Source organism: Vanellus vanellus, assembly GCF_965231255.1.
Source record: "Vanellus vanellus genome assembly, chromosome: 13".
NCBI lineage: Eukaryota > Metazoa > Chordata > Aves > Charadriiformes > Charadriidae > Vanellus > Vanellus vanellus.
This window is the reverse complement of record NC_138918.1, coordinates 1,784,226-1,923,413: the sequence shown is the minus strand read 5'-3', so window position 1 is coordinate 1,923,413 and position 139,188 is coordinate 1,784,226. Positions and strand designations below refer to the sequence as shown.

At 44.9% G+C, this 139,188-nt stretch overlaps 6 protein-coding genes across 6 annotated transcripts; 4 read left to right on the top strand and 2 right to left on the bottom strand.

The window, feature by feature from the left end:
* Window positions 1–8,782: 8,782 nt before the first annotated feature.
* SOWAHA (sosondowah ankyrin repeat domain family member A) lies at window positions 8,783–10,117 on the top strand (the record flags this gene model as incomplete). The annotated part of the gene is given in 3 exon segments (XM_082490005.1): window positions 8,783–9,430; window positions 9,432–10,055; window positions 10,058–10,117. Coding segments are annotated over 3 exon segments (1,332 nt in total).
* An 11,925-nt stretch (window positions 10,118–22,042) lies between these two features.
* On the bottom strand, window positions 22,043–35,307 carry SHROOM1 (shroom family member 1; the record flags this gene model as incomplete). Its single annotated transcript, XM_082489951.1, is given in 8 exon segments — window positions 22,043–22,675; window positions 24,460–24,732; window positions 24,958–25,005; window positions 25,007–25,012; window positions 26,445–26,592; window positions 26,989–27,573; window positions 31,069–31,139; window positions 32,512–35,307. Coding segments are annotated over 8 exon segments (4,182 nt in total). The 3' UTR covers window positions 22,043–22,420.
* A 34,843-nt stretch (window positions 35,308–70,150) lies between these two features.
* On the top strand, window positions 70,151–73,465 carry GDF9 (growth differentiation factor 9; the record flags this gene model as incomplete). Its single annotated transcript, XM_082489906.1, has 2 exons — window positions 70,151–70,580; window positions 72,513–73,465. 2 exons carry the CDS (start codon window positions 70,151–70,153, stop codon window positions 73,463–73,465), a joined length of 1,383 nt encoding a protein of 460 aa, XP_082346032.1.
* A 2,212-nt stretch (window positions 73,466–75,677) lies between these two features.
* On the top strand, window positions 75,678–76,779 carry UQCRQ (ubiquinol-cytochrome c reductase complex III subunit VII). The gene is made up of 2 exons (XM_082490064.1): window positions 75,678–75,896; window positions 76,557–76,779. The coding sequence occupies exons 1-2, from the start codon at window positions 75,743–75,745 to the stop codon at window positions 76,649–76,651; spliced, it is 249 nt and encodes an 82-aa protein (XP_082346190.1). The 5' UTR covers window positions 75,678–75,742; the 3' UTR covers window positions 76,652–76,779.
* A 4,144-nt stretch (window positions 76,780–80,923) lies between these two features.
* On the top strand, window positions 80,924–82,929 carry LEAP2 (liver enriched antimicrobial peptide 2; the record flags this gene model as incomplete). Its single annotated transcript, XM_082490029.1, has 3 exons — window positions 80,924–80,980; window positions 81,394–81,533; window positions 82,760–82,929. The coding sequence occupies 3 exons, from the start codon at window positions 80,924–80,926 to the stop codon at window positions 82,794–82,796; spliced, it is 234 nt and encodes a 77-aa protein (XP_082346155.1). The 3' UTR covers window positions 82,797–82,929.
* Window positions 82,930–86,446: 3,517 nt separating this feature from the next.
* Window positions 86,447–138,953, bottom strand: AFF4 (ALF transcription elongation factor 4). Its single transcript, XM_082490021.1, has 22 exons — window positions 138,944–138,953; window positions 119,738–119,864; window positions 117,412–118,203; window positions 115,986–116,030; window positions 114,968–115,054; window positions 109,286–109,322; window positions 107,783–107,831; window positions 106,434–106,454; window positions 105,822–105,876; window positions 104,756–104,793; window positions 104,232–104,394; window positions 102,773–103,690; window positions 100,441–100,529; window positions 98,602–98,839; window positions 96,370–96,467; window positions 94,565–94,628; window positions 94,278–94,414; window positions 93,816–93,887; window positions 92,498–92,591; window positions 91,295–91,338; window positions 89,487–89,707; window positions 86,447–89,094 (listed from the first exon to the last, which is right to left on the bottom strand). Exons 2-22 carry the CDS (start codon window positions 119,858–119,860, stop codon window positions 88,976–88,978), a joined length of 3,504 nt encoding a protein of 1,167 aa, XP_082346147.1. The 5' UTR covers window positions 119,861–119,864; window positions 138,944–138,953; the 3' UTR covers window positions 86,447–88,975.
* Window positions 138,954–139,188: the final 235 nt, after the last annotated feature.

Genomic DNA, 139,188 nt, shown 5'->3' with positions numbered 1-139,188 from the left:
TCAGCTGCAGGGGCAGGGGGTGGGAGCGCGGCCGGGGGTTTGGGGGTGAGCACGTGGCACTGATGGCATTCCCCAGGTGGAGAGCGCCGGAGAGCGCCATGCAGCGCGGCCCTCGGCGCCGAAACGCTTAACGCCAACACGGAGCTGTAAGTGGGACTGCAGAGGTGGCAGGAGCGTCCTCTGCGGGGGTCCGGAGCGGGCACGCAGCTACGCTGTTCCCCCTCTCCAGAAGCTCCCAAGCGTTCAGCAGGGCCATCAGATACCCGGCCTCTGCGCTGAGGTGCCTCCTTCACACACGGGAGTCACGGCAAAGTGGCAGGGAGAGCGTGGGTTTGAGCCGGGGTGCCGAGAGCTCACGCCATCGCGCTGCCTGTGCTCATGGCGAGTTAAAGTACGCAAGAGAGGACGGTTGGGTCTTTCTTCATCATTCCTTCCCACATAAAGCACTAAGCCATCACCCTCAGTCTTTGTAAGCCACAAAGACATTGGTATTTTACAAGCTGTTAGCACAGAGCAAAGTTTTTCTTGCTTTCTGGTGCCCTCTGCTGCAGTGCACCTACCGAGGAACAGCTAACCAGCGCCACATGCTCTCCCGGTCACTAGACCGGACCCACACCCCCAATCTGTCTGCTGCCCTGGGTTTGCCTCAGGCTTTCCTCGGTCTTTCTATCAGCCACTGCATCCTCATCTTTCCTCCTCATCCTCTCTCTTGAAGCAATGTGTACGTCCAGCTGGAGAACTGAGGTTGGGCAAAGAGACGAAATGCTTCCCCCCCACAACACCGGCTCCGCGTGGGGAAGGATTGCTGAGGATCATTTTGAACTCCCCAAGAAGAACAAGCCCTCTTGTGACTCACTGCACGTGAGAGCCAGAGAAAAGCTACTGTCGCTGCAAAAGGGCAGCGATTACTATGCGATTCCTGAGGGCACAGCAGAAATCTCCCCAGCAGCTTGGACACACACACTCAGCCCTCTCCCTCTCTGTTGTTAGACATACCTGCTCAGCTGAGCTGCTCCTCAAACACCATCCGCAGGGCTGCTCCTCCACGCAGTGCACGCACCAGCTATAGGGAGCGTTAAGGAATCAAAATAACTCAGACAATGGACTGAGGCTTAATGTTCCACTCCCTCCTCAGGTAGGGCCAAAACCTGCCATCCCATCCTTGTTGTTGCTGGTGAGGATTGTCCCCCAAGAATCAGTTCCCAGCCTGAACTTCCCTAAATTATGCTAGATGTGGGACCCTTATCTCACTGCATGACGTAACCGCCCCCCAGGGAATGGATAAGGGAGAAGTTACCTGGAGTGACTCTGTCCAGGAGACTCTTCCTTGTCCACTCAGTTGTTCCTAGATCACCTCCAGCATCCTGCGCAAAGGAGGGCCACAAATATAATCATTAGCTGATTATGATACAGCTAAAGCTCCAAGCCCCACCCCAATTACTAGGAAACAGTGATCAACTGTGCTTAGGCCCTGTTTCCAGTTATTTTTCAAAAGGTTTGCCAAATTTCAACTTTTTGGCAAGATAAGGAAAAGGAAAGATATCCAATATCCCAGTTCCTTTCATTCATCGCCCACAAAAGCATAGTCCCTGGAGAGCCTTAAAGCAGGACTGAAGTATTCAAAGACAATCAAACCTCAGAGACCAAATTAAAACAGAACTTATACTTATTACAATACTCTATGGGCTGCACTTCATATTAACTTCTGTCTTCTCCCTTACCTGCTATTTGTCATCTTCCCAAAGGTCTCTTGCTCTCATGGCAATAGAAACAAATGAGACTCCACTGTGCTGGTGGGCACGGGGTTGCTGTGTTACAGCAGGTGTGCAAGGTCGTCTGTTACCTCTCCACATCTTTGATTCTTCCCAAGACACCTTGGGATCCACCCGCATTGTGTTGCAGGAGCTCCAGGAAGCAATGTTCATCCCAGAAGAGGACTGTGCTTATTCTGGAGAAATAAAACAGGATATGAAAATTAGATAACTGAAGGGAGAGGCAAGCGTTATCATACAGAAGTGCTTAAAAGGATCGGAGATTAAGACGGAGGTTGTATTCTCCCTTGAAGCAATTTCAAGGCATTTTCTGAGAAGGTGTTATCCAAGTGGTGCGTTTTTTGCAATATGATAAATCTAGTGCAGGTCAGATGAGCTGTTTTTCTGTCCTTCCTGCCTATGACCAAATTAATTCTGCTAATCTATATACTAGCTCTGGCTAAAGATAGGTTGCAAAAATGTTGTATTTTTTGAAAAAGGCCATTGCTGAACACCATCTGTTAATTTATTTTCTTGGGTCAGCAAAAATGACAAAAACCCCCATGGCTCTTTGTTACTGCTGCCTTGTGGTAGAGCTGCCAGGGATACCAAAGCCTGCCTGCTGGTCTTTGGCATCTAGAGCCGAACCTCCCTCCGCCCGCAGCGGGGGGTATAAGCTTGCTGAGCCTTTTATTCATTTCTCCCTCGCAAGGGAGATGTTCCTGCAGATCAGACACTCACTTTGCCATCTTGTTTCTTTGGCCGATTCCCAAAGGTTCTCCAGTTCTCCCTGGGTCCTTCGCCAAAAATAGGGAAGCTAAAATCTGGTATTTCTGCTGTACAGATGCAAGTAGAATAGTTTATATAGAAGCAGAGTTAACTTTTTAGGCCTTCTTTATATACCACAAAGAAGCAATAATAAACAGATAAAAAGGTTAAAAAGTTACTTTTTTTTTTACATTACAGGCAAGCTTTGGAGTCCTGATTTAAGACAATGTAAAACTCCTGCTTAACATGCACTTAAATGCCATTATGCCAGGTACTTTGGGAGAAGTAATTGACTTAGATTCATTAAGAGCTCTTTTTCCTGCCAATGAAGTGCGGAGTGTAACACCACAAGGCTCACAAAGGCTGACTCCCAGACAGCTACAGGTTTCTGTGAGCTGCAGGTCAGATGCAGTCAGGTTCACGGCATAAAGGAAATTCTGAGACATTGCAACAGATCAAGGGATGGCACTGCTGTCACCTGGCTCTCTGATTGAGCTGTGCTGCTGAGACCCTCTGCAGCTGGAGTCCTCTCTCGCTTTGTCCATCAGCGCTGCCACCAACATGGGGCAGATCTCAGTGACAGGACAGCACTGTGTAAAAGCTTGCAGTTAAACACCTTGTTACTTCAAAAAGCGCACTATTTCTGATGCCAATTCAAGAGCAAACCTGCTAATTTCAAAAGCTTCAGATGCATAAAAACTGCATCAAGAGAAGGGAATTGGATTTGGTGGCTCCTTTAACTGCTATGGCATCAGTTATGCAAATTATTCCTAATGGCTCGGAAATTAAACATGTATTACAGTGCTGGATGCTCCTGCAAATATTATAAACTCTGTGGAATATATGTACCTGCTAAATCCTCAGTGAATTTAGGATGAGCTCTGAAATTCCTACAGGCAAAGAGCTGGTGATGAGAATACAAGGGACTGGAGAGGCACAAATGTGTCCCTGGAACCTCTCTGTCCTGGGGAGAGGAAGGAAAACGCCCCTCACCGCATGGATGGTGGCATTGCAGTAGCGCAGTTCTGAAGGTGGGGAGATCAGCAGGAGTTGCTTTACTTCTTCACGTTGTCACCCTAAGTACAGGCAATGAAAATGGAGAAAAATAAATGTTATCACGGGCACTTTTACTTCACACGCAGCAACAGCGAGTCAGTGATCATCCTACCTGCTGCATGCATACTGCAGCAAGCCCAAGGCCTTTTGAAGATGGCTGCGTCTTTCAGGGCTGAGTAAAATCCTTGACCTTCAAATCCAGGCGGTGCAGATAAACAGAACTCCTTCACATTTTTCAACACAGGTCAGAGGAAGCAGCTTATTGGAAACTATTCGTTTCTCGCAGTGTGTCCTCCTGCGGATTATTTGAAATCAAATTGTTTCATAGGTACTCTTTTAGCAGCACTACCACCAAGCACCTTATTAAACTTTCATTGGTTATACTGACAATATATGGGACTTATAGGGCGTTTCTACAGAAGTGCTATCCTTCTAAGCTGAAAGTCAATAGGAGCTGTAGGTCCATTGCCCCCATGCACACTCAGTGCTCCCAGTGAATCTAAGTGGGATGGCTGGAACCAGACCCCAAATTCCCCTGCCTCCTCCTGTTAAGGAGCGGTATTACCACACTGTACCTCAGACAAGGTATGCATTATCCTGCTAGAAATCCCATCAAGTTCGCAGGTACCATCTGAAAACCTGAGGATGTTTGGGATGGGTCCTTACATCATCTCTGTGGAACAAGCAGTATTTAATAAATACAAACTCTGAGATACACGGAAACCAGCATTTGAATGCTTGCTGTTGAGAAACATTGTCCAAACCAGTTACTGAGGTCCTTGAGTTACAGCTGAACCTTGCTCATTTATGAGAAAATGCCTTTTATCTGCAAATAATCTTCCCCCTCTCTCCCTGCCCCTTCACAGACTTCTGCTCAATTGTTTATCTATGGAAGGTTACTGCGTTCCTCCATGGAACAAAGGAAGAGCTATTTTCCTTCACAATGCATGCTCTTTGTTTCACATGAAAATATCAACAAGGAAAGTGGAAAATCATGGGCTCTGTCATCCTATTTATTCCGGGAACCCTGATTTCATTTCAGAGGAGAATAAGTTTTCCTTGAGGTACAAATCCTATCCATAGTCAATAGCACCTAAGCTTCCCTTTTCTGCAAAGCACCAGTGCCCTGTCCGACTGGGACTATCCCCCATATTCCCTTTTTCTTCCTCCGTTGCTTCCAACCTGGCATCTCACCTTCCCCATGGCTCTGAGAGTATCACGCGAGAAGGAGCAGGACCCTGGATACCGTTTCCTTCAGTTTTGAAGTGTCAGTAGAAACTTCTTTGCTCCAACTAGACACTTCGTTGATCTCCCACTGTATTTCCTGCTTTTGTGTGATGTGAATAATTACAGTCATAAACCTTTACTTTCTTCCCCCGAGGGGGTGGCAAAAGGCCTCAGGCTCTCTATGCCATTTACTACACTGTAATGTTCATCGTTTGAAAGTTTGTGAAACTTCTTCACAGGAAAGAGAACTCTCCTCAGTCGCACAGTTCAAAACAGAAACCAGCTCTCTATGGCTTATGACGTAGAACTAGCAAATGGCAATGTTTGTGTTTTAAAAAAGTAGTAGTAAATTAATTTAATCGTGGGTTTCTGTACATTGTTTTTGTCCCAGCCAGTAAATTAAAAATATCAAGACAGTTGGCTTGAAATCTCCTATGAAGCAGCCCACAGTATTCTGTAAATAGCCCCACAAAAAATACTTGTTTCATAGGTTTCTGGTGACACAGAAAAAGAGGCAAAACTTCTCATGCTTTTTAAGGCTGTAAATTTCAGATGACTGATGAGCATAATATCCACAATGCTCCAGGCTTTTATTATCTATATTAATAAAATTCATTCAGACAGCTTAATTTCTGCTGCACAATCCGATCAGAAAATGACCAGGGCTCAATAAACTAAGAGGAGCTCACTGGGATCTGGTCCCGTGGTACTTGGCACTCAGCCTGAAAGGTGGGCAACCAAAAGGTATCAACAGATCAAGGGGAAGGTTGGCAAACAGGATGCGCCCCATGCTGCAGTCTGGAAATGGTACACAGGATTAGCCAGAAGTGGTGTTTCCTTTTTAATTACAGAAAGTGTAGGACTAACCTAACGCCCGCTGGCAGAGAGACTGTGAAAAGGAGCACAACCACACAGCACAGTTTGCCCACAAAGGAGCGCGCGTGGGACAGGCGGGTGGATGCATCACTGGAAAATTACCTGGGGAATGAGCTTCTTTCGTCAGGGTAGTTAAACGAGAGCGACCAGTTCACCCCCAGCATGGCACAGCACGAGGCACTCTTGTAGACATCCTCTCTCCTTTTCTATGACCTCCTGGGGATATGCCCTTCTGCTCTGTGGCCACAAGGAATACCAGGACCTGCAGTGGGGAACAGTCTCAGTAACACCCATCCTTTGGGACCTCGACCCAACGGAAGCCTCCAGGGAGGTGATGGGACCTTGGTGACCCAAGGGTTGCCCCTTGGGTGCTGAGCAGTGGGGCTTCCTGGGGGCCACGGAGATCCCTCTGCAGGAGAGGTGCCGGGCTGGGGATAAAACGGGTGGGATCCAATGGCACCCTTGTGGGTCTCAAAGGATACACGGGTGCAGGGGGCTGATGCCTTCCTCAGGGCTGTGCAGGCAGGGACAGAGCGCAGCACCTCTCTGCGAGCACCCACAGAAACACCCTCAGCGTAGCAGTGAGCCAGAGGACATACCCTGCTGTGCTTGAACCAATTCAAGCAATAGGAACAACCTCTCCCTTAACGTTTGTAACATAAGAATTTTTTCTTTTTTCAAAGAGCCTATTCTTCTGAATTATTTTCCCTCCTCTTCTCACTCATTTGCAGATATGAACGATAATCCTAGGGTATAGTTGAAAGTTTGTAATGCACAAATCACGGACTGCTGCGATTTTCTTATGCCTGCAATGGATTCTAGTAAGGAAAAGAAATCAGCATTGAAAGCCAGGCATAGCAATTAATGTTTGGATGCATGTTCATTATTAGCTCCCTACTACATTAGGCAAGGCGGAACCGTGGCGATGCCATAAGCTAGAAAGCATTGCTAATACAGTAAAACACTAAACACAAGTGGCTGCCTCAGCAGAGGGCGAGGTTGCTGTGTATGCCACGTGAAAAGGCAGTAATAAGAGGTGTGCGATTCACGTAGAAATACTGAATTGCTACAAGCAGCATGAAGATTACACACTATTATGTGAAAGAACATTAGAGCAGCAAAATGATTTTGAGGAACTGGCTCAGCGCCAGCTTGTTAGCAAGAGATAAAATAGCTTTTCAGAGATTTGTGCAAAGATGGAGAGAGAAGGGGAAAGACTGCCAAAGGAAGACTCTGAGCAATCTGTGGGAAGAGGCTCTTCCACCACCAGTAAAAGGTGTGACGAGGCAGAAGGGAGGTCAGCATCAAAGAGAAGGGAGAGAGATGCACGGCGTGGGGATCAACGCACCTCGAATTGCCTTCAAAATGGAGACTTTGGCACAGGCTGCTACTCCATTTTATTCAAGTTCTATGACAGTGGAAACAGAAACGAATCTATTTTCTGTTTTATCCATTCTTGTACAGACAGTTACTTTTATCTGTCTTCATACCACACTGACTTTGTTCATTCTGTGCTCGGTTTCTCTTGCTGTTTTCCTAGACAAACTGTTCAGTCATTCAGGAATCGATTTAGTGATCTCAATTGCAACACTCCATGGAGGAGAAAACAAGTTTGCAGGCTGAACGTCATCCCTCCAGGAGGTCTTCAGTCCTACTCCTTCGCCTGGGGAAAGGCATTTGTCTGGGATTTTTTTTCCCCCTGTAGAATAGAGAACAATAATAACGTTAAATGCTTAAGCAGAAGTAATTGATATGGCAGCAGAGACAGCTTCTCTCTTTATAAAAAGAACTCTCTCTTCTCCAGGTGTACACGATTAGATGCAGGCATGTTGTAAAGATTTCATCATTTATATAGATTCACATATGTTCATTGTAGATGCAATATAGGTAAAAGACATATAGAGAATAGGTATGATAAGATATCTTCGTGGCGGGTCCAGAGATGGGCCATGAAGATGCCCCAAGGGCTGGAGCCCCTCTGCTGGGAGGACAGGCTGAGAGAGTTGGGGGGGTTCAGCCTGGAGAAGAGAAGGCTCCAGGGAGACCTCAGAGCCCCTTCCAGTGCCTAAAGGGGCTCCAGGAGAGCTGGGGAGGGACTCTGGATCAGGGAGGGGAGCCGTGGGACGAAGGGGAATGGTTTGACACTGACAGAGGGGAGACTGAGATGAGATCTGAGGAAGAACTTCTTGGCTGTGGGGGCGGTGAGCCCCTGGCGCAGGGTGCCCCCAGCAGCTGTGGCTGCCCCATCCCTGGAGGGGTTCAAGGCCGGGTTGGACGGGGCTGGGAGCGACCTGGGCTGGGGGGAGGTGTCCCTGCCCGGGGCAGGGGGTGGGACTGGGTGGTCTTTAAGGTCCCTTCCAACCTAAACCATCCGTGATTCTATACAGTATCACATAGAGCTGAATATAATTAAAAAGACTGACCCATCCACCCACTTTCTGACTTATTTTGAGGCACGAGACCCTTAACCCAGAAGAACCGCAGCTCCTGCAGAACACCCTGGGGAGGGTGTGTGTGTGTTTCTCAGAGAACGGAGACCCGACTTTGCAGACCGATTCTGACCTAAAGCCGCACCGCTCATTTACTATTGAAACAAACAAACAAACAAAAATAAAAAGTAAAAAAATAAACCCCCGAAAATAATCGTTTTAGGAAGTCGGAAGAGGAGTCAGTCAGCACTTGCCACTGCCTGAGGTGTCTCCGAAGAGCTGATACACCTTACTGAGGCGCGTCTCCTCAGCTCCCTGAGGGTCAGCCCGCCGCCTCCCCGCCCGGCCCCTCACCGGCCCCGGGGCCCGCGGGAGCCGCGGGCCCCGGGGCCGGTGAGGGGCCGGGCGGGTTCCCCTCAGCACCGCCCCGCGGGAGGAGACAGGGGCCGGTGCCGCTCCGCTCCCTCAGACAGAGGCGGCGGCGCGGGCAGGGCGAGGCGGGGCGGCCCGATCACCTCAGCGGGAGCGGCCGCCGCAGGTGCCTGTTGCCTGCAAACCCCGGCGAGCCCCCGAGGGCGGGCGGACTCCCTTAAGCTCCACCGCGCCCGCCGACTGCTCCGCGGCGGAGGAGGAAGAGGAGGAAGAGGAGGCGGCTTCACCACCTGTGGCGGCGGGATGGCGGAGCTCGACATCAGCCCGGCGGCCGTGCTGGGTTTCCTGCGGGAGCGCGGCGGGCGGGTGCGCAACGCCGAGCTGGTGAGCACCTTCCGGCCGCTGCTGGAAGCCGGCGGGGACGCGGCGGAGCGGGCGGAGCGGCGGGAGAGGTTCAAGGCGGCGGTGAACGCCGTGGCGGTGGTGAAGGAGCGGGAGGGCGCCAAGGTGGTCGTCCTGAAGCGGGAGCTGCGCACCGCCCCGCCGCCGGGGGGCGCTATGGCGGCGGGGGGCGATGGCGGCGCTCCCGTCCCAGCCGGGCGGCTCTCGCCGGCGCCCCCTGAGGAGGTGCCGTCGCCGCGGGCCGTCTCCGAGCTGCGGGGCCTCTTCCAGGGCGGCGGTGGTGGGGTGCCCCTGCCCACCGGCACCGGGGGGTCCCGGCGGGAGCCGCTGCCCAAGCCCTGCATGCTGCCGGTGCGCTGCGTGCCACCCCCGGCCCCCACCGCCGCCCCGGGGCCGCCTGAGGAGCCGGGGTCCCCCTTGTCACCCCCGGAGGAGGAGGCCGGGTCCCGCTCGCCCGGCCTGCGGCGGGGGCCCAAGAACCATCGTGCCAGTGAGGAGATGGCAGCAGTGCCGCTGGAGGAGGCCGAGCACCAGTGGCTGGTGATGGCGGATGGCGGCCAGCGGGCAGTGGACCCAGCAGCTCCATGGGCTGCTGCTGGGCGACGCCAGCTTGGCGGCCCGGAGGGACTTCATCTCGGGCTTCACCGCTCTGCACTGGGCCGCCAAGAGCGGCAACTGCGACATGGTGACAAATATCATCAGAGCGGCCGAGAAGGGGGGGACCCGCGTCAACGTGGACGCCAGGTCACACAGCGGCTACACGGCGCTCCACGTGGCCGCCATACACGGCCAGGAGAAGATCATCACCATGCTGGTCTACAGCTACCACGCCAAGATCGACCTGAGGGACTACAGTGGGAAGAAGCCACACCAGTACTTAAAGGAAGGGACCTCCTCTGCGGTCAGGCGCTTGCTGGGGGACCCCAGCCTTCCCCACAACACGGAGCCCTCTGTACCCATCAAGAAGAGCACAAAGCTGGCAGCTTCGATCTTGAGCTCCACTAGCACTTTTCTGGGGGTCATATCCGACGACATGGCTTTCTACGATCTCACCAAAGGTTTAAGGAAGCCCTCGTCCTTAAACAAGCTCCTGGCCGCCACTACGGGCCCAAGGAGGAAGCCAAAGACCAGAGGGGGATTCCCTTCATATTCCTCCCTCTCCGAGGTAACGGAGGGGAGGAAGAGGAGGTTGTTGTAAAACGCAGACCTGTTTCTGAGCTGTTCTTTGGCCACTAGCCTCTGCCTTCTTGGGATCAAAATTGTTTAATAATGTGACTGGGATCTCAATTTTTTCTCTCGCAGAAGCAGCTCGGATTTCTTTTCTCCATGTCTGTCTTTTTGGATGTACAACTAAATCAGTGATAGGGTCTGGCTCCAAAGCCAGTGGATGAAACCCAGCTCACAGAGACCTGTGGAAAGGGAGCTGCCCCGGGCGTGTTATAAATGCTGTATGTACCATCATGCTGATGTGTTGGTGGAGACCGCAGACTTTATACTTAATGGTTGAAAAACTAAATCAACCTTTGTGTGTGTGGACAGGTTAAAATGCTTAAGGTACAGCCTTCTTGATCTGTGTTCCTTGGCTGGAAAGTAGAAGTAAGGTAAAGAATTGCATATTCTACACTGTGAACAGCAAGCTGGTAGCTGGCTATTTTAACATGGCTTGTTATATAGTAGGCTTAAATTATTAGAGGAAAGATGCATAGTTTTCTATGATGTTTCTGATTATTTTGGTAACAGAAGATGAATATTTCTATTTAAAAAGAAATCGTGTACTTTTCAAAACGAAGTTTCTTGCTATCAGAAATACTAACATAACAATCTCAATTGTTGCCGAAAGCATTTTACTAGATGAACGGGTTTAAAAAAAATAAAAACCCAACCTTCAGCACTCAAGTCACCGTGACCTGTCTACCTCAGTTTGAAAGCTAGGTTAGCATTTTAATTTTTTTTTCTCTTCCTGAAAGACTTTTTGTCCAGGTGGTACTAGCCACATATCTTGATGATACTGTGAACATTTAAACTTGACTATAGTTTAATCACTTAATCCGAGTAAAAACCTTGTTGATACTTGATAGTGGAAAATGGAAGTGAAAAACTGGGAATCAGATCCTGCAGAGTTTCCGAGTAGCCAACTGGAAACAAAGTTAGGCTTGTATGTCTGATTCTTTTTATTTAAAACTTGGCCTTTGATTTTGACCTATTTACAATAAATATTTATAAAAAATTGGGCTTTATGTTATGTTAGGTGTTTCATGATAGAATGTCTGCACGTGACCTCTTAAAGCAATGTTTGTCTCAACAGCATGAATTATTGACCTAAAACTAACTCTTCTTCTTTTATATTATAAACATAATTGTTCTATATATAGAACTACACGTAGCTCCAAAAAGCATGCTAACTGCAGGTTAAGTAAGACATTTGCAGCAAGATTATTATTTTTTTAATTACTGTTTGGTTAAAGTTAATGTGAAGAGGCAGAGCTAAGAACAGAAACTGTCTGACTCCTGCGGCCAGTCTGCTAAACCATCATGTTTTCTCTAAAAGTGTAACTAAAACACTTGTATCATTCAGAGGTGACGAAGGTGATGGCAATACTGCCCTTGCTCTGCTTTTCAGCCCTATCAGGTGTTTTGGCTTCCGTACTGAAACACTTGTTTGCATGCTTTGCCTTTCCAAGTCAGTGACTTCAGGAATGTTTGTATTTTTTCAACCTTGAATTAAGCCCAGTACTTCTAATTGGCTGTAATTGACTTCTCCCAAACGCCCTGCAAGGAATGCTGTAGGACTGTGCTGAAAGGGAAGGCACTGCCCTCTTTAAATGTTCTCCCTGGAGTTGGTGTCATTCGTTATGAGCGTCATCAGCGATTGCAGAGGGGTCTGATCCACCTGCTCTCAGAAGAGAGTGGATTATTCTGCACTGGGCTGCTTCCGTATTGAACTAATTAAGTTGTTAAGCAAACGTTAATGATCAAACACCTCATGACTTCTATATCTGGAGTAGGGTTTAAAAAAAAAATAAATCCTATTTGCTCCCTAGCTGCTGGTATGACCATTGACCAGCGTGGTCCTTTGAAAGCCTGATTTGTGCTGCACTGTGTCAGCTTGCAGAGTTCCAGGAAGAAAACGTATGTTGCTCTGTTTTAAAAAGTCTTTCCAAGTTTATTGACATTAAAACACTTTTTTTTCCCCTGTATTTTCTGAAACCAGACAAGCACGTGTGTGCATTTTTGTTATATCTGAGGCACTGGCAGGACTGACATTGCCTGGTAAAATTGTTCTGTTTCCGTGTGAATTGGAAACAGTCTCTGGTTTGACTTGGCCTTATTGGGAAGATTGTTCATTAGTTATGGATATATGCTTGATAACTGTTCAAATCACATAGCTGAATTTTTAGTGATAATTCTGAGTAAAACCTACTTGAGTCAGAGGCAAGGTTCCAGGATGGAGTGCTTTCTGTTTAAAAAAACCAAACGACCAACCTGTAAAGCGTGGTTATGATTGCACCATAAGGAAAGTAGGGAGAAGGTCTTGTTGCTTCTGTATTGTTGCGTCAAAGGAAAAGCAAGAAGTCACAGCTGAGATAAGACTTCATTGCAAAAACGTGTCATCAAGGAAATTCTGCGCTACTCCTTCCTCGGAGGCATCACAGCGACGAGCTAGAAAAATGCCCAGCAACAACAACAGAGCCCTCGTCCTTACAGCGTTCCCCGGGGAGGTGCTGGGAGGCTTGGCAGGGCGGTTGCAACACAAAGGTGAGGAGCTCACAAGGTTGGGTTCTGTGGGTGGGGTGGACCAGGCTCTGCCAACAAGTCTTTGCAGTGACTCAGCTCATTCCTCCTCCTTGTTGAGCAGATTAAGGAAAAGATAGTATTTAGACAGGCTGTGATTAGTATACCCAGTGCCATATGACTTCGGGTGCCAATAAATACTGAGCTGTGTTGAGAATGCACTGCTGCAATCTTACAAAAATATATATTGCCTTTAGTTTGAAGTAAAACCAGTCCGTCGGCCTTTCTAGGTTTTGCTTTCATATGTTGCCATTTACACTGTGGAAGGGGCACTGTAGGACGATCATGGGAGTGTTTTCCTGGCAGAGACTGAGGCTGGGACTCTTCTATGAATCCCCCGGCTTCATAGATTCTCCTTAATTTCATTCTTTGACTTAATTTCAGCCAAATCCCGCTGAATGCAGTAGGATTTTCACATGAATGAATGAGAGCTGTGAAGTTGAGCCAGGATCCTTTCACAAGCGATAGAGCTGAGAGGAGGACTGCGGCTCGTTGTGCTGCTGGCCCCGGGGCAGAGGCTGTGCGCCACGTGCTGGGCAAGCAGCCTTTGGAACCTCTGGCCCAGCCCAGAGCTGGAAGCTGCTTTCCGCACCATCCAAGCTGATTGCAGGAGAGGATAAAACCAAAAAAACCCTAACCCCCTGGGCTCCGTTCCTGCCCCGTGGAGATCGCTTACGTGGTGGGGGAAGGCTGGCAGCAGGGTAGGGCTGGAGATGGAAGGTACAGATGAGGCACAGGACCGGGATTCAGCAGCTCAGGGCTGCATTTTGCCTTGGTTACTAGCCTACCTACTTGCCATGTCTCAGTTTTCCTGCTATAAAATGGAGATAATCACCTTGGTCATCTTTAAAGCACACAGTACTGATAATCCAAATAAAAATCAAGATAATTTTTTAGACCTGTAGGCAGCAAGAGCAGTATCATCCGCAACCAACTGAATGCTGCACATTCAGTGGAGCGCCTACGCAAATAAAACTGGCTCAGATTTTAGTTCAGCAGCATCAGAGATCAGCAAAGCTAATGTTTGTCTGACCCTGGCTCAGTCTGTCTTTCTAAAGATAACTCGGTTCGTCCATTCCTCGGCACAGTTTGTTCTGAGGCGTATCAGCTCAACAACCTGCACTGAGAGGTTTGCAAACAAGCTTCAAGCCGCGATTCTATACAAAGGGACAGACTTTGTCCTCCCGGATGTGGCTGTTTGAGCAGCACAAGGCAGTGCCAACGTGGTCAGGCTCAAATAGATTTTTGTCCATCTCCATTCCCTTGCGAATGCCACATAGAAACCCCCGTTCTACGGAAGCCCTGGAAATGCCACTCCTGCACTGCAAAGGAGTCTTTACGAGATTTTGCGTTCATCATTAAACCAAGGTCCAGCAGAAGAGTCACAGAATAACTCCAACAGACCAAGGGGAGTTGCAGCCACCAGCTGGAGGTAGAGGCCATTCGAGACAGTCCCCTAACTCCCCATCGCTCGTCTCTTCTCTGCATGTTTCCACTGTGACCTACATTCCTTGGATGCATTTGCCTCCTGATTTGCATATTAATCTGAGGAAAATGGCAACATGGCAGTTTTTGCTCTTTCCAGTGATTTGGTGGGACCCCCCCAAATTAAGATGTTAACGGGGACTTGGCCGGCACGTAGCATGGGCACGAACAGCATGGTGTTTGTTTGCTGCAGGGGGAGAATGGGGACAGAGCAGATCAAAAGCTCTGCATCGTAATGAGGAACATTCGTTTTCTATTCCAGTTCTATTCCAGTTCCAAGGTTTGTTTTGCTAATTTATAAGACAAAGCAAATCACTAAGCACATCTAGCCCTTATACTGCGTGCGCAACCCCAAACCGAACCATCACCAACAGCCGGTCCTTGAGCGATGGTGGCTGGTCACCTACTGGCCCTTTTGGAGTGAACTGCCAGAAAAGGCCCATCAGGTGACACTTTCTGATGGTGATGTAGCTGCCAGCAGTAAGAGAGTATCCTTGCCAAATAACCTAAAATAGTTAAAACATTTAGAGATAAACTCCTGTCACCAAACTCATTCCACTGATCAACACCATTATGCCTGCAAAGATTCCTAAACCAGACCTGCTGTAGAAACATGCGGTGCAGCCCCCATCGGAAGCGGTCGGGTCCTACTCACTGCCCCTGAAAGGGATGTTAAGAAAAAAGAAAAAAGCCAATTGTGCTGCAAAGCATTTTTTGGTACGTATATATCAACATACACTTCTGGTAGAAATGCAGATTATACAAGGGAAAGACTTTCTCTGTGTAGAACTCACACCATTCCTCAAGTGGAATAAAACAAACCAGCAAGTAAGATTTTTCTGGCCAATCCGAGTATATCTACCAAGCCCAAGGGCTGGGACAGGATTTACCGCCGCAGCTCTGCCAGTAACACCCCCTCAGCTACCCCGAGCCTTGGCGGCCGCTCTGGAAACACACAGGATGCGCAGCCAGAGCTGCACCCAACCGCTTATCTCCCCAGTCCCCACCTCGTGCCTCACCACGCACCCATTGTTTTACATAGTCTCTTCCTCCCGTTTGAATTGGCCGCCACAGTATGCTTCCTTTTGTGCCAGCCACAGCCAAGAGTTCGCGTATCTGTGCTTTATCAGGCTTGAAACAAAGCACAGATGTAAAGGGCCTGTGGTGGTGATAACGCTGCGCTCAGACCCTGCCCACAATGTTGAACACTGTGCTGAGAGCACACTCATTTGTGTCGCAGTCCTCAGTGGTACCAGCAAGAGAAGGCACTGTGGGGACCAGCGCCAGCACGGCCGGGCTGGAAAAGCTCCAGCCTCGCTGCAGCCATCGTCCGCAGGCAGAGCTGTGCTGCCTCCATCCACGTAGGATCGCTCAGCAGTCGCACAGCGCGGCGAATCCAAATCCTTTCAGCTCAGCACATTCAGGGTGGTTTTTTTTTTATTAATTATTACTGTGATGAAAAAATGCTCTGATCTTAAATTGAAACAACAATCTGCCTCTGAGCTCAGGCACAATACATCTCTACTGTTAATACTGGCACAACTTTATTATGTCTTTCTCCCACTTTGTGAAGAAAAAATGAGGGATGTGCCCAACAAAAATGATGCTGGCAGTGTTCAGCTTTCCCTGCCTGGGTGGGACTCTGCTCTGTCTTTGCCCCAGGTAGAGCATTACTCTTTTTCTTCATCTGAGAGCACGAGTTCCCAGCCAAAGCCAAACCACCATTTCCCAGGAGGAAATCCTTTCATCCTTTTCCCTCCTCCACCTCCATCCCCATCACCTTGAGACCCTCCAGACGAGGTAAGAGAGAGCAGCTGAGAAGTGTAGCAGGCACTGCAGGCTCACTGCTGACACGAACCAAATAACCTTCATTTCCACTGAATAAAACACAACACCCAAATGCACAAGCCCTGGACACAAGGTCGCGGTATCGGGGTGCCAGGCCCTCGCTCCTCAGCCTGCCTCCAGGCCCCGCGGTTGTCCTCACCCACTGCCAAAAGCATCCCAACACCAGGGTGCTCCAGGGAGCAGGGTGCTTCTGCATCCCTGACTGCCAGCAATGCTCTCGCAGAGACAGCAGTCCACAAGCTTTGGCCCCATAAACAGCATTTTTTAAATGTGCAGATGTGGAGGGGAACACACCTGGAAAACACACTCCGTGGCACAGAAATACAGTGACGTTTAGGTTCCCGATGGAGCATGGTGGTGGTAACGTGTCACCCGTGCACTGCGCGGTGTACCGTCGCTCTCTGTAATGAGCAGTGCTGCTGGCCGCTCTCCTGCGCGAGGCGGATGGACTCAGCACAGCCACACCACTAAGATTCACCAATACAGTCACGATGACAAACTGCATTGGTACAAATGGACTTTCTCACCATGTTTTTTTTGCGTTGTATTTTCTTCCACCACTCTCCTGCAGTGATTTCCCCCTTTGCAGCAAAGTACCACAGCTCCACTCCGGCCTCGGCTCAGCTCGGGGCTGGATCAGCTCGCTCCGCTCCAAGCAGCCATCTGTCCGGGCACCTCTGCTCTCTGTTAGAGACTGCGAATGAATCACTGCGACCTCTTTTTCTCCTACCACCAGCTCGTGCTTCCTGCTGTGACATGGGTGACACTGCCCTTGTGCTCAGGGAGGAGCAGCTGGACCCCAGGAAGCGGTGCCGGAGCCACCAGCCATCCCACCAGGAGCTGTCATGTTGAGGGGATCTCAGGAGGGATTGTTTTACAAGTGGTTCCTTCTTGAGGTAGTTTGGGATGTTCTTGTTCTTACGTCGCGGGCTGAAGGCCATTAGAAAGACACCTGCCTGTTTACACACATTTTTAGAAGTGTCTCTTAGTCTCTAAATCAAGACTATCAGTTCAGCCCATATTTTCTCTCCGTGGATTCATCTATGAGATGACTCAGCTTCAAGGCTCCTGTGACATTTAAGAGTCTCTCTGATAACCTTTAATGCCTCTCTTCGTTTAGCGGTGAAATTCATGTGCTGCTTCTTGAGCGCGTTTTGTGAACCCCAGAGGTTGCATGATTCCTACAGCCTGATTATTCCTTAATGTATACGTGGGCTCCCTTCAGGCATAGCAGATTAGCTTTGCAATGCTGCTCTGAGTTTATTTTTAAAATTTTATTCAGATGGTTGCCATGAATTCCCAAAGCAGAGAGAGAACATCCTTCTACTTATTAAACGCAGCTCTCACAAGCACCAGATAGATCTTTTGCAGAGTACATTTACATTAACCCCTGCACCCTTCCATTCCTTAATTAGCTCCACATGCGAAAGTCCCACACCATAACGCCCCAGTGAAGAAAACGAGGCCTGGGTTTAAAAAAAAAAAAAAAAAGAAAGAAAAGAAAAAAAAAAATCCTTCAATTTAGTGCCTGAGAGGCTGAAACTGCAGCTCCTGATCCAGCAGTGACTCCCACACATTGCAGTGGGTGTTAAATCAAATTCTAAATGAGCCGCTATGCCTAAATTCCCGGCAGTTGCTGCCAAGACACTGTCAGACGGGCGTGATGCACCCTCTGCTTCCACTGACCCTTGCTCTGTCCCACACCCCTGACGCTCGCTCCTCTCCCTGGCTCGGGGCAGTAACAGGTCTCTCTTTCCCCTGCATCAGGCCCACCTGCTTTTGCTCAGCAGAACATAAGCTACTGCCGTGTCTTCCCCCACACTGCTTGTGCGTGGACGGCCGCATGAGTTACAGAGATGGTTCCTGGAATGCCACCAGCCTCCCCGCAGGCGGCACCCCATGGGCAGATCCAGGCTCTCGCGTTTTGCCTATTTCACCTTCATCCTTCTCCTCACCACTATTATTTTGCATTCTCCTGGACGCAGTTGCAACCAATTCGGACAGACTCCTCACCTCAGGTCTCCGCTCGAAGTCCTCTCATGGTGGTGGGGTCACGTTACCTTCTGCCTGGGATGGATCAGGCTCACAGGCTGCAACAGGAGACTCCTGCTCGTTGCTGTCCCGGCTGCCCACGGCTGGGCAGCACCGGGGATTTCCTGCCTGCTCTCCCCGCAGGGTCGGGGAGGTGGGGGAGCTCCTTCATTCCTCACATTCCCCCAGTGAACACACACACACCCCTGACTTTGTTTGCCCAAGAAGTAGCTGAGCAGGTCTCGGCACCGGTGAACTGCCAAGGCCCCGAAGGCCCTGGAAACCACCAGCTTTGGGAAGAACAGAGCACTAAGGCTCTCTGGTCTAACACGTGCTGGGCGGAGGCAACTCGCTGGTGAAGGCACAGATGGAAGGCCAGTGAGCACCGATATTAACGGTAATAGCGCACAAGCACTGCACAGGGTTTCCTTTCCACAGCCCTTGCATTTGCAAGATTTGCCTCCCTGAGAAGACCACTAGTTACTGCCATTTACAGCCCAAGCATTAAATATCAGTCTTCTGCTTGTACAGGGTCAGACAAAAACTGTCCGGAGAAGTTTTTGTCTGAAGAAGGGGGGCTGGAAATAGATGATTTTTAAGGTCCCTTCCAACCTAAACCATTCCACGAGTCTATGAAGCGTGGGATCACCGTGTTGTAACAAGAAGGTGCTCTGCTCTGCCCATCTTGGTTTCTGCACACCAAGAGGGAGGAAAGGACAGCAGACGAAACAGGGAGCGGTGTGAACTCGACAGCAGCGGTCCCGGCCGAGGCCGGGGTTGGCTGCCTCCCCGCTGCAGATGCAGTAGGTACTCGGGGTTTTGTTCCCCCTGGTGCTGCAGGAACCCGTGGAAGGAGCCACTGGCTGGAGACGGGAGAGCCTGGGAAGGCCATAGGAAATCTCTCCGTTTATAGAGCTCTTCGGGCAGCTTAGGCTGGAATATGAGGTCTTCTCATGTTATTCCCCAGAACAAAGTTCCTATCAGCCAAACTGCATGACATGAAGTCGGGAAAGAGCTGCCACATAAGCAATGGTTATTGGTATGGGGATGTAATTAGTGCTTTAGATACTAAACCTTAAGAAAAAGGCAACCCCTTTTTTCCCCCAAACAGGATTCAAAAGCAGGTACTTACACCATTTCTTGACTTCAGTCTCTACTTCTGAAGACTACAGCCGACTGGAGTGGAGGGGGACGCCTACCGTATGTAAACCTGGCTGAGCTGCAGGATGACTCAAGGTCTCAGTCACTGGGAGAGCGTCCTGCACGCCCCACAAACAAGCTCAGTTTGCAAGCTCTGCCTCGGAGAAAGAATTTTAAGCAAATAATGTAAACTGATGTGAAGAGAAGATCACCCAGAGGATGTGGATGCCACCTGCCTGATGTGGTCCTCTTTCCCAGCAGCTAAGAAGTAAAGCGCACTGGGCTCTCCAGGGGGACGTCCTGCCCACCACACGCCACGTCAGTGCCGCCCCGTGCTGCCAAAAGGAGATGTGAGCCCATCGCTAGGAACAGAGAGCATCCCTTGCTCCTGCAGGCAACGGCTGCAATTTTGAGCAACCAGAGTCTTTCACCAGTCTCAGAGGTACCCAGGGCTGCTCCTAGCTACTAAAAAGCACCCTCTCTTAAGGTGGGATCAAATTAAATCATTATTTGAATTTGCACATCAGACGATGACTTTAAAAGCCCACATCTTATCTGTCGGTGTGCCGGGAATGCTGCACATGACTGAAGTCCAGCATGAACCACCACCATTACCTTGGGCTTGGCCCCCGGTAATAAATCTATAACAAGTGATCAGCACCAAAATCGAGACCCACCTGACAATCCAGACCCACTGGTGCTTTGCGAAGGGGGTTTCTGGTGGCCAGCAAAGAGGTTGAGGTCATCGCTGTATCCATTTTTCACTTTGCCTGAAATTCACAGTTCTAACACAGTAACAAGGAGCACAGATATGTGACTTTGTGGAAAATAGACTAAAAGTTATTTCTAACTGTTGCTCTTTGAAGCGTAGCCAGAGTGGGAGGAGCAGCAATCATCCTTCCCATGACACAACAGACCAAAAAACCACGAGGAACTAAACAGGGCAGATCCATTCTTCCCTTTGAAGGCGAACGTTAGCTTCAATTATCAAACATTTCTTTCCAATCAGGTGGATTTTCCTCAACGAGGGATAATAACAATAGCGCACCTTCAAGTCAGGCTTCTCAAATAACGCCAACAGCTCATTTAACACAGCTCATAGTTTTTAAATTCTCCATTGATTCCATTAGCGTCGCTTCTGTGATGTTAAAGACCATTTTCAAAAGGCAGCTTTCAGAGTTACGTATTAAAAGCCTGCATTTATGGCCTTTTGAGAACCACTGAGAGAGATGTACTCGCATGACCTAGTGCCCGGCCATTTTCCCCCGTAGTGAGGCAACAACCACAGTACACGCAGCAGCTCGGTCACTGCACTCCTGCAGTCACTTGTGTACGGTGAAACAGTGTTTTCAGCTTTAAGCATAATCTATTTTGTTCAGATCACTGGAACAGAATGTTAACATTCACAAAACTGCTATATACCATCCACCTGCACACTTTATTGCAAATATATTTACTGATAGATGGTACACATCGTAAAACTGACTTCCGATGCCAAGTCTTCGCAGCCTCACTCAGGGTATGACGTTGCTTCTCTTGAAATGTGAGCAGGGCTATAGATACACATCCTTCTGCATAAATTTGCAAACTTAGAACAGAACAATGCTGCTTTGTTGGAGGCTGGACAGCACCTGATGATACACTCGTTTATTCTGACAACAAATACAGAGCAGCTGACAACCTCAGAGTCTGACAAGCTCTTTGTGCTTTATTGCACTCTCCTGTACCTCCTGGGCTGCTTCTCAATTTGCTCATGGGCAAATGCAGCTCGTCGTACCCTCTTCGGTGACCTCTTTCAGCAGGCGGGAGTGTTGGCAAGTTATCCTTAACAAACACCGCTCACGCAGAATGCATACAGTCTCCTTTTCATACGCTGCCATTTCTTACTCAGCTCATTCATATTGCCCAGTGGGTAAACTCAGATGAAGAATGTGATCCGAGATAAAATAAACGCAAACCATCAAGCTATGTCGACTACGTCGAGTCCCCATCCTGTGTGGCTGTGTGTTTATTGAAAGCTCACGCAATCCCAATGGCTCAGGAGCAGGACAGCCTCTCTCACTGGGGATGGTACTCGCTGTAGCCAGGACACACAGCACCAGTGAAATGTTTCTCGGCAAAGCCTAACATCGTGGAGCAATGAACATCTATTGTGCCCGTGGAAGAAACCTGAGCTTGATTAGTAGCTGCCTTATTCATGGTCTAGGTATGTTGCTCGGTCGGAATATTCCTCTTACTGAATACTTAAAACCAATCAAACAAAACACTCACATTTTAAATACAGCAACATCAGTGGTTTGACTCAACACACAACATTAGCTTGAAAGATTTTTGCCAAGGGATTTATATAAAGCCTCATTGAAACTGAATAATTTCCTCCACTCGTCCCACCTATCCTGCACTGCCGCTGAGCTTCCCCCTCATGTTCAGCACCTCCTTGTGCACGCTGACAATTGAAAACTACCTAAAAACAACCCCCTGAAGGTGCTGCTTGAAAAAAGAAGCACTTTGAAAGCACAGCGAGGACTTTGCAAATGACTGGGCAGGAGTAAGTTCAGAGTTTATCATTCCCAAAAGTGTTCATTTAAGCTGCCTTCATCATTGAGCGGCTCTTTTTTGACATCAGTGAGGACCATCCTTCTTTCTGACCTCCCAAGATTCGCTACTGAACAGCCTACCGGGATTATGCAGCGCCAGAAAATACTCATGGATGGCAACTGCCAAGAAAGGAAATAATTTTCTTCCATTGCAGTGTATTTTTACTGTGTCATATATACAAACAGTAGAAATGAGGAGTTTCACTGAAACGGTTCATAACATTTCCTATGGCTTTGTGCAATCTCCAATTCAAATTTGAACACCCACATCATTTTTTGTTTCAAACACTCAACCCACCCACAAGAGGAAAATATTTGTATGGTTCTTTTATTGAGATTATGTCAATCTGGAAACAGATGGACAGACAACAAGAAGGGGAAATACATGCCAAGTTAATAGGAGCAACACATCCTATCAGTCATTTCCAAAATGCAGTTTGCTACATACGTGAGGTGTTGTCAGTTGGCCTATCCAAAGGGGTAGGCAAGTCCAGCGTGTGCCTCGAGCGTCCCCAGAGCATCTAAGCACGTGTCAATACCGTGGCACTGACAGGATTGCAAGAACTCGTCAACCCGAGCACGTGGTGATTTCCAGGGAAACGTCACAAATTACGATGTGCAAAAACGGACGGGCTGTTGGGGGGTATTAGAGGGGGATGCTTTTCTCAAGACTTTCTAATTGTTCTTCGAAAAATTTAATCTGCTCCTCGAGGTCCTTCTGTTCAATCAGCAAGGAGGTCTTGACTTGAACAAAGCGTCGGTAGTCCTGGAGCTGCTGCTCAGTCAGGTATTTGGCAAGGATGCCAGAGACCACTCTTTCCCTACGATCTAGATTCTCTTTCAGGTCTTTTGCATCTTCCCGTTGTCTGGACAAGAGCTTGTGCCGTTCGTTCAGCGATTGCTAATAGGATGAAAAAACAAAGCAGCACACTATGAAAACTCGTAATTCCTGGCAGACTCTAGATCTTCATTTGGAAGCCACAGTCGATTTAGTTTAATTACTTCCTCTTGTGGGCTTTGTGTTCCACATGAATTTTTCCTCGATTGAATTACTCATTCTTGTGGCTTGTAAGGTAAAGACACCCAGTAAACCCCATCAAGGCTCACTTCTTCTATGCTGCCCTCAGGAAAAAAATCAATCTACCTAACATTCTGTTAATTTTGGAGTATCCTGTACCAACCTTCTTTCAATTAGAAGCTCTTTAATCCACATATCTTTGTATCTTGTGAGTTGCGTGTGGCCAGAGTGCCAATGTCATATTAAAAAGACAGTGCGACTTCTATTAAAAGGTCCATACAATAAAGTAACTGCTGCAGAGAGTAACTGTTCATCTAAAGTTTCTTTTTATCGAATCCACGAGAATCAAGCCTTGCCTGTTCTACAGGATTTTAATGTCTTTCACATTTTAGCTAATTCTCTTTCAGCTGTAATGATTTTCACAGGGATGGCACTGCCGGAAAATGTCAGGTTTCGGGGCAGTGTCCATAAACATACCACAGAGCAGTGGTCACCATCAACACCCTAAAAAGGGGGTCTAAAATAAGACTGCTGGTTTTGCTGACATTGGGCAATTGCAGCGACTGGAGATAGTTGTAAAAATGCTGGCATGTAACCAAGTCGTTATTGAGCATGTTTTACAAAATCTTGACTACATGATTTTAATGTATTTACTATGAAGACTATAAACATAACACTAAAGAAACAGCAGCCCCCTTCCCACCCCCCCACCCCCCCACCCCCCCCGCCAAGTCTGGTGGCCAAAGGCAGTGTGAAATACTGCCCCAAATTATTCGTGTTAACGCGACTGACATTTTGGAGCGGACAGATCCTGATTCTCCGTACCACACTGCACGGCAGGACTCTTTTAGTGCCCTTCTGCATGTGAACTACGATAGACCTCTACAGCTACAGGTCAGCAGCAGCACAGCTCCAGGAAATCCCAACTTTTCTAACTCTGTGCTTTTTTAACTTCCAAATAAAACATAACAGAAGGTATTGTATTGATAAATACGTGTCTAAAAGCAATAAGGACAGCAGGAAAGCATCATTCCTGTGATAAATTTGGCTTTGTCTTCTCTAGCAAAAAAGTGTATTTCAGACTTGAAAAGATTTCCCAGTGACGTGAAACAATTTGTAATTTTCCAGCAAAACTGGCTAGTTGAGTTAAACTACAGGGAATTTTATCTCTAGTTGCAACCACATCTTCCTGTTCGCTATAGTTACAACAAGCCCATTAAGTGAAATACGATTTCAAAGGCAGTAATTACTGCATTGAAATTACCAGTGGGGGAAAAAAAAACCCAAACAAACAACAAAAAGCCCTCTGAAGCACCGGTTTGGAGCTCCTGCACAGGGAGCAGCCCGAGGGTTGGCAGCCCACCCCTCTGGCTGGGGCTCTCCTGGGGCTCTCCCGCTGCTGCCACCCCAGCACCCCGCTGCCGAGCTCGCTCTGCTCTTCTGATCTCCAGCACCAAACCCGTGGCCACACCAGAGGTCCACTCTGCTTCGGCTGTGGAGACACAGCCCGTTGCGTGGCACTAAACGCTGCCCGGGCAATGGCTGGTTAGGATTCATATATAATTTACAACTTTCGTTTAGAGCTGTCAGACAAACGAGGTGAGAACTGCTCCAGCTGGAAAGAAGGCAACAAACCAAATTAAATACCCCGCTCGCTTGTCGCTCACCTTCTCCTCAGCATCTGTATTGCCATCGATCCTCCTCATGGCATTCTGGACTCGGGCAAGGCGGCTGGAGAGGCAGAGCAAGAGGCTCACAACCTTCTCCAGGTCACCGATGAACATCATGTAGCGCTCAAACTCATTGGGCTTGCAGACCTCCCGCACCATTGCCTCCAGCTCCTCGCCTCGCGCCGCACACTCCCTGCCTTCAGAGAGGACGAGCTCCCTTTCCTCCCACAGGGTCCGCAGCTTTGACCGGAGGCTGGACATGAGTTCCAGCTGCAAAGGGAAAAAAAAAAAAAAACATCATAGAAAGCTGTTATTGCCAAAGAGAATCCATATCATTTCTAGAGAATGGATTTTCCTCACATCATCTTTGTCAAATTTTTGACTTTTAAAATAATTTTAAGCTCTGGGAAAGAAAAAGAAAGAAAAAAAAAAAAGCAAGATTTTCTGAGCTTTACTTAATTCTCAAAGTCTGAAAAGCAAATTACTGCTAATCACCTTAACTGGTGATATAATCCCTAGCTCAGAGAGCTTCCAATCCATCAGAAGTGAACTGCAATAAAGATTACAACATGATTACACATGGTTATGCTCTAAGACATGAGCATGAAGTCACAGCTCTATTACCGAGATTTACAAGAACTGACTGGAATTTCATTTATAATATGCACTGAAAAAGTCCGTTCCATGGGTGATTCAAGCAAGCCACAGTGCCTGTGTAGGAAGCAGAGGCGGCTGTTTGATACGGAAATGTTGATATGGAAAAAGGCCCCGAGACCGGAGCGTGAGAAGAACCCTATCAGCTTTATTTGGAAATCAGCCGAGGCCACCGTGAACAGGAGCAGCAGCCAGACAGCAGGTACCAAAAAACATCACCATGTGCACAGCAGGAGGAGTTTCAGGAAGGCAGATTGTCATTACCTGGGATGGAGCACGGCCAGGTTTCTACAGGAAGAAGAAATATTTATCTAATTCTTCACAGCTACACATTGCCCTTCCAAACTGCTGTATTTCTATCGTAGTCCAGCTATGTCCAAGCTACCTCTATTCCCTGCACCTATGGAAATTAATAGGGCACTGTAGTGTGCAGAAACTGCTGTCAGTTCTCTCAGAGTAAAAAATATTTCTTATAGGAAAGACACGGAGCTGTCGGAGCGGGGCCAGAGGAGGCCCCGGAGCTGCTGGGAGGGCTGGAGCCCCTCTGCTGGGAGGACAGGCTGGGAGAGGTGGGGGGGTCAGCCTGGAGAAGAGAAGGCTCCGGGGAGACCTCAGAGCCCCTTCCAGTGCCTAAAGGGGCTCCAGGAGAGCTGGGGAGGGACTTTTTAGAAGGGCATGGAGTGACAGAACGAGGGGTAATGGCTTCAAACTGGAAGACGGGAGATTGAGATGAGATCTGAGGAAGAAATTCTCGGCTGTGGGGGCGGTGAGCCCCTGGCGCAGGGTGCCCCGAGCAGCTGTGGCTGCCCCATCCCTGGAGGGGTTCAAGGCCGGGTTGGACGGGGCTGGGAGCGACCTGGGCTGGGGGGAGGTGGCCCTGCCCGGGGCAGGGGGGGGAACCTAAACCTTCCTCCCAACCTAAACCATTCTACGAGTCTATGATTTAGGCTGCCAGTTGTAATGAATTTACAGAATTTGAGACCAGATTTGAGTGCTAAATTGTGAGTCAGCCGCTGCACAGGAGCTGGCCTCGCGAGGAAACATACAGCCAACTCTGAGTGCTTATGCCAGAGACAACCCATCCCTGATGACCTGCTGAAGAGAAATATGTGGGAGGAGAGATCTGAATCAAACCAGGCAGGACTGAAATACCACCATTTATGATCAATATGCCAATTTGCCAGGACTTCACCTATTAGCAAAAATGGTTTCGAAGTTATCTGTGAAACGTTATTATTGAGATAAAAGTAATGAATAAAAATAGCCACAGTAATAACTTATTTGTCATGGTAAAGAAACCACAGTTCCTCTGATGAACATCTACCTACTTTCTTAGCTGTGATGTCATCGAGGTCATTTGTGCTGTCTCTGCTCCTATCCAGGACTTGGTTTCCCTTAGATGTAGGATCTTCACTCCTTTGCTTGGCATCGTGTTCAGGTTCAGGACATTCTTCTGTTGCATCTTTACTGTGTTTCCTGCATGGCAATAGAAAATGAATATCCATGGCAAACACTCAGAGTTTTGTTCTCAAACATGGTGTTCATGGTTTTATCCACCTTGACTTCAGAATTATTTTCCTCACTTCTCGCAGCAGCATTTTTTCCTCATTTTTTTAAAGATACAGAGCAACAGATTTACAGCCCAGGTTTGTCACAGTCCCTTTTAATGAGGTATCATCGAACCACATTTCTTCTGTCATATACCCATAGCTGCAGATATTTCTTGGTATGTAAATCAGAAAGCTAAAGTATTTTGCTAATGAAACAAAAATAAAAAAAATATACGCTCAAGTCATCTTACTGCTAGTACATACATGGTATTCATACACTAAAATAGCTTTAAATACTGGGTAATTGGTTTTGTCTACTTACTCACTCTCCTGAACGTGCCGTACGTCTCCCTTTTTTCGGCGTGATTTATCCGGCATGGAAACGTTAACAGGAAACAGACCCTCCATGAGGTCTAGAGCAGTTTTTCGACCAGGGTGAGGCATGAGAATATCAACCAGAGAATTGTCTTTGGCAATGATCTCCATAGCAAGTTCTTCGTACCGCTGGTCTTCAGGAGACTGCAGTCTCCTTCTGGGCAGATCTGCCGCTCTCTCGGGGAGAATATCATCTTGGCTGTTGTGCACAGATGTGTCCTTAGCAATGAAACCTTCGGCTGTATCTTTGTCTCCTTGGGGAGGCTGAGCGAAGGCTGTGTGGCAGCACGTTACTTGCTCCTGAGGAGCTGCAGGCTGCTGCTCTGGACACTTTGTTAAGGCAGTGCCATTCAGAGATTTAGTCCTGCATTCCTCCTCCTCCAGCTCAGCATCCTCCTTGCTTCCACTTCTTGGGGCAGGAATAGAGGTTTCAGGAGTCAGCTCCTTAGTATCCTGACAACACGCACGTCCGATTATGTCATTGTCTTTACGTTCATGATTCTCACGTCCATCTTTCTCAGGATCACGGAAACTGTAAGAAAGAAGACACTTCCTTTTGCTTCAGACGATAAATACTCTATAATAAATATTTCTGCAGACTGTTTAAGCAGCTACATGTAATTGTCATTACCTTTCCAGCTTCCTCTTTTTATTAAATGTTTTTAAATTCAGATTCCATAATACCTACTAATTTTGCCTGGGGAAAAAAGGGAACATGTAAAACATTTAGCTGCACCAATCCATATAGTTTGAATCTCCATTTAATTTCTCATTTTCTAATTATGACCAACATGCATGTTTTCTGAAATAAACTCATGATAAAAAAGTGCCCTAAAATGTCCCACCGATGCTGTTTGACAAACGGATGAAAAGCACGCAGCCCTCCTGCCAGCCTCAGCGAGAACGCTGCCGACAGGACGAGACACTTGCAGGGACCGGGGCTCACGCAGCTCCTTCTGCGGCCACATCTGGGCACCACTGGGCAGTAACAGGAGGATGATTTGCATTTTGTGTTTCCCTCCACCAACCCTCTTGTAACACAGTGACTGCATTGCGGGAGGGTAAATCTTCACTCTCTTGTTCCCTACGCCTTCTTATCTCTAGAACAAGAATGTTTCAGCTCAAGATACGCCGTCACTGCCTCCTGCGAATCCTCAGTCCTTCTTAGAGAAGACTTCTAGTGCTTCCTTCTCTTTAGGCAAACTGAATATCAACACAGAGGAAACACTGTTCATCTGAAGCTTCTGGTTTGAAAAGGCCATTAGACTTAAGTAAAAGTTTTATTAAATCCTTTCAGCTAACCATTTTGAGATCAAACTTCTACTTTTGAGTTGGCCAATGCTTGTCTGACCCATTGCTTCGAGTTTTCTGACGCAAGACTTCAGAAGAAACTTTGATGGGAAAAGCTACTGTCTGCAGGGCATAAATAATTATATTAATGATGTCAGAATAAGTAGATATATGTAATTTAAAAATGCACTTTGGACCAGAATTTGCAAGAGTATAGTGGCACTGTTGAACACAAGACAACTGGAGTATGCATGGACCATCCTCTGCAATCTCTGATGTGCACGTATGCCTCCGTGTAACTGCTTGTGAAAACAGCCAGTGCATCTGTATATTTAAGTACTGTTGTATTAAACAGGACTGAATGAACAAACCTATTTTTCCCTCTAGCAAAATTTTTCATAATCTAACAGGATTATGAGGGGACAGCAGAGAGGAAAACTAGAGGGATTAGATGGAAGGAAAACTTAGAAGGCCCGATTTAACTACGTTAATGTGACATACAAGCTTCAAAGTTGCAGGCACAAAGCAAAAATTTTCTCCCTCAAAACAGGCATAGAGGTTTTATCCACCTTTGTTTAGCTCTTTCTCTAAGGTCACATATAAAAGCAATGCAGCAATCGGTCCTTCCCTCCCCTAACGGTACTGGTTAAGACTGTCTCTGTGGATGGTGTGAGTCTGTCCTAAGCCACATGTGGAGACACGAAGGTAGGCATTGTCCTTCCCTGAAGGACACCAGGGCAGCAGAGAGCGATGAAGAGACTTAATGCCTAACAGTGCAGACTGCCGTACCCCCCGTGGAGATACACACACACACACACACACACACACACACACTAGCTTCTAGATTTAAGAAAATACCAGCAGATTGCTGTGCTGGGAAAGCTTCCACATGCTTGGACTATTATATTTAATGCCATGAGCCCCATGCTATCTCCAGCCGCCACTTGTCTGGGCGGGTTTCCCGACACAGACGTGGGGCTCTGCGGAGAGCGCGGATGGCTCGTGGCTGAGCTGAGCGCTGGTGAGACACAGAGCGTTTCATGTGGCCAAACTCAGCTGTGGCTCAGCGATGAAAGTCTTGCTATTCCTGAAATTCCCTCTTCTCTCATTTCCCTTCTTCCAGCTCTGCTTTGCAGCTTTAACACAGTCATTTTAGCTTTTCACCAAAAAAAAAAAAAGAAGTCAGCTTGGCAAAGGGAAATTTACTCATAGTTTGTACTAGCTAATGACTAACAATGTCACTTAGATATCTATTATATGCACCTTTTCACTGCAATTAAAAATAAACAACTCATTTGACCTTGACTTCAACTACCTGGTTCTGGTGCTTTAGTGATGCCCTCAATGCTGGAAAAGCCTTTCCATCAAAAAGCTGCTGGAAATACCCCCTGCAAAACACCACGGCATCGCAACGGGGCCCTGTACTGTGATACCCAAATTAACGTGAGGATGACGTAACATTGTGATCACGGATTGACAAATGTTTGGGAGTGATTGATGATGAAAAGAGACACTGAAGAGAATCACCGCAAACATTGCTGGGCCTTGTTCTTACTCATGCTCGGGCCTCATTGTGATGGCAGCGGGTAGGAGCAGCTCGTAAACACCCCATCTGCAGCAGTTATCTCGGAAAATGGATAATATCAGTGGAAACTGCCTCAAAATTGTATCGTGCGATTGAATGGATGCAAAATATGCCTAAGAACGTCCTCAAGCATTTTTCACTAACCCACGGACACTACTGGTACAGGTAACGATCATAGCTTGTTCTTCCCGCTGGTCCCCGCTGGAACTTTTATTTGAGTAATTAACACTGCAAACATGCCGGTCTAACCTGCATTTTCTACCACAGCTCAACAGCACTTTCTGGTGGAGGAAAACAAAGAGAAAAAAACGAGTTACAGCTGTAACAGAATGAAACCTCTACTTACAGCTATTTCCCAAAGATGATAATCTAAATTAATTACTAATGAAACCCACTCTGGATTTCTCATCTTTTCATTACTTAATAGATATTATAGAGCTATGATCGAATATGTTTCTGTTCAGAACTTCCAGTGACGCTCACGCCGACCTGCTAAGCCTCTTAGCTAAACTAGGAAATTTAAGAAAAACTTCAGAATCTTACTAAAAATACATTTTTTTTTCTAAGATAAACAAGCCTGCAGAAACTATTGGGAACTTTTTGAACGACTGAAGCAGGGGAAATTCTATTACTACACAAGTGTCAGCGTCACTGCTTTGTTGAGACAAAGTGCAGATCTTTTCCTCCCCTGACGCTCCTCAAACAAGCCAAACAAATACAGAGAGTTAACACACAAACTTGCTAGTTAGCTATGTGTAAATGGCACAATTATTTTTTTTTCCCCCTTAAAAAAACCACACCAAAAGCCCCTGTTACACCAGTCGGTGAGCACACGTATTTCAAGACTGGGCGTATCGGAGCTGTCGCGGATGCCGTTTTTCCCGGAGCTCAGATGAGGGAGCTGCGATCCCAGAGATGTGAAGGAGCGCGGGAAGAGCAGCACGTACACTCTGCATTTCCCGCTTTTGCTCCACACTGTAGAAACGATTTTAAAGACTGTCCCAGAATGAAATAAATAGCGTAGCAGGTGAACATTCCCGCACGGGCAAAGGATCCCAAGGCACAAGGAGAGAAGCAGCCAGCCGCGGCTGCCGCTGGAGCTCCCACGCCCGGGGCATCGGCTCGACCTTGGCGCGGGCGGCGCAGCCTTACCTGGGGGTGCCGAGACGGCTCTCGCACGGCCGAGCCGGGGCCACTGCGCCACCGGCGCTTCTGTAACTGTCCTGGAAATGAAAACAGCACAATGGTACTACCAGCGTTTTCAGACTAGGCAGCCGTTTCACTTCACCCCCGTGTTTGTTAACCCCAGAAAGAGAAGCCAACAGTAGATCTCCGAGGAGGTACACCAAGGTTTTTATTTTTGAGTTTGTCTATCTCTTTTTATTAATGAAATTGCTGTTTTGCTCTTCCTAGGTAGCGTCCATCTCTTTTTCCTAGAAAACCAAAGAACAGCTGGCAACAAAAGATATTCCCTCACTGACTCTCACAATTCAAAAAGTAGGCAGCATTGGAGGAAGCCTATCAGCCTCTTCAGTTGGGTAATTTTAGTAGTATATTTATCATAGAATCATAGAATGCTTTAGGTTGGAAGGGACCTTGAAGATCATCGAGTTCAACCCCCCTGCCATAGGCAGGGACACCTCCCACCAGCCCAGGTTGCCCAAGGCCACCTCCAGCCTGGCCTTGAACACCTCCAGGGATGGGGCCTCACCAGCCTCTCTGGGCAATTTATTAGATTATTTGTTTTCTGACCCTTTCATCTTCTTTATTCTCCTTGACAACAATATTGACAGCCACTGTCCTTCAAATTCAGAAGCCAAAAAGGTTGGTCATTTATAAGAATCTCTCTCTAATAACCTTTTCTGGGATAGTGCTCTAATGAGGTTAACCACGGTGACTGCTGGAATGCCAACGTCCTGCATACAGCACACGTTCTCTGCAAACGTGCCTCCCGAGCGCCATAGCCCATGCGCTCCCCTCTTTAGCTCTGGAGGGGACCCTCTCGAGCCCGGTGTTGTCCAGCCCTCGCGCAGAGCCTATGGCACTTGCACAGCGCATCCCTTGAAGCAGACACTCCTCTTCCTCCCCGCCTGTACCTGTGCGCTCGCTGAACGAGAACAGATAGCTCTGCCCAGACCACATCGGCGTTTAACGAAGAATTATGCAATTCTCTTGTAACTTTTCACATTAAAGAACACCTTGTTTGTCAGCAATACTTTCTTACAAAATACTTTCGAGAGTAATGAACTGTTATCATTAATCATAAGTATTTAAGGCATTAAAATTGGTAGCACTTCTCCCCAAATCCCCCCCAATTATTTCTCCTGCACACTGCACAGCAGAGCATGCATTTTACTTTCCAGCAGCTACACAGCGTTTCCTATAGATTAAGTAAATGTGACTTCTCCTCCGCATCTATCATCTCTCTATCACACGCTAAAAAAAAAAAAAAATTAAAAAAAAAAAATCAAGTGTTAATTCCTCATGCCTCATGTTCAGCAGTTTTTCATGTGAATCATCCCACAGTTCTCTCAAAGAGGTGGACAGTCATAAGTTGGACTCAAACACTAATTACTATCTTAGTATCTTTCTTACCTGTGTGGAAGGAGGAGTCGATTTTGACCTCTCGCGAGCTCTCCCAGCTGCAGGATCACCTGCCTGTGGGAGACTCTCAGCTGATGCACGCTTGCTGGTGCGGGTCCCGTCTGCTTCGCTGGGAGACGGGTCGTGCTTTGAGGCGGCCGTACCAGCAGCAGCAGAGCTGGGATCGCTCCTGCTGGCCACGCTCGGCGGGGGAACAAAAGCCAAAGGAGGAGAAACATCTGGCGATTTTTCTTTAGAGAAAACCTCAGTGTTCTGCACCTTCCTGCTCCCGTTTGGATCGGAAACCTTGCCAGGAGGCCATCTGGGATGCGACAGCCTCTTCTGCAGGGGCGGCTTATGCAGCGGGAGGTGTTGTGAACTACCTGGCCTTTGACTAATCTTTCGCTCCATGTATTCGATAAGTGCAGTGTGCTGGATTTGTTTCAGCTCCATCCTGGAGATACTTGAACTGGAAAGTGCCCTCCCTCTGTTCTCCACAGTCTTTTTCCTAGCTGCCACCATATCCTGCTCAGGGATTTCATCCCTCGCTTGATTCCATGATACTTCCTTATCCGCCAGCTGATCGAGTTTCTCAGGTTCGGAGTAACAGAGTTTCTTTTGCTCTTTGGTTACCCTTTTCCTTCCCCCTATTCGACCTGATTGTGGCCTCTTAATTTCTTCGTCTCTACTGAAACTTTCCAAGGACTCTAGATGAGAAGGAGAACAAGGAACAGGTTTGGCATCCTCACCTGCACTGGATAACGAGAAAGACCTAAGGTGTTCGATTGAAGGCCTTTTAGAGGGTTTCTGTCTCAGTCTAACGGGCAAACTCATCTGTAAGTCTTTTCTTTTAAAGGAGGTTTCTCTCAGAACCTTTTTCTGAGCCACTTTAAGTTTCTCTCTATAGTCATTCTTGAAACTCTCATCCGTGGATGAAGCAGGACTCCTGAGAATGAGATCTTCAGTCTCAAGCGGGAGATCATCAGCACTGCACTGATGGTGGTGGTTGGTCCTCTGAAGCCTATTGCTTTCCCTTTGTAACTCTGGACACCGTGCCAAGGCGGAGTAGCTGCCTGCTGGAAATTCCTTTGGTGAGCTCCTCGAGTCCTCCTGACACCGGGTGAACTTGTGGTGGTGCAGGATGTTGGTGGCTTTCCCCCCAGAAAGATAGTAAAGCATGGGAGTCGTCTGCCTGGTTATTTGTTCACCAGCAAGATCATCCTGAAGCTGTCTTAAGAGCTGTTTTTGAAATTCAGGTTGGTATTTCTGATAAGGAACAGGAGGTTCCTCTTGTTCTATATGCACGCTAAGGTCATGACTGCTGTTATTAGCCTGTTTTTCTTTCTTGACTTCATGAAAAAAATGAGATGTGGAATCTTCCTTTGGTTTGAAAAAAGCCATTTGGTTAGTATCATCATAGCACTGCTTATTTCCCTGATCTGACCCCTCACAGTGAGGGTGCTCCGGTGCTGCAGTATCGTAGCTGCAGGACAGTGACGGTGTCTGCGTTTTGGCTTGCTGATTCAGGAGTGGTTCCTTAACATCACTCACAGTTTCTCCTTCAGAGTCACAGCACTGATTTTCATCTGCACAACTGTTCAGCTTCCTGGAAACATTTTTAATTAGAAGAGCATTCTCCATATATTTTAAGTCACAACTGTCCTCAAACACATCTTGATCCAAGCCTGAATGCAGCTCGGCAGGGAGCGGGCACTGAGCGCAGGGCAAGGAGCCTTTTCGTTGGCGGGGTTCTGGCACTGCGCTTTGCAGATCTGCCTCTCCGAAAGTTGGCTTACGTACGCTGCAGGGATACTGTTTGTCTTCTTGTGTATCATTAACAGCGCTGGGGTTGGTATGCACTGGGTGACAGGACTTGGAGTTCATCTCTTCAGGAATTTTATAAGCAGGAACTGAATTATAAGCAGAAAGTATTTTAGGGACATTAGCCAGAGAGTCACTCTTTAAATATTCTTGAAAAATGAATGAAGAAGGTCTGCTGAAAATGTGTGGATTGCTTCTCTTTATAGGTTGTTGGGATAGGCTCCACTCTCCGTTTTCCTCCACCTTTAACCCCTGAATTTTTGCTATAGATACCTCATTTGTAGAATCAGAAGAAAAAAGGCCCTTGTTTTCCAGCATCTTCCTCCTAGCAGCCACTATATTTTGCTCAGTAATTTCATCCCTGCGTCGACTCCCCGGCACATCCCTATCTGCTGGCCGATTGTCCTGCACGCAAGGAGCTGGCTGCACGCTACGCTCGCCGTGACTTCCAGAGCTGTGCCTCCCTCTTGAGTTCTCAAGGTGTCTAGTGACTTTATAGCTATCCAGTCTGGTGGGAGGAGAAGGCGGAGGTGCAGCCAGAGGCAGGGGTCCCTGATTTGAAGTCCCTCGGGCAGGAGTGCTTCCACAGCGCTCAGCGAGACTGGTGCTGTGAGAGTTACTATGGACGCTCAGGTCCGGTGCCTGGTACGGATGCAGACGTCTGAGGTCAGAGTTTGCTGCACTGAGATTATAAATACCTCTTACATATTCTGCGTCCATGTACGATACCTGCTCTGGAAGCAAACAGCAGTTTTCACCATAGCACGATGGGGCGGGATACTCTGGAATATTTGATCCCCCTGAGAAAGAGCTGTAAGCAGAGTCTGCTCTCCCAGGGAGGTGCAGGAGATGGTCTACACCGCCGACTGACTTCACTGGCGACAGATGGTTACCATTTTCAGGAGGGGTCACGGGCTCTACCAGCTCTCCAATCCTGCCACCTTGCCTGTGAGTCCATCGTTCTATCTCATTCCCTGATGAGGCCATTTTGTAGCATTTCCAGAAATCAAAGTCTGATTAAATGTCCGCAACTGAGTTGTCACAAAAGCACATTTTTGTCTGTAGTCACATTCCAATAATATCTAGAGAATCCTAAAAAAAAGAGAGAAACGTATGAAAAAGACACAGTGGGAGGATTCTGATTGCACCTGAAGAGATCAGACAACAAGCATCACACACGTGCTCAAGATGAGAACTTGAAAATAGTATTTAGTGTAGCTAGAAGTAAATTTCTGCCTTCAGTAATTACCAGAACCTTGGAATGATCATTTCCTCTATCACAAACAGAGCAACTAAGTCTTTATTAACAAGAGTTCTCTAGATCTTCATTAAATCTATAAGACTATACATACAATTAGAAGAAGCCCTCTCATTATGATTGCAAAATACCAAGGGCCAGAATCAACACTAGTTTCTGAATCTGCCTAGAAATAAACCTGAGAGGTTGGAAAACCCAGTTCAGATGCTGCCAAATCCTGGAGGTGCTTAAATACAACACGCATCTGGCTGGCTGAAGTTTCACAGGGACTTAGAGTTACGCTTCCAAAAATGCTCACAACCGTGGACCAGCGCCGAGCTCTCATTCCGATGGATGCAGCCCTGATCTAAACAGCACGGGGCTTTGCAACTACATGACTGCGATGACATTACACAAAGCGCGCCCCAAACCCCACCAGTGCCTCCACGTTTCCTTTCAGAAAGCCTCACACAGAAATACAAACACATGGACAGGTAGTTGGACACGTCAGTGCCCCATGGATAACTGTACCGAACACGCACTGCACAGATTAACCCAGAAGAATTATCAAATATGAAGAAATCATGATTATAATCAGTCTTATCAGCCTTCTGCCCCCTCCTTAAAGGCTTCCACTGTTTCTCAGAGAAGCAAGAACCAAATCATACTTTATTTGATGAACATGATGAAAACGGTTTGTTGTTTAAGTGAGCTTCCATGCCACTTCCATGCGTGCTCAAAAACACACATCTTGGAAAACCTTTCCCAGAGGCTTACAGAAAAGCTCCTTGATGAGAGATCGACAGAGTACCTCGACGAGAGATTTTTACTGTCGGTAACAAATCATAGATTTAAAAAGACAGCCAAATATTTTATGGCTGATGCTAAGAGCTCCCCTGCAAACATACCAAACGCACTAGAAAAAGCACCAGCTCAGAGTTCACGTTCAACAAATACACACTTTTTGCAGAGTCTAGAAAACAGCCTGTGTTTATTAGCAGCACTCGACATTTACTCTTTGATTGTTATACACGATGCATGCAGGTTTAGTGTATCAAATCTAAATTTAGTGTATCTACAAGCAGCCCGCTTAATAGGCCAACAGAAGACGTGCAGGAGGTGGTCACACTCCACCAGTGCGACCCCGTCAACCGCCTCCGCCAGCTTCAAACCCCTCCAACATGCTCACAGCCAGTATGAGCCCCTAATAACAGACTGAACCCGGCAAGGCAGACAGGTACTAGCCAGAGACCTTATTTAGTAATTCTCATTTAAGTGACTTCAAAAGACTGATTAGTTATAACAAGAAAGCCAACAGTCTTGAAAACCTCCGATGGCAAACCACTCCATGGGACACAGCTTCCGAGGAGATGCAAACTGTTTCCAAGTCCTACCAGAGTATTACACGTCTGTTTTCTCCAAAAAAGGTTGAACTCGCCAGACGTTTAATCTGTCATTCCCAGTACTGTACTTCTGCAGTGGGGCCTCAGACAGCTGGCAGAGAGCGAGGTTTCAGGGCTGATGTTGCTGTTTAATCAAAAAACTTCACATTCCTGCCTTGTTTCAAAGACAGTCCTGGTATCATTCACTTTGAGCCAAAGGAAGAGATGGACAGGAGCCAAAATACACAAGTTAATCTATAAAGGGAACTTGGACTGGTGGGACACAGTAAATAAATTAACTAGTTTCTGGGAAATGAAAACAGCGTAACACTGCACAGTGGGAATTTCTGCTGGGCTTTTTTGGAAATTTCAGTAAGAAACTGACTCAAGGACGCCTGGGGAAGTTCTCTCTCTCTTTAGAGATGATCTAAAATGCAGCTATGAAATTTAATTGTCTGTCCCTGAATAACAGGGTCACACAGGAAACATGAAGCACCAACAGCTGACGATGACATTCCCCTTCCTTTTCACCACGGTGTATTGAAGAATTTAGAGACATAAAAACCTTAAGACACCTGGTGAAAGGAAAACCGTGGATTTTCTGAAGCTGCACAGAAAGAGAAGCAGCTGAGAGAACTGCACTGACACTAAAAGCAGAATCAGACTCTACCACAGTCGCTATCACACCACTGTTAATTACCTAAACAAATGGATGCACTTGAAAACCTGGACCACCACAGCGACTGCTGGGGTCTTGCTGAGCTGTGCAAGGCTGGTGGTATCTGGAGGTGCTGGGAGGTGCACAGGACCAAACCCCATGGGAGCCACATTCCACCAGAGAACCAGAAGGCAGATTCCTCTGTCATTCTTATCTCCTTTTTTTTTTTTAATCAAAATTTTGTTCCAGTGGAACTTCTCCAAGCAGCTCTATTACTCGACTGTTGCTATTAATAGACCGAGCCAAGTCTTTGTCTGGGATGTGCTGGCACTGTTCCACTGAAGTTAATGGAGCCACCATGATTTACAACGAGAATTTGGCTCTGACTTTTCACAACTATGTGTAGAATTTAAATAACAGTTGTGCTTTGGTTTCTGTATATCAATGAGAGTACTCTCTTAGTTTCCTATACCAGTGTTTCCCAAGATCTCTTTTCCCCTATTATTTCAAGCTACCCGTTCATGATTTACTGTGAAGATTTTTTGTCTCAGGTTTTTATGATGACACCAGAAACAATAGGAAATATAATTTCAGTATCTTAGAAGACCGAGGTAAGAACATCTGACTTGGAAACAGCAGCAGCAAGCACTGAGTCCCTGTTAGCACCGGGTGCGGGAGGACATTGTGGCTCACAGGACATTCCCTCCTCCGTCTGCTCCTCCTGTGCAGTCTCTCCCATCACCTGTCTGAAGCTGCCTGCAGCCCTTCCTTCTGCTCCATGGGGAAGCGCCAGATAAGCTAGAGTTCCTCCCCCCCCCTCCCTGGGTGCCCCCTGGTCCAGGCTTGCCATGGCTCACATTTTGCCAATCTGTTTTGCTTAAGACCAAGTTTGCCATTTCACATCCCCGAAGAGACAGAAAAATGGTAAAAACCAAAGTAATATAAGAACAGCTGTATACTCTTCTCCAGAAGTCTCTGCTAAAATTTAAATAATATGATAATGAAACATATCTTAGGGAAAAATCTAACCTATTTCTTTTTGAGAAGATGTTTCCTAAACCCTGGAAGAAGAATCGTTGATCTCAATGTGTTCAAAGAACTATGTGAAAACTGCCTTCTCTTTCACATGGAAAAGAAAAACATTAATGTACTTAAAACTCAACTGACGTTAACAATGATGTTATTGTTCTCCTCAGCTGGTAGGTGGTAGAGCACCCTCCTGGACTACATTGTCTCTGGGTCTATGAAACCCTCTGGCGAGGCTGTAATACAACGTGCACATTCCAGACAGGCTTGCAATACTTTCATTGTAAACCTCTGAAAGCAAAAAGAAAAACGTTAAATTAAAAGTATATCAAAACCAAGAACACCAGAAGATGAAGGGACGCGTGTGTCTCTCTGTGCCCGAGGAAGAAATAAAGCCACTAACAACCTATTAAGATCCAAAGGTTTGGTTGGTTGTTGTGGGCTGGGTTTTTTTTGCATTTTGTTTGTTTTTTATTAAAAAAGGCTAACTTGACTTCCATTCACTTATTTATTATGTTTACTCCAATACTACCCAGGAAATCCTACACAGAGCACAGCCCTCTATGCAAAGCAGTTTGCAAACATAAAGCACTCACTCTTTGCTTTACAGATCCAACAAACTAGAGAGACAAGACGAACACAGATGTGGAAGAGAAAAAAGGGTCTCCGCAGGGAACAGGACTTGTCCGATGCTTCCCAGCAGGCTGATGGCTGAGGAGGAACAAGACCCAGATGACGCAGGACGCTCTGTACACGAGGCTGGGCTGTCTCTGGCCTAAGATAATGATGTTTTATGTCTCAAAACAAGATTTGTTCCAAGTTTCTACCATAATAATAATAGGGAAAAAAATAGTAGTAGCAAGGCAGTGCCAGGAAATTCACGTTGTTACAGCCCAGACTGTATGTTTTCTCAGCTCAGGTACCAGTGCTGTGCATTAAAACTCCTCGTTCACCCAAACCTTATCAAATATGGTCCCCGAGCATTCAGTGCAGGTTCAAGTCCTGCGGATGTCTCCAGCCCCTCACGGACTGCTGTTAAAATGCCAGTCACCACCTCAGCCTCTTCATTCTAGGGAAAGGTGGTTTGTATTGCACAATCTTGAATTCCTTGCAACCGCCTCAGTAGGTCAAAGCCTCACGTCTCTGGCAAATTAACTCTGTACAGAGAAAAATCAGTGACTCTATAGACTGCAGTCAATTAACGAGTTACTTGTCTTTTAAGGGCAAGCTTGCTTCTACTTACAGTTTGCTCTTGTTTGACCTCATTTAGATTGTATTAGGCACTGCTAATTAATCCATAACTCACCTGCAGTTATATACAATGCTTGCCAAAAGTGTCACCCATCTGAAACACAGGTATTTTCTTTATCAAGCCCCTGATTTACCCTCAGCAACCCAGGAAAAACAGCCCCTGGCACTGAACACAGCCACGTGGTATGTTCGCATACTTGTGCGGTTCCGTTAAAGTTTACCAACACAATCTTTCCATCAGAGAAGCAAGAATGAGCATTTTCCTTCATAACCACAAGCAGAGTTCAAACCTTCTTTTAAGACCGGGCTATTTGTGTTTACGGATGAGAAATTGTAATTTGGGAAAACCAAACAGGATTTCTCCTCCAAAACACTCCAGAGACAAAGGCAACGTCCTGCTAACATGCTGGCATGTAGAAAATTTCATAGATCTATTTCTGTAAAACTGCCCTTTTAAATAAAACAGCTCCGTGGAAATAAAGGGGGAAAACACAGCTATTAATCCGTATCAAACTCCAATATGCAACCGTTCTCCAAGCAACGAGAATCATAAGTGTGTGAAATGCAAAGCAAACACCGTGACCAACCTACCAATATTATGTCATGTACATGTTTGTGAATGACCTGTTCCTTATCAAAGGGTAAACACCTGATGTAAATATTAGCCGAAATTCTTCAGATTCCGATCACTTGCACAGTGTGCAGCACCTGACCCATCTGCTTCACAGACCATGAGACCTAAGAGATCTAATCACTACTAAAATGTCACCTGTGAGACTCTTGCTTTAGCGGCTGTCCTAGGGAAGCCCGGGGAGTCTGACATCCCGGGGAAGGCAAGTACCGAGGCTCTGGTACCACGGACACCTTCGGCAGGTTGATGATCTCGCACAGGTTCCCAGATCTCCATCCAGGTCTTCCTGGACAGAAATCTCTGCGCGTGCACAACACGGATGTGTTCTCAGTGACTGTATCTCTGAGACATGAGATGTCTGGAAATAAGAGCTGCTCCTTTGACCAGACTGTGAAATATCCAGAAATTCCAGACAAATGTCTGAAGTGTTCAAATTCCGTCACTTTCACGTGACTGTTGAAAGGGTGAGAGAAATGGAAGGATACCACCTCCAGGAAAGCGTGGCCGGCTGATCATCTTTGTGCCCAGCAGCTCTGAAAGTCACTGTTTCTCTCTTTTAAATAGATACGTTCCCTTTATTATTATTTTTTCTAGCCTATAATCAACAATTTTATCCCCCAGGACTTTCAGCTTTAGGTTTCAAACAGGAAGGCAAACGTAGCAGATGACATCCCCTTTAGATGACTGGAAAACACACGTTCTGCTAATCTGTATTTTTCTTGCAAAGATTTCTGAAGACTCTAAAAAGCAGATTTCCCATTTACCACCATTTCCAGAACTATCGTGCAGGTAGTTAACGGTTGCCAAGGACATCATACATCAAAACCCAAGGACAAACTTTCAAGTTTGCTTTGCACAGGCCCAGTGGGAAACAGCCTGCTACTGAGAGCCAGGGAAAGTCAAAGTGTCAGACACGTTCAAAACGGAGCCTAAATGGGATTTAGATGAGGTTTATGCCTTGTGTGCACAGGAATAAATTTCACCATAGTTTGAGGAATGTAAACATTTCCAGTAAAAACGTAGATACAGACTTGAGGCTTTCTGGAGTTATGAAAGTGTCTTGAGTAATTTAGAGGAGGATGAAAATAATACTACTGCGTCCCAATATCCCCTTTTGGGGCAGCAGGGGAAAGTCACGACAGACAGACACGACAGAGGGGAGATAAATCTTCCTAAACTCCCTCACCCAGCTCTGCCCTGCTCTCTACAGAAGGAAGATTCCTACTGACTAGTGTGGGAGCTTTGCTTAAGCCACGATGGCAGAACTGGTCCATCCTACACCTTCCCTGGAGTCATTTCCCACCCAGCGATGACATCTCACTGCTGGACGTGAACATTTGGCGTTTCAATAACACGCATACTTTGCTGGTGAAAAGCTGTGGCCCAAATAAAGTGCTTTGGGACCCGAGAACCACGGTCCGATCTCTGGCCAAGGATTTAATGAGGAAGATCAGGTTTGGCAATTCTTCACAGCCCTGTGAGAGACCTTTTTTGAGCTCCCAACAGAGTCTGACCTTTTAATTAGGGCAGTCACCCGCCACATACTTCTCCATTGTCCTTGAATTCCCTGACTTTCCTTATTCAGCCTCAAAAATTTCTCTTGGCTTCCATCATCATTACTCCCTAATCTACTAAACACCAAACACTTATTTTTGTTTCTACCTCTGAAAGCACTTCTCAAAAACTGCTTTTGCCAGAAATCACAGCTTCATCCCAAACATATGCATTTCTTTCCAATCATTCCCACTTTGTCCCTTCTTGCTTCATCACAATTTTCCTTCTTTCTTTTTTAAACCTAATCAAGTTCATCTGATGCCGTAAGTTTACCATCCATGCTGCTTTTACAGGCTACAAGAACAGACTCAAAAATATTCAGGAGCATTAGAGAATTGCAGACTCCAAAGAACTCAAACTTTCAGAAAGAAAAAAACTAATGACACTGTTGATTTTTATACGTATACCTTTAGAATAAGCTTATATTATCCAATATCCTAGAGAACACAGGAGAAAATTCCAAGTAAAAAGACTTCATTGGTCTCCTTCTCCCAGCAAGTTTAGGAAGAAGGCTGCTCTTTAAGGGCAGAAAGCTACTTTCCACTCTCCTGCTCCCCACTTGATTCAGTACGACGAGAGGCAGAGGATCTCTGATAGATCGGGAATCTCCGACAGATCAGGACACAGTCAGAGGACTGCTTTCTCCCTGATGGATAAGCCATCATATTTTAAAAGACAGCAAGGAAAAAGAGATTTTATTTCCAGGAACAGGGTAAGCTGCAACATGAGCACACGCACATAGATCAGTGGTCGGAGGCGTCTCAGAAGACATTCTCCCCATTTCGTCCTGGTTTGAGGTAACACCAGACAGCAAAGCTGTCCAAGAAACATCAGAACAAAACCAAAATTCTCACAGTCCCCCTGACCTACTACTGACTGCACTGAGCTTCCCACAGCTGAGGCATCAAGTCAAGCCCACGAGAAAAGAAACTGGCCTCTAAATAAGCGAAATCCAGTTCAACGTCTCCTTCAACTGATGTGTGCCTTGAGTCCAGAATAACTAACAGTAAGAGTAGGTTAGCACTCTGCGCAAGACAGAGTTTTAAAAATATGTCCATTGTTAACAGCCTGTAATTAGAAAAATCCAAATGCTTCTAACAGGCAGCTCCGGCAACCGCCACACATCCCAAACCAAATGTATTCACAGCTCTATATGGATCAGAATTTGCCTTTCCCAGGCTTTCTTAGAGCTCTGGGAGCGCTAGCGCACACTCCAGCTTATGAGAGCTGACTGGCTGGGAAATGCCATAAAGTCATCTTCTGAACAGTGGTTTTCTGAGCTACAGAGGCTGGCTGTTGTTATACCATAAAACTATTCTCAGTAGCTTAACGGATGGCTCTGTCATTACAGTCCCAGAGGCCCAGACACAAAACCCCCTGCAGACTCCGGTTTCTCTGGGCTGTAATTATGTTTTCCACAGCCAAACTGCCATGAGAACAAACATCAGTGCTGCTGCTCCAGCTATAGACCAGATGGATCCAGAGGCATCGGGCTGGGCCAGCGGCAGTGTCCAACTCGCACTTAATCAAGTGGGATTATATGTCTTATTTATGTATATGAATACATACCTGTGTATATATTTAGATTATAGCTTTTAGATGTAATAAAGATGGATTAAACAATTCATTAGCTGCTCCTTAAATGTAATGAGAAGATTTCTGCTGAACTTGGCAAGCTTTAGACTGTGTGCTATGAACATCATGAGCGATACAGAAACGCTCACGCTGCCTTCACTATATTTCCAAAGTCATTCCCATCTAGAGATTACCTACACGTAAAGCGTTGGACAGAGAATCCAACCGGATCTTCCCAGAGCAGAGGGATGGCACAGCCAAGCTGGCTCACGCAGATTCTCCTGGAGAAGAGCAGAGCACAGCAATCACCTTGTGCTAATTGGAAAACTTCATACCACTGAAGACAAGTGAGGAGGAGACTGAGCACATGAGAAAAATAGAGAAAGAAAGCAGACGTGTTGGCAACGGACCTTCAGCTAACAAAACAACCTCCTTTGTACCTCAGAGTGTATCTTCCAACTTTAATCATACGCTGTCAGTACCAGTAGGACTATTTGCCTTACCATAAAATCGTTCTAGAGTCCTACAATGGGGACAGAACCCAGCACTCTTACCTCCTAAGCACTTCTCCTTACTACAAATTAATTTTTTAATTAACTTACTACCCTCGATAAAAGCATGTCACTTTTTTCTTTCATAACACATTGCCAGTCTAAAATGTAATTAGCAAACAATTTTAGCACTTCCATCTTCTTATATACAAATTAAGGATTATGAATTAATATTAATTAATTTGGTATTTTAAAAAAAGTTAGCTCTTTAACTTTCTTGTTTTGTCATAAGAAACAGAAACTATTCCTTTCCAGAGGATGTCTGTTTTCAGTCTAATTCATCCAGATGTTAAGCATAATTGTGCCTGCCTTTGGGCTGAGAGAGACAGTAATGTAATATCCAGTTACTACAGAACATTCCACCGGAATAAGGGAAGAACACCAAATATATACAAGACAATATATTAGACCGGTCCATTCCTTTGGCAAGTATTGCATACCAGTATTTTCCCACATCTATCATTTGGGCAGAATTCATAGGCATTTACTCTTAATCTCCCTGGTTTCCATAACAAACAATGGGAAACTGTTTTAGTAGTTGAAAATAATCTGGAAGAAATAATCTATTAGTTACGTTAGTACAGGTTTAACGGTGGGGTGCAAGTTGCTCGGAATCACGGGCAGATATTAAGCACCTGCTCTGCAAGCAGCGCTCAGGCACGCCGCAAAACGGACAGATGTTGGAGGGAAAAGACTGAGGAAAGCATAAATTCATTTAATTCTGGGAAAAGGCAGTGCCTAGAGCAATAACAAGAGAGACTTTAACAAAGCGGCTAATGCCAGGGCAGGTACTGCCCCTCTGACAACAGGCCAGTGACCGCACAGAGAAGCGGAAGTGCCATTTAGAGGATCGCCTGGTTAGCGAGGAACAAGACTCCGAGTGATTCCCTGTCTGTAACACTTCACAGCAATTAGTACCTATCCAAACAGAAAGGTGGGAGTTTTTTCAGATATGGCTTTCTACATCTAACCTGTTCTACAGAAACTTCCTCTTCAAGTTCCCAAATCCGTCACCTATAACTGGCGTTTCACCATCAGCCTCGCCGCTTAAGCCCCGCCTGTGCTGGAGGACCATTACCTGCATTTCTACCAAGGGAACTATTTTCTGTGTAAAAATGTCTAACTGCCAGACCTCTTACCTCATCTATTTAACATGGACCAGATTTTACTTCTTCTGAAAATAAAGCCCCAACCCTAATCCGCATGCCCAAGGGCAGAGCAGAGCTCCTGTGCTTGGATTAGACTGGTGGTCATCCCAGAGGTGACACACGAGACTGTCCACGTGCACAACAGGTGTGAGATCACTCCCTTGCACATGATAACACGCTAATAATTGTAGCAGTTTAAAGATAAATTAAGTTCTGTCCTTGTTCACTTGCTTGGTTACATTCATGCATTTCCCTTCGAAAAATGTCATCTCGCACACGCGGAGATCCAGAGGACAAGCCCTGAAGTTGCGGCTGCCTTCTGTAATCACATGGGCCTGAGACTGCTCTCAACCCCAGGTCAAACATTTCAAAATGTGGTTTTAATATTTTCCAAGATATATCCTGCTCCTTCCCCTGTTTCCCTGCGGCCTGTCACAGGGAGGTGCCTCCGCATGGGAGCAAATGGACTTCGCCAGCAGATGCTCTGGAAGAAACCCAAGAGCCGAGTCAGTCCTTGGTGGGGAGGAAGGATCAACAGAAACGGGTCACTTCCACACTTTGTTTTCCAATGCAACACTCTTCTCCTGCCACCTCCACCAGCTCACACCTGGGTCTGGGCGTGATACGTCTCTAATCATCCTCCCCGTGTGTGACCAGCACCTCTGCTGGGCTGAGCACACACTCTGCGCCTCCCGTTTCGTGGAGACCTCACAAAGTGCCCGTGAACTGCCGCCACAATGCCCACAAGCACCCACGGGCATGGCTGGGTGCACCTGGAAGCACCACATAACATCGTACAAACCCTGCATTAAACCCTGTGAGGTCCGAGGACTTGTGTGATGTCCTCCAGCTGCCCTGGGACATGCTTCAAGGGCCGCTGTCTAGATGAAGGAAAATCTGCTTGTAAGGAGAGACTAACACCATCACCCAGACCGTAGCACAGATGCTGTGGCCCTCAAAGGTCTACACTCAGGGTTTCGCTGAATCGCTCTCCCTCCCCAAACCCATGCACTTTTCCAGAGATTAAGGAGCAGTTACTTAGACCACGGATCAGCAGAAACACTGCTCCTACCAGATTTCCAGCAAACGAGATACAACGCAGAGTAACCAGAATGTTATTTTCATTCTTTTCTTGCATAAAGCAAATATACAGATAGGCACCACAGCGACTACTGAATTACAGAGAGACAATACAGACCAGACACAGCCATCTAAAACATACGCACACACCGAAGTGACGTTTGGCTTAGTTACCTCTAGAGATGCGGATGCATGTTCACAGTAAGTACAGCTAGCTCCGATTCTCTACCCCCGGTTTTCTCTTTAGAAAACAAAAGCTAATGCTTTGGGTCCACATTCCAGCTATGTCCACAGAAAACACCTGAAAGTCAGTGGAAAAGAAATGGTAAACATCCGACTCCAATGTGTTTTCAGTGCAACTTGTACCGCGCCAGACATTTCCCCAATCCCACCTGGACCCAGCACGCGACCGGGGTGTCTCGGAGGCAGCTCCACGCACGGAACGGGCAGCAAAGCCACACAACTGACTTTCATAGACAACTCCTCTGCCTCAGCGGCGGAAAGTGCCCTTTGCTTTATTATATTCCGCTGCGCACAGCGTTACAGTGGCAGTGGAAAAGGAAGAAAAGCAAACAGCAGGCTCGGCTATTTCATTATCTCACCAGTCAATTATTAACGATGGTGCCTTTTCTGCCCAGCCGTTGGGCAGCGGCCACGACTCCCGCGTGGGCACAGCTGAAAAATTCCATGAAGATGCCGCCGAGGCCACAGCGGAGAGAGCAGGAGAGGCCCTCGCCCCCAGGGACCCGACGCACCCCGCTCCCGCGCATCCCCCCAGGGCGGCATCACCAGAGGGGCATCCTCCAGTCCGCACCTCATCCTTCGCTGGCCCCAGCCCGGGGTCACATCGCACTGGCCAAGAGCCCTTGCTCCGGGGCAGCTAAGCAGCACTGCTAAGCAAAAGCTCATTAAATCCAACGGAAAGTAGGTAGATTTAATGCAACAATTTGATTGGATTTTCTACTTTCAGAGAGAGAGAGAGAGAGAGAGAAAAAAAAAAGGGTTGCACAATAAAAGGCAATGCAGTTCAAAGAAACACTGAAGCTATGTTTTATATGCTGCAGGTTTGGGGGTTTTATTTATTTTATTTTTATTTTTTTTAAGCGTTTTGTTCATAAAACAGCACAGAAGGCGCACAGATTGAGGCTTTCATCTACTTTGTAGGACTCTGAATCAACTCAAGCCTCTGCAATAAATTCCTTCCTGCCTCCAAATATATGCGATGGAGCCTGACACTAACATTTTATAACGTCCTTATCTGGCGAGATGAATTCCCGCTAGTTTCTAGCTGGGCTTAAAAAATAAGCCGATTTTATGCCACTATTTTTTTCCTCAAACTAAGCTGCCAACTGGATAATGCCATGCAAGCAACAGCTCTCTGATTTGCTCTTATGTAACGTCTCTCAAGGGAAAACTGGGGATTCCTTCCACGTTCCCTACAAAAATAATCCACTTGCTTGTGGCTATGTTCAGTTTGCTTGTGGCAGTGAGGCGCAGACTGCTCTCCAGTGGGACACAGACTCAGGCTTTGGTTTTTGCCTGCCTTCCCCACGCTCTCTGGCCGGGTGACGCTGAAGCCACGGCGGAGTTCAGAATCTGTCCCTTGTTCGCTGCACAGCAGAAGCAGGAGGGGACGGGGATCGTTTCGTGGGGAAAAATCTCAACCCCGCATCTCCTGTGGGTGAGGAGAATGCAGGAGCCTCTGCAATACAGCTCTCTGATGATTCATTTAACCCACGTTTGAGGTTTTTCTGCGAGCACCCATCCTGGCTCCTTCTCAAAACCCTGTATGCAAATAGGCCATCCCTAAGCCTAATTTTTTTTTTTTTCACCAGCACATAATGTGATTGGTAACTCCCAGAGTATAGAGAAGGGCTCCCGGGGAGTTACTCAGTAACTAACTCGGTGTTTAGTCACTGCATTAAATACTGTTTTCACAAAGCAGTGACTTGGTATCTGATCGAGTCAAGTGTTCTGCAACAGGAGGCGAGAGGACCGTTTCCAATGGTCTGAGAAATACGAAAAAAAAGTAATCTTGCACTTGTGTGATGCCAGTTTGGAAGGAAAAAGACAAACCTGAGCAACTCCCCCTGCCAGGTGATGGGGGACAGCTCTGGGGACAGAGCTGGCGACACCGGTCACGCCTGCGCTGCGCAGGAGGGTTTGGGCATTTCTTTTCTAACAGTAAATTTTGTGCAGGTATGTCAAGATGAGTGATTTGTTGAAGCGCTGCAGACAGAAATCTGACCTTAGTCCTACATGAATAATAAAGGTTCAAACTTACCACAAGAAAAAAAAAAACAAAACAAACAAAAAAAAAAAACCCAAAGAAAGCCGAAGTCAGTATTTTTCCACCCGAGGCCTCAGAGGGTAATGCACCAACTGCTGCCCCTCCCGGGCACCGCGGGGCCGGCCGAACTCTGCAGCGGGGCCCTTCGCTTTGGAGAGTTCGGTTTAGTGCTGAGATTTGCCACAGATCTTTGTAAGCTTTGGTCCTTACCATTCCAACGCGGTTTTTCTTAAAGACATTTGAGCACATCGCGGTTACGATAGTGCCCAGACTTTTCCTGACACAGCACAGCACCCCACGTCTGCCTCCTGACCGCTCTGGACAAGAACTGTACAGATATCCAAGGTCAAGTGTCCTTAAATGAAGTCTCTCTAGTGTGTAAATGGGGGATAAACAACACTCCTCTGGCCACACTGCTGTCTGGATAAGCGCATTAAAAACTGTGAGACCCTCAGAATGAAGCACACCCCCCCTCCCAACCTGCGGGTGCTGAAAGCCGCTGCAGGGCGGAGAGCCTCAGCAAGAGCTGGGAGCAAATCACTCGAAACTTTGCAAAACAGGGCAAAGCCTCAGGAAAACGGCCCTGTCAGCAGAGTATCACGTAACCTGGAGCTCCAAACCAGCACAAGTTACACTAGTAACTTCCAGTAATACACAGCACTATACATACAATAGCAGCATTCACTAATCATAACATTATTTCAAATATAAATCACATGCCTCCAAATGCTCCTCCTAAATTATAAACCAGTTGCCTTGTAAAGAAGTAGTTAAATATTATATACGGTCCACAGCTCTGATGCTTTGTATCTCACAATGGCAAACTGTTCCGAGGCAGGACTTGGCTGTGGTGTGATGGGGGAGGACCGTGCGGCCACGCTCACCCGCTGAGCCCACAAACCCTGCGCAGAGCTAACAGGGAGCAGGGCTAGAGCTCCTTCAGGGCCCCAGCTGCCACAGTAAATCCACGTTTTACAAGTATTAACATTTAAACCTTCCCACCGCCTTTGCGTGAAGTGCTGTAGATTTGGGCTCAATAAGCGCCCTTTGCTCTGTCCTCGGATTCAAGCACAGAGCAGTGCGGCTGCTCGGGGGAGGGACAGCAAAAAGGATGCGCTCCTGAGAGATGGGGGTTAACCACAGCCCTGCCCCGACTCAAATGCAGTATGTTTAATGACTAATAATGATTGAATGAAATGTGGTGGAGAGACCCCAGAAGAGACCACTTACAGCTGCTTTTGGCAATTAAAAACACTACGATACGTTACAATCAGAGAATAGGATAGAACCAAAGCAGAAGACTCCCTCCCATGTCAGACACAAGCGCACCAGCCAGTCAGTCACCACCACTAGGAAATAACTAATGTATTCTCGGGAGGTCTACAAGGCATGAAAAAGCATGCTTAGGTTTGTTATCAGTATACTTACACGGGAACAAAAATAAACAAACCAAGAGTAAAAACAATCAAAGGATTTTGTAAAAACAACAGAGCTGAGGTTCATTTTATCTGCCCTGGGGTTCCTAAATGTTTAGAGTGCGTTTACATTATGTTTTCAAACTCTTCTTCGCAGCCAGAAATATTGATATACATGGTGGATTTCTTAACTGAGAGCTAAGGCTTTCAGGGAATCCTTGAATTTTTACAGCTAACGCTTTCAGAGATGCACAAAATGTCGTAATACGCATGATAAAGACGTCAGTGGTGGCCATCAGTATGCCTTTCATTTCTAAACACTGCCACAGTCATGGCACAAAATTTCTTGGAAGTAGAAAAGCTATAATTAGGATTACAGGCCAAAATTTGCCTTTTAACGCTACTTTACAGGTGCTCTGCTTGATCTGCACATTGTTGGGATGTGTTCTGCACTCCTGTGCAGCTCCTGAAGGCAAGGACCCATGGCTCTGGATGAAATGCAGAAAACGTGAGCCATCAACAACCACCAAGGGAGAGGGCTTCCCACTGCTCATCGACATCTCGCATTCTGCCACCGCTCATTTAATACTAATTGAACAGTACCAACAGTGCAAAAATGTCCACAAACTGTAGAGGGAACGGATCAGCATAATATTAAAATAATTTCTCATGGCTGCGACAGTCCTCTTTCATACAGCCCCAAACACATCGAATTAGTCTCTGGTTAGTAGGGTGAGCCCCTGACGGCGGGAGGATAAAGTGAAACCCACAGCTGCCTCGGGGATTCCTTGGCCATCTCACGCAGGTAAAGAGCGGTGGGCGATCGGCGCCCCCTCGCCCTGCAGCGCTGCCCCCTGCGCGTCTGCTTTCCCAGCCCTTTTTTACCAGGTGTCGGGAAGCGAAATCCAAAGGGGGAAGCAATACCAACAGCAAACGCTACCCATAAAAACCTCTGATCGCCCGGCGGGCTGTTACCTTTCAACGTTATTTTCATTCCTTGGCATCAGCTGGGATCCAGATGGCTGCTCAGAGTTACTGGCTTCAAAAACTGGGTCAATGGCGGCCCAGATAAAAAGTAAAAATAAAAATCCTGGATTTTACCCACCAAAACCATTCAAGTAACAGCAGCCCAACAGACAAAATACTATCCCTGAGAGACCTCATCAATCCCAGACTTCACAGACGCGGCCGCCCTACCTAGTAACAAACCAGTCCGCAGGGCCGAGCACTCAGTGCTGGTACAGACACGTATTCATTGTTTTTTCACTAGGATCCAATAACTCCTACAGGACTTAATCCTTGTGCATAACATTACAGCAAACATAGTATTTTTTAGCGTTTCCTACGATTTACTAAATTGTTCGGTAGTAGTTTATAGAAGAAAGGTAACACAAAGCCAGTACCATTGTTCTAAGTCACACCGACGTACCACGGATCAAAGACAGGTCCCCGCGTTCCTTCAGTCCCTGATTTGATACAAAACGTTCTGCAGCCAAAGCGACTTACGGAACTCTCCTTTGCTCGTGCTCCTTTTAAGGCTGGTTTCCCCTCTGACGGCAATGGAAGCAGCTGCAGGGGGGAGGGTTTGCTGCTGCAGTGTGGAGCAGGGGGAAGCAGCTGTGCGCCGGGGAAAGCGCACTCGCCGAGAATTGCCTTAAATTGGCACTGCCGCCCAACGGCACCGCCACGCTCGCAGTCACCTAAACCTTCACTGGGAGTTTTGGCGGAGTGGGGTTACAGGATTTTTCCCCGGTAAAATAGGCAACGGTAGGTCATTAGCTGAGAACAATCAAATCATACTTAAAAGCCTCATTACGAAAATAAAGTTTAGCTGAACAAGGTTCCCAAGGGGAACCATGTTGCAGGCACACTTAAATGTTATACCAGCAGTGTCTGAGGTCTTTGAACCCATAGAAAAATCTTTAGAGAATACCATATGCTGTGTCACACAATATTGGGACATTTTGGTGTCTGAACCAAGGGGCTGTACCAGCCTGGGTGAGTGGTTTCGACTTTACCGTTTAAGATAGTTTCTCAAACCGGCTGAAGTTCCTTTCGCGTGGCTCACAGATTACCGGCCATCCCTGGGCCTCGGCGCGCAATCTGCTCAACCCATTTAAATGGAAATGCAGCCGAGTCCCTGTCGCTGCCGAACGGGGAGCGACTGCTGTCACCCTCCTCTGCCCGTTCCTCTCGCCCATCCCCGACGCCGGCCTCGCTGCGGTTCGAGCGCTGGTTGGGCTCTGCCGGGTTCATTCAGTTTGCTCGTCCGGCAGGAGCTGCTCAGGCTTTTTATTTAGTTTTCTGCTGGTTTATTGAGCTGAAAGAGTTCACCGAGGAACTGGGCGCACGTCGAGCTGCCGCCACGGGAGCGGGGCAGGACAGCCGCGTTTCAGCACCACTGAGCCATGGCGGCAGTTCGTGCTGTAAAACAGAAATTCATGCCAAGTCCCTTCACACAGCGTTAGTGCTGTGCCGAGCTTGCTTTGACACCAGACGGAGTCTGGGTGCGAGATACAAAAAGCATGAGGGCTTGTCCCTCCAACCTGCGACCCCCCGAGCTAATGGCAGAGTGTGGACCCTCAGTGCTGCGGTACCCGAGATACCAACCTGGTGTACCAGCGCACCTGAAACCCGCTTTGACTCTGATACTGATTCCACTCAAATCAACGGCAAAACTCTTTAAACTGCCTAAATGAAAGGGCGTTTAAAAAAGAAATAGGGCATTGCTTTAGGAACGTGCCACTTATCAGAAGTTGTATATTTTCTTTTTCCACAGATAATTATAAAACTCACATTTAAATGAGATTTATCACTACATCTAAAAAATTTGTTCAGGCATCACACATGTATCTGATTATCAAAGAGCAGTGCAGGACGCCAATAAACAGCTCCCAAGGAAATAGTGATCTATTTGTTTATCTTTTAAGCGTTGTAAAATGTGAGAGAAGTAAGAAGAGAGGGACGTTACGCTTCCCCGGGGACAAGGGTCCGGCTGAAGAGCAGAAATGCCAGTGGCTGCCTGCTTTTGTCATCAGGCATGTGCTCCTCTCTTTCTGCACTTAGAAAAATAAATAAATATCTGGGGCTTCTGGTGGTGTGTCGATCCAGTCACAGGGCAAAGGCAGCGTCAGGCGCTCTGCTTTCTCTCACAACACTCGAGTACAATGGTGGCTTTGTTACGGGGAGGCTAAATAAATAACCTAGCCATTAGACGTCATAAAGAAAAGGAGCATTACACGATTAAGTTGCGGACACAGAGCGGGGCAGCTCTGCCACGCTCCCAGATAACCCAACGGTCAGCGAGGGAAGCCACAGGCTCTGCCCGCAGCTTGGTGCGGCTGCACGCAGCTTTTAGAGGCAGAAATTACACAGGGCGGACAGAGACAGAGAACACGAAGGTTAAGTAACTTAACCTGGGCGTTAAGTACAGCTCAGTTCAGAATGACTGCAAACAGGTATTTCCTTCTCACACGCTTTTGTTTACTGCCGTGGAGCTTATAAATGTCTGAAACCAGCAGGATCTGAACTAATAATGGCTCTTGAACGTAGCTTTTGAAAAAAAAATCAGTCTGTCTCAACGTGGCGACTGGAGCGCACGTATTTTCACAAGTAAAAGCGATATTATTCTAATAATCAAACACTGAAAAGAGTTTCAGCAGTCTCCAAGCAAACCTGGCTCATTAATCACATAACTTCACATTTGGGAAGCATCCATTTGGCCAGCAGTCTGGAAATGCCAGTTAATCATTTAAATTCCGGAGTCTCCCTGAACTTCAGAAGGCATTGGGATGACAGAATAATATACAAAGCCATTTTACATTTCAGGTTAATATTTTAGGAAGCATACATTTTCTCTTCTGTGAACCTTTTCTGCTAATAAGGACCTTATTCTGCAAGCTACGCACGATGGAAATTTCACAATAGCTTTCATGAGAGTTTTCACTATGGAAAAAACTCAGGAACTATTTTCAAGTTGGTTTTCATGTGCTAAAGTTGTAAGAAGTTATTAACAGAAAACAGGAAACACAGAAGGTGTCTGTTCTGGAAATTCCTCTAAGTGGATATACAAGATGCTACACATGATCTCTGCTGTTTTAATCTGATTTTATACATTAAAAGAAGCAATTTTCCTCGGTACCCAAAGTGAAATTCTATGAGTCTCACCTAATGACTGACAATTCACTAATGAAACCCACTAAACCTGGAAAGGCTTTCTTTTTTATTTAATATGAGCAAATCCTTCCCGTTTTACCAGTCTGTTTTATATAAGTTAGGCAAAATTACTTGCAACATATATATGTAAAGGTGCTTTGAACTCAACACTTCTCAGACGAAGAGCCGACAGAAGCCATTCTATGGACAGATTTGGGGCTACACAGCGATTTGGCCACGTTCATGCAATAATGGCAAAAAGTCTAGTGCCCAGTCCCCTGCTCTACTGACTAGCCCAGATCGCCTGTGTTAAATCATCACGCAACAGGCGAACTTTGCGGGTGCGCTGTCAGAGGGCAGCTCAGGTTGTGGTCTCAGAGCCTTAAGCCCGAGAGACCCAAGAGTAGGCATGCAAGCTCATACTCCATTAGTATGGCAGACGAGGTTCTACTGACCCCCCTGAAACGCCACCCAAGACGCCTCTGAACCACCACAGAAGCAATTCTAAAGACCACGCCACTTACCACGCGCCTGAATATGGATTTTAACTGTCTCTTCCACATTAGTGCATGAGATGTGCCACGGGGAAAAGGAGGGCAGCTGGTGCGAAAGGAAGGGCAGGGAGGGACCGACACATCCCGGAGTCGCTCTCACCCGTGTAATTCTAAGCTTGGTTATGGTTCTGCATCTGTCCGGTACGTGGGGCTCCTCAGCCCTCGCTGCAAAACGCCACATGGCAGAAACCGCAGCTGAGCTTCCCGAGGAACAGATGCTGCTTATGGAGAAAGTCATATTCTTCAGTTAAACAACTACTTTCAGTCAAGGGTTCGCGGGGAATTCTCATGAGATTGGGACTGGAAACTCAAAATTTCACACCAGTAGAACGTCAGAGACATGAACCTTGCCAGCCGAGATCTGCCAGGAACAGCCCTCTGGCATTGTCCCATCCTAGATATTTTCAGTTTGACAGCTGAATTGGTTAAGTAAGAATTGCTTCAGTTCATATCAAAAATCACTTTTTCAGCTTGTCTATAAAAAAAAAAACCACCTTAGAAGTACAAACTTTTGTTTTGTGCCAAATAGAATGTTCCAATTCCACCTAAAATCAAACATTTTATTTCAAGGTATCCAGGACATGCAAAACCATCGACGAACCACCAAACCGTGGAGGTGGTGAGCAGCGCAACTGAAGAGCGTGTAACCTGGCAAGGGCTGCAGAACGCAGGGGGACACTTTCTTGGGCAGTTAACTCCTACGGAGGTCTCCTACAGCACTGCAGGTAGCTACAACAGCAGGGCACCGCGAGCACAGCACTCTTACCCCTACAGTCTCACAGTTAAATTGTTTTAGAGCTTCTTCTACACACAGCCTTCAGCAGCAGGGCCGGGTGAAGGAATACGGGGCGGGGGGCTGGCACAGGTGCAAACCGCACACTTGCCATCAGCAGAAAGACCACGCTACGCCTGGATTAGACAAAAATACAAATGCTATGAGCTCATCTGATGCGAAGCTGGAAGGAGCCTTGAATGTATAAGTCCCTCAGCAATGCGGAATACGCGTGGACGGCCATCGTGGGGAATCGGCACAGATGACCTCCTTTCAGCCTCCACCAACCACACATTCCCAACACAAGGCAAGCTGTTTCCGCGCCGGAGCTGCAGTCAGCATTCGAGGGACCAGAGAATTCCGGCTCTCCCAGATCCCGAGGCATCACATCGCGGTTGTTTTGAGCGTGCCGAAGCAGGGCGGGCACCGCATTCTAGGGCTTTTATAAATCTCCTAAATCAGACCTCGCAGTGCTGGGAATATGGTTTCCTTAAAAGGTTCGATTGGGTGAAGAGCTGAACGGGGCAGTTTAGAGAACTGAGACACTGGTCATCTCTCAGGGCAATTTTGGGAGTGCCAGCAACACACGAGCAGCATCCCCTTGCCCGTGCTTGGGTTTCTGCAGTGTATGATATGCAGTCAAGTCTTTCTCGAGCCTTCTGCAAATGGTCCTGTAAAAATGGCTTGTGATATTTTAGATAGCAGAAAATTCAACTTTAGCAATGTCCTGGTTTACCTCAAACCAGGACAAGCAATAAATATGCAACATGATGTGAGCGTTTCACAGCCAGAACAGTAAAAACCCAGAGGTTGGCTTTACGGTGATTAGTCACAGAAGTATGACAAACCCTTGGGTCAAACCTTTACATTTTACAGGCTCCAAGATTATCACAAAACTCAGCTCAAAGACTATGTTTACTATCTAAACCATTTGTTTTACATCTCATGAAAAGCTTGTTGACAATTTTAAAATAAATACTTATTTTTCATTTTATATTAGTAAGTTTTTTTAGAAAAAAAAAAAAAACAAAACAACAACCCAAACCACAAACCCTTGCTGATTTATATTATTATCATAATTAACAAGAAGCATTTGCTTCAAACCAGGATTTAAATTTTCTTAGATCCAGGCTCAGCGGACAGCCCAATGCATAATTACCCCTGGACGGATGAACAGCAAAAAGATACAATTTTCAAATTCTGATCATACTCCTTCCCTGTTCTTGAAGCTGGAAGCCTGTATAGCAACAAGGACAGGTACAGAAAAGCCCATGACCCAAGAAATAAGCTTATATAGCTCCACGCATGGAATGCTGCACCAAGGATAAACTCCCAAAGAGGAGAGATGTCGTTTCATATTTGGGATGAAAAATAGACAGGTTTGTGTATTCTAGAAAGGTCCTATGCGTATCAGCGTTGTTCCACATTTCCTGCTATAGGTACTTAGTACAACAAACGTTTATCCATTTGACTGGAATATTCCAGCTGGAGATCTGTTCATAGGGTTTGGGTGTTCTTTTTTTAAATTGCCAGGTGAAGTGTTCCAGCTGTTTAAGAAGAAGTCTCGGGATAATACATTGTCTTCGCAAGGTCAAAAAAAAATAATCTGACAATCTGTTATGAAACAGTAGCTCTTGTCCTTTAGAGTTCAGACTAAAAATCTGGCAAGGAACAGCTATTGCACCGAGTACTTGGTTTTGATTTATCTGTGAAATCTAAGTAATCTAAATTTGGGACCAAATTTAAATCCCTGAACAATTCCTTTGCATAAATTCAGCAGAGACTTGATGTATTAAAGTTTCCACGCAGTCAGTCCACAGCTTACAAGGCTATTCTTGGAATTTCTTTTGGACACAGCTGGTGAAGCCAGAGCACCTCTCAGCTCCGCGCTCATTTCTGTGCTGCCTGGATCACAGTCAGATGGAGCAAAGAAATTGCCAAATTCAAAGAACAGGTGGAATATAGTAGAGTAAAAGCGTGTTGAGGCTGGACTGGTAGGCCAGAGGGAAAACGATGGGTAAGGCTGTCCTAGCAAGGAGGCTTAAAATAGGAGCCAGTAAAGGAAATTAATTGGGGGGGCACCAAAAAACCAGAAATGCTGATTTGGAGGAGGGTGAAGAGGTAGACAAAGATCAGATGGGAAACTAGGGGAGTTTGGATTTGTTTGGCAAAGAGATTGTGGCTTGGAAGTAAGAGAGTGACGAGGAAGAGTTGCAGCCCAGGCAGGCGCAGGAAGAGCCAGCAGGAGAACAGGCAAAAAGAGAAATGGACAAATTCGCAAAGCTCAAGATACAAAATAAAACTAAACTAATAAAACCAGGGAAATATTAAGTATCCTTGACTCAGTGAGAAAGACGAGCATTCTTGCTAAGCAGGCTAGAGGCTTTCTTCAAAAAGCCAGAAGAGAGCTGGTCATTCTGGCGATTAAGGAAAACTACCACCGCAGCGTGAGAGCCCATCCTGGGCAGGGAAAGTACAGCTTGGAAAGCGGAATGAATTACAGGCCCACAGATTGTCCAAGTCTAATAGACTTCACTCTGGGATACTTAAAGGCCTGGTTAAAGCAGCCTCAGGACTGTTACTGTTTATCCCTGAGGGCTGATGGAAGCTGCTCACATCACAGAAGACAGGAAAAAGGGCAAATAAAACGCTTGTCCAAAGAGGGTGAGCTGGAAGGAATAGAGAGGAAGGAGAGAGAAAGCATCTGGTTGGCTTAACTTTGATTTGACCATGTCATTGCTGACACATCCATGTTTCTAAACAGCCTGTTAACTTACAGTTGCTTATGATCAGTTCATTTGACTATTTACATTCATTCACTTTGTACGTTTTCTGCACTTCATTTGTTGTATGAGGATTTCCCAAGCTCAAACGCTTTACATGCGCCTATACAGTAGTTTGAAAGTATTCATCCTTGGACCACCTTCTGTCATTCCTCATTATTCTGTGAGTGCTTCCAGTGTCAGACGCGAGAAGTCTTTGGGATGGCAAAAGGCTGATGGTAGATCCCCAAGCTAACAGCCAGCGCGCGAGCCACTTAACGCGCTGCTTGTGCCTCGTGCCCGGATGCGTTTTACCCTGGACCCAACACCTGCCTGCACCAACCACTGCTCTGACAGGAAGGCAGGCCATGCTTGTATTTACGGAATGATGTATATCTCTCGAGAACAAGTACAGGCACTGTTAATTTGCATATGACAAAATTATAAATCTCCTTCCGAGACATATAGTCTACACCTATGCATGCCCACAGAGCAAATAATGTAAATTCTGTGTCATTTGTGATGATGCACAAAACTGTACTTGGGCATAATTTTCAAAACGTCAGGTTCCCATTCTGGCTTGATGTGCATTGTACAACCATAGGAAGAGGAAACCCCCTGAATCAGCAGGAGCATCACCCTCAGGATTGGTATAACTGATTTCACTTCCAGGTCCTACTGCCAGATGTTCATTCTCACACCTCAGCACCCAGCATTATTCAGTGCCAAAAACTAAAAAGACTTTGCACCATCATCCTCCTGATAGTGAAGGTTCTTCCAGGTCATCAGAAAATGCCCTTGTCAGATTTTAATAAATTCATTCACTTTTAAAGATATACATAATCCGACACAACAACGTTAAGTTCTGTTGCTATCCTTTAAAAAGTTTTTTCAAGGCCAACTGAAGTAAATGGCACCTTTACATTGATTTTACTGTTTTGAATCAGACCCAAGTCAGACCCAAAGCAACGGGCAGGAGATATCCAAAGCAATTAATCTTTTGCATACACTTGAGATAAATACATCCCTTGTTTAAAGAAAGTCTACATTTGCCCTCCCTTGTTTGAGCGTGCAAATGGTACTCTGAAAAAAAAGCGCAAAAAGCTGTGCTGGAACACAGCAGGGCGGCAGCCAGGGAACACAGAGCGCCTGACCTGGGGAGAGCAATGCCGCTGGAATCGGCTCAAGGCGTCGAAATCTGCACTGCCCTGCACTTGGCCAACACTTCCAGCACAAGCAGTGGAAATGCGGCTCTCCAGAATATTCCACACGATACCTGCTGAAACAGTGAGCTGCTATCGCTGTACCAAAGAGATGAAAACCCAGGTAACAGAAATTAGAGGGAATTGTTCAAAGAATAAAGTTTACGAGATATATTCAAATTTGACATCAATGGTATTTCTAACACAGTTTTTCCTTTGCAAGTAACTTCTAAAGAAATTAAAACTTCATTTTAATAACTAAGATTAGGAAAACACTATAAACAAAGAACTATGATTAGTTCTTCACCTCTGTCCTTTGCTTTTTGTTCTCTCTGTATTAAAATTCTATACATACAAAATTACATTAAACACACACTCACAGAACTCTTATTCCACTGCTGTCTGCCCCACCCTCCAATCATGTTACAAATCCATTTTCCCTGTTTTGTGCCAGCGAGTCTCCTGTCAGGTCACAACAGTGGGCTCTGCCAGTGCCAGCTCTTAGCTCCAAACTGGCCAAGGCCCACTGGAACCAGCCGTGATGGTGACAATCTGGTTTATCATCAGAAGCCAAAAGGTCAAAAGCAGCATCTTCATTTATGCTTTGGGACTGGCACAGAGTCAGCCCAGCCACGAGTGGAAACCCTTGGAGATTCCAGTATGTTGAGGACAGAATCTTCAGGCATTTAAGTAACTAAAAAAAGAAAATCAAAGTATGTTTTTCAGAGACTTGTTTGTTAATTGGCCAGACTTGGGAAGATTTTCAGAGTGAACAACAAAAAGCACATCCCTGATGCAAATTCATGCAAAACAAAATTTAGTTCCCTTCTCCAAAGCGTGGGAAACAAAGCTGTTCAGCGACCGGTCAGAAGTACTGAAAATAGGCAAGACATAATTTTCTCCCCTAAGCTTGTTCTTAGAAATACAGGATTCACGTTGTCCCCGTTTTCCCAAAATTCTGGGCAAAGCAAACAACCAGAACGCAAATTCTCAGATGAAAAACTCTGGCAAAGTCATAATGAGGAAATGAGTGTGCTGCAACTGAAAGCACCGGACACCTGGGAGCATGCGCAGCTATAGTCCTTCATCCTTCAACTTTGAGCCAGAAGTGAGGATGGAGAGGCCGTGTCGGGGCTGAGGGCAGGCACCCTCCCCGGGCTCCCCCGGACCCGGGGCTGTGCGGGCAGGGGGCAGCCCAGCAGCCCATGCCCCAGCCCCTCTCCAGCCACAGCCTGAAGTGTCTGTCACTGGATGCTCAGATGCGGTTTCCAGCTTCCGCGGTTCGCCCTGAGCCGCGCGTGCAGCCAGCAGGACCCCGGCAGGCCTCAAAAGCCCTGTTAGTGTGAATCTGGCCCTGGGCATGTTTGGACTTGCACCTTGGCACTACTAAATAAAGCCAAACAAGAGACAGTATCAGAGCGTACCAAAACCCTCTCAGGCAAATTCATAAGTAAATACATTTGCATATTCTCTCACCATTTGTAAATGGCTGGAAAATCTTATGTGATTCCCTCCCCCACGCACCTAAAAAGACTTTTCTTTCTCTCACCTCCCCTATTTATTCAACCTGGATTTCTATTTTCTAAATACACACTCAAATTGTTTTTCAAGTTTTAACTTTACTATTTTCTCCTTCATTTTCACACGTAAGAGCATGCCATTTGGAGATGCTTCTACTTGTTAAATACATCACTTCATGAATATTTTGCAAAACACTGAACACGCTAGAGTTAAGTTGGAATTCTTTAGAATACACTTAATTGAAATACATTCAGTTTCCACCTGACAGTGCTTCATTCTTGACATTAAATGCTGCTAAGGAGACCTTTCTTTCTGAGAGAAGAATCCTATTAACAGGTCTCTGCACAACAGGAAAAGAAGGGTCCAGGCAATTACTGCCCCTGTGATTTTTGCAGGAAATAATTATGTAGCTCAGCTCTTTAAATTAATAGAAAGATTAAAAACCCTCCTGCTGAAGACAGCATAAATAAGCCACATTGTTATACAGCAAAACTCTTTTAGTACTGTAATTCCACGTATTCTCAACGATGAAAGAATGCATTTTACCGCCGAAATAATATCAGGTTAGATAGATAAAATCATTTAAAAAAACCCTTTTCTGTTCGTAGCAGACAACAGCACGTTATCTGGCAGCGTGCCTTTAACACCACACACAGGATCAGAAGTAACACACCAAAGAAACACAACCAAAACCCCCTCTCCCCACTCTTTCCCCCGTGACCGTTCAAAGCAGGCGACGGGGCCGCGCTGCATCGGCGACACGCGGTTCTCGTGGGAATTGCGGTACCAGGTTGGCGAAAACGCCGCTTTTGGAAGGTTTCCAAAGATCTCGGGGGCTCACTGAACTTTCGCTGCCTTCGCTGCGGCTCTCCCCCCCCTCCCAGCACTCCCGACCCCATCCACCTCCGCAGCCCCCGTTCACCTTCTCAAAGGCGAATCGCTTCCAGACGGCTGCTCACGGTTACAGTAATTAGAAGCAATCAGTGTAATTTCTGTAACACGCATCGTCACCGCCAGCGTTCGTCCCATCAGGCTGCAGCTTCCTCTGCCAGGTCCGCGGGGACAAAGCCGTCCCCGAGCATCCCCCCCTCTCCCCGGGACGGGCTTACCTGCCGCCCCCCCCCGCGCTCCCCGAGCCAGCTGTGCCAGCTGTGCCAGCTGTGCCGGCAGCGCTGCCCGCACCGGCAGGAACATCACCCACAAAACTCCGCCGGTCTCCGCCGCTGCCGGGGCTACTTGTAGCCCGGGAAGGTGGCGGGGAGGGCCCTGCCCAGGGGGAGGCACGGAGGTGGGGTCAGGGGAACGAACCTGCAACCGCCGGCAGGGGAGAGGCGTTTCTCTGAGCCGCGTTTTTATGGAAAAGGAGGAAAAACCCCGCAAAGCCCGGGCAGAAGGCAGAGCCGCCCGCGCACCGCCGCCAGCCGAGGGCTTCGCGGCACAGGAACGGCTCAGGGTGGAATCACAGAGGTATTGAGGTTGGAAAAGACCCTTAAAGTCATGGAGTCCAACCCTAAACCGAACACATAGCCGCACACCAGGAGCATATCCACGTCTGAAGCGTGAGAACAGAGAAACTGGAAAAGAATATCATTCTGGCATTTATTTTCCTGCAAGTTTAAGAAGCTAAATTAGCGGGTTTTCTCACTAAGAGTCACATAAGGACTTGCATCTTAACCGTATCTGGTAATACTGTAAAATAAACAAGACCTCAACAAAATGAAAAACACGGTTTCCTGCGTCCTGCCTTATAGCCACAACTGAACCCTACGGCACAGATGCTGCAAGAATGGCCAGAACTGTTATTTTACTTCAGGGGAATAAAAACTTTTCTGGAAAAAAAAAAAAAATCCCATCTGACCATCTGATATACAGCAATTTACCTGCCCTGTATGCTGTCTGAGGTGAGGTTTGAGGTAACAGCAGCAGGCTGTTTTTCACAATTTTTATTCTTCAGAGCTTTCTTTGCTCTCCAGTTTGTAACCAAGAGATTGCCAGGCAGGAAAATACACCAGGAAGGCTGAAAGGGATAATAACAAGCTTAGCAAACTCAGCTTTCCACACCAGCGCACCAATGCAAGAGAAAGAATATCCAATAAAAGACTCCAGTTTCCTAGTTTGTTCGAAGTATTTTCTTTCTTCCTTCTGAAAAAAAGGGAAAGGAGATAAACATGCAGACAGGATTGGAGGAGTTATGAAGAGGAGGGGGAAAAAAACCACTCAGACAAACAAAACCCCCAACTACGTTCTACCTTCTCATTTACATTTTTTCACTGAATCTTTCTAGATACCTATAGTATCTAAAACGTACCTGACTATACTATTGTATAACTTCACATTATACCTAAATTAAGCCAACTATAAGAAGCTCTCAAGTCGCTACCTCCAACCTTTTTCCTTCCCAAAGAGCACATACCAGGCTGCCCCACAGCTTTGGGCTGAGCGTGCAGCTGGCGAACAGGTCATTCAGCGCACAGCCCGGGTGAAAGCTGTTCACCAACACATGGAAAAAAGGCCAAAAGGCACGGAGGAAAAGGCAAAACTCACCCCTGACAGCAGTAGCCCTCAGATGGGATTAAATGTATTCTGAAACTTGGCCCAAAAGCTGCATTTTATGGATGTGTGTGTAGCACCTCCCTGTATCAGAAACAGCATGTGCAAAGAAATGACAGTTCTGTTTACTAACTTCAGAAGTTTGATTTCCATAAAAACTTAACTGTATTAAAAGACTGTCTCACCCAGGTTCCACCTGGGCAGTTGCATTTGTAAGTGTGCACAAAACTTTCCCTATAATAGCTTCTCAAAGATCTACATAAAATAAGTCAATGTCACAGATTTCAGTCTTTGCAGGTAAGTGCATACCAAAACCTTAACTTCAATATTTTTGCTATATGCCTATTAGATGCTACACAGCCTAGAAACAATGTAAACGGAGGTGTCCCTCTGCTGAAGGGCCCCTCCGGGAACCGTGCTCTGCTACCTACGGGAGCTCTTTCTTGCAGCTGTTGTTTCTTTTCAGAGTATGAGCTCTCATTATTTTTTTAAAGAATATCTGATTACAACAAGGAGAAACCTACTAGTTTTCCATGTGATGTTTGCTTAGCAGGTAAAATTGTGAGTGCCATAGTTTAGCACTGAATATCTACATTCTCCCCCAATCATCCCATGGATGATGAAAAGTAATGTGTGAATGAGTTGTAAACCAAACTCTTGACACAGAAGAGCTCTAAGAAAGCTCTCCAGAAGCATGTACCCTCACATCGGTATGACTGAAGAGGTTTGACAAAGATACCACACCGATATCCAAGCAGCCACCAGCAGCCTCGCAGCAAAGGAAAAACTGGTCTCATTTTCAGAGGCTGAGTGAGGCTGTCAGGTTGCTCGTTGCTATTCATTTGTTTTCACAAGAGGATGAAGTAAAACTTTTCTCACACTGCTGCCTGTTAAGCCACTAAACTCATGTACCAAATGAACTAACTGATTACCCCGTCAAGAACATTTATTAATTCTAGTTGTACAAAGTGTCCACAAGGTCACTTCTCCTCAGAGTTATTACAGTCAGCTTACAGCAACGCCCGGTGGGATAACGGGAAGGTAACCTGCCCAAAGGAATGGCAGCAGCAGCTCTGAAACGCACCGCCGTTCCAGCTTGTCATTACCTTCCTCTGCATCCTCTAAGAAGCCGTGATGTTTATCGCTGTATCCTTGTACAGCAAACTCCATACTCAGGCCAGTCTGCTTCATCTATCAGCTAATATTTTGTAACACTTCAGAGAGTTACTTATTTTTATTGACATATAAATAGTACAATAAACCAGAGATGAGGTTTCACTTTTGGTCAGAATATCCTAATCCCATACAGAAGGCACGAGATATTAAAATGTTTTGTAAAATGATACTTCCACAAAATGAGAATTTATTTTCATAAATCTAGAAACTCTATGTAGAACTAAACTGAGTATTGGATCAGCTACAGCTAGATCTTCTAGCAACAAAGAACAAATGCCTATTGTGAACAATGGAAATGTACATTAACTTTAGGCACCGTGAAGTGGGAAGTGGGAATCCAGTACTTTAGAGATGGATGCCTTAGTGAAGCAGTCAGAGGTGGAGGCAACAGTTTTTTTCTCTTTGGTTGACTCACTGCTGTGCCCTTGGCAGGAGAATAAAACATAATATTATGCCACTGGATAAATCCACACCATATGCCTGGTCCCCTTAGCTCTACAAGGATACAGTAGAAGGCAGTCTTCTTTAGCCAAGGCAGAGAGAAGCCACAGATGGCATCTCCGCAAGCAAAGGGGTGGGTGACCCGTCTTGCCCCAGCCCCTGAGCAGCCGCTGACACCACCACGTGGGGTGCAGTTCAGAGACCAGTGTCTTCAGGTACGAGATAGGGGGAGACACCCCTGGAGGAGGGGTATTATTTCTCTTCTGAGCGCTCCTCACTGCCAGGTACACCACAACGCTCATCTCCTTCCCCTTCTCACCTTCCTCACTGGAGCCAACCACCAGGGAATGATCTTTCCTCGTCCCAATGCTTTGGGGACCTCGGTGGGCACGTAAACAAAGACAGAGGCTCTCTTGGGCATATTCTCCTCATGCAAGTTTTTCCCTTGCCTGAGGAACTGAGATGATTATAACCGCTAAATTTTGAATTATTTGATGTTCTAAAACCTGATTACTGTGGAAAAAACACCGTGTTTCACCATCTCTCTAAATTACCTCATCACTGCTGCTGGCTTCTTACCTACCTATTACAGCAATCTCCTGCAGACACCAAACAATACTTGAGATGTAGTCATGATCGTGGCTGTGTGCCGAGCTGTGTCTACCTATTTCAGGTCCTTACAAAACTAGCATTATCCTAGTGCTTGAATGGTTCATAATGTTTAATATATTCATCCTCAGAGCACCCCTATAAGGTAAGTGTACTCTGGCGACTGACTCTCATGGGGCCAGCTCCTATTGTTCACCTGTTAAATTTTCAAACAAAATCTTAATGCTGCCCCTGATGCAAACGGCAGCAATGCTCTCTTAGAATCTTCTTTAAATCCCTAAAACTCTGCTACTCTATGATGCCGACAAATAAAAGATAACTGCTTGTATGCTAAGTCACTTCTCTTGTCCTATATTTAGATTACAAACTCTCTGGGCAGTTTAGTCCGTATTCATGCAGCACACAGGGAAATAGGGTCATGGTCCATTAGGGAAATTTCCAGGTTCCATAAGTAACAATAATAAAGTGATGATAAATTAAACCATAAAGAAAACAAATGATACATGCAAAGCTGCATAGGTAGTAGTAGTCTGCAAGAAAAAAGGAATTAATAAACTATCCATCAGTGCCACAGCTTATGTCTACGTCTAGGACATTCCAGTTCTTTTCCAAGTGCTTCAAGAAAGTTGACCTTTCAGCTACAAAAATAAGTCTTGCATGGGACAATTTCAAATATGATAAAGGGGAAAAATCTCACCCACTGTGTCTGTGAAAAACAGCTCAAATGGCAGGTGTCACCACATAGACTATGCAGACTGCGGCAACGATCAGGTACAAGGCGGCAGTTAGGAACAGAGGCAAACGGAGCCCGATCTTCTGGCTATCACCAGTTTAAGGGATGGCTGATGTTAACGTCAAGGAGATAAAAATGGGCTGACTTGAGCATAGGCTGCTATCATCAGTGATAAAAAAAATCTGGTTTACACTGTAGTCATAAGATCAGTGGTACACAGTTTTTTAGCTCTGATTCTGTCTTGTCCAACAACGTCATATGTATACATGCATTGGTTCTTTAAAATAATTTGTTTGATCTTTTTGGTTTATGGCAGGAAGAAGCTATTAGAAGTAATAGAAAACATTTCTTCTTTTTAAATTGTTAGAAATTGCTAGAGCTCACATCTGTAGAGCAGACACGTAACTCAGCTGTTAACTCTGCATGGGCAGTTAGCTAAGTTTCTGCAACATTATTAATGGCCCTTGCGGAGAGCACCTGATACTTCTTATATTTCAAAGTCCACTGAGTCAGCTCAGCAAGCCAAAATGGAAGCATTTTGTTTATCCGGGCATAACAGCTATACCTGTGATTAATGCTTTTGCTCCCATGTAGAAACAAACAAACATCATTATCTAGCTACAGGGCAAAGCTACGCATTCTTCAGCTCTGTTTGATAGGAATTTAAAAATTATTAATAGTTTGTGGTAGTACACACTAGGTACTCGCTCTGTATTTCCCAGGGAAAAAAAGGAAAATACTGTTTCTGCTGCAACAATCTAATGATTAATAATAGAAAGAATAAATATTTAAGATATATAAAACATGAGACCATCAAACAATCCATAACAGTCTGGATTTTAAAGAGATATGATGAAACTAATTTCCTTGGACATCGTGTTTTACTAAACAAGTCTTTAATATCTTAAATGCTTTTGTGCACACGTATTTGCAACTACCTACAAGCGTAGGTATGCCAGAATCTTCACTCAAATACAGCTGCAATCTATAACTCTTCAGCCAACTCTTCAGCATTGAGAAACCTGAAGCCCAGCAAACAGTCACAGTTTGGACGATAAACTGGCTTTGGCAGCGAGTGTGGCTTACAGGGCTCTCTCTTTCCTGTTTCATTCCCTCCCCCAGCTCGACTCCCCTGCAAGTCAGTATGCTTCAGCTCTGCATGTAGGGATTGCTGTGACTGCACTGGATCAGTAATCTGCTCAGGGGAACCGCATTTCAGAGGAAAAAAATCAACAGCAACATAAACTCCAGTTTTCTCCCTCTTTATTATAGCCTACTGCAGAGCAAAGCAAGTCCAGTTTATTAGAAGCTGCTCAAGAACTGCCTAAAGTTATAAATGCATTCATGCGAAGACTTCAGTAACAATAAGAACCCCCAGATTCCTACAGCCACTCTCAGAGCATTTCAGCTCCTATTTATGCATGGAAAATTATCACATTTTCTAAAGTGTCAAGTAGTCAACATATAGTCAAATCAACTGACCTATTAAACATTGCACAGGTCTAGAGCAACCAGTTACTAAAAATGTGAAAACTTTGCTGTGAGATCCTTTGAAAGGCTCCTCAGCATCTAACCCAGTTGGCACAAGGATGAAGGAAAATAAACAACATCTAACCTTCTTCTACACCAAAGCAGCACAGGATGCTAATCAGCACTATGCTTGACCACGAGACGAGAAGCAGTTGTGTTGGTGGCCCTCCAGCCATCACTACAGCAGCTCCCAGCTTTGGCCAATACACCATCAGGCAGTTTGTGTTAGGTTTCTCCTTGTCATTGCAATCAGTGAAGGTGCCCCTTCAGTGATGTATCGGTTCAAGTTGGATATATTTGGACTTTGACTTCCCTGCTTAGATTTCCAACAAGACAGCTAATAAATGTGGATGAGTTTTATGATCAGGCCACTAGACTATGCAAAAGAGTGGGATACATCTGGTCAGGGCTAAGTTTAAATCTACAGTTTAAAATCTCCATGTCCTTTCACATGTTTCATCAATTTTTCAGTCGACTTAAGCAAAATTTTCAAAAGCTACATGTTTCAGAATACCCTCTTCAAGGCAGTGTATATATAAAAACATGTAATACTATTTTGGCACTCACCATACAGAATAACAGTCAAGGATTTCCTATGCCTTTATCATCCAGAAGTACCACTCATGTCCTGTTCAGCCCTGAATTATTCAAGATAGGCTTAATTGTTCTCAACTTGTCCAGTGGTTTCAACAAGGTAAAGCAAATATTCACTTTTTGTTTGATTATTTTCCTACCATTTCAGCTCCCTGACTGGACCCACCACAAGATCTGATAACATCAAAAATCAGTGCAAAGGAGAGAGCAGGAATGCACATTTGGTTCATGGAAGAGGGTAGGGTTAAAGGGCAGCTTAAATTGTCATGGGACAGCAGAAACTGTAGTTACACGTGTTTGAAACTAACGTAAAGTGGGACTAATTCAAACCCACAAGGGAGGGAGCACATGAGTTTGTTTGGTGCAAGCATGCCTGACTGAAGGATATATTTTTACAATAAGATCACCTTGTACAAAACAGTTTCAACGTAGCTGACCTTAGAAGTGACAGTATCCCCCTCTTATCATAAACAAATCAGCTCTAATTTCATATTGTAGATTGTTATCTGAATTCACCTTCCGCTCCAAATCAAAGAATGCCAGACTGACATTTTTGTAAGTTAATTAAACACTGTCCGAACAAGCAATCCTTACTTAGAAGCCTTAAGATGTGAAAGTTAGATTATGGGTGACGTTTCACTAGAGTATTGATAGCATAGCTCTAATTAAAAACAGCTGTTACAAAACCACAATTTTCCCCCCTGTATTTTCCTAACTAAATAAAATTAAACTCCATCCCTTTAGTTTTGTTCAGCTACAAGAGTTTCTAAATGTTCCTGATATAATCAATATTGCTTCATTTGGAGTCTTTTGGAGCATGCTCCACAGACATCTGATACTCACTGAAAAAGCACTCTGCTTTTTGGATGCCTTACATCAGACTGGAAGTAAATATGTGCTGTGTGCTGGAGTGAAAACGAATCTGAGGGTACTATAGTCACAGTTACCTCTTTCTCAAGTGGATATTACTGTCTACAGAGAAAGGAAATACGAGAAATATATCAACAGAAAATGAAAACCAGTTTCCTTCTTTTTTTTTTATTAGCTTAAATTGCTAATAGCAATAATATTTAGCATTATGTATTTCTGCAAATATACGGATTTAGTCAGACTAGCCAATCCTAACTTATCTCCCCAGCTCCCTCTGGAGGATGGCACACGCTCTTGTTTTGTAATTCACCATGTGAAAAAGGTTAACTCTCAAAATAAGGATTTTGTTTATAATATGCTTTCATGGGCAAAGGCTCTAGCCTAAACGCAAACAAGCATGTGGTTTCAGTAGACAGCTGCAGATCTTTCTCTTTGGTTTCTAATCAGAAAGACACCTCCCTTCTACTCCACAGCTGCGACCTATATAAGGGATGGGGCTTAGGTGCTCTTTTTTTCTTGAATATTTTAGGGGAGGCGTTTTTTCAGCTGCAACCCTAAAGAGCATGGAGAGTACTTGGAGAATTTGTGTTTGTTTCTATTGCTGTCTGCATTGGCTTTCTTCTAGCATCCAGTGTTCCCCCCACTCCAGGGGTCGTGTACTTGCTGACAAGACCCCTGGGTTACTGGTAGCTCCTGAGGACATCGCCAGTGAGCTAAATCCATTGCTGCGGCTGCCAAAAGGTGTGAGACGTGGCTATGCCCTCCTGCCTCCCCTTCTCAAGGTGCTGTCTGACCGGGGACACCAGAACTGGGAAAGCGAGGCCCCCAGGCTACAGCCACACTCCAGGGCCCTTCGGTACATGAAGAGGCTCTATAAGATGTCTGCTACCAAGGAGGGAATCCCCAAGGCTAACAAAAGCCACCTCTATAACACTGTTCGACTTTTCACTCCATGTTCTGAATGCAAGCACCGCCACAGGGACCTAATGAAAGGTAGGTGTGGGGTGGCTTCTGTTGCAAAGGTTAAACGGGGGTTTTCCATGTGTTCTGTGCTTGCAGCATAGTATAAAAATATCTTATTTCTTTAGAGTTGTTGTTATTTTAATCCTGATGGTAGGAGTTTTTCATAAACTACTTCTCCTTGAATGGCATTAGACATAGACTTCTTCACAGTTTGGGAACTGCCACACAAATTGTACTGTGTTCAAGATACTATTGATGTTTCAGCCTGACTCATTATGAGTCAGAGAAAATTCTACAATCGGTTCTAAGACAGAACAGTGGAAAAAATGGTTAGGCATAGTGGGCATGACGTTTCCTCTACTGCCTGTCTTGGTTCTGCTTTTTTCAAGGCCATAAAAACATAGCGCTGTAATGAGACTTGGAACAAACTGCCAGAAGCCCATTGCAAGATGACTTTTCTCCTCGCCTTGTATGTTTGCTAGGGACAAAACACGACCCAAATGTGTGACCCTCCTGAAGGGAAGAGTAGAACTACTTGTAAATCAGACTTAGGACTGAAAAACTGGGATGGCTGAGCACTTCGTAACTTACCGTGCTTTCATGGTTTTCTTAAATGTGGGCTGTCACAGCGAAAGCAGCTAGGAATCCCTGGCCTTTAATTCTACTTATGGGACTGCTGACAAGTGATCTGAGGTCTCCTGACTTGGATTTTTCCACTTAGAAAGACAGATGACGTTAAACACAAATATCATACTTGTGCATAGTAACAGCACTTTGAGACTGAGGTTCAGTTAAGAAGTATTCACTATGAAAAATAAAATAAAATTAAAAAAAAAATAGTGTTCATGACTAAAATTTCCTGGCATAATATAATAGTTTCAGAAATATACTCACAATTAACAGTTAATCTCATGATTATATATCCTAAATGTAATAATAATTAAAGTAGCAGCCTGAATCTGGACCAACTTCCTACAATTATTGAGGCTATTCAAATTCACGATTGTAGAAAAATTCATTACTATAGGAAACATAAGTTTATCAAGGGTCTACAGAGCCCTCATCTGATTTCTGAAGTTTGAAGAGATGACTTAGTATATTTGTGTGGTCAAAAATGAGCAATTTCTAATTTACAGAAAAAAATACAGTGGTGAGTAGTAAAAAAAGCAATCTATTAAACATATGCTATGTCCACATCTGGAAAACAGGCCAGGAAATGAGTTCATCAGTCTCAAAGTAAGATGGAAATTGGAGCAAATTCAAAGAATGCCAGAAATATTCTTAACAGTGGGGCAAAGATTAGAGTAGTTTATCTTACAGTAGGAGTGAATGTGACAGAAATATGCATGCAGAATAACTTGGAAGCTCTGGTTCTGTTTCATAAAAGAAAAGCAAAGTGAGACTCATGAAACAGTTTGGGTTTTTTTTTTTTAATGGGGCTAATAAATAAATTTCTGCCCTGCCATTACTCAGACTTGTTGGCAGCTGCCCATCAAGAGATGTAAATAGGAAACGATATGTGAGTAGGAAGAATAATTTGAGTTAACGCTAAAAGGCTCTGAAAACATTCACTTAAAAAAATGTAGCCGTTGTCTTTTGTGGCTTGTATAATCTGAAGTGTCTAGTTTCTGTGTCCCCATATCAACACCGAAAAGGCAACTGGTAACTTCCTCCTGTACTGTGGTTTGTTTTGTTTTTTTTTTTTTTTTTTTTTAACAAAATAAATCCTAATATCTCTTAAAATCATGGGGTTTCTTGGTTTTGTTGTCATTTCTTAACTTTTAAGTCTTATGACCCTGACCAAAGTAGAAATTCCATATAATAAAAGTAAGGGAAGACATCTAAATTGGTGTCTTCTGCTGCTGATTTTTTTTTTTCTACTTATCCACTACATGATAGTATTTATGTCTAGGGGGAAAATTAAGATGCACTAACTCTAGGAGATTTTGTTTCCCTTCTCAGGAGATATTCACTCGGTGGATTTACTCTTCAACCTGGATCGTGTTACTGCTCTCGAGCACCTACTCAAGTCTGTCTTGCTCTATTCCTTTGACACGTCGGTTCCCATTTCTTCTTCCGTTACATGCATGTGCCATTTATTTGTTAGAGAGCATGATTTTTCTAGCCAAGTATGTCCCAGCGTTTCACACTCTGTAGCTTTTAGCCTGCACTTTGAAGTTAGAAAACGCAAGTGGGTTGAGATTGATGTGACTTCTTTTCTCCAGCCTCTAATTGCTACTAACAGGAGAAATATTCATATGGCTGTGAACTTCACTTGTCTGATGGGTGATCCACAACAGAACACTAAACTGGAAAATCCCATTAATGTGGCACTGGTTCCCCCTTCTCTTCTGCTTTATCTGAATGATACCAGTGAGCAAGCTTATCACAGGTGGAACTCACTTAGACACAGAAGGAAAAACCCAGTGCGGCCCAGGCAAAGGAACAGTCCACGTATTGATTCTATGGGTGACAAAGGAAAAGAGAATTCACAGGGTAAAAGGGCCTCTCGACGTCGAAGAGATGAGAATCTGAAAGAAGCACCAGCAACTCCACCTCATAATTTGAGCGAATATTTCAAACAGTTTCTGTTCCCTCAAAATGAGTGTGAGCTTCACAACTTCCGTCTAAGTTTTAGCCAACTAAAGTGGGACAAATGGATAATAGCACCACACAGGTACAGCCCTCAGTACTGCAAAGGTGACTGCCCGAGGGTCGTCGGGCATCGTTATGGCTCTCCTGTGCACACAATGGTACAGAACATAATATATGAGAAACTGGACTCCTCTGTTCCAAAGCCCTCCTGTGTTCCTGCTGAATACAGCCCGCTGAGCGTCCTGACCATAGAGCCTGATGGCTCCATCGTCTACAAAGAGTATGAAGATATGATAGCTACGAAGTGCACTTGTCGGTAGTGGGTGACTCCTAATTGGTTTTACTCCGGGTTTGGGTATTTTTGCATTCTCGATGTATCTGTAATCAAATGAATAGCGTGTTTGTAATTCTAAGAGCTCTATCAAATCAGTTAGGATTTAGCATGGAGTTAGTAGGTGGTGTTTACATCATAGCACTTATTTTTGTAGCCACTCAGCCTTTCTAGAATGTAAAATTAAATGTAAATACTATCTTTTTATTGGAATAAATTTGCATTTAAAATGTGGAAAAGGTTTCAACTACCAGATGTCTATTTTAAGCTGTTTTGTTACAGATTTAAAAAAAGAAATAAATGCCTATCATGCATACCACTTACATTTGCTGCCTGCTAGTTTTCCTCTATATAAAGAAATCTTTTGCGTGACATCTCCAGCAAGTCTCTAGGAAGACAGGAATGTCTTTAATGTTAAAATGACTTAGTTTTTTTGTTATTTTTCCCTACCACATTTCCAGTTCCTCTAAGCCAGAAGATGACTCTTCATTATGCTTCTGTAAAAAGTTACAAGGTTGTTTCTTGCTTTTCTTCTGTCGCGCTCTTTGGGCTTTCTCAAGCATGGGTGATAAGAATTTAAGGACACCTGTGTGGTAACTTGTAAAAATTTAAACAACAGAACTATTTGAGTAAGAACTGGCACCAGCTTACTGGTGAGCTGTTAAAAACAGAAAGACTTGATCTAGTCCAAGAACAAATCCCACACTGCTCAAGGGGTGAGGGTGCAGGATCCTACATGTGGAACTACGCTGCCACTTGCTTCTGAATTGTGAAGAAATGTTCAATGCTGTCAGCCTTAAAAAAAAAAAAAAAAAAAAGGCTTTTAGAAACCTTTTAAATGAGTTCATTTAAAAACTATTAAATTGGTTTAGTAGCTGAAAATGTAGGGCCACAACCTAATTTCCTCTCACAATAAAATTTTAGGTAACAGTGCCTTAATTCTGTGTGTTTTCAAACCACGTTTTCACTATGATTGATTAATAGATTTCTCTAGTTTTAAGCATTTTGTCAAAAATGTTAGTTTCAGGCTGGGGACCCAAGCTAAGAGGGCTTTAGATAGGGCTTACACACACACAAAAAACATCTTTGGTTTGGTTTATTTTTTAATAAAAGGATGTAGAGCGACACTGTCTCTTCAAAACTCGCTAAGAATAGCCTTTAAAATGCTGCCTTGCTAATACAATGATACATGAACGCCTGAACTTTCTACAATAAGCCACCTAACCTTAGATCCTGACCTGTGTGATTCCCCAGGGCTTAGCCGGGGGCTGGGCCTTCAGCCTGGCAGGGAAAGGACTGAACCCGAGGGGACTGTGTGACCTGGTATTACTGTGACAATGACTCACCTCGTCACTGTCCGTGTGACACTTCTCCAAGTTGGAAGTACTCTGTGGAAGAGCAACACGATCTGGCTAACAGTCATATAGCTTCTACCAAACTGAAGTTCCTAACTGAAGATTGCATTAGCCTGGGACTGTTGAACTAAAAATAGTGCTTGCTTTGGCTCCAACTGAAGGTACATTTGAAATAAATACTGAAAGCCCAAGGTAAATATGGTGATGTCAAACAAAATAAAACAACCAGCCCACAGTCTATGCTACACTTGTTTGGTTTAAATCACATTGCCTAATACAGTGTCACTCCCACTAATCCCTTTCCATCAGTGAGAATTCAGCTTCAGTGAGCCACTGAGGAGGAAAATAAATTATTTCTTTAGCACAAATGGAAAAAAACAAAGGGCTGAAGTTAAGCTAAATAAACTGCGTTTCTGGATGCAGCTTCATAAATATGTAACCTCAGCAATGGATTAAATACTGAGACCACATTCTCCAGGGTGGATATATGCTGCTACACCATTTTCAGCCTGCAGCAATACTTATTCTAATAATAACTCTAATATTTGAGCCGTCTGGCTGAGGCAGGGAACCATCGCCGCCACAAAAAGCCCGCCTCTTGGATGACGATAAGCTTGCTTTTGGTATTAATGAGAGGATATTGAGGCGCCCCCCCCCCCCCCCCCCCCCCCCGAAGCAGCCCCCTTGCTGAGGGGAAGTGTCATAGCGATTAAATTATTATAATGGCAGTATATAAATTGTGATTTTACAGGGTGACCAGGCGGCGGCAGCGCTGAGGGAAGGGCCGCCGCCCGCCCCGGAAGCGGGCCGCCGCCCGCCCCGGAAGCGGAAGCGGCATCGGAGATGCCGCTTCCGCTTCCGGGGCGGACGGCGGCCGCAGCGTTCTGTGGGGAAGGTGACACGGCGGCGCCATGGGCCTTCATTTCGGTAACCTGGCGCGGGTCCGCCATGTCATCACCTACAGCCTCTCGCCCTTCGAGCAGCGCGCTTTCCCCAACGTCTTCTCGCACGGGGTGCCCAACGTGTGGCGGCGGTTCAGCTCCCAGGTCTTCAAGGTGGTGCCCCGTGAGTATGGGGGGGGTAGACGGGCCGGGGGGGGGGAGTTACCTCAGGGATCGAACCCCTCCTTGTTTCCCCCTCAGTATCAACATTTTTGGCGATGGGGGAGGCGCGTTCAGAGAAGGGCAATGGAGCTGGTGAGGGGTCTGGAGCACGCGCCTGGTGAGGAGCGGCTGAGGGACCCGGGGGTGTGCAGCCTGGGGAAGGGGAGGCTGAGGGGAGACCTTCTCGCTCTCTACAGCCCCCTGACAGGAGGGGGTAGCGAGGGGGGGTGGTCTCTGCTCCCAAGGAACAGGTGATGGGACAAGAGGGAACGGCCTCAAGTTGTGCGAGGGAAGGTTTAGATTGGATATGAGAAAAATTTCTTCATGGAAAGGGTCATCAACCATTGGGACAGGCTGCCCAGGGCAGTGGTGGAGTCGCCATCCCTGGTGGTGTTTAACAGACAGGCAGACGCGGTGCTGAGGGACGTGGGTTAGTGATGGGTTTGGCAGAGTTAGATTGATTCAATTATCTTGAAGGTCCCTTCCAACCTAGACAATTCTGTGACTCTATCTGTGTAATGGTGGACTTGTTTAACACGGTCTCTTGTAGCAGAAGCCCAGGGGTTCCAGCCGCTCTGTGCTAATTGCAGTGAGACTTGTGAGTGTCCCCTTTCCTTTCCAGCTTTTGTGGGAGCCTATCTGCTTTACACCTGGGGCAACCAAGAGTTTGAGAGACTGAAGAGGAAGAACCCTGCTGACTATGAAAATGACCAGTAATCGACTTAATAAGGAGACTGTTACCTGCCTGTATTATCAACTTGGTGTTGCTGAGCTTGTTCACATGACTGGAAGGGTATTAAGAGGGAGATAAGTCTTGTCTAATAAACTTTAACTTTGCCCCATGACTTTGTGTGAAATCTGTGTCTTGAGATGTTTAAGGTGAATACCAGCAAATCTCTGTCTGGTTCACTTTGTACAGGGAGATAGTCGGGCTAAAGTTCTGTATGCTCAAACTCTTTTATGTTAGAGCATTTCCAGCCTCTTTTGGCTCCTGTTTCTTTGAAATGTTTCTCAGTATGACTAGTGTAGTGAGGGCTGCCTTCAGCTGGAGATAATTTGAAATAACGGCTCGTTGCTCCCTTTACCTTTCCATCACTGGCCACTGCTTTTTCCTTTAACCTTGATATCTGTGAAAAACAAATAGGCCACCTGATTTGGTATTGACCAAAACTGCATGAGCTGGCTGATGGCTCGGGATTGAGTGTGGACTTTGACCTCTGTACGGAAGCTCTCCCTTCATGTACAGAAGACATGGGGAAATGGGTACAATTTGAACCAGGAGAGATTTCATCTCGATGTCAGAAAGGAATTTTATACGTGAGAACTGATCACTGGAACAACCTCCCCAGGGACATGGTTGAGCAGGTTTTCAAGATCTGACTGGACAGGGTGCCGGATAATCTCATCTGGGCTCCCTTCCCATGAAAAGGGATCTTTTGAGGTCCCAACCTGGGCTGTTCTATGATCTGAGATACTAATTACATAGTAATCGTATTTATTAATCAGATGCTGACTGCAATTCTGATACCTGAGTAGCGTTAATAGGCTGGATTAGAAGCTGCTTCTTGGAAACTAGCAGGAGAAACAAGGCTGTTCAACACCTGAAGATGATTTAAAAACAAATGCTTGTAGTAAAGTTACTTAAGTATGTGACAAATTCACCCTGGGGCCCCAAGTGTATAAACGGGCTTTGCTGTTCGAAGTCCAGAACATCTGGCTGGTTCCTTTATCCCTTTATTTTTTCCTTTCAGCCTTGAGCTGACTGTCTCGAGCTCATGCCCTGCACAAAGCCACACATTTATCTCTCTGTCGTGCTATTCCTGTGGCTGGTACTGAGTGTTTATCTTATCTGCAGTGCAGGAGTGACGTTTCCCTGTGTTAGTCTCGGCGTGCTCAGGGCTGGGCTGTCTGGAAGACAAAGATGCTCAGTCTCCCACGTCAGGAAGTTGGGGATATGCAATTTTTATAGCTGAACGCTTTCTTCTTTTGGGACTCTTAACATATGTTTAAAAAGCACATGAGACTAAGCTCAGTCTTAGGGTTGTTCCTATGGCTCTTGTGTTTACTCCAAGCGCAGTCTGAGGTTGGCATAAACAGGAGTAATTCAAGTCATCCAGTGCTGCAAGTTGCGCTAAAAATATTCTGTGCTTAAATTCAACTGTGCGCTTCAGTTCATTGGTATTTTCCAGGTAGTTTAAGCAAGCAGGGAGCAACGAACTGGCTACTACAATTGAGAGAGCTGGCAAAGATGTCTAGAGGCAGGCTTTATTCAAAACTTTTCTCGTGTCTTGCTTATTTACCCTCCGAGAGCACCCACGGCAGCTGATGGGTAACCTAAATGAGAGCACCTGTGAACTTTTACATTGATAGCTTCAGTAAATACTTGTTTTTCCATGCCTTTTTGTCTCAGCAACTCTGCTGAAGGTGAGCGGCTCATCTCGGTCTTTCTCGCAAGGTCTCTGCCCCCATTCGCAGACAGATGAACTGTGTCTGAACCAGCTGCCAACGGCGCGGCACCTTCACCCCAGCCGCTGGCCGCTGACCCATGGCACCGCAGCCCAGGGAGTGCTGGGGCAGCGGCTCAGCCCCGCTGCAGTCTCGGCAGGGAGGCAGCAGGCAGGCTGCGCCTCCTCACCCTTTGCTCCACCGCCAGCCTGTCGCAACCCTGCCGAGCCGTCCTCTGCCTCCGGTGCCTCCCGCCGGGCAGGGAGCCGGATGCAGGACCCGTTACCGGCAGCGACGGCTCCCACTGGACATGTGACGTTCGGGAGCTCGGCCGGTGGGTATTTCAGAATCTGAACAAGATGTCTGAAAATTTTTCAGTCATCTAATTCACTTCTGTTCTCCCTTTCCTAAATGTTAGAAGTGGCAACAAAGCATCATTTTGTGTCTTCTTTTTTTTTCCCATTATAACCTGCATCTTTGCTGTGGCATTTTACTGGTGCGCTGGCCTTGTGTACATGGAAACAATTGGTTCAGTTTTTTTCTGTTTTCCCCAGTTTCTTGCACAGAGTAAACAGACTGCTGCCTGAGAGCGATATGCCGATGTTATTAGTAACCCAGAAGGACACACAACAATTTTGAGGCATCGTCACAAAGGACTAGTCTTACCAGACTTACAGAGGGCACTGCTGTCAGAATCGGAAGAGCTGTCATTTCAAATCCCGTGCTCCACAGGTGATGGCGAGACCACTGCTGCCGCCTCTTGCTTTCCTTTCTCTGTTCTATTGCAGTGCCTAGTGGAAAAAGTAGAAATTAGAACTCGGATGCATGTAAAGAAAGGACTTCTTGTGGAGAAATGAGCAGCCAAATGTAAAAGAAACTTTTAAGTTCAGCTATTTGTCGTGCCATGAGCCACTGGCCCGTTCCCTTCTCCCCCTAAGACCCAGGAAGGTGAAATAGTGAAGGGGTTTGATTCCTTCTCACAGCGAAGGAAGACAAACAGGGCAGAGGAAAGTGTGTAAGACCCACCGTAGGAAAGGAACCAATTTTCCAATAGTGATTGTAGATAATATGATGCAAAGGGGTTTTACTTAATCTAGCGAAGTTTGGGCTAAGGAGTAATCATCTGCAGACAGGAACCTGACAACATGGCATTATCTTAATCTAAGTGATTCGCCTTCCACGCTGGCACTTATGCCTCCATATTAAGCAATCACAGAAAACGGCAGGCTGTTGCACTCAGATTTGTATTTACAATTCAGCTAAAATGTAGTTCATTATTTTGTACAGCGTCTTCCTACTTGAAGTAATTAAAGCACAGCGTGCTCCGAAGCCTACGTGTACTTCACACAAGCAAACTGGTATTCTCTTTATAATGTATTTTTACTCTGCGGTCTCAGAACTCTCGTACCCGACAGACACAGCGTACACGGGGCAGATGTGGGAGCCAGAGGCATGAGATCTCACAGCTGAGGAGGAGGAGCAAGTACCAGCAAGGTCCATTTACAGACTGGTGTTCTCAGCCATACGCTTCACCCCGTCCCAGTGTCTGTAAGCGGAGAGAACTTTAGAGAAGATGAGAGGCAATAGACAGCTCTTCTGAAACATTCTTTTCTCTGTGCTGTTTGCGATCTCATTTCACAATGGAAAAAATAAGATTCCTCTTAATTGCAAACTGCCCATCCACATCAATGGGAGTTGGTGGCAGCTTTTAGACGACTAACGGTGAGTTACGCTGTAAGGGACGGAGCCAGACTGCAGCGGACGGCTCATCTAAGAGAAACCACAGTCTTGCCACGTGGAGCGACCCGGCCCCAGAAGAGCCTCTTCTACTTCGGGGATCAGCTATGGAGAGTTCATCGCCTTTAACGACACATTAGGCTCCTTGGCAGGAGAGGTCTAGTATTTATCGTGCATAATGCATTTTTACATTCCAAACCCATCTGAAAAGTATTACCTCTGCTTTTTAAGTGCGGTGTGCGTGGAAGGGAAGGTTAAGTGACCTCCTCACGATTCTTTCAGGTACCGAGAATGAGGAGCAGAATCAAAAGCCTGATTCTCTGCCCCAAATAAGCTCGATAAGACAATACTTGCCCCAGCTGACAAAGTCAAAGCTGCGCGTGCCGTGAACGTCACGGCTGTTAAATACGGTTATGGCTTTTGATCTTTACCATAACGGTTTGGACCAACCACCCTTTTGCTTGCAAATACCCCATGGGGTTCTGGTAACGCGTTAGGTAGGTTTTAAAAAAAGGAACAGTTGGCACATCTGGTAAGCTGAGCAGACAAAGTACAAGTGGAAGGAGAGTAAATCATTAGCTAAATAGACAGGCCTTGAACCAGATCACTGCTGCAGATGCTAACTTAGTAATTCCCTCCTGCTCCGAAACGAACTTTGTTCCTGTAATGACTGACAGCTGATGCAACGATAAGAGAATGAAGTCTATAAAACTCTAGCTGCAGCTTGGCAAGTTCTATTTGGAGCTCTTCCTACCTCCTCCGCCCAAGGCTGGTCCTGCGGTGGAAGTGACAGCTCACGCTGTGAAGATGCACTGTCGGAAAGCGATGGCAGTCTTGTTGCTCTGCTCACTGCTGCTCAGCCAGGTAAACCCAGATAACTATGGCAAGCGCTAAGGCAAACGGTCAGGCGGTTAATCAACAGCGTTAGGATTTGCATGAATAAGAAAAAGTGGCAGGAGTTAGAGGTGACAGCAGAGCTCTTTTAGAGGATTCAACTTCATAAAAAAGTAGAGTCTAGTGAATGCTGGGTCACTCTGGGATGTAACTGGGCAAGTCATTCTGCCTTCTCTCCCAAGATTAAAAAACATAGTTAATTATTGTACTTCTTACTTCTTTGGGATTAGGATACCAGCAATTACGCTTTAACAGAGCACGCTAGGATCTGAAAACGTGAAAGATTTCAAGTTTCTCACTTAAGACTATTGAGCTCAGCACCAAAGTTCCCAGTGCCGACCGCTGCCGGATGTTCTGACAGTCGCACGCCAACTCTGTTTCAGGCGCTCTGTGCTTCCTTGCACCCCCGACAGCCGCAGCTGACGCGACAGAGGCGGATGACACCTTTCTGGAGAGGAGTCTCGCTGCGACCCGTCGGAGCCTCGTGCAGGGATAACAGCGAATGCATTACAATGCTCTGCAGGTAACGAATCCTCATCACTGTTAAGGCTCAGGCAGACCCCGTATTATATTATGTAGAGGAAGTTCTCGCTTATTCTCACCCAAATGAGATCTGCAATTAATTCTGTGCATAGGAAAAGATACCAGGAATAGGGATGGGGCAATAGCTTGAGACCTCTTTGGTAAGCAATGCAAACAGAGCGGAGTCCAAGCACCCTCGATTACAAGCCTTAGTCCCTTCGCTGCAACCCAGAATAACCTGTCTCTTCAAAATGGAATATGGGATTCTAGCCAGCTTTTAGGCAATCGCTTACAGACGTTAAAATTAAGCCTTCTTAAAGCCAATACTGTCCCCTTTAGAGCACGTATTAATTAAAAGCAGTATCTTACCCTAAATTAGAACATAGGAAGTTCCATTCAAATACACGGAAACACTTCTTTACGGTTCGGGTGACAGAGCACCGGCACAGGCTGCCCAGGGAGGGGGGGAGTGCCCTTCTCTGGAGATTGTCAAGACCCGCCTGGATGCAGTCCTGAGGGATGCGCTCCGGGCAATGCTGCTTTAGGGGAGGCAGGGGAGTGGGGCTGGGTGATCTCTAGAGGTCCCTTCCAACTCCGAAACTCCATGATTCCATGAATCACTTTAAGGTGATTACTTAAGCTCAGAGTTTAACAGACAGCTAAAATATCAAAAGCCGTTTAGTTCTCATGAACACTTGACGTGAGCAAATTGTCCAAGTACATGTAGTTAAACTGCTTAGTTAAAATTACTACTTGGTGACTGAAAGCCAATGCTGTGGCACCTACTGGACACGTACCAGAAAGCAAACAGAGATGGGGCAGAATATATCCATTTGCTACTATATGAAAACCTAATGGGACGGGGCAGCGGGGCTGCTATTTCGCAGGCACTTGAAATGCATTGGTTGATGCTGCCGACTAACAGAGGCGAACTGTAACAGCAGCTACAGGAAGACAGAGGCAGAAAAGGATTTCTGTTGTGTCATTTGGGCACCGCAGCCTGACGGCAGAGCCCTGGCTAACGTGCATTTTGGAGCTGTTGTGCAAAGCAAAGAACATAAAATAAACCAAGACAAACTGAATAGGGTCAAAGAGGTGAATACAACGTACACGGCTCCACGAACTGAACAGGAGCATGGCTGTCAGAGCTGGGCTGGAGGAGCAGTGCCAGGGATGCCCCCGAGGATGTGCGAGCCCCGCAGCGCCTGATCGTGTTTTGTTTTCCAGGAAGAACCGCTGTTTCCTTAGAACAGCCTCGGAGTGACCTGTTGCGATGAAGAACACCCATCACTGTTACTGCTGGCAATGCTCCGCTCTACTTGTGAAATATTTATTGACCGTTCAGAAGCTAGGACAGTGACTCGAGCAATAAGTGTATTTAACATCTCTGTCATACGAACCGATAAAAGGACTTCAAAGCGCTTGAGAGCGTTTCCTAGCCAAGGCTGTACCTCTGCAGCACACGCTTCAGGATGACTCTCTGGCCAAGCTCAATAAAAGGACTCTGCATCTCATGTTCGTTTGGGTTTTTTGTACTGTTCTGTTTTGGGTTTGTTGTTTGTTTTGGTTTTTTTAAGGTGTGAATTAAAAATTTCTATTCAGCAAGCCACCTCGGTTTTCCTTGTATCCTCTGAGCACAGCGTATGGTGAGCGCACAGGTGTTTCAAGTAGGAGCTGCTTATTTCAAAGCGGACTTTACACATTTATCCTTCAACCTGGCAAGCGCAGAACGCAGCTCATAGCTTCCACCTCACTCCAGTCTCAACAGCTGAACTCTTATCAGTGCCGCAGATAAAGGCCTGTTAGAAAGAAGGAGCAAGCAAACTGATAAAACTGATAGCGTTTTCAATATCCCCGACCCATCCAGTGATAACGGGAAGAAGTATTTACTTTTAACTACTTCTAATCAGGTTTACTTAAATGGATGTCCTAGACTGACTCTTGCCACTGAAGTAGCTACTATTTTAAAATAAATTGATCAACCCCCCTTTTTGACCATTGGTACATTAAATCGGAGGGCTAAAAGAAACAAAGTCACCTTTGATTAGACAAATAGCAACAAGTCCGGGACACAAACACTGAATGCCATTTGCCTTTTGGTATGCACAAAGCATCGGGGATCAAAACCCAAAACGGCTTAAAAATGCGACACCAGGGAGGAGAACGCCCACGCAAGAGATAAGAGCACAGTGGTTTTGAAGTTTAATACAGAAAATCTATTTGATATTTATTAAACTTAGTTTCTCCAGTTACAGTTTTGCATTGTACAAAGCATTTTAATGACACAGTAGTTAAAAAGATCTTTACAAATTGAAATGTGATACCCTTTTCTCCAAATATTTTAATTGCCATAAATTTGTTTAAAAATACACATTAAACGCATGTTTCAGACACTAAACTTTCTATAATCTCAATACCACAAAATACATAGAATATACTATACAGATGTGGAAAAAAATCTAGTTAGTATATAATACTTTGCTCACCATTAACAGCTTTATTACGTGAAATGCACATACTGACTTAGAAATCCTAATTTTGAGCCCCAAAGTACCCTTTGAAATTTCAAATGTATTGCAACAAATAAAATCACAGTTTGTTTTCTTTTAGGTTTTGGTTGAAGACAGACGCCTAAATATTTTGATAGAAACAAAATGTAACACATGGACTTGTCGCGTACAAAGCATAAAACAGAGACATCCCATTAGTTACTAACAGTACCTTTTCTGTACGATTAATAAGGGCTTCATTTATAAGTGACAGGTTAAAAGTTACCTTCCCCCACCCGCGAGCCCTCCCCCGAAAGAAAACCCCTTCTTCACCAAATAATAATTTCAAATAAGATAAAGGATCTTTAATAAATATATAAGCACTTTATCCTCCATATACAAAATTTCTTAAAACAATTTAAAAGGGGGACCAGATGCAAATGTCAGGAACTGTGCTTGCAAAAGTCACGCCTGGTCCTTCGAGCCGAGTGTTCAGATGTGTAACGCCGACGCAGCCAAACCCGCGCGCCGCACCAGTCCCGCGCCCAACTCCCCCCGCCGCCGGGGCCGCCCGCCGAAACCGGAGACGGGGAACGCGCCGCAGTCCCATCTGCCTGTACGGGCTCCGTTAGCGCGCCCGGAGACTTACACCAGGAACGGGTACGCTTCCATGAGGCTTCCAGAGGGAGCTCAAACGGGCCACGCGCTCCGGCAAAGACAGCCTCCCCGAACTCTGCGCCGCAGCACAGCATTTAAACCGCTCCGTGCAGCGTCTTGGCGGGAAACTCGGCTGAGCGCCGGCGGGTTTCAGGGAGCCCGCGCCGTCTGACGGGCTGCCCCGGCGCAGAGCCGACTGCGGCTCGGCCACGTGCGCGCGCCGCGGCGGAGGATTTCGGCTTTCTCGACCGCGGCCCTCCCTGCCTCCCCCGCCCCAACACCGCCGGTTTCGAATGCCATCACGGCCGCAGAGACCCACTCCTCGAAAAGCCACGGAGCTGGACACGCATCCCGATTCCCTGATTGTTCGCGTTTACGTAACTTCCTACTTGGGAAAGCTCTCCTGGAATAGGGGTGGATTCCTCTGAGCTGGCTAGCAGGAGCTTTGGCGACCCTTGGGGCTTGAAGATGTCTAGCGTTAACTTTGCCGCTCGGAAACACAGGGGTTCTCCATAACACTGATTCATCCCAGGGAGTAACTGAAACCCCGACCGAAGTATTTGTCAGAAATCTAAGAATTTGGAAGCTGTTTACTCCCCAATGGGTAATTCAAACTCGACTTGCTCAGGCCCTTTTGTATCTGCCTCAGTAGAAACACCGCAGTGACGGCAAATATCCGTTCGGTAAATGAAGTATTAAATACAGCAAAGGTAGTCTCTCTTTCCAGCAGCTTGCCATTTTGGCAAACGGCATAATTCTCTGCCTACGGCTTTATTTTACTTGCCCCAGGCAAGCGCTACATTTTTTCCACAAAGTACTGACTCTCTGTGTGTCGGGGCCATTCATAAATACATTTCAGGGCATTTTTTCGTTCTCACAGCAATCGAGCCTCAGCAATCTAAAGGAATATACATTGCACTCCTGTATAATATGCAAGATTTATCACCAGTAAGATGGCGATTCAGCACTCAATAAATAATATATCAATATAGTCAGTTGCACCATAATCTAAAAACAAGTATAACATATACTTTGGACAGACTGAGTTCATATATATATACATATATATTAAAAGACACATACAATACAAATTGCATACTGCCATCAAAAGCCAAGAAGAGCCATCCGTTTGCTCTGCTTTATGGCTAATAGTTTCAAATCAAAATAAAAGTCTCGGGCTGCTTTACTCCGGTGTCCTGAAGATTTGTTTATAATTATAAGCGGTTGCACCTCATCACCTACAGGAACCTGCAAGTCTGACAGCAAATTCGAATAGTTTTGATATCTGAGCAAGCCTAGTCTGATTAAGCCATTTTTAAGGTTGACCAACCGGGACCGCGTTCAGCGAGGGAATTAAAATTACGGCGTCGATATGTATTTACGATACAATCCTCTCGGGAATCATTTCGGAAGCCGGGAGTTCGGGATTCCCTCACCCTTCCTCACTAGTGCAATGCGCCTTAGTACTGAAGCGTTTCCGCCGCCGGGTGTAGAGGTACCAAAGGGCCGTTCGGACCGCTCGCCCGCGCCTGGACAGAGGGCTGAAGCCTGTGACGGACGGGCATTATCTGGGCCACGAAATCTGACAAAGTACATCACTTCTCTCTCGGAAACAACGGTAAATCCCAAATTAAGATATGCTTTTGGAATTGGGAAATTTGAACGTATCTGTTTGAAATAGCCACAGATGCGTAAGGCATTTCTTTTCAATTAACAAAATCAACCGCTGCGGATGTCCACTCTGTCAACCGCTGTGCTGTCCGGGACAGCACTCTGGAGGACAGCTTCCGAGGAAGCACACTGTTCCCGTGGGACACTTTCAACCAGTTCAGGTCCACATTTTGACACGGTGTAAAAAGTCTCCTGGCCACCGAAGACAATTTTTTTTTTAAGATCCACCGATCTAGGGATAAGCGATACATTTTTAAGAGACCGATTTAGCGCGACACCAAAAGGTATTTGTGGGACTCTCGGGAAGGAAAAAAAATTCCCAGAGATGAGACCATTCCTGCTAACAGCAATGGTAACCGTGCACGAAGGAGCAAGCCAAAAAACAGCCATGCTGGCCAGTGCAGCACTACACGAAAAATAAACTATGAACGCAACTTCTAAGAAGGTATTTCTTTTTTATATAGCGTCAAAAGTGTGCTAGGCACTTTAGAGTATTAAAGGAAAAATAGTTGACAGTGTCCCATTAAGCAAGCTGCGGAGTTTGAGGGTACAGAGTTCTGTCTGAACAGCAAACACTAACAGCAACGTGACCTCGCACAGTGATTCAATAAAAAGGATGCTCCAACAGACCTGAAGAGTAAACTCAGCTATCATGGAAAAAGTCACAGGTCTGTTAACCATGTATCAATTCGTACGTAGCAAAGCTCTTCTGGAAGTACAAAACACGCTGGAACGCAAAGGAAGCTCTACGAATATGCAGCTACCTTTTAGTAGGTTACTAATTTGCAAAACTTCTAAACTCTTAAAGCCCATAGGACATACTGCAGTACTAAGTAGCGTAGAATTCTATTCCTTCTCTCGAGGTTGCCGTGATTTTGGCACTTAACTACTACTACACAAAAAATTTAGTGCAATAATTTTCCTGAACATGCACGTTCATATCTGGTACAGAACAAAGGGTTAAACGGGAGAGAAAACAAAGCAGCATTCCACAATCTCACTCCAAAGGATTCAGAGTTTGACTCTTCAGAAGGAGACCACCACAATGAGAAGTCAGTTCGTGTGACAGACACTAGGACTTTGAAAAAGGAAATGGAATTTTACCAAAGTACTGCAGAAGACCACTGCATACAGTATACCTGGTCCTGCTGTAAAACATCTTGTAAACAGTTCATAAAATCTTCACCTAAAAGTAAGGCATAAGGCACACCAGACATGTTAGGGGCACTAAGCAATACTGAAAGCAGTAGCGTTTTAAACCTTTTACCCAGACAAGCACCTTACGTGGAAAGGTACTTTGGTTTACACTTTTTGAGAGCGGTCAACTGCAACTCCGCCAACCGCTTCTGTCGCACCGAGTCGCTCCCTCGCAAGCCAGTATTACGCTCCACCAAACATTAACAGGCCCTTCATTAACGCGGGGTAAATACAAGTTTCAAATCCGTTCTGCATCACAACAGTCGATTTCCCTGTAATAGCTGCGTGCTCCCACCCCACGATGGCTGTTGCACTGTCATCCTGTAGTGTCCATCACCTATCAGACTCTAAAAGGAAAAAATGGACCTCGATTTCTACTTAAGATTCCTGGTTTCTCAGTCAATGGAAAAGATGCAAATGACAGTTCTGGCAGGAATTTAACTATTGTCGGGTTGCGAACCACAAAGTTCACCGATTTTCTAAGTGTCAGAAATGACAAGCAAGGAGACAAAACGTATTTTAAATGAAGAGATGCAAAAAAGCACAAGATTGTCCGTTTCAGAAGCCTTTCCTGCATGCATCGCACCCATCAGACTGAAGTTCGTTCTCACACCACTACTTCAATATTACATTAAATGCAAATTACTGTAATGTTTTGTGATTGTTATAGTGTTAATCGATGTATTGAAACTGCCTTGAAAACAATCCAAGTCAGATCCAGCTAAATACTTTTCCATAAAAATTTCTTTATAATTCATTTAAATGAAGTATCTCAATACATAGAAGAATATCTGGAACTTTTCTATTTAGTACAAATTCTGCAATAATAAATCTGTAGTTGTCATTTATTAGTTGACTCATAGGCATTAGGCATGAAAAGTATGGTGTCCCTACACGTTAGAACCTATCAACCCTAGTTCCTCTTACAGGCTCTACCACCACAAGACATTACAGAGTAACAAAGCTCACAAAGTACTTAAATAAAGTGTCTATGTTTAATTTCTGCTAAGTACTCGAAAGGGTAAATTTAGGGAAGTAATAGCTAAAAACTGCCCCAAACTGGGCTTTTCAAAATTAAAATTAAAAAAAAATTAAAATAAATAGGGTTTAAACTGACTCTTTATGCATTATGACTGGAATTCCAATGATCTATCCATGATAGATCAGCAAAACTACACCTTTTTATGTAGCAAATTTTAATATATTTAAATAACTTAAAACAGGAATACTGAAGAAGTCCATTAACCAGCTGATTTGGGGTTAAAACACAAATGAGGATGGGAGACATGTGAAAGCAATCCTTGCTCTTAGTGTCAACTAAGCAATGTGTTATGGCAGTCTTCCTTATTGACATGACACAGTGTTGTGGAGATAAATCAGAGGCAGCGAGAAAAATGTGTTCGATTTTCCATTCCTTCAGTTCAAAATATCACTTGGCATCCAGGCGCAACCAATGCAATCCCTGACGGGTGTAACGCACTAGGTCTGTCATGATGCTTGAATTAAAAATCAGAGGGCCCATAACTTTATCCAGTTCAGCAAAGAACTCTAAAACAACAGAAACACAAGTTAAACTGCGCACATATTTTTTATATAGGAAACATTACACCCAAACTCCCCATCTTTTCAGCGTGAATCTTTTAGGTTAAGATAGATAGAAGAAAAGAAAGACGGCTGACTGCTGGAAGAATAAAAATAAAGGAAAAAGGTCCTTTCTAATCAATGCCTTTACTCTTTTGCAGAAGACCGGTTGATAGGAATAATCACAGTATGGCTAAACTACCGTAAACCTTCCTTGGCTTCCCCCCTCAAATGTCTGTTTCAGAAATGGAAATGTGCATCCTGTGCACCATTAACTGCAACTCCAAATTCAAAGCCCATGAGCGTTTCGGCACACTCTGGTACATCCGATGCTGTAATCCACCTGTGCCAGCTCTTACCTTTCTGTTCTTTAGACAGCTGTTCGGCTTGGTCCCAAATTTCAGTGGCATAGAGGAAGTTGGACGTAACTTGGACGTAGCTGGCTGCCATCTGATGGATCCTCTGGGGGATCGTCACCGAAGACCCGCTCCCTGAAGGGTTGGCTGCCCCGGAAGAGTAATTTCCTGAATTCCCTGGAGACAGCTTTGGAGAGACTGGAGACGGCATACCGACAGGCTTGCTGCTTATCCAAAGAAAAGTATTAAATTGTAAAATGCAAATATAAGTACTCCAGTCATATCATGTTGTAAGACTGACACTCTCTAAGACCTCTCTTCCCACATCCCAGGGTGTGAGATGCCAAAGCACTCCCGCTTTACGCATCAAGAAGTCAGGATTTGCCCTACAACAAATGAAGTGCATGAGCTGGTAACAACTGCTGAGGATCGCAGAATCATTGAACGGTTTGGGCTCGAAGGGACCTTAAAGCCCCCCCCCATATCCACCCCCCTGCCCCAGGCAAGGACACCCCCCCCCAGCCCAGGTTGCTCCCAGCCCCGTCCAACCCGGCCTTGAACACCTCCAGGGATGGGGCAGCCACAGCTGCTCGGGGCACCCTGCGCCAGGGGCTCACCGCCCCCACAGCCGAGAATTTCTTCCCAATATCTCATCTAAATCCCCCCTCTTCCAGTGTAAAACCATTCCCCCTTGTCCCATGGCTCCCCTCCCTGACCCAGAGTCCCTCCCCAGCTCTCCTGGAGCCCCTTTAGGCACTGGAAGGGGCTCTGAGGTCTCCCCGGAGCCTTCTCTTCTCCAGGCTGACCCCCCCACCTCTCCCAGCCTGTCCTCCCAGCAGAGGGGCTCCAGCCCTCCCAGCAGCTCCGGGGCCTCCTCTGGCCCCGCTCCGACAGCTCCGGGTCCTGCTGTGGGGACCCCCCGAGCTGGAGGCAGCGCTGCGGGGGGGTCTCCCCAGAGCAGAGCAGAGCGCAGCAGAGGGGCAGGATCTGCTGATGAGATGATCTACTCCTCTACTGATGTGGAGGACCAGAATTCTCCAACTCATGTATTAGCTTCACAGCCAAAACCTAACCACCAAACCTCCTCATCTTTTAATTCAATAAAATCTTAAACTCATTGTTTAAATTAATTGAACCTTAAAGAATAATAATGAAAACATTACAACTACATGGAAACTATTCTGCCATACTACACTTTCAGATAACACAATGCAAATCTGAAATGCCCTCCTAAAACTCCGAGTAGTCTATCAAAGGTCCATTGTTAGGTTTTAAAGAACAGAAGTAAATTGCCATACTATGGAACAGACAACCCTGAAAGTCCTTATAGCTGTTTGGGCTTGCAGCGTTAATAAAGCTACTGTTTTGAGGGAAAAAGCATTAAATCACAGAATCATTTAGGCTGGAAAAGACCTTGAAGATCATCCAGTCCACCCATTAACCTAACGCTGCCCAGTCCACCACTAAACAATGTCCCTCACCGCCACATCTATACATCTTTTAAACACTTCCAGGGATAAATAAACCAACAAAACTCTGAGATATGTGACTTGTGTGTTAGTGACACACTGAGCCTTTTTCTGCAACAAGGAGTCACCCGACAGACTCTCTGCAGAGCACTATCACAAGCAGCAGTCTTCCAAACCTTTCATCAGGATGACTATGCAACTGAATCAGAATCTACACCTTTAGAATAATCCCCCCAACGCGTTACAGAGTGAAAAGCTGCTCTTTGAGCACCTCGGGCATACGGTTTATGTACAAAACCAGCTGAAGGTTGAGAAATACAGGAAACGGCTTTTACTACTTACCTTCCCATACCAGGTGACGGCGCTTGAGAATTATTATAGGAATTCTGTTTGGGGAAAAAGAAATTTGTCACCTGATTTATGTTTATGCTTTAACTGGTTATACTTTATCTGGTTATTTAATTGTTTATTTTTGACCAAATTAATTTTGGTTGCTTTTCTTTTAAGCAATAACCAACAATCCGAATAATATCACAGTAAATTCAAATTTGGGAAAATATCATTTTTTACTGATGACCACGACACAAATTAAGGTATTATTTTAGCAACACACAGAAGGCCACTAAATATATAAGGATTGGAGTAGTCCCCTGTTCTAAGCATTAGATCCCATTGCCTCTTATGAGAATGTTTTGGTTTTTTCAGCCCATTAATAGGAAGAAATCTGTTATTGCTAGCATTGAACAATTAAAGATGTCTCCAAAAAAATCTGAGAAGCCAAGCATGTGACAAGCCTGTTTCCTCTCAGTACTGACAGCTGGAAGTTTCAGAGAAACCCCATGACATTAGTTACCTATCCCCATGTCTTCCTTTGAAAAATCTCAGTCTAGGTTAAGGCCTGAGTAACATCACCGCAGTACCATAACTGGTTTTCTCATCTGCAACACCTCGATTCAAATACATTAATTCAAAGGATGTGTCTCTTGGGTCTCCTTTCCCTGGCAGCGCTTTTAAATCAATTGCAGAGGAATTTAGTTAAATTCACAGGGGGAGAATAAAAAAAAAATAAAATAATCAAACATCCCACTGCAAACAACAAAAATCCAGAAAGACCAATCTGGTTTTGAATTAGAAGTTGGCTCTGGGGCCAGCTTCTGCGAAGCTGTGTAATACAGCCCGTGCAACACACCCCCGGATACTGAATTCCCCTAAACATGAAAGTGAAGTTTCAGCTTGTTGTATCTGCAGCAAGAAAAACGTTTTTAAATTCTCCTTGAAGCTTACTAAATTTATTAAAGACGACAAAAGCTAGATCAAATTATTAAGAGAGCCGTCATGCTGGGACCAGCAGGGTTATGACAGCCGTGCTGTCTCTTCCCAACTTTGAACTACTTAACTTTCATATACTTTCAAGGTCCAGTTCTAAATAGGGTATATTCCAAGTTCTTATGTAGCAGTCTGAAAATTGGATTCAGGAATTTTAAGTGACGTAGAGCTTTAATTTGATCAGGTTCTAATATTCTAAGAAAATACATATGCCGTTACCTTCAGATGTTCAGTCAGAGTTTTAGAATATTTCAATGCACTTTCCTTTTTCAGTTTGAAAAGCCTTAGGTAGAGCAGAGATTGACACCGAAGACTGACCAAAGACACAATAACAAAACATTTACAGTTAGAGTCAAATTTATCACAACCGAGTAAGTTCAAAAACCTCATAGCTATGTTTTGAAAGCTTTCTCTGCCAACTCTTCAGTTGTAGGTCTACCAGAAATTCCATAAGCACCTTTAAATTCTCAAGGAAGCAAAAGCATAGCTTTGTGTGCCTTACGCTGAAACTATGATTTGCAGGGATCTTGCTGATATAATCAGCCTCCGGTTCTCAGCCTAGGAGACGACACGAAGCTACTTCCCAGACAAGGGTTCTGGTTATTTTTCGCTCGCGTCAGGACATACCGAGTCTAACGCGTTCTGCCATGGCCTCCCCTTTCTTTTCCACCTGACACCAACAGGTTCTGGTCCTCTGCACCTACTGGAGCCATTGCGCTGCTCTAGGCGGCCAGTGACAACTCGTTACGGCCAGGCCAAACGGGGACTTATCACTGGCTGAGTACATAGGAAGGAGCCCCATCCTTTTTGCTGTTACTCCTTACAAACCTGGTCATCTCCTTAAGGTTTCAGAGACTTGGCCCTCGTTGTCAACATCCCCTTTGCCCCAGTTTACACTAATCAGACATACAGCGTTAATCTTTACGTATAGCCAAGTGGAAAACTCCTATTTGGTAAAGAGCCACCTGACAACTCCGGGCAATACAGCATTTCACGGAATCACGGAGTTTCAGAGTTGGAAGGGACCTCTAGAGATCACCCAGCCCCACTCCCCTGCCAAAGCAGGATTGCCCGGAGCACATCCCTCAGGACTGCATCCAGGCGGGTCTTGAAAATCTCCGGAGAAGGGGACTCCCCCCCTCCCTGGGCAGCCTGTGCCCGTGCTCTGGCACCCGAACCGTAAAGAAGTGTTTCCGTGTATTTGAACGGAACTTCCCATGTTCTAACTTGTGCCCATTGCCCCTCGTCCTGTCACTGGGAACCATTGACAAGAGCCTGGCTCCATCCTCCTTCAGCCCACCCTTTAGGTACTTGTACGCCATAATAAGGTCTCCCCTCAGCCCTCTCTTCTCCAGGCTACAGAGTCCCAGCGCTCTCAGCCTTTCCTCATACGGGAGATGCTCCAGTCCCTCAATCACCTTAGTTGCCCTAAGATGCAGATTTATCTATTATTTCATTTCAGATTTATCTATTATTTCATGCAGATAAAACATCTGAAGTCAATCAGTGCGTTGTATTAAGTTGAGAATACACATACCAGAGCACTGCCAGCCTTTTATCTGCAGCCGTAGCATCCGGTGCCAAGTAATTCTTCAGTTTCATAGTGTATCTGCAAACAAAGACATCAAGTAAACAACAAAATAAAGAGCTCAGTATCGTTTATCAATCACAAAACACTGATGTTCTTATGAATTTCTTCACCATTTCAGGAACCTCTCTCAGACCCTAAACACAATGCTGACTAGGTAGTTAATGGGAATAATTTTGCTTCTTGTGTGTTATATGTTGTAGACAAACTTCGAGAGCCTGAGCCGAAAGGACCTTAACCTTCATGAAAATACTTTAAGCAACTGGAACAAACTGGTAAGTGATCCAGTTTTATTGGAGAACGATAAGAGATTTCAAAAGTTGGTGGCAAAACTTTAGTAAATCTAAAAGCTCTGATTTCCAGACCTCTTTCCCACCCACTTGACTGTTGTATGCGCTGCACAATGCTTACTTGATTAATTCCACAGTTTCTGAATACATAGGGAACGGGGACTTGGATTCCTGAGCGTTTTTCTCCAATGCATTCCCACACTCAATGAACGACACTACAGCATCTAGGTAGTACACAGCCTTCTCAAACCTGTCAGACTGGGGAGAGGGGAAAAAACTTTTAAGGACAAAAAGCAGCGAGGAAGTACAAGAAAACTCCCGTACAGACGGGCAGCAAAAAGGCAAAAGCAGTAAGCAAACCCCAGTATAATGTGCAAACGTGGCATAAGTATTGGGAGATTTACTTACCAATGCATCTGCATTATGTTTTAACTTCTTTGCTTCTTGTAAATAATGATCAGCTGAGTAAGTCCTGCAACAGAGGGCACAAATTTATGGACTCGGCTCCACCCATATTGCATTTCCTTTTATGACTGAAGTTTCTTAACGTTGCCAGATTTCTTATTTTTTCTGTCTAACCCAGGTTACAGGAGCTACACTATGATAAAACTGTTAACTAGTATGATTAGTTACAGTATGATAAAACTGTTAAAAATAGTTTAGTTTTCTAGTTTCAGGTAGTTCAAAACAGTATTTCAAGCAAGCTGATAAGTAAGCGTGATTTGTTAAATTTATTGCATTTGATAGTCAAGCAAACCAAACGCTCAACCAACAACAGGGGCAGGGGAGGAAAAAAAAACACCTCAACATTAGAGGACAAATTAATCCAGCGCCTCCAGGACTGGCATTTCTGAGGGTGTGAAATATTTAAAAATTACTATAATAATACAAAATAAATCAAGATGCATTCAGGTGTTAATTGCTTTTGCTTAGCCACCCAAGACAATCAATGCTAAATGACTTTCACGACTAGATGAGCAGAAGGTAATCATAAAAGGGTAATTATACATTACAATATATTAATGTATTACCTGTGAGTTGATTAAAGTTTGAAATAAATCCTCCCATCCATCCTATCTTACTTAATTTATTTGTACTAAAGATATTTTAAGTCAACGTTTTTAACAGTCCACTTACAGGAAACTGATGGCATTCCAAAGCAAGAGTTAATATTAAAAAGATAATATACCTACAAAATTCATTCGATCAGTTCTAGGCTCACAAAATCCTGCAATGTTTCAGCCATAATCGTAAGGTTATAACATGTCGCCATTCCAAAGCACAATTGCTGTTCCTTGGAGGGGACTCTCATTATGTCTTCCTATACATCAATACACTTTCAGATATTTTTTTTTTTTTTAAGTTTGATCTTATCTCAATTTCTTGGCCCAGTTTTGTCTTGGAATAATTATAAAATCCCCCTAAACTATTTTGTCCTAAATGAGTGACAGTGTACTCTAATCATCCAATTCACTCGATTTCTTTTTCTTTTCTTTTCTTTTTTTTTTTTTATTTAAGGAATAACTATCAGGAGAAAAACACTGAGCAGCCACCTTGCCCGCTTTCAAAGAGTTCTTAACTAGGGAGTTACTTTTACGTTTGGTATAAACATAATTTTATCTGTGAAGTGAATTTAAAGAGCAAGGAGAAATGCTTTAAGAGCAAGCATTGTGCTGAGACTTTAATTGGTACAAGGGAAACCTAAAGGTTGCACAAGACGATGAAACATTGTTTAATTTTCTTTTCAAGATATTTTCTCTGACCCCACAGGATTAAATCCCAATCCTGCTCTTGTGGATCTGGAATTTGAAAAACGAAGGCTCCTCTCTACTATCAACGACCTCAGCTCCTGACTCCAGAGGACGCGGGCTCCGCACAGAAGAGAACAGGCAGGCGGGCGGCAGCAGCAGCGCCCTGGTCAGGCGAAAAGGACCCATCAGTATTGAAATACAGAACAACCTGGAGCTATCTAAGCCTACCGCCGGTCCTTTTCCGCTCGGCAGGCTCATACAGGGCAGGCCATGGTTACTGCGCTGTCTGCCGAGGACGGCGCAGCCAGAGCAGCACGTCCCTGCGGGAACACCAGCTCTCTGAAGCCCGAGCTTGTTCTTGACAGCCTTCCTGAAGCAAAATGAACTCTCCTCCGCAGGGAGCTGGCTGTGCTCCGAGGTTCACAGCCCCACAAGGGGAAAGGCACCTTTTGCTGTTCTTACCGGTCATCAAAAACAAGTTTTGCTCTTCTTGACTTTGAACTTTCCGTAGACGGAGCAGACGCAGGAGGGCAGTTTGATGAATTGTTCAGAATCTTTTCCTGAAAGGAAAATTGTTGCCAAATGATAAATTTGAAGACCAGTTAAATCTCTGCCTTCGAGTAAAGCATTCGTTGTACACATTTCTCCCATGACTTCACCCATTCTATGCAATAAGGTCAGTTTTGCAGCTGCTTTAGCCGCTATTCACCATAGACAGTAACACAGCTTCCAGGAGGCTTTCGCCTAATGCTGGCACAGGGAAGACACAGCAGCTACAACCAAGCTCCTCGCTCTAGCACACCAGGAGATCTCCTTCAGAGGAAGGAATGCAGCCGAGGCTTTCTAGACACACCCGGGTCCAGGAAATCCCTCCCTGAATCTCCCATGTCACTGTTTCCAAGTCCTGTTTTTCCACTCTAACAAAGAGGTGATGAATATTTTTACAATTTTTCATTTCTCTCAACAATACACACTGCTGAATGTTTTTGCCTCGAAAAAAAAATATATTTTGGAAGGATAAGCATCATCTTCAGGGAGAAAAGCTAGTTATCTTCACAACACACCCTCCTTGCTCCCCTAAACTACACATGGCTCAACATGATACTTCAGGCTAAAGACCGGACACTAGAAACATTCTGCGAGTAGTAAATTAATCAATTTTTAGTAACTAAACAGTATAAAACAGCTCCCCAGCTTCATACGTGTTTTCCGCTCTCTTGATTTGTCACGACCAAAGGCCGTCTATACAGATGTATTTCATAACCCACGTTTATCAGATTATTGCCCATCAGAAGGGTCCTGGAGTTGCAAGGCACCCGATTTGCATAGCGATGGACTCTGTCGTTGTAACGCAGACACGGTAACAAGACATACAGTCAAAACACAGGAAGAGTAGATACTACTGCAAGAAAGGCATGACTAAGCATATCTGAAGTATAAAACAATAAACATCTCAATTTAACAACTGGCTTAGGGACATTGCTATGCTGACGAATAAAGAAAGGGCAGAGCCTCAGTCTATAAGGTAAACTCACTATCTACAGTTCCTGGAAGCGTCTTACGCAGCCACCGATACACACAACCCTGCCAGGCTTCTCCATCTCACGGTATCGGCATCTGAAGTGACGCAGCACGTCTCCCAGTTCAGATATTCGCGAACTCCACCCTGATGATTAAGTTACCTTCCGCCACCGCTGATGTCTATTTGCTGCTTTACTCCTCCCCAAATCAATGATCCCTCCTGAACAGTTTTAGACTTTGCTTCTAAGCTTTTCGGAGACTGCAAATCCAACTCCTGAGGTTTAGCAGTTGCTACTGGAGTCTCCGCAGCCCGTGGGAGGCTTTGGGGCTTTGCTGCAGAGCGCTCGGAGTCACCACACCGGCGCCTGTGGCACACGCCGGAATCGCGCGTAGGGCAACATGCTCATCAACTGCCTCTGTGATAGAAACTGCTCATCACAGGTATTCAATGATACACTCTCCGGTGTCCTCACAGGTCTGTCCAGTAATATACATTTATTTACTGATGAAAAAACATGTTACAATTTAGTGACCCAAGAGTATCATCTGCCTATATTTTTGAAATTCTACCATCTAACTATCTTCCTAATCTAGATCTTTTAAAAAACATTTTATGCACCATCTTTATAACCGTGTTTTCTCCACTCCAACCACAGAAAGCACTGTACGTTCCTGAGCTGGAGTTAATATAATCTTTCTGGGGTCCCTCAACGTCATAAAATGAGAGCTATAGCTTTGCATCCTGGTGCTGAGCACGGACCGAGCTCCTGCTCTCCTTAAAAAATCAGGGCAAGATCTGTATCTGCTCCGACGAGACAAGAATAACCTCATTGTTCCATTTACTGTTGTGTAAACAGCTTTCTAGTGATATTTCCTATTAACAAATTAAAAAAATAAATAGGCAGCATCTGTAATCAGAAGATGACTAAACACATTTCGCTAATTAACATAAGACTTTGGTAGGAATAAGCATTAGTATTCCACAATCTCTCCCAAATTATTTTCTAATTTACAGATTTCCAAGGCACTTCGGCACTATGGCACGAAACAATGCTTATCTAAAACTAATTACGTTTTAACTTGAACTGCAAGTTATCGTTCAGGTCACACTGAGCCCGTCAAACCGCAAAGCAAAGGAAGGGGCTGAAGGCATTTAGAGAAGCAGCCCTTTACCTTGGCTTCTTTAGCACTGCTAGAACCCTTCCCCTCCGTCTTCTTTTGTTTAGAAGATGAGCTGCTTTTACTGCCGCTGCCACTCTCCTTGCCGAGGTTGCTGCTGGACTTTAAGGATGACGACTGACTGACCGTCCTCTTCCGGGACCCGTGTTCTTGCTTGGAATCTTTCTGCAGGACCGGGGCAGCAGGAGACGGCAGTAAATCCTTCTCTTTAACAGCACTTGGCTTTGAAGACCTGGGCAAAATGAACAAATTCAGGCTTGGGGGGGGGGGGGGTTCTTAAAAAAGAAAACAAACCAAACCAAACCAAACCACAAACAAACCAACCCCAAAACTTTTTTTAATTTTATTTTAAATCAAAAAACCTTCTTTTTTTAACAAACAAGCTTTTTTGTCGTTATACCTAGCAAACCAGATATGGAGCAAAAGAAAGAAAATAGTCATCTGGGTGACTAGGTTTCTAGGAAGCCAGATTGAACTCGTTTTCACCATTTTATTTGTTCTGACCTGAAAACACAGTAGACAAGTTCTAACCATAAAACCACATCCCTACAACAGTTCTTAAAAAAACACCCTAAACACGTACAACGTAAGCAATTAATGCCAATGTTAGCGCCAGCCTGTCTGCTCAGATAGTCAGCCCGAGAGCTCAGAAAAAAAGACCGTCCAGAGAAATGTTCTCTGGAACCCAGAAAAATGGAAAACCTTCTCCGCGTAGCCTTGCGGCACGCTCTTACCTTGGCTGCTGAGGGCTGCTGCTGACTATTCTTCCCTTCCCATAACAATTATTTCGACACATTATTTTTATAAAATCATATAGTTTCATTTAATTAAGTGTCCTTCAGATAACTGCACTGGCAATCAAGCAAATATCAGAAATAATAGGTAAAAAAGCATAATCAAGCTAGAAATGCAACCGTTCAGTCTACGGCTGTTTCCTAACAAAGAGCTAACTGGTTAATTCAGAATGGGCAAACAAGATTTCTCGCATCCGATGTGCTGCAGCTCCTCACATATTTGTAATTTGGCAATTACTCACTGTACAGAAATATTTTCCATGACACAGTTATATCAATTTTCAGTTGCTCGATCTGAAATAGCAGAGTTTTAAAAGGCAGTGGAACAAACCTTGCTCTTTCCTGTGGATTGACACTGACCAAGAAATAAATCAAATAAAAGCGTAACAGCGATTACAAAAAGCACGGAAAACTACAGAAATAGCATACGAGTAAAAGAATATTAAACAATGTTACTGATTTGCTAATTCACTATTACTTTGCTTTTGTGCCCCTCACACTTTTCTTTAGCTAATCTGTCAACCAAATATGAGGCGAAATCCATGGATACAAATCTCAATGCCATCAGCTTCCCACACAACGTCAGTTAAGTAATTTATTTTCAGTTTACAAACTTACTAAACAGAGAATAACCGGATTGGGTTAATTTAAAAACACAGCTTTTGCAAGATCAAACAGCTAGACGCACAGCTGATTTCTAAAGCAAAACAAATCTCTGCTGCGCGCTGGAGAAAACCCGGGAAGCACGTCTTCCATAATACACCAACCCTCCACGGGAGGGGTTGTACCTGATTTCTGTTATGTAGAACAACTGTCCTTGGCCAACGTTTTTGGTTATGGAAATTAATTTCCACCAACCACTAGTAGAAACTCTGAAGTAAGTTTGTCCAGAGGGTAAGAAGCAATGAAATTTTACCCACTGATTAATAACGAGGGAATACTTTGGGGGTGGGCAGGAGAAGAGGGGGGAAGACGGACACCCATCTTCTCCTTGATCACCCTGAGCCTTCAACGTGGAAAACACAGCCGAGATACTCACTCCCTACTGCTAGAAGTCTTGTGTCCCGATGGAGCTTTTTCTTCCAGTTTCGTTTTCTTGCTTTCACTGGCTCTGTTTTCATCCTCATTCTGAATAAAGCAAACAAGAGAGACATCCAGGCAAACGTCCACATTTACAGCTTCACTGAGAGTGGCAATGTTTCACATTAGGAGATTTAATTTAGCAGGTGTTTTGCAGTGTACTGAATAAGAGATGCACAGACCACAAAAACGTGCCCTACAGCGTCTAGTCTGTATCAAGTATTTGACCAGACCCTGATATTGGAACATAATGAAAAACAAAGTCCGGCTTCTAAATTCCCAACCCGCGTAAGAGCAGTAGCCGCTAAGTTGTTCATTTTAGCACAAACATATTATCACCGTGAAACACCAGAAAAATCTGCCAAAGGCTTCAATAAGAGATCAGGAGACAGATTTTCCATTGTGCAGCCTAACCGATGCGTCGTGTGAACGCCAGGAAAAGGTAAGAGTCCTGCAGTCCATTAAAGTAAGCTCAGAGATCTTTATATAAATTTCATCCCAAAGCCAAAGGGTCTACACTGTCTACACTGTCTTCAGCAAGCAGTGGAAGTATCAATACAGCGAATAACATGGAAAATAGGGCCTCACAGAAGCAGTCGCCTGGTAACACAGCCCAGATTCAAACCCAAAAGGTTTCATTGTTGTTACACTGATGCCACAACCCTGAGCCTTATGATCGAGGAAGCACAGCAGCAAATAACGTGTAGAAATCAAGCAGCGACAGTCACGTACAGAGCACTCCCAAACCTAAAAACTGGAGGGGTGGGGGAAAGGGTGGGTTTTCTCTCCTTCTCTCAGACAGGCTTGCATCTTCTCTGGCGTGTACCGTAAGCATCAGGGTAATCTGAGGATTCCAACCAATTAACCACCGGACTATTTGCTGGGATAAAGACTAAATTTAATTGGTCTTACCAAGCCTTCTGGTCTAGATGTAAGAGCACAGCCCTGTAATGCTGTAACTCCAAATGTGGACTGAAAGGCATAAGTGGTCAAAGAAACAGAAGTCCGTATTCAGCGCCACTGGAACACACGAGCGCACTCCCACGAACATTAAGAATTATTTAGTAACACTTATAAAAACTAATTAGTCACTGCACTGGTCAGAGTTATTAAAATTTAAAAAAAAAAAAAAAAGCTCATGCCATCTCACTTAAATTTCCTTATCCAGACAAAACAGGAATCTTAGGAACAGTACAGGAGAACCCCTGTTTGCAGGTACATATCGAGGCTCCAGGATGACACTAATTTCAGTCAGTGACCAAGTTTACTTAGGTTGCTCAGTAGGAAAACTGGTTTAACTGAAATTATCTATCTCCTCTGGAGAGTCAAATGACTCTCTGGATGATATCATATAATCCTTTGATTCCACATGTCAACAAAGTCTTACAGCCACTGCCAAATCCCTGACAAAATGCAATTTTCAGAATGAAATCCAGAGTAGCATGGCAATTTTTGAATGCCCGAACCAGGGCTTCACAGTCCTAACTTCATGGAACCCTGAAAATTATAAAAACTCATCGGATCACTGAGTCCATCTTACAGTCACAGGTTTGCTCTTTATACAGATTATGTCCTGAGGTTTCTAAAAGCAGTTTAAAGTTACACCACCAACTACTTCTTACCATCCCCCCCTCCGAGAGTATTACTGCTCTTCAGCTCCCCCAATGATGCCTGTTCATTTTACTGCCCCCAGGCACTCCTGCTTTTGATTTCTAGTTGAAAAGGTGAAATGCTTTTTCGGAAAAGATTAAATATCATTACGGAGAGATGCCTCTGCTCCCAGTAAAGCAGCACCCCTGAGATTATGGTTCTGCTGCCGCCATGCCCCGGGCACATTTCTGTCCCGTCCCTTGTCCTGGCAACATGCAATTGCATCACTCACTGGTTCGAGGAGCTGATCCAGCTGAAAACTGCCCTTATTTATGTATTTTGGCAGGGGGGCAAGTGCCACAGGAGCTGGTGCCAGATGGCGCAGAGGCCCGAGAGCGCAGGACGCAGTGCTCAGAGGTACGGAAGCTGCGCTGCCTCCGTGAGCTCCAGCACTAACACTCCTACAGGCACAACCTTCTCCCTTCCCCTCCTCACTCCAAAAGAAAACCTCAGTAGTCTCTACTGTAACAGCACAGGGATGACCAGTGTTCTACACAACATAGCTCCCCAAAGTCACCCCCGAAATTGCTCGGTCGCTACACTGAGGGATGATCTGGGTTGCTGGGCTCCACGCTTGACACCAGCAGCAATGCACAAAGGGGCAGAGATAACAGGCAAATCTCCGTCTACAAAATTATCACCTGCTTATGTTTCCTTTTGCCTTTTGTAGAACTTTTGTCAGACGGCTGCTTCTGGGATTCTCTCGTGTGCTTCTCTGGCACGTTCTTCTTTTCCGCTTTGGGTGCGTCAGCATCCTTGTAAGGCTTCCCTGGTATTCGTGATAAGAGGCTCAGGTCAATCTTCACAATAAGTGGGTACCTTTCATCAGGATCACTGAGTGGTGAAAGAAGCTCTTTCTCTTCCATAGGAGAGAACATTCTTTGTCGAAAAAAGCTGTCATCCTCCTCCATGGAAGATTTAACAGGAGTCCTATTGCTCTCAGAGTATTTGGGTGTTTGTGATGAAGGAGGCAGGCTCTCGTTTTCATCTGAATCAGAGGATGAGGTATCTGTTTCTATGAATTCCCTGGATTTCTGGGCAGATTTGCTTGAAGCCTTATATTTCTTTTTCTCCGTTGTAGGCCGAGGGGAAGATTTGGGCTCTTTCTTGATATTGGGTTTTCTGGAGCCTTTTGTGGCTGCCTTATGCCTGTTTGAAGGTATATTTGTGGCCATGTCCACTGGGGTTTCGCTTTCTATTTTGAGACCTCCTCTAGGCTCTTCAACAGATGTCTTTTCTGCTTTCTTGGGCTGCTTTTTACCTACAGTCCTCCTCTGTGTTGAGCTGTCACTCTGGGCGGGTGATTTCTGCCTGCCGCGACTGCTCTCCGAGCTCTTTTGGGTGGGTTTGGACTCTCGCCCTGGTGTAGAAGAAATCGAATCCTTGGACCCGCTTTGATCAGCATACCCACTCCCTGTCCCCTGATCCCGTCCCTCTTTTTTGTAGCCTTGGGAGGATGGGATATTGCTGTCCACGGAAGAAGCTGGTGACACTTTATGCGAATTAACTTTGTTCAACCAGTTATCCAGTTGCCACTTGTTTGTCGGTGGTGGCTCAGGCTAAAAACAAATTTAAAAAAAACATCATTAGGTAAAATATTTCACATTCCTTCCATCTTTTCCACGGGCCAGCTGTACTATGCTGCGTGCTGAAGCAAGAGGTACACGAAAAAGCCCGAGATAAATAACGAATGAAATATAGGTCGATGAATAACAATGATGATGACAAATAACAGCTCTCATTTTCCCTTCACCTGGAGCAGCTGCTATCAACAGGCAATACTTGCTGCCAGCGCTTTCCAGCCTAAAAGCCCACAGTTTTTTAAGCTACTGCCACTGTATCTAAATTCTACACTCGAATAGAAAACTGGTGCTAAAATCACCTCAAAGTCAAACATCAAATGTGTGCTTATATAAAGAATTGTTACCATATCCAATTACAGGTACTTCAGCAAAAGAATATTCCATCTTGAAAGCGATCCCACGTTTGTCAGTCTAACTTTTTTCTTTTTATATATTTTTTTAATTTTTTTTCTTCTGCTTTTTAGACTCAGAATTAGTGCCAAGCTAATGAAGACAGCGCAAACATATCAAATCCTACCTCGGGGGATGCACTCTGTGACGGTTCATTAGCTTCGCTGTCACTGGAACTGCTTTCACTTTCAGAGTCAGATCCTGAACTGCTTTCAGATCCGCTATGGCTGCTCGAGTCATCCCTTGAATTATCTGCTCCCTCACTGTTATGCTGCGAAGGTTCAGAATTACTGTAAACAAAAACGAGGAAAAATAAGCAAAGACTACCCGAGGACAAATCTATCCTTTCATTAGAAAGAATAAAATGTAATATCTTAATTAACATTTACTAGAAAATTCAACATAACTGAACACAGTTCACCCTGGAAAGAAACGGGAGCCTTTGCTCCCCGCCTCCCCCCTTCCCAAAGCGGTTAGCGTAATTTGCAGGATATACGCTATTTCATGACTGATTAAATTCTAATCACCTTTTGCTTTAACACAAGGCAAAAGACAAACATGAATTTTAGACAGGAGATCAAGTCAGGAGTGCTGACTGGACTGAATATCCCCACTCCACTTTCTCTGCCGCAATCCACCAGGAATGCCTACCTTCCAGGTGTGCTCCTTGGCACCGTCTTATCGCAGTCCTGCAATTAAGGAAAAGAGCATGAAGCTTCTAGAAGTTACTTTAGGACTGTATATATAATTAAATTGCAAAGCATCGATTTAGAGCCTTTACGTTTTTTTACATTATTTAGCCCAAATAGCATCTTAATTCAGTACTTGCAGCAGTTTAAATTTGTTCGCATTTTCCTTACACAGAAAGGAAAATAAACCAGAGTTTTCTCCAAGTTTTCACCACAAACCTAGTATCTCAGCCCGACGTATTCTGACTACAGTTCTACGAGTTCCCATTTCCACCACTCACTCCTACCCTGTTTCTGTCTTTTTGAATCAGATGATTCAGTATTTTACAATGCTATTCCCGAGATCCCGGAGTACTAGGAGATACCCAGCTAAATACACTGTTCTCAAGGCTTTCCACATGGAGAAAATAAAGGACTAGGACTGGGAACAGGAAGAAAAGAAACAAAAGAGGAGAGTGCATTACTGCTGGGTACCACAGACCCTACAGGCGTTGTGAATTTCACGTGCTAAATGCCGTTACTGGCAGAAGCTGCACAAAGTTAATATTGATGAAGAGGAAAAGAGAGACTTTTCAATAAGAATAAAGGTGCTGTTATACTCCCAGTTCCAGGTGCAGTCTCCCTTATCATCCCAAACGCAGTCCCAAGCTACTAATGTGCAGAGATGTTCATCCCCTGTACCCTTTAGTCAGAGTGGCAAAACACGAAGGGTTCTATCATTAACACCCGTGCAATGGCGCGCCGTTTGAGGTACACTATTGCCATTTCACGTTCAGAGAAAGCCCATTTGAAACCAGTGAAACAAGATTTTCTAGATAAAAGCGTACTGTTTCAACAAGAGACTCTTCCCCAAATTTACATTTAGGAATACCTGAAATTTGTCTAGAAACATGCCGTTTGATTTTTGCTTCCTAATCACAAATCTCTCTTGAGCTGCTCGGTTTGCTGTTGCAATACTGAACGGTGCGGCAGTACCGAACCGTGCGCGCGTCTGTTACGTTCTTCTGAAACCGATGTAATGAACATACCTGCTCTCCATCGCTGTCTTCACTACTGCTAAGTTTTAAGTCATCTTTCAACATACTAAGCAAAAGGGAGAAAGTGAGACAAGTTTTTCCACGTACTTTAATTACTTTCAAAGCATTCTTCTACATTTCAACACGCTATTGTTTATACTACAAAGCAGGCTGCGTGGGTGAAATCCACAAGATACCATTCTAACAGTTCATGTTTAGGAATGGTGAGTTAAGTCATTCTTTAGAGAAGAATAAGCATTCTAGTACTCGACTCCTTAGTCCGTTCTGTTAAATTTAGAAAGGAAATTCGACACATTTTACTAACGTGGGAGGAGCTAACATGCACATTCAGCTTCTTATACACAATGGCCAAGAATACCGTTTTAAATAGCGTCAAGCAAGCTAACCCTAGTGGCTCTTTCCTGTCTCGTGGCAACAGTGCAACTGTTCTAAGCAGTAATTATTTTATTATTATTCAAGGCCATAATTATTTATGGTAGTCAGACATACACACACTATTTCACAATACTGAAAATATGCGAACACACTGAAAACATCAAGCAGGGAACAGGGCCTTTGTGCTTATTGAAAAACACCTTTGATTACAAAAATAAAACATCTTACTCTGTCTGGTTCGATTCACATCTGGAGAAAGAAAACGAGAAAGAATTAAAAGTCTAATACTTGTGACCATCACACTATAGCTGTTCTACTGATGATCTGAAAAGAAACAGCCTCTAGGATCTAGTTCCTGAAACGTTTTTTCATTGCTAGCCTTTTCCAAAAGGCGCATCTATCTCCTTTTTTACGTTTTTCTGACCAGATCACAATCACTTTTTAAAAAAAATTATTTAAAACTATTGTAAATGTATTGTCACAGTAACCATCTTCTCAACTTTCTTCTTATGCATCCCAGTTCAGCACATGTCCAATGCTACCTCTTGTTCCTAGATGTTCTCACATTCCCCAGCTTTGGAAATAGCCCAGTTCCTTCCTAGCTGTCTATACTGCTATCACAAAAGCAAAGCCCAAGGGTGGACTCCTATTCCCACCACTTGTTGAACTGGCTGCATAGAGCACCTTCTTAAATCACACGTTTTTGGGAAACTGACTGTAAGCCTAAAATAACTGAGGGGATTTTATTTTTGTGCTAGTCCCCTCCCATAGGTTGTGTCTTTTTAATCTTGCTCATACTGTAACGCGTGCACAGACAAGCAGAAGATCTAAACTGCATTTTGTGATTGCATCACAACAAATCTTAACTTAGAATACCAAGTTTTCAGAATCTACGACCATTTTCATTCATTAAACATACAACCAGCTGGTAAACATTTGCTTTCGTGGATATATTTGTTTGGAAACAATCTTTTAACAGCACATAATTTATTTTCAGGTATGTGAAAGGTGGGCTATAGCCATCTACAATATTCCAGTTGCTTTTTAGCGTTTCTTCCAGTTACACGATTGACAAAGTAAAACGTTGGGTCTGTGCGCATAACTACTAGGAATGTTTGCCAGTCAGCCGAGACACCGAGTAGAATAAACTTCACTCGATCCCAAGCACAGCTTGCCATCTCCTCCCATCCCGTCTATTTGTACATCCCCTACACGCTGCTCCCAGCTGACTGCTCTGCAACGCACATGGTTGGTCAGTCCCGTCCCATCCTGCCCATTCTCGCATGCTGGGACCTTTCTGGTTCACAAGGTAGTACCGAGGTCCAAACCCTTCACACCTAGTCTGACAACCGACAAGAAAACAGGGGAACGGAAAGGCGGCACCATGCATTTGGTATTCACTCCCATGGGCCGTATTTGGTCTACTTAAAAATTATCCCCTTTTTCTGCCAGTCAAGGAGAAGTATACGGAAGAGTCTGGGCAAGAACTGACACCTTCTAGCAAAAGAAACAGCTATTTTCCAAGTCTCTTAAAATTCAACTGTTGTTTGAGAAACGTTTTCTCAACAGCCACTTACGATTTGGATTGATGACCATTGGATGTTTTTGATGAAGGATTGTATCGTTCTAGAAGAAGAAAAAAAATGCACTTTTGAAAACTCCGCCAGCAAAATAAGTCATTCCCAAGCTGCCAGAAGTACACAGTCTTCGATACGAGAAAGTAGTAACTAGCGAACACCAGGTACAGTCTCCCACGGACGGAAGGGGTGAGTGGATGCAGAGGCAAAATACTAAATACAGCAAATAATTTAATCAAGAAAATCTAACAAATTATTTAAATCATTGCTGTCCAAACCAATACGGGCTTAATTTGTTATTAATGGTGTGAAAAACTGGTTTGCTTCTATCAAGACTAATCTATTGCCATCCACGTGCAGGAGACGGGATACAAATCAGCACGCCAGGCTCTGACTCGTTTCAGCATCCCTACGTAGCTTTAGAGAGACTGAGCAACCTTTAGATCCAGAAATCAAACTCAGAAACCGATTCTTACAATAGGAATACATAGTGACACAATCTGCTTTTCACCTTTGGGGGCGTTTTCCTTGCCTTTTCTTTAATTCTGGCAGCAAATTGCGTAGTTCAACAGAAACAAGAACTGAGGCTGTTAAAAGTTTCCCAGAAAATTCAACCGGGAGTTCGAAACTGGTTTTGTGTTTCGACTAACCTTGCCTCTCTGTTTACACACCTAAAGATCAGTTGTTCCTATAACGTAAGTCTACGGTTTAGCATTATAGAATTAAGCTTTAATTTGTTTCCTTAATTCCCCACTGTATCAGGTGTTTAGATTAAGCTGCTTGCGAATACCTAAGAATAAACCATTCTTCTTTTACTATTTAATCTGTTTAATCACTTCGAGAGGGAGTGGAAAGACTTTTGGAAGGTAACAGCACAAATTTAATTCAATTTTCAAATTCAATATTCAAAACAACAATACAATTAAGGAAAAATAAAAGCTGCTTTTGTCTAAAATCTGAAAACGCACTGTGGGACAAGAAATTCAAGGATATTGTTAAGCACGTTACTATGTAAGGTCTTGACCAGTTCTCTCTCTCTTGATTTTAAAATGACAAAGTGAAAACGAACAGTGAAATTGGAATGTGCTTTTTCTACTGAAATATAAACATAAGCACAGATTTGGTTTCTAATATGTTCCCCAGCAGGGATTTGCATTTTTTAAAGGCTGTTTTGTTTCTCAGCTATTTTCAATTAGATCAACCAAGGAAGCGTTTTTTAAAAAATTAGAAACATGACAAATTGAAAAACACATATTTTTTTTTTTTGTAGAAGACAGTAACAACCTTGCAACTCAGTCATAACTTTCTAGATCTCAACAAAAAAATGTGGAAGAAAATCAAGCAATTGTTTCATAGGTTAAAACTTGCGAAGGTGCAGAAAATCTTAGACTCCATCCTATGACCAGTCTGGAAAATCTCATTCTCTAAAGAAGTATGACATACCAAAAACACTGAATCACAACAAAAACATTAAACACATTACAGGAAGTTTAATATACTTACTCTGTTCTCCAGTGCCAAAACTGGACTGTTGAGACTCCTAAGGGAATAAAAAAAATCACAAGTGTTTTTTTCACTGGGAATTTTAATGTATCAAACCCCATGCTGTAAGCAAGATACTCTTTCCAATTAAAGGATGGCACCGAACCTCTAAAAAAGGGGAAAAAAACCTAACAACAACCCAGAAAGAGCGATTGTGTGTCTGGGCGCCAGCTCCGCTCCCCAGCCCCGCGGGCAGAGCCAGCACGGGGAAGGAGTGCTTCACGCTCCTCTTCCTCAGCTCAGCTCAGCTCTCCTCTCCCACCCGCTCCCCTCTCAGAAGGGCCATGTCCAGCTGTACTACGCCATAGCGCACGCTCCAAAATCCCCATGTAACTTCCATAGATCCCATCCGCATGTATGTTTAGCACGGAGAGGAAGCGTTCAGTATGTTTTTTCGTTATCTTCCTTCGACACGGAAAAGCTCAGCTGCTAGTTTTATGTATTTTCCTTCAAATTCTTTTCTCTTTTCCAGACACACACAGCATCACGGTGGACGAGCAATGAGTACAGTAACAACCTATCAAGAAAAAAAATTGTCCATTGGGCTCCTTTGTAGCGGAGACATCGAAACTCAAAATCCGAAGGGCTCTGCACACGCTGCCCAAAGCCCCTTCTCGGCACGGCGCCCACCAGCCCTGGGAAAGGCAGGCAGACCCAGCTGGCAACACGTCCTTCCTCCCCCCAAGGCCAGATCTCATGGAATCACACAATCCATTTGTCCAAAAGCCAATAAACAACATGCAACTTCTTTTGAGATATGACAAATCTGTTATCTATAAATGCAGAAAGATGAAGCCTTGCAAATTTTAGCGCTTGCATGATCTTCAGCAGGGCCGTTCCAGAAAACCCAATTCTGACACCCAAGACATAGTAGTTATAAATTTTTGTTCTAACGAACAAATATGCAGAGGCTACAGAGTTACTGAAAACCTACTTCCAGGCTAGACTGCCATTTTAAAACAGGACCTTCCTGACCTCGTTTTAAAATGAGGGCAAATGCTGGCCCTACAAATAAAAATTGAAAATATTTGACTTGATTCATAAAGTTATATACAAACATTTTACTTGGATGCTCTGGCAATGGCAAACCAGAACTACAACTCAACAACAAACTCCAGGGTTTTTTGCATACCTGTGAACCAGTCTTCCCAAACAGCCATGGCAGTGATGCGCAGCAGTTATATACACAGTTCACAAAATTTAACTTTTTAAACACACAGAAGCTTTACAGAGCAAAGCATACTTGGCTATTTCTGATTTCCCTTAACTTTTTATTTCAAAAGCGAAAGCACTCGCAATGACGCACTGAACAGCATTTTGTTGATAGGGAACTCTTGATATGAAACTTTCCTTGTAAGGTGTTTCAAATACCTCTAATATTTACTAATTGCAAGAAAGGAAGGGACAATGAAAACAAAATTAACTTATGTTTAAAGCACAAAGCGAAGATGAAGTTGGAGAGAAGCCTTGTGACTTCAGCAGAAAGCAACAGCCACACTTCCTTCAAAGGCAAAACTGATTTTTATCTTTCACGTAGGTACGAGGAGCGCAAGTGTGATTCCCCGATTGCCTTTGTCCACTGTCAGCTCAGACAAGTGAAAAAAAGAAGTGAAGACCACACAGTAATCAGACACCGCATCTACAGAGCAACTGCGCTGGGGCGAGCGCAAGATGAGGAACCGGCACCCCTTCTTACCGACACGCGTATCGCAAATTCCGCAGAAAGCACCTGCCTCGTCGCTCACTTCAACTTCCTATTTCTAAGGCATAGTGCAGTCTTTCAGTTAAGGGCACTTTAACGAGGTCTTATGTTCAAATGCACAACTTTTTCCAACTCTCTTGCCACCTATTATGTCTGAATACGTATTTCTTTAAGAAACTCGGAGATTAAAAAAAAAAAAAGCTATACTTTCAACTCCGAAGTTATTTAGAGCAGTATCTTCTAAAGGTCTACTTCAGAAAGAAGACATTAAAAACAACTTAGAGGAAGGAAACCCTTTTAACCCAAGTATAATAGACTGCTGAGGTTAGATAGTGAAGACGCTCAAGCGGGAAACAAAATCGCAGGTTGCACTCAGACACAAGAACTGCGGCGAGAAAACCCCTGGCCAGCGGGCTCCAACGGCAGCCGGTACCGACTCCTCGGCTGTAGGTTCCCGGTTCGGCTGTAGTCCCGGCTGCGGTGGATGGGACACGCTTCCATTTAATGTTTGAAATCTCGGGTCAGATCTCCTTTTTATTTCTCGGGAGAAAGTTTCTGTATTAGAGCAGAGGGAGGGAGCTGGGGCTGCCTCCTGGGGGGCTCCCGCCCAGGGCAGCTGCCTGGGAGCCTGGGACAGAGCCCGCCTCCAGACCACCCCACAGGTACGCGGGTACAGAAACTGCCAACCGCGCTTTGACGTGGAAAAACTTCCACCCTCTGAGAAACAGCTGGGGGGTTTAATATCTTTTCCAAACATGCCAGTACTTTTGGAGTTTTTGACTGCGAGCCCATGGCTTCAAAAGTTACATAGGATAAAGTTAGGGAGTGTTAGGTCACTGGATAACATTTGTATCAAGGCTCAGGAATCTACTTTTTTTTTTTTTTCATAGCATCCACAAAACTTTCCCTGACCTATTTTCATGAAGTTTTATCTTCTGATTCAAAGACTTCCTGATAATTATTAGATATATTTATAGTAAACGCAGAGAGGGCCCCGGTCAGGAGCCTGGGTCCCTTCGAGCTACTCACTATCCGCACATAGGGAAAATCACTTTATCCCAACAGTCTTACCAATAGAACTGACTGGTCCACCGAAGGGAGCTTAATTTTACGTGCGCAGGCAAAACATACCAATCTTCTGCACACAAGAGGAATGCTGTGAAACACTGCAGCATATTACTTCTAAATAGATCGAGCGCAGTATTAAAGACAACAAGCTTTCCTCAAACAGTACTGCTCGATTAAAGTAAACCACTGTTTTGTTTTGTTTTCTGCGTTCTGCTCTGGGCCCAGGCTGCGCAGGCCTATGGCTCGCTAACTCGTTGGAATTCTGAGAAGATCCCGCTGCCAAGAATGACAGAGGGGAGAAGGCAGAGGAAATTATAGGCTTTGGATGCAGAGAGAGAAGTTGACAAAGTTCCACGGCTAAGATGCGCAGCCACAAAATAAAAAAGCTGGCGAAAAGTCAAAAGACTCAGAGCAGCCATAAATGGAATTTTTTGCAAACCGGGTGAAGAAACACAATCCAGGTCAATAGGTTCAAAAAAACACAACCTACCTTTTTGTTCTAACATCAAGAAGACTGTGCAATCTTTTGTAGCTTCTCTCTGCGTCACAAAGACACATGTATCCCTGCACACCTTCTTTCTTCCCAGGCTGAGTCAAATACCAGAGAAACACACAAACAAGCGGTTCTAGCAACCCCACCATCAAGTATGAGCTGAGAGAGTCGGGGGTGTTCAGCCTGGAGAAGAGAAGACTCCGGGAGACCTTACAGCAGCTTCCCAGTATCTGAAGGGCGCCTACAAGAAGGCTGGAGGGGGACTTTTTACAAGGGCATGGAGTGATAGGACGAGGGGGAATGACTTCAAACTGGAAGGGGGGAGATGAGATTAGATATGAGGAAAAAAGTTTTCACTATGGGGGCGGTGAGCCCCTGGCGCAGGGTGCCCCGAGCAGCTGTGGCTGCCCCATCCCTGGGGGTGTTCAAGGCCGGGTTGGACGGGGCTGGGAGCGACCTGGGCTGGGGGGAGGTGGCCCTGCCCGGGGCAGGGGGTGGAACTAGATGGTCTTTAAGGTCCCTTCCAACCCAAACCATTCAATGATTCTATGAAGTATGCTGAAAAGTGTGTGAAGGGACAACACCTCCCCAAAGGTTCAGTCAAAGCAGTGGAATAAGTACCCTTGTTGATGAGGAGAGGCGTGGAATTTCTTGCTTTATTATAAAAAGGTAAGATTTATTTCCAAGTTCACAGTTTTATGGAACATAGGAAATAAACCCCGACTAAAGGTAATATAAAGATTAATACTGATCTAGCTGATCATTATAATGTTAAGAAAGTAGACGACGACATTTGTTTCTAGATATACCTTCAGAAGAAGAGCTGAGAACTGTACAGTGTGTTCTACACCTTCAGCTCACCGGAGAGAAGCAAGCAAGACGCAGAGAGACAGGAACGCAAGGCAGAGGGAGATGACGACAGGACTGCCCACAGCTCTGGGGTATCTCGCCAGGATGAGAACCTGAACTGTCCAACCTCGCACCAGCCTGCGGGAGTTTTGTGGGTGTGCACTTACAACACAGGACCTGGAAACTTTGGCCAAAAAAGGTGATGTCAAAGCATTCACATAAGACGATCTGTTTAGACAGCTTACGTTAGAGACCTCAGTGAGAAAGTCTTCTTAAAATACTTCACTGTTCTGTTATGAGGAGCAATTTGGATCAAACAAGAAACTGATAGCAGCAAGTGGTGCTCTGGAACAGCAGTCTGGTCAGGAAAAGTGTACTCTTCATTATTATGAAGGTAACTTTTAAAGGATGAACAGCGTAATTTCTTCACTCTGAAGTTATGCCAAATGAGGGGTGGAGTACCCCAATCCATTTCAGAGATATGTTGAGTCTGGAGAAAAATTATATCGTCGAGTTACATCTTTTACTGGTAATCAGTAGATACAGGAAACAAACCACGAATTCTTGAATGAGTCAGCTATCGCAAGCTGAACTGTACTTGCTAAAGTTGCTACCCGCAGCTATCTACCCTGCCTATCTCCACCCTGCCTACCCAGCAGCTCCCGAGACGCTGCAGACTGCGGGGCTGTGTCTCACGGCAAACAACAGCCAGCGCCAGTCGGCCTTGAAAGCCTGCAGCCGGCGCTGCCGGAGCCAGCCTCGGGGCAGGGAGCGAGCAGCTGAGCGAGAGAACTCCCTCCTCAGAGCTGTCAGCTCAAGCAGGTCTCCTAGAAACGTGCCCTGTGCTGTCAAACGCGGCAGAGAGCCACTGATTTCTCTTTAGAATTAATAGCTTAAACACTTCAGGAGCTATTAACTATATGGGAGGTTAGGAAGAGATCTTTCAGAACAGAAGATGGGATGATTTCTTTAGCAAAACATCCCATTTTCAACCTGGTTTAATATTTTGGTAATTGAGAATATAATATCGAATAGAACTATTACTAGACTTCAAAATTCTGAGAAAAAAAATCAGTTTATGCAGAAAATTACATTTACATTTCTTAGCATTTACCAGCCAGTCTCCGTTGCTTTGCTAGATGGAGGTAAACACAACGCTTGTTTGCTTCTACAGAAAATGGTGCGAAGCGTTTCCCTAGTAGGGGAAAAAGGCTCAACGGCATTTTCAAGCTTCAGAAATACCCTGAAGGAGGTTTGAATATATGAAACAAAAATTAAAAAGTAAAAGGCAAGCTATATTATAGACATCTTTGCGGACTGCTCTGTGTGTGTAAACCAGAGGAAAAACGATGACAGACATTCTTCATAAGGCCACTGCTGACAAATGTTGTTGTGAAGCAAGATAAAGAGATACAAAGCGCTGAAACAAACCCAGAACTATACAGAATTGAATATGAGAGAGTTGCAAAATCCTGAGCTTTAATAGGAGTTGCTCTTTCACCAGCATTCAGTATTTGACTACAGGACTGACCTTTGTTGGGAAAGGAAATTTTGAGGGTTCGGTTTTGCATGGTGTATGAATAGCAGTCAGCGGAGGAGGCCAGGAATGGGTCATCTCCTGCAACCAGAACAAAAGGGAGAAGCTAGTAACAAAATTAAAGCAAAGATTTCAAGTTACAATCTTCATTCAAACGGTAACCCTGTCTCTCAATTTTCAGTTCATTGTCCACACTTCACTAAGCTTTATATTAAAACCTTAATTTCCCAAATGTGTAACAAAGATTTTACACACAAACCTAAATCTTAGATTATTACCCATGAGAACAGATAGTTAAAACATAGTAACAAGCAGAAAGGCATAAATCAATAAAATTGGTTGGCCTGGTGATTGCAGACTGTGAAGAGCACGTGTAGGAGGATACGGGGTAGAAAGAACAATCCCAGGAATAAGCAGCCTATAAAGTTTGGGGGGAAAGGGGAAAATCAAATGCCTGAAGCTGGAAAGAAAGTGCCTTGTATTCTCTCAGAGCACCTCCGAGGGCCACGGAAGGCAAATGGTAAGCTGGGGGAACGCTCCGGGGGAATGGATGACTCCTTTGTGATGGCAGCCGTACGGCCAGGGGATGACACGAGGGGTAAAATACTTGAGAAAATAACCTAGGTAGAAGAGAAGGGAAAGTTTTGCCACGGGGTAGCAAAAAATTACTATAATCTAAAAAGATGCCTGAATATAAGGGCTGTATTTTGATGGAAGAAATGGGTGAGTCTGGTTCGGTTAACGGGGAGGTGGCCTATAACCGGAATGCAGTGAGGATGCCCAGCGGGCGATGTGCACACCCAGCAATGCCCAGTGCCCAGCTCGCACACGCCTCTGCTGCCAGGTTTCCCCGGTCCACCTGCGCTAGAGGGGTAATTGAAGAGCCCTCCTGTAACGACTTGCAGCCAAGTCAATTTAAAAGGCACTAATCGACTGCAGAGTGCTTTCCACCTCCTTAGTAATGTTTGTATGTTCAACAAATCAGTTACGAACAAAAGCACAGGGAACTTACTTTTAGAATTTCATCCACGCAGCTCACATCACCAGATGCTGATGCCTACAAATCAAAGCTCAAGATTAATGTCTCCTAAAGCAAGTTTTCCTTAAAAGAGCCCAGGGGCTAGAAATAGTTAAAAAAGCCTTCAATCCTTATCATGATTCATATGGACTCTATATAGATACAAACGGACCTTGCTAATTCTTTTCAGCAACATTAATTTGAATATCAGATAGATCCATATTTTTACGGTATGAGTCACATCCAGTTATGAAAAGCAAATACATGAGATCTATAAAACTGCCACAACAGTCTCTTACTTGTCACCTGACAGTTACAGACCATAGGCAGTCAGTGGTATTAAAAACTTCTAAAGAGAAAGAGAATCCTAGCGTCCAATCATTTCCTGGAAGAAGCCACTGGATAATATCTGAATTCAAATGCGTGACCGTGAATATACAGTAATGACAAACTGCATTATGAAGTAAAACATACATTACAGCATGAATCTAGAAGCAGCAATAATTATGAAACTATGAATCTTCTTCACCCCTGACCGCTACAAGCGGAAAGGAAGCACAGCTACTATACGATTCACTGCATCAGCATTAGCATGTCAAGTCTTCACTACTAAGAAGATAGTTTATTTTTAAATTTCCTTACCTGTGTCCTGGACCTTATTTTGCTATTTGTTGAAAACCCAGGAACAAATGCTTTTCGCTAACTACCACGATTCAAGCAGTTAAATAGGAGATGCAATGACATTTTATTATTAAGAAAGGCACTCTCCTTGTAAGCGAGCTGTAGTCCAAGTCTGCGTCTTAATGATTCGGGAATTACCAAACTACTAAAAGGTGTTAACCCTACACTATTTTGTATCCAGCATACCCGACACAAATTCTGAAGCCTGTTCCATTTGGTGTGCTTTAGGGTTAGCTTATTTTCCCCAGGTGAAGGTATAATAATCACATCTAGTAATTGCTACACACTTCAAAAGAAAATCTGATATATGCAGATAGTATCACTAGTCTAAGACAACATGGCTCCCAGTAATGGCAATATACGTATCCCGTTTGTCAAAATATTTGTGAAGATCCTACTATTTTACTAACTTCTGACTATGGAAACGCTCTATGAAAATTAGCCTCTCTGGGTTACGTTAGCCTTTCTGAATGTCTCATAGCCTTTGTTTAATAAAAATCACAGTATCCACATGGAAGAAGCAGAAGGAAAAAATAATTTCTTTTGTACATTCCCCAGTCAAAATACAGGTCTTCACTGCATACATTTAAGATGCTCTGCGTAACAAAAAAAAAAAAAACACACCAGTGTTTACTAAAAACTAGATTTTGGTTATGTAGATTGGGATTTTAAAGAAGCTGGAAAATCCCAGCCCAAAGGGACTTACGTGGAAGGAGCCAGGAATCAGACAGCAACTTACATCTAGTGGTTGAGAAGGTATTTTCAGCTTGGTTAGATGTGCTTTGCTGCTAGGCTTCAGCTCATTCACGCTGCTGCTGTGAGTCTGACTGCTGTAGTGTTCGGAGGATAACTTTGGTTCCATGGATTCCTGTCCATCCATTGGCCTGACGTACGCAGTGGGTTTCTGTAACATTGAACTGGACTTGGACATTAGTGAAGGTGGAAAAGACTGATTAGAGTGTTGTCCACTTGAAAATGAGGGTACACGGGAGGGAGAGTCCCAGTTGGCATCAGGATCCCGGGGAGATTTTGAACGTTGATGTTCTTTGCTGTGGTGATCGTTTCCATGGGATCTCGAATGGCTGGAGCTCAATGAAGAAACAGCAGATGGTTTTCCAGGGCTGGAAGAACGGGGTTTGGAGTGTTCGGACCCATGCTGGCTTTTTTTGCGGCTGCTGCTGCTACTGTACGAGTCACGGTCATGCCTCTGGCCACTACTGCTAGTGTTATTGCCACCGCCACGCTGACTACTATGTCCGCTCTGTAAACCCGAGGACCGTTTCTGAGATTGGGAGGAAGTGCTAGGTGCGGGTCCTACCGGAGTCCATTTGCTGCTCTGGTGCGAGCTAGCGTTATGTCTCTGATCACCAAAGAAACTTTGGTTTGATTTTTCATCTGGCGTCGATGGTACGGTTGGTTTGGGAATTCCAACAAGCTTTTGTAGCGATCTGTCTCCTATAAGATCCTTCATTTCATCATAATTACCAAGCATGCTCTGAATACGACTAGACAACTTGTCTTCTTTGCTGGTCTGTGAAAATAATTTTAGAAAAATAATGCTTTAAAAATCACAACTTCACTTTCAGTTAATTGACTTGACAACTACGGCAGTTAATCTACATTTCGGGGCTAAGAACACAGCTAGCATCCAATGTCTTTTTTGCCATTGTTTCCGATTCCCAATTTTCATTCTTAAAGCAGTAATTTATCCCGCTAAAGCATAAGGAAATTATAGGAAATAAGGTATTTCAGCAGCAGGAACAGTTGAAACAGCACTAATCAGTGCTTCAAATAATGCATTGGTGAGCTGGATGCAAGTTAAAAATTGCAGATGCTTACTGTCGCCTTAAAGACTCTCACCCAAAAGACTACACAGAATATATTAGTCTTTAAAAGTTTTAGTTAGCAGTGAAATAAAATCAGCTTAACCTCACCACTGTATGTAATTTTTAATTGGTATTTATACAGGCATAATTCTTGTTGCCAACGAGATTATATATAAGGAAGGGTTCTTTCCTAAACAACCAGTATGTTTTCAAATCAGGTATACTGTATCGTTACCAGTGTATCCCAACCAGCTTTAGTTGACTTCATACACATGGGATTTAGTTATCAAGCACAGTAAAGTGATGGGAGGACAGGAATAAAAAAAACCCAAACATGTCTTAACTTTCTTCCTGCAGGACAGTTTTCAAGCACAACGTTTTACTTCCTGTAAACCAGCTGAAGTTGTGAGAAGGGAAGGGGGTTTATTTCAAAGTGAGTTTTGAGCTACATCATTAAAATCTTAAACGGTACTTTTTTAGCTATCCCAGAATTAGGTTATTTTTTCCAATTCTGTTCAGCAAAACACAGCTGGAAGGAAACCTAGCACAGGCTTAAAGCTGTACAAGATCATAAACAGAGTTAACTCTTTCAAAACAAACTAAAAAAAATAATCAGATACAGTCATAGAATCCTGGAATGGTTAGAGTTGGAAGGGACCTTAGAGATCATCTAGTTCCAACCCCCTGCACTGGGCAGGGACACCTCCTACTAGACCAGGCTGCTCAAAGCCCCGTCCAACCTGGCCTACAATCTACTGGCCTACTTGTTAAAGCTGACAATTCTATCATATCAGGCATTTCAGCATTTAAAATTAATCTTCTACTTAAACATTCTCTTTCTGAACTTACCCAGGTCAGGGTTACATTGACTGAAGGTTAGAAAGTTTAGTGACAGGCTAACGCATCCCAAAAAAAAAGCAATTTGGCATGACAGAATGGACAATTTAATTGTTTTGAGTCACTATAGCAAAAGCTGAGGAAAGCAAAAAAAACGTTATGGTTTTATCATCCCTTTTCTCACTCCCTCCAAAGCAGCCCCTCCTTCGTAAGCATTATTAGAAACGTGCCAGCAGAGCTGGTTAGTAACTGTCCACCCTTATTCTCAAGCTCTGCTTAAATACTTTGTGGACATAAGAGCCATGGATCTAAAAGGAACACAGATAAAAATAAATTTAAGATACGAATTTGCGTACAACTTCTGCTATAAAAACTGCATTTGTAAGAACTGCATAAACTCACAACTTTGTATGGTTCAGCAAAGAGAGGAGAGTTAGCTGGAAAGGCTTCTTCACCCTGTTGAATTTCTTGATTTCGCCTTTCCCTTTCTTTCATACGCAGCACATTCCGGTCTTCACGGTTCATGTTGCTATGAATAAAAAAAATAATTTCTGATCACAGAAGGAAACGAGGAGGGATCAGGCGCCCACAGTGAGCCCCTGTGCCTGTGGGGCCCCAAGAGCGATCTCGGTTAGGAACCCCCTGCTGACTCTAACTCCTCAAAACTGAGAAGACGTTTGTCCAATTTAAGACACCTCAGACTAAAAGGACTACAACCCAGACTCTACAGCTACCTCCTAACAGGGAAAGTTCATGCAGGAATAAAAAAAATGGCAAAAATCCACAAAGTCCTCAGGCAAGTAACTATTTCAAACCATTTCACCTGCTTGAATCATTTAGCTATTTCAACCCACGCGGTACATCTCCCATTCATTTCTAAAATACTTTTGCTCCTCCACATCCCCCAAATGTTCTGTAATTTTACTCTCTTATCCCCCCACCCATCCAGTGCCTGACTTCTACTGTAGATTTGGGGTTATTTTTGCTGCTGACGTACCTTTATTGGCACCCTTTCTCCAACATACTCTAACCTCGAGCTTTGATGTTGTCTCCAGGTCTCCCTTTCTCCGACTCTCAAAAGACATTTCTACTCAGAGCAGTAATTTCAGTGAATTTTTAGCAATATTGCAACTTTTGCCTTAGACCACACAGCGTTCTCCTACTGCAAAAATGCAGATTAAAAAATTGCCTATCTCCCCTCTTACAAATTTTACTTTGCAGTTTGGTCTTGCTGCTTCAGTTACCAGAAATACGTCAAATTGTTGCAACACGCACACAAAAAGAGTTGGAAAAGAGTCGCTTTGAGCTTGATAAAGCACTGGGACTTGATGGAGTAAACAAAGTAAGATGATAAATAAGGTGGTACTAACTCTTCTCACATGTGCTGTACTTCGTATCAAGAGATTTATAAATGTGCCTTACTGATCTGCAAAAAGTACAGCAAGTGCTTCTAGGAAATAAATAATGTTCTTCCACATAATCTGCAGCCTAAAATGAAAATGTCTTGTGCTGAGAGAATTGTTATTTCATGGTTTTAGACAGCTGCCCGGTTGTTAAAAAAAAAAAAAAGCTACAGCATTACTTTGAAAGCTGTACAAAACCAGCTACGGCATTCTAAACCAGATGAATTCAATCGACCACTCAGCTTTTAAAATATCAGCCTTTTCACCTAATAACATTTTAGCCTCTTACTGTAATTCCTTACTCATTTGGCTTCATTTTGTCTACCACTCTGAATATAGTGAAATCTAAGAGGATGCCAAAACCAGAATAAACCCGCAGTGAAAGTTGAAATCTTTGACACTTTTTAAGGTGACGGCTTTGTTGTATTTCCCTGCACTGTAAACAAGGTAAGAGGATTAGCAGAATCCAACCCGACACTGATATCAAGCCTAAGACTATGATAACATTTAAGTTACACGTGAAAAATCACTTTTTTCTGCAGTTAACCTCTAACCAGCTGAACTCAGATGACTGCAAGGGAACATCAAGGCTGGCTACTGAGAGAGACCCGTACACTGGACGGTGGCAAGCAAACCACCTGGACCATTGCGACATTAATGGCAAACTTGTCTTAGAAGTTTGAGGCTTTAAAAGCTTATTCTTCAGACTGCAGCCCAACTTCTTATACATGCAAGACTTAAACAGAGACAAATAGCAGATTTATATAGATACTGATCGGTTAAAGCCAGCTGGAACAGTTTCAATCTATGCCACTTTACTATTAAAGGCAGAACGGGAGGCGAGGAGAGGAGTACCCCATCCTCGAGCAGTTCATTCACATCACCACACTAAGATTGTGCATTATATACAGCTACATATTTAGAAGATTATAATCTTAACTAAGATTTGCACATCCACATTTTACAAATAGAGTGTTAAATATTAACAAAGATCTTTACTACTTTTTACAGATTCAAAACTGTATCACCGTTCACTACAACTCTTGGGACAGAGGGAAAACCCAACATTTGTACCAACACTGTCACGTGAAAGGAAATTTATAGCAAAGATCCACTTGAGAACAGAGTTGGAGCAAACCCAGAGCTGATCTGGCCACACCTGCCAGGTGAATGGAAAATTACTCATCAGAAATACAGCAGCTAAATCACATCTTTTACCACTCCTCTTTTGTAGTTCAGTGAACGATAAATGTCTTCACGGGTAGTCACTTGGGCTGTGTGGGGATTGGATTTAGTGGGGTTTTAATTCTTTTTAATTTTTTACTAGGCAATAGTTGGAAAGTGATTCAAGTTACACTTGTTTGTATCTAATCTTCTAAATCTCTACACAGAGATATTTTAAGTGCCTCCAGTGTGCACACAGCTATTAAAATTACGCTAGCATTAAATGTGTAAATAACTGCAGTTAGTGGGGCTTCCTTAACTCTGGGCTTCAGACAACCTCCCAGTCAAACTCCAAACTTCCACAGCCACGAAATGTAACAGAAAACAAATCTGCCCGAGTTCAGGAAACACAACCAGCGGAGGTACTCTGAAAAGCAGAAGACTAAGGCATGCCTCCTACAGCAACACTGCCAGCAATTAACTGCAGCATAGAGGAAATTGCAAAACTAAGCGTTCAGACCACTTGTAAATGTAACGAACTTTTAAAATCTACTGTCCAAAATTCTACTACTGTGATCACAGTTATGTACTCTTTGCTGGTCCTCAATTTTTTCCGCCCCAAGCCCAAGCGGACACCAGCCCCGTCTCACGCTGGCATAGGAAGCTCCGTTCTCTCCCAGTTCCACCGCTGACTGGTGGGGAAGGAGCTCTGTCCCAGCGCTGCAGAACCAGTCAGAGCTGCACGGAGGCAGAACTGCTTCTCCCTCTCCAATACCCACACCCGCTCCCCAGATTTAAACCTTTTCCCACGAGGTAAGAGAGCCGGGAGCAGCTTGGTGCAGCCGAGCTCCTGCCACCCCCTAGCCCACCCTCCGGGAAAGGGGACGGCATCTCTGCTGCTCCTTCCCTGCACACCAGCCCTGGAAGTGGAAGATGAAGAACATGTTGAGTTGTACCTGCTGCTATCAAGAGGATCCTGCTATAATTCCCCTTTCCCTCATCCCGGGAGACCTGAGCGAAAGCGTGAACGCCCAGGAGGAGCAGAGCCAGGCTAACGGGGACAAAACTAATGCCCCCGCAGCAAGGACCAAAGTCACCTTAATTTCCACATCTGGGGAAAGAAAAGTTCAAAAATTAAAAGAAATCAGAAAACGTAGTCTTTCCAGTTTTAGAAAGTCTAATTCTGCATGGCTTGAGTCGTTATTCCTGCAGCTAGTCAGGCTGTACTTGGCACAGTCCATTTACTGCCTGATTTCACGACACAACTGACTGCTGCAATCTCATGCCTCTTCTCCAGCTCAATACCAAGAGTTGAAAGAGAGCAGGAAATTCAGCAGGCAGTTCACAGAAACTTCTGCCACAAAATTCACTTGTGTGTATTCTTCAACCACTGTTAACTGCCGATCTAGACGTACCGAGCGCACAAACTCATTCAGCGTCATTCGAATCATCCATACCAGAAACACAATTTTCATTTCTCATTCCAACATCTTACTAAATCCTGTTTGGTTCTTCTCTTCATCCTTAATCCAAAAAGGGCATGGCTTTGGCTAGAGTTCACTCAAGCAATCATCATCTTGGACTTTATAACTCGCGTTATGAAATTACAGCGTTGCTGCTGCCCTGCCCACCGGCTGCTGCCTTCATAGAATCAACCATAGGATGGTTTGGGTTGGAAGGGACCTGTAAAGGCCACCTAGTCCAACCCCTCTGCCATGAGCAGGGACGTCTTCAACGAGACGAGGTTGCTCAGAGCCCAGTCCAACCTGACCTGGAATATTGCCAGGGATGGGGCAACTCCCACCACTCTGGACAACCTGGGCCAGGGGCTCACCATCCTCAACGTAAAAAAAAATAAATCTTATTTCTAGTCTAATAGAATATATCTATATCTTCTCCTGCTTCCCACCTCCTGCTCCCTTAGCTCTTGAGTGGGGAGACACGTCCCAGGTATGGGACTTTTGGACCATGTTTTCAGTTTAAAAAAAAAAACAAACCAACACACCCACATTGCCAAAGTTTTACTGGCAACACCGTTAAAGCAAAGAGGACCTCGGCCAATCCCCAGGTAGATGCGTAGGACTAGCAGCCTACTTCTTGCCCCTCTTGAACCACATCAGGCATCCAAGAGCCTTGCACAAGTTCACCAGCAGCATCGCTCCATCTTCCCAGACACCATAAGGCAAAACCATCAAAGGTGAAGGTCCGCCCGAGGAACCCTCCACACGTAGTCCATCAAAAAGTGAACCAAAACCACCACTTCTCAACCAGGCATTAGTGGATCTTCAAAGCATGTTTACAACACCTTGACTTCCTTTAAGACCTCCTCATTTAACTCCAGGGCTTTCTTCTATCTGAATTGGTTTCATAAGCAAGAGAAATCAAACAGTTCATTTTTCCAGCGCCGGTTAATTGGCTGTGATGAAACACAAATTCTGTTTGACAACATTTGCCCATGACTGATAAACAGTCTTCAGAGAGAACACACAATATCTAGCGCTTCGTGCAGGGCACGCCCAGCTGCGGGAAGCACTGACAACTCAAATGAATTTTTTATTTTTTTTAATTTTTTTTTAAAAAAAAGGAGGAAAAAAAAAAAGCTGGAAATCCTGCTTGTAATAAGGAATTATATGTTTTCAGGAGGCATTTAAAAATACCAGAAACTGTCTTAATGCTACATCCAACTCCCACCCAAAGATACCTGTTGCTTACTTCAAATATTTTTCTTACTTGTACCATGAATAGCAAAGAGCTTCTTAAGGAGTCGGCATGGCGTGCTTCTCCCAGCTCGTGCAGCGAGTATGGCATCGCTAATCCTGTCACTAAAATCACATACACAATCCTAAAATGCTACTCTGTCAACTTTTAATACAAGTGCACTCACATAAAAGCTGTTAAAAAGGGAGAAATTAAAAAATAATGCCCTGCTAGAACAAAATTAACCAAAACCCACCAACACACAAAACAGGAACATGCCCTGGTGTCACCAAGGACTATTTAATACTTATCACGTAAAAGTGAATGCGTAGTCTTAACTTCTAGCTTCTGCAAAGAAAACATAATGCAGAAAAAAATAAAACGTTTCCTACTCAAATGATACAGCTTTGCACAAAAAAATTACAAACAGCATGCTTCTCCAGGTAAAGTTTAAAGGATCCTCAAAATGGTGCAAACACAGAAGCACTACAATCATCAAAGCCGTCTTCGTAGAGTTTTATAACACCGAAATAAGGAACAAAACTAAGAACCAGAGTTTACAGAGAATTCAAGTAATATTCATATGTGTCAAGAAACAGGAAAAAACCAACTTTTCGAAAGGATGAAGTACTCCGTTCCGTTTCTCTCCCTCGCCCCCCCGACACAAAGGCTGCAGTTTTGCACCAGCGATGCCGCAGGGCTATCCCGTGCCAAGGGAGGGGTAGTTAGCGCGGGGTGGCTCCAACCGCAAATGGTCGCTGCTCCACCAAAGAAAAGTGGCTCCAGCAGCAGTGGGCTGGAGTCGTAACTCGGTGTCAATCGACTCGCTGTTAGGCACGCTCAGCCCGTAAGATCGCATTCGTGAACCTAAGAAAGCTTGAGGCATAATCTCATTTAGATCTTCTGATGAGAATGAACTCTTACACAGCTCCATCTCTAGAAGAGAGCTGTCCCTCTTCCCAGGGTTTCATTAGAAGGTCTGAGCTGTTGGTAATACAATACAAATACAAACCAGTGATTCACCATTCATACAAATAGAAATGTTTCTTGCTTCTATAACATAAATGTTTCTATCCCACCTTTTATGTCAGGGTTCCCTTCTGCACATTCAAGAGGGAGATCATAAAGTACCGTAAGTGCTGGACGTGAACACCTTTGTACGTATTCCAAAGGCGGGAGAGCTTTAAAAAAATAAATAAATAACAAAGTCAGTTGGCCTCGGTCAGGTTAATGTTTGACAAGAACTACCAGGGAGGGCAGAGCTAGCAGCTTGCTGTAGGCACTTCTCCTTCCCACTCAGCTCCGAAACACCGCAGAAATCCCCAAGAAAGCCCTATGCGCCTGGACTTGCCGCTGCTCCTCCGACAAACGAACACAAATCCCTCAGCACCGTTAGGACGAGAAAAACTTCACAGTGCTTTTTGTAAGAGCACGTTGCTAATTCCAGTGCCTCAGTCAAGTGAAGATACAAGTAATTACATCCTGCTCTTTTGTTTTACCTGCCAGATTCCCCCCTCCTTCCCCAAAGCTGTAGCGCGTTAGCCAAGTACCAGCCAGCATCTTCTGCTTGAGAAGCCATCACACCGCAATGATGGATTTCAGAATTACAGTGATGATTTGTAACTCAACACTAACTACTGAAGGAGGACTCGGGGATCCTTGAGAACTCACGAGGCTCTATAAGCGTAACGTCTCACTAAACAAGGTCAGATGAGAAATGAGTATATTATTCATCACACATGAGATTCAGCACATAGAAGCAAGGACTGCATTTTGACTAAGGTAAAAGTTAACACCCAGCAACCGGATTTTACAAGTCAAATTAAGGAGGAAACTTCTAACTTTAGCTGCGATACAGCCCATTTAAAACCAAGTTTTAAGTCCATTTCTAAAACATACGACTTAAAATTCTTTACATCCAGGAAGGATTTGCAAGACTGGTTTGATGTCATTTACTCAAGGGATCTTAAGAGATCCAAAACTACCTGTCCTTTAAAATGTCATAGTATTTTTGTGCCAAATCATTACAGGGCAGTGAAAACATCTGGTTTGCCCTTGCCCCTGACCATCCTCATACAGAAACAAACTCCCCAGCTCTTCTTCTTTGCAGAGAGCAGCGCTGCTCACAGGATGTCAACTCCAGTCCCTCCTTTTAGTCCTGTCTCTTCAGAAACAGTAGAGAAACAGGGAAGTCTAGAAGTGACAGCACAATCCCTGCTCTCTCCTCCTCTCTTGGCGGATGCAAACAGCAGAGGAAGGTCCGCTGCTCCAGTGGCCGTCCCTCTACCTGCCACAAAGCAAAGGCACACGCGGATGGCACAGATCTCAAAAGAATGACCCAACAGTGGTGTTACTGACTCTCAAAGGAAAAGAGTATCTCTAAGATTGAACGTCTCGATACAATAAAGCCATAATCTACTAAAATTGTCTTTTTCTGCACCTACCACAACACCAAGCCAGGTAAGACAGAGGAGCCCCAGCGTACTCATCATCAATAACAGAGCCTGAACCAGAAGTAAAGCTCATTTCTGCTGTTAAGCGAAGCAGAGTTTCAACGTTGCCTTCCCAAGTTTTTGCATTTCTATTTGCTTCATCTTGCAATACCAGACCTAGTTTCAGGGATACGAGGCTTTCTGAACCAAGGCAAGGATACTCTTTTTAACATCACCTGAAGCTCGAGCCCTGACGCCCTACAGTTGAGAAGACAAGAAAACCAAAAGCACAGAGAGCAGACTGAACTCGGCAGAGCTCTGCCATCCACTGGGAACGCAATTTTGTTTCTCACGCAAATCTCAACCTGGCAAACTTCAGCCCAATTCAATCTCACACTCAAACAACGACATTCGCCTCATCCTTTCAATTCTCCATCGCTGGTAGATTCCAGGATTTGCACAGTGCAAAGATGGAGCATCATGAACACAAAATTTTTACATGCAACCTTTTCATGTCCACACAGGCTAACCCAAGCATATTCTAATACCGTTTCCCAACAATATTCTGCAGTTTAATTGGGCAGAAACTTAATAACCGAATTCCTGTGCCTACATGTTCTTCTGTTTAAACTTTGAAGCCAAGACAATTGGTGTTTAAATTTTATTAAGCAATAGTTATTCAGACATCCAACATTAATCTGGCTATTATAGTTCTGACTTCCTCACATTAATTTACTTTCATAAAAGACATCATTACATTTGAGTGTTATGAACTCTACGGCATTAGAATTAAGAAAGGATTAACTTCACAGAAATTCTCTGATAAATATGCTCTGTATAAGATTTGAAACAGCAGACGATGTTTTAATGAGGTGCCATCTAAACTACAAGAGTGAAAAGGCAAAAGGGAAAAGATCACGTTCATTTCAAGGTTCACATCCTTCTCCCATCTTAACAGAACCACAGAAGAAGCAAGGAGAGAAAAAGTTGAATCACGTACATTACCCAGGTTTAACTGCCATCTCCTCCAGTCGTATTGAAAGATCATCTGTCTGCACTGTCTCACAAGGCATTTATCTTGGCCCTCCTATCGTAACCAAGGCTCCCGCGTTCTGCTGCGTAACATACTAAAATGAACATCAGGGTTTGAGATAATAAATTCAGCCACTGTATAAAACCACTTAGGTCTTTTGTAACTGCTCGCTGGAGTAAGGTCTCTTCCACATGACAACGCTGTATAAATACCGATAGCATCTCTCCCCCTTGCCCTCGCTCCGTCAAGCACTCCTTATTTTCTAAACACAACTTTTACTTGATGTGTCTTCACAACACAAGTATCGGTAATAAAACATTTTGGCACTATTAATACAACCTGTGCCCAGCTCTACTCGGTGCTTAAAGCAAAAGGCAATTTTTAATATTTGAGAGAACAGCGTGGGTGCGGTTCCCAGTTGCCGGCCCAGGGCGGATGCCCAAAGCAGCTCCCACCCCGCGTCCCGCTCCTGCCCCGCACCGCTCTCCTGGGCGCGCTGACACGGCTGGCTGTGCGGCGGGGCAAGCTGCGTTAGGGAAACCTGTGCAGGTTCAAAATGGGTACTTTGGGGCACTCCATGACCCCCCAAACAGTCATACGGGCATTAGAGAGCAACCTGTTTAAAACAAAACAACAACCAAAAAACCCAAACAAAGAAAATACCCCCCAAGCCCACAAAAGTCTCATTAAATTACTCCCTATGTTTTTTGCCCAAACCACGACAACATCGCAGTGTCGTAGGTGGACTTCTCTGCAACAGTTGGCAAAGTCACGGCTGACAAAAGCAGAGCAGGAGGATGCTGGCGAGCAGGTCGGCAGCCCAGGCAGCGTTAAGGACCTTCACCGCTTTGTGATTTCACTCTCTTCAGAAACACAGGAAAACACTCGAGGTACACTACAGAGAGACTGAGCAGCACAACAACGTGAATTCTGCTTCCAGACTGGTACCAGAACAACCAAAGGGGGTGGAGGGGAAGCATCAAAAAGCCAGCTGAGTTCACGCATGTCCGCATGTAAATACCTTTTCAGAAACAACGGCCTGAACTCACGTAGCCCCACTGCCTCCCGTTAGCAGTTACGGTATTTCCAGGACTGCTTTGCGTTTTGAAAACTGGAAAGGTTCACAGACTTCTTAAAATCCACAATTTTGAGTACCAGAAAAGAAAGAATAAGAATTTTAACTCTGATTCCCAGTTTTCAACCCTAACTTGCATGCAAAGCGTTTACCACATTCATCACCATTTGCTACCCGTCTGGATCTCCTTTCTTTTTCTTTTTAAATTGAAATACACTAAGATGATGACAGCGCATATTAGTTAAACTTTGGAAAAACCCACTAGAGGAGTATTTAAGATTTGCAGACAAAGCAAAAAAGAAAAAATCTAGGCGAGAGGAAGGGACCAGAACTATCTAGAGAGTTAAGCTGAAATTCAGCAGGAAAGCCACAGCTTTCATGTGCAGTGCTTCCAAACAAACACTGGTTAAAAAAGTTGGAAAGTTTTAATCTTTCATCCTACCTACTAAATGCCACTTGTATTTCATAATCCCTCAAAGCAGATTGAGAAAAGTATTAAAATTTCAGCAGTCACTGGGTATAGACATTTAGTATAGTAGTAATTACTTCAGGAAAACAGTTGATAAACATTAACTTACTTATACAAACTCTTTTAATAAAATGACATTACCTTTTTTCACCCCCAAATGATGTTAAGTTGCTTTGTTGTTTTTTTTCCTCCCAAAGTTCTTACAGCTTTTCTCACTTTTGGATGTGGCCTTAAAACAGAACCTGTTCGCAGGGTCCCCATGTCCCAGGCCGGGCACCCAGGAATCCCACAACACTTCATGGCCATCCCCGCAGAGCACCAGCACCACTCGGGGGCAACCTGCTCTCAGCCCAGGACTGCCCAGGTACACCAGAGACGTGATAATTATGAGCAACAGTAATTATGAAGTATCTTCTGCAGAAGATCAAAGAATCATCAAACAGTTTAGGTTGGAAGGGACCTTGAAGACCATCCAATCCCACCCCCTGCCCCAGGCAGGGACACCTCCCCCCAGCCCAGGTCGCTCCCAGCCCCGTCCAACCCGGCCTTGAACACCCCCAGGGATGGGGCAGCCACAGCTGCTCGGGGCACCCTGCGCCAGGGGCTCACCACTCTCAGAGGAAAGAATTTCTTACTAATATCTTACCTCAATCATCTCCCCTCTTTCAGTGTAAAACCGTTCCCCCTCGTCCTGTCGCACTCCTCCCTGACCCAGAGTCCCCCCCCAGCTCTCCTGGAGCCCCTTTAGGAACTGGAAGGGGCTCTGAGGTCTCCCCGGAGCCTTCTCTTCTCCAGGCTGACCCCCCCACCTCTCCTAGCCTGTCCTCCCAGCAGAGGGGCTCCAGCCCTCCCAGCATCTCCGGGGCCTCCTCTGGCCCCGCTCCGACAGCTCCGTGTCCTTCTGCTGTGGGGACCCCCCGAGCTGGAGGCGGCACTGCGAGGGGGTCTCCCCAGAGCAGAGCAGAGCGCAGCAGAGGGGCACAGTCCCCCCCGGCCCTGCTGGCCACGCTGCGGGGGATGCAGCCCGGGGGGCGGGGGGCTCTCTGGGCTGCCGGCGCACATTGCCGCCTCATGGGGGGCTTCTCCCCCACCAGCCCCCCCCAGTCCTTCTCCTCAGGGCTGCTCTCCATCCATTCTCTGCCCAGCCTGAGTTGTGCTTATATCTAAAGATATCTAAACAGTTTTTGGTCTATCCAGACCAAAAACTGAACTTCTGCATTTGATAAACTGGTGAAGGCGTTGTGCAAGTCGGTTTTGAACTGCTGCTCCTAACGTATTTTTAACTGTAAGCTAAAAGACTTGACAGAGATGAAACTGCAAAACACAGAACCATAACAACATATATAATTTAAAGTCAGTGAGACTCAATGAATCTTGCCACTAGAGAAAGAAGTTAAGCTTTTTCTCGTACAAAGTTAAAGAAAACACAGGCAACCTTGCAGAAGTCTTGTCAAAATTCCGTTGAATTTCAAAACGCTTAATGTGATAGGCCTGTTCGGCTCATACAGAGACTTCCAGTATGTCAATTTGTTACAAAGCTTAAACCTCATAACGTCTCTGGTAACAGATAAAACTGCTTTCAAGTGCTACAGGAACGACATGGCAAGAAATGCTTCCCATTGCTAAAGCTTCCAGGGATATGGCGGACAAACAGCTTCAACTGAACAGTTCTGTTGCCTTTCTTAGGCAGCTGGCACGGACGGCAACGCCTCGTTGTTGGCTGAATTAGCTGAATTCTATTAAGAACAAGATTAATTTTTTTAAGGTATGATTTACTATTTACTTACAGGTAATATTTTTTTTTTTTTAAATTAAGTTGTATAATGGATTAAAATAAACTATATAAATACAAAGTACACTCCTGGTAGTGAGAAATCACCCCATTATACCAGCCAACGAGATCCAAATTTTGTGCTCATCTTCTCTTAAATAGAAACCAAGCTCAAACCACACCCATTTCTGACCATCTTTAGTTTTGGAGTCTGTCAGTAAATCAGGACTGAATGTATTTTAACATTCCTCTGCATAAGTACAGGCGCACGGGGCAGAGGGAGCAGGAGGAGCGGCCGGCAGCGAGTCCCCACACTCACCGGTGCCCCCCGCGCTGCTCTCTGCCGGGTGGAGCACATGGGAACAGGATTTCACAAAAAAAAAAAAACAAAAAAACAAAAAACACACAAACAAAAAACCACCCACCCAAACAACAAAAAAAAATCAACACAAGCTATTCAGGCCAAATAGGTACATGAAGAAGACACCATGAAAACATCTTTAAATGTCAATTCAGCATGGGTCCTGCTTCGTGTGGCAATGGAAGAATATAACTTCTTTCTTAATAAAGAGGAAACTGGGGAAAAAACGAAGAGAAGTCCTTTCTTAGGAGGTTATTAGTGATTAACAAATTTAAGATGAAGACTACTTGTTAAAACTCTCTCCTAGTAAAACATATTTCTGGCAATTATTGGCTAAGAATGTATCACAGTACAAACTACTTACTTCTTTTTTTCCTCATTAAACATAATTAGTGCAGATATTTCAGCAGAAGTAATCATCGCTCCAGGAAAAACCTTTTCCCCCTTTGTCTTTTAAAGGCTGTCTACACCACAGTTTTCACCCCATCAGATCAACATTTTAATGCAGTGCTAATTTATCCCATCAGCACCATAAGGACAAAATTAAATATAGTGGTTCCAAAACTTCCCTGGTCAATTTAAAACAATGCACCGAGCAGGTACAGCGCCTGTGCCGCTTTGCGCCCACCGCCACCACGAGCCACTGACATACAGACCACCGCGAACGGAAAGGTTTCATGGTAGATCGCAAACAAATAGACTCCCCCCTCAATATACAAAAAACCTACTCAAAACGCAGGAACAAGACTCTCAGTAAGCTCTTTTCCATAGAGGACCACCCAGCGCATTAAAAAAAAGGACATGAGATAGGCAAAACATCAGTCCATTTTATCTCATCATGGCCGATCTTTATGCTTCAAGGCCCTTGAAGTTACAAGAATAAAAGAATATTAAGACATGTTTGTAAAATCAAGCGTTTTTCAATCCCAGCAACTTCCATCAGGTTACTGTTCTTATTTATGCCAAAACACAGTAAAACTTGCTAATTTAAACTTACATCATTTTCCTCCATTAAGTCCTTTAACGCATTTTTCCATATTCAGTTTTTCTGAAATTTTCATCTTAATGGCTCGATTTTTCATATCTGGACTTTGACCAAGCAATTTTTTAATTATCTTTAAATAAGGAAATGCTTATGCTAATAGTAATGGAACACTGGAAAACGAGATTGGCACATTTTTTATTATTTTTTTTTTTCCAGAAACTCTGGTTACTCCTCTGCCCACAAAAAACACAACATCACACAAAAGCTAAATTCCCATTTTGATGTGGCTTTTTTTGGTTTGCTTTAGCCCTCCCCTACAGGAAAAATACTCCCTTAGTTGCTCCGCAGCCAAACTATACAAAGAGAACTGTGGACTCTTATCTCCTCATCCTACTCGCTTTAATGATTTGTGCACATCAAAGCCTGATTAAAACCATTTAAGCACTTCCATCGCTGAAATCTCTTTAACGACTTTTGGAAATTAAATTAAATGCAGAAACAACAAAAAAAAGCAACACGTGAATGTACAAAGGTGTACAGTTATGATCAGCTATTGAGCTTTTATAGTAATGTTGGCATGGATGGGGACACACATGGAAGTCCACACTTAGTATTTTGAAGCATAATTTGTATACAAATATTGCAGACAAACAGTATCAATATTAAACATTCATTTAAAAAACAGACACTTGCAGCAGGATCGCACTACCACTAAGGAAAGCACATTCTACATTTTTGACTGCTTTACACAGCCCAAAAGGAAGAAAAAAAAAAAAAGCAGCGCATATAACTGTCTGCGAGGGTAAATAAAGCTATCACAACTTGTTTCCAGATTTTCTGATGCTGGAGGACCAGTTACACTAACATTGCCTTATATGGCTTCAGGGTGGCTGTACATTTATCTATGAGTACGTGTCTATCTATGGGTAGGTGCCTCCTACCTCGGTATCTATACGCTATCCGCAGCCAGAAGAGCAACAAAACATCTGGTCTGTTCTCCTCCTATTTATTTGGTTTCTGTATTTGAAACACACTTCCACTTCTCACATCACTGCCTGATCACAGATCGCGATTTAACTCTCAAAGTAAAGATTCACATGAACCTGCTACACTTCAGTGAAAAAGCAGGGAAGAGACTGTTCAATGGCGTGAAATTCCAGCAGGAACCCAAACAGTTGAGGAAAGTATCTAAAAGGGAGCAATTTACCTTGGTGAAATCTTAGAATCTGAGCTAAGGGCACGTTTAAACAATTTTTCCTGTCTGAAGAGTACTTTTGAACCACTGGTCGCTGGTTAGAAACACTATTTTCCCAATGTTTTGTTCTAAAAATTAAACATACTATTATTTTTCCCTTAACATTGGAAAAGGTATGAAAATAAAATGATGTATGATCCAACTGTAGTGAGATACCAAGTACTCACCTCTGGTTCCAGAAGACTACAAAGTTACAGCATAGCAAAACCCGAGTGTCTTCTCATTTTAACACCACGTACGGTAAAAGTTCCCAGCCCCAGCGGGGCCGCCCTCGAGAGCTTCAGGAGGGGCACGCGCGTCTCCAGGGCTCCTTTCTGCCCCTCCACGAATATAAGCCACTAAACTTAAAAGCCGAGAAAAGTTTCGAGTTTGGTCCAAGAGTAGCTTAAAGCTACCCTCAGAAACTACAGATAAAGGGGGAAACATCAATCGTTTGTAGGAAAATAAACCAGTGCTAACACTGAAGAGAACCGCACCATTATTCTGGTCTGTCGTCTCTTATGCCCCGATGTGGGACTGGGAATAAAGAGCAAGAGAGTGCTGTGAGGCTGCGGAGGAGTACACCTATCCTTGGGGAGAGATTCGGAATGACAAAACAGTCTGTCCGGAAAAACATGATCACGACAGGACTACAATGTAAGAAAAAGTACACTCTGTATTTGCTTAATTCTAAAACATGAAAAGTAAATTACCAATAAATGTCAAGACACGAATAAAACCAAAGCCGAACCGTAATAAAGAGCGATCAATACAAAGGGGCTCCGAGCTGTTTCCTGAGGCGGTGTTGGGACTGGGTACTGTAGCTCAACAGAAAAAAGTGCAGGAAAACTTTTCCTAATGAGCTGTTAACAGAAGAAAATTAGTTCAAGACTTCAGGGCAGGAACTTCTCTTATTCAATGTTTGTACAGTACTGAGCACGAGGAGATTTTTTTTTTCATTTTTTCCTGTCGGTACCTGGCTCTACCACCAGTTAATAAACTGGGGTTTACATTCATCAGCAAGAATTAACGAATCAAGTAAGAACAAGAGACACGACAACTTGAAGAACTACAAGCTAATGCACTTGGGGAGAAAACATAGTTCACTACATTAGGGCAAAAAAGAGGTTTGAAACACAAAGTTGGAGAAAGAAACTTGGAGAGTAGTTAAGAATTTGAGAGCCTGGGGAGACGGCAGACACCAAATTAGACGCGAGTGCAGGAGGCAAACAATATCACGGCTACGGGGAAAATGGAATTTTGGATGGCACGTACGAAGCTGGCCCAGAACCAGCCAAGGAAGCAAGCCCTGCGCCGCCGCAGCTACGCGCTGCGCTAGGCACCTCCACACCATCACGCCTTCAGTTCAGAGCGCACCCACACAGTCATTCGAAATGGGAAACCTTAATACAACAGGAATACGTACATCTAGTTCAAGTATCCGAAAAGAATAAATCTGGATTCCGTAAGAGAAAAATATAGAGTAAGACAAGAGTACTACTTTAAAAATTCAGGCTGACCAAACTTAGGAGAAAAGCTTTAGGAGAGGAAGGAGCACGAGCCCGTGCAGCTGCATTTCCTAAGCAGTGACAGAACCCCCGTCATTTCACAAGCTGGAGAGCATCCTGTTAGTCATTAGTAACTGCAGAGAAGGAACAATCCTGCAAGAGAAGAGTATTTGCCAGATGAGTTCTTTCATCTTTAGTTTTGCAATTCTATGAACCTGATTCCGTATTATAACACGGTTAGCAATGTATTTTACATACATCTAACCCTCCTCTATCTAAATGTAATCTGTTAAAAGTTTCCTGACTCATTTCCAGACACAGTCCCTCTTCATCCTCGTCATCCTCTCCATCTCCCCACAATTTGGGGCATTCTTTTCTCACTGCTTAGCCAAGGTGACATCAACATCGCTTTGTTCTTGATACAAACTCCCCAACAGACATTAAAACCGAGTGACGAGACACGTGGACTCAAGTTTAGTTATTTCTTCGTTTCTGTCGAAGGTAACTGTGAGACTAGAGCAACACGAGAGAAAGGAAACATGCCTGTAGAACAAACCACATGTGAGTAACAATCTGAAATTATGTGGCCGAGAACAATTACTGCAGCAGAAAAGAAACCTCAAAGTCACTAAAATCTCAAGACTATTCTCACATCCTCAGCCAGGCAGACCCCAAATACAACACTGCGCAACTAACTTTCCTCCCAGCTCTACATACACATTGAGGCAGCCTCTTGAAAGATGCTCACACTCTTCCACACGCCTAACACGGGCAAAATCCGCCTATCGGACGGCTGCTGGTTTCATGCCTCAACTCTCAAGATTCAGCCTCAGACACGGGTATCACCGGTTAATATTTCTACCCTCACCATTGTAGATTTCTGGTGATCTGGAGCAAAGAGTAAGAGCAGTAATGATTAAAAAACTCACAAAACAAGAGGATGAGCAGGAAGGAAAGGAAGGGAGGCATCGAAGCAGTTACGGTAGCTCTCGTAACACTGAAAATACGGGAAAGTGACAATGGGACAGCAGTTTCACCATCACTTGGCCACAGAGTCCCCTGTCTGCTTCAAGAGATGCTGTGAACAGCGCTCTCAGTCAGTAACGCACAAGTCATACATGTCTTTAGTCACATCCAACATCCAGCAACAACCTCAGTGGAAAACAAAGTGCAGCAGACCATCCTTGCCAGCAGCTGTAAGCTAGAAAAGGAAGAAGGAACTAGTGCATACGTGCCAATTTCTTTGCCATCAACTGTAGCGTCAGGACAGATTTCTGGTGCAACTATTTATCTACAAAACCTGAACAACACAAAGTGTATGGCATTTGCAGATAAAATATGTGGCTTCTTCTCATTAAATAGTTGGGCCATACATGCAAAAGCATTCGTACATTCCAGCTTACTAAAACGACAACCTAGAAGAAATATTTCACTGAAGTTTTATCGTGCTTTATCAAGTTCAGATTATTATAACTGTGAAGAATGCAAAACACACAAACATGAACTACTTTTTTCTTTTTGGTTGCTGTGCGCTTCCTGCACGAAAACCTACCCCAGGCACTCAGTCTTGCTCTCTCAATGTTTGAGACGCAGGAGAAAACTAACAAAATGAGAAGTGCAGAGATATTTGAAGGAAATCCTAGGGACCTGAAACTATTTTTGAGACTAGAGTTGAAATTTACTGTTGTCTTTCATGACCGTTAAAACTGTTCAACAGAGAACTTGCACAAAGCTGCAACTACACGGTCGGGAAATCAGAAAAATGAGCATTGATACATGAATAAAGCCAAGATATTAATAATGCTAAAGGGCAAAATTTTCTTTCTTGTTACGGACCAACAAGAACTTCTCGATTACCACTACGAGCCATTGTGTAACTCTAGTATAATACCCATATGCAGTATCTACATGACTAAGACTGTATATATTGCACCTTGCTGAGGCGGACGACACAACAGTGGTGCTATGAGTTTAATAATGTTTCTCTCATTATGGGAGATAACAAAATGACAAATCAAGTCTACAACCACTCCTCCAAAGCACTTGACCAGACCCTATTTCGCAATAACGCCCCCGGGGCTGCAAAGCACCGTGTCCCAGTGACTCCAGAGGAGCATTCCAAAGTTTTAAAGAAAGGTAAGGAACTAGAAATACACCCATGGGAAGTTCAGTACCTGGAAGGGAGCTGGCAACACAGTGACAAATAAAAGCACGGACTGGAGCAGAACAAGTTAATTTCAAAGACTACTGATGCTGAGTAAGTGCCTGTTCAGCTCTCACAGAGGCAAGTGGGAGGTCTGACTGACATCAGTGGAAACATGTGAACGTTTAAAACCGTCAGAGTCTTCATAAGTAAATGATCAAACAAGGCTGTAATAAGCCGAGGAGATGGGCCTGTGAAATAGAGGAGCCCACACCTGCTAAGCAGAGCTCGCTTTTCATTAGAACATCATCTTTTCAGGCCATATTTCAGATACGGGTATAAGCACTCTCAGTTTTCCCCTAAAATGAACTTAACCGCTTTCTCATTTCAAGGAGTGAATGAAAGACACAGCAACTGAAAGCACTAATAATTACACCTATCAACACTTTCTTGCTTTGTTCTGTTCATTGGAAAAAAAAAAAAAAAAAAAAAGAAAAAAAAGAAATCACTTGTCAGCTCAGGCTCCAGAAACGTTAAGCGATCGCTCTTTTGATTACACAGTACAACACAATCCTCACCGGAGGTGAGGCTTTACGTAAGGACTACCCGGTCACCCGCGGGGAGGATGCGACCGGGGACCGGTGACCCCCAGCGCCTCCCCTTCCCCTCACCTCCAGCACCCACCCGGGGCCGTCCCCAGGGCCGCCGCTGCCCCCCGCTCGGCCCGCCCCGGCCCCAGAGCGGCTCAGGGCCTGAAACGCAGAGAGCAGAGGGGAAGGAACAAAGCCCTGACGTCAATTACTGGAACAGGATTAAACCCAACAGCCCAGAGAAGGGCCCGCATCGCCCCACCGGCACCACCCCAATGTCTATTCCAAGGGGGGGCCACACGGGTTTTGCTCTCCAGTACGAGAGGGGGAGCGGTGCCCGACACCTCCTCCCCCTCCCCCCCCCGGTCCCGCCGGCTGTGGAACCCCTCTCGCCGTGTCACTCGCCACGGAGGTGAGCGGGGAAAGGCGGCGGTCCCGCGGTTTGAAGCGGGAGAGACGCGCCATGGAGCGGGCGATGCCGACCGCCGGGAACGGCAGCTGGGTGGGGGGGGACACCGGGCCCCGCGCAGGTAAGGCCGGCGCGGAGAGTCGGGCCGGGGACGCTCCCCCAGAAGTCAGCCGGGGAAGCGGGGAGTAGAGCGGGGCCCGATGGCGGCCGCTACCGGGATCCCGCCCGGGGACCGTGCGGGGGTGCCGGTGTCGGCGGGAGGGCCCGCCCCCGCGGCGGGCCCCCCTGCCCCGCGGCCGGCCCCGGCGCCTCCCCACCCCCGGCCGCGTCTCACCTCCGTTCGCCGCTCCGCTAGGCCCGGACCATTTCCTGGCTGCCGCCACCGGCCCGCCGGGCGGGGAGGAGGGAAAGGGGAGGGCGGGACGAGGAGGCCCAAGGGAGCGGGGGCGCCGCCGCCGAGTCACCGACCGCCCGGGGAGCGCGGGGGCAGGCCCGGCCCCCGGCGGGGGACGAGGCCCGGGGGGCGGGGGAAGCGGCTCAGTGGCGGGAGGCGACGGCGGCTCCCCAGGGGTCCCGCCG

Bases quoted from the DNA above. Each gene is read 5' to 3' on its own strand.
- AFF4 (XM_082490021.1), bottom strand. From the start codon at position 119,860: ATGAACCGTGAAGACCGGAATGTGCTGCGTATGAAAGAAAGGGAAAGG. The intron at 107,832-109,285 runs GTAAGTATATTA...TTCTTCTTCTAG, and splicing joins TTTTGGCACTGGAGAACAGA to AACGATACAATCCTTCATCA. The intron at 104,395-104,755 runs GTAGGCATTCCT...TTTTGTTTACAG, and splicing joins CCAAGGAGCACACCTGGAAG to TAATTCTGAACCTTCGCAGC.
- UQCRQ (XM_082490064.1), top strand. From the start codon at position 75,743: ATGGGCCTTCATTTCGGTAACCTGGCGCGGGTCCGCCATGTCATCACC. The intron at 75,897-76,556 runs GTGAGTATGGGG...TTTCCTTTCCAG, and splicing joins GGTCTTCAAGGTGGTGCCCC to CTTTTGTGGGAGCCTATCTG.